The 122,875-nt window shown below is 51.3% G+C and overlaps 4 protein-coding genes across 4 annotated transcripts; 1 reads left to right on the forward strand and 3 right to left on the reverse strand.

The window, feature by feature from the left end:
• Positions 1–19,344: 19,344 nt before the first annotated feature.
• Positions 19,345–80,633, reverse strand: PLXDC1 (plexin domain containing 1; the record flags this gene model as incomplete). Its single annotated transcript, XM_079905542.1, has 14 exons — positions 19,345–19,695; positions 21,241–21,401; positions 23,544–23,579; positions 29,768–29,903; positions 31,075–31,135; positions 34,416–34,497; positions 38,639–38,734; positions 47,848–47,947; positions 48,880–48,998; positions 49,615–49,737; positions 50,344–50,413; positions 50,705–50,848; positions 71,853–72,034; positions 80,558–80,633. 14 exons carry the CDS (start codon positions 80,631–80,633, stop codon positions 19,576–19,578), a joined length of 1,506 nt encoding a protein of 501 aa, XP_079761668.1. The 3' UTR covers positions 19,345–19,575.
• A 4,241-nt stretch (positions 80,634–84,874) lies between these two features.
• ARL5C (ARF like GTPase 5C) lies at positions 84,875–90,406 on the reverse strand (the record flags this gene model as incomplete). Its single annotated transcript, XM_079905217.1, is given in 8 exon segments — positions 84,875–84,923; positions 86,902–86,930; positions 86,932–87,051; positions 87,055–87,060; positions 87,586–87,669; positions 88,380–88,527; positions 89,681–89,741; positions 90,361–90,406. Coding segments are annotated over 8 exon segments (543 nt in total).
• A 6,407-nt stretch (positions 90,407–96,813) lies between these two features.
• CACNB1 (calcium voltage-gated channel auxiliary subunit beta 1) lies at positions 96,814–114,417 on the reverse strand (the record flags this gene model as incomplete). Its single annotated transcript, XM_079904262.1, has 14 exons — positions 114,190–114,417; positions 111,668–111,754; positions 108,548–108,667; positions 107,298–107,420; positions 106,593–106,729; positions 106,290–106,366; positions 105,727–105,881; positions 104,641–104,721; positions 104,141–104,199; positions 103,845–103,954; positions 103,545–103,696; positions 99,857–99,952; positions 99,259–99,444; positions 96,814–97,275 (listed from the first exon to the last, which is right to left on the reverse strand). Exons 1-14 carry the CDS (start codon positions 114,271–114,273, stop codon positions 96,814–96,816), a joined length of 1,929 nt encoding a protein of 642 aa, XP_079760388.1. The 5' UTR covers positions 114,274–114,417.
• A 2,897-nt stretch (positions 114,418–117,314) lies between these two features.
• On the forward strand, positions 117,315–121,513 carry RPL19 (ribosomal protein L19). The gene is made up of 6 exons (XM_079905714.1): positions 117,315–117,355; positions 118,233–118,339; positions 119,670–119,792; positions 120,430–120,550; positions 120,933–121,043; positions 121,303–121,513. The coding sequence occupies exons 1-6, from the start codon at positions 117,351–117,353 to the stop codon at positions 121,424–121,426; spliced, it is 591 nt and encodes a 196-aa protein (XP_079761840.1). The 5' UTR covers positions 117,315–117,350; the 3' UTR covers positions 121,427–121,513.
• The last annotated feature ends 1,362 nt before the right edge of the window (positions 121,514–122,875 follow it).

Here is a 122,875-nt window from a genome sequence, read left to right on the forward strand (position 1 = left end):
ATATAAATGACATATAATATTTGTCTTTCTCTGACTTCACTTAGCATGATAATCTCTAGATCCATCCATGTTGCTGCAAATGGCATTATTTCATTCTTTTTATGGCTAATATTCCATTGTATATATGAAGCACATCTTCTTATCCATTTATCTGTTGATGGACACTTAGGCTGCTTTCATGTCTTGGCTATTGTAAATAGTGCTACTGTGAACATTGGGGTGCATGTATCTTTTTGAATTAGAGGTTGTTTTTTTGTCGTTGTTTGGCTGCATGACTTGTGGGATCTTAATTCCCGGACCAGGGATCTCAAACCCGTGTCCCCTGCAGTGGAAGAATGGAGTCCTAACCACTGGACAGGCAGGGAATTCCCTGAATTAGAGTTTTCGTCTTTTCCAGATACATGCCCAGGAGAAGGATCGCTGGATCATATGGTAGCTGTATTTTTAAGTTTTTTGAGGACCCTCCATACTGTTCTCCATAGTGGCTGCACCAATTTACATTCCCACCAACAGTGTAGGAGGGTTCCCTTTTCTCCACACCCTCTCCAGCATTTATTATTTGTAGACTTTCTGATGATAGCCATTCTGGCTATCTGTGTGAAGCCATTCTGTGTGAAGTGATATCTCACTGTGATTTTGACTTGTGTTTCTCTAATAACACAATAACATCTTTAATAATAAAGATGTTGAGCATCTTTTCATGTCCAAATGGCAATAAATTTAATCCCATATTTTATATTTTATAATTGAATTATTTGGGCTGTACTTTTAGCATTGTGTTGAGAATTCTGGAAAATGGTTTTGTTTTAAAAATTAAGGCCGGGCTTCCCTGGTGGCGCAGTGGTTGAGAGTCCGCCTGCCGATGCAGGGGACACGGGTTCGTGCCCCAGTCCGGGAGGATCCCACATGCCGCGGAGCGGCTGGGCCCGTGAGCCATGGCCGCTGAGCCTGGGCTCCGCAACGGAAGAGGCCACGACAGTGAGAGGCCCGCGTACCGCAAAAAAAAAAAAATTAAGGCCAATAAGTCACAAACTGGGAGCAGATATTTGCAAAAGACATGTCTGATAAAGGATTGTTACCCCAAATATACGAAAAACTCTTAAAATTGTAAGGAAATGAACAACCCAATTAAACAATGAGCTGAACAGATACCCAAGAAGATATACAAATGGAAAATAAACATATGAAAGATGCCATGCATCATATGTCTTCAGGGAACTGCAAATTTAAACAACATTCAGATCCCGTTACACACCTATCAGAATGGCCAAATTCCAAAACACTGACAACACCACATGCTGGGGAGGATGTGGAGTAATAGGGACTGTCATTTATTGCTGGTGGGAACACAAAATGGTACAGCCACTTTGGGAGACAGTTTGGCAATTCCTTACAAAACTGAACATATTCTTACCATATGATCCAGCAATCATGCTTCTTGGTATTTACCCAAAGGAGTTGAAAACTTATGTCCACACAAAAACCTGCACATGGATGTTTATAGCAGCTTTATTCATAACTGCCAAAACTTGGAAGCAACCAAGTCCTTCAGTAGGTGATAGATAAATAAACTGTGGTATATCCAGACAATGGAATATTCAGTGTTAAAAAGAAATGAGCTATCAAGCTACAAAAAGACATGGAGGAACCTTAAACGCATATTGCTAAGTGAAAGAAGCCAATCTGAAAAGGCCACATACTGTATAATTCCAACTATATGACATGTGGAAAAGGCAAAACTATGGGGACAGTAAAAAGAGCAATGGTTGCCAGGGGCTAGAGAGGAGGGAGGAATGGACAGGCAGAGCACAGAGGATTTTTAGGGCAGGGAAACTATTCTGTATGATACCGTAATACTGGATACATGTCATTATATGTTGTCAAAACCCTTAGAATGTACAACACCAAAAGTGAAACCTAATGTACTTTGGACTTTGGGTGACAATACTGTGTCTATCAAGTTTAACAAATGCAACATTCTGGTGCGGGATGTCGATGCTGGGGGTTGGATGGGGGGGTGGGGGCAGATGGAAAATCTCTGTACCTTCCATTCAATTTTACTGTGAACCTAAAACTGCTCTAAAAAAATTAAAAAGTTAAGGCCAGCACTTAGTCTTTAATTCAGGAACACTTTCCCAGTTAAAAAACTAGACTTTCCAGATATAAAGCAGTCAGGTAAAAAAATATATATACATGCATTCCAGGTTGTGTGTGAGGGTGTGAAAGTAGATGAGCATTTGTACCCTTGTCTTTTAGAAGACAAAAATTAAATGTTCCAGAAATGTTTAAAAGATACTTTAAGAAAAAATTTTTTTCTGTTCTATTAAGTACTTCTTATCAGATCTCATGAATGCGACACTAACAGCGATTATTAAAGCAAATTTTGTGTGCGTAGTTTTGGGGGGACAGTCATTACAAAACACGGGACAAGTATGGAAAATACTCCCCTGTGGGGAAAAAAATACTGCTAAAAAATTAATTTCAAGATGGTCAACTCAGATGGCTTGATTCATTTGGAATGTTTTAGAAATTAAAAACACTAAAATTGGGGAAACACTGAAATTGGGGAAACTCAGAAATCTATAATTCTCATTAATGACTGAAATTACTAAGTGAACAAGCCACAGGATCTAGAGAGCTCACTGGCTACTGAATAGAGTGCATTTCAAGTAGAAATAGGTTCTGTAATTTTCCAGCAGGTGACAGCAGAGAGCTGTGTAAAATTTAATGTTTTCTTAAATGAGGAGTGGAAATCCTCAAGGTGGGGAGTTAGAAAGAGCTTTAGTTGTCACAGAACACCTTCAGTTTATAGATGAAGAAACTGAGCTACAAAAGATTACCTGACCTTCCTAAGGCAAAACTCTTCGCTAACATAAATTCCTCGAAACACATCAGGCTATGCAAATTTCACTTATAATTACATTATACTCAAAGCAAACAAATTTAATTAGATATGAAAAATATAATATTTCACGTGAAATATTAAGGTGTGATAGAAAAGCTTTTGGAGTATTTCCCTTTTTGATTAAACCTTAAAAAAAGAAAGAGGGGCCATCTGAAAGCTTTCTGATGGGAGGTGCACTGACAGGGAAAAAGTACAGATTTGGGAAGCAAACCTGAATTTGATTCTTCATCCATCTCATTTCGTTGTCTCACCTTGAATAAATTATTCAAGCTTTGTGTTCACTTTTTTAAAATTTCCTTTAAAAAATTATTTTGTATATTTAAACAAATTTTTAATTGAAGTATAGTTGATTTACAATGTTGTATTAGTTGCAGGTGTACAGCAAAGTGATTCAGTTATACCTACATATATATCTACTTTTCTTCAGATTCTTTTCCCTTCTAGGTTATTACAAAATATTGAGTATAGTTCCCTGTGCTATACTGTTCACTTTTAAATGGAGTGATAATAAGTATCCCATAGGGTTGTTGCAAGGTTTAAATGAGATCACACTTGCAATGCGCTTGGCTCATAACATATGACACTCAGTAAATATTACCTCCTTTTTCTACCCACTCCGGGGCACTCAGAGGTGGAGAAGCTGGGTACTTCCATTAACGGGGCTGCCAGGTAAAATACAGGACACCCAGTTAAATTTTAATTTCAGGTAAATGACAAGTAATTTTTTAGTATGTGTATGTCCCATGCAAAATCTGGGACGTACATACACTAAAAAAGTGTCCCTTTTTGCATGTGACATACTCATACTAAAAATTACTTGTTGTTTATCTGAAATTAAAATTAAACTGGGTATCCTGTATTTTTCTTTGCTAAACCTGGCAGCCCTAATTTTTAAAGGCTCCTGATTTATTACAAAATGAAGAAACACCAAAGCAGTGTTATACAATTAATGGTAAATTTTAACATATTTACATTTAATAAGTTAGAATGCCAAACCAAGAAATATATTGCAATATAACTGCTAGTCAGAAGATAATGGTGGGACTTATAATAAATATCAACTCACAGGGCACTACAGGAATCATGGTCTGATATTGGGACATGCACTTCAAACTACATAATAAATGTCTTTAAAAAATCTTTTTTGTGTGCCTTTGTGACTGTATTGTAATCTCATTTGGAGATGAGGTCAAAGATCTAAATTTGGGGTTCTTTGTGGCTATGAGGGCTCTGCCAAACAGCCCTCTGTGCCCCCATAATTAGCCTTACTCACTTTCTAATATAATAGTAGAGATGCTTGGTACTTTATCCTGGAAAAATGTTTCCTTTGTCAAAAATGACAGGATCTTTTATGTGGTTGTATTTTATGTATTATTCCTTTGTTGATGTTGGGGAAAAAGGCAGAGAAAGCTAATGGGATGAATGCAGCCAAGGGACATAGTGGCCCAATTTCTACCCTGCAAGGAACTGGAGGAGCTGCAGCAAAACTTTAATATACCCCAAAGGAGGGCATGTTCTCCTTTTAACCACTTGCATAAAGGAGAGTTATGGTTTATTATCTACTAGAGTTGTCTGTTCATCACATCACAAGTACTTCTTTAGACCACGGAACCACAAAGGTATTAGGAAAGAAGTAGCCTAGACAAATCTAGTTAAGTAGCTGGCCTCGGTGTTTGACACTGTGCCAAACTTACAAATAAAGCCAAAACTCTAAAATATATATTGTTAGGGATCTCAGTAAAAATTACATTTATTAAACACTGAATAAATTTAAAAGAATATTTGAAAAATATGTGTGAGGATAGAAGAATCGTGATGCAACAGACTCCTGTGTATACCTCACCACTCAGTTTTAGGAAACAAAACAAAACATCATCATGACCTCTGAAGTCCCCTAGGGTCCCCTCCCAGATCCCTGTCCTTCCCTCTCCCTCAGAGGGAACCATTATCTTGAATTGGTGTTTATAAATTCCCTTGCTTTTCATTACAGGTTTACCACATACATTTATTTTCCTCATATTTATATGTATATATGTGCTTAAAATTTTAAGAGAAATATGGCATGCATACAAAATCAGATGTGAAAATATATATGTTTAGTTTAAACAACAACAATGAATACCTGTGAATCTATTAGCAGGCCAAGATAGAACACTGTCAAGACCCATGCCTACTTCTCTCCAACTGCATCTCCTCTCTTCCTCCCAGAGATGAATATTATCTGGAATTTTAGATTAACCATTTTTTGTTGTGGTAAAATACACACGATATTTACCATTTTAACTATCTTTGTGTGTACGGTGCAGTGGCATCAAGTGCGTTAATGTTGTTGTACAACACCACCACCATCCATCTCCAGAACTTTTTTATCTTCCAACTGAAACTCTGTACTCATTAATACTAACTCTTCATTCCCTCCTCCCCCACAGATCCTGGAAGCCATGATTCCACTTCCTCTGAGAATTTTACTACTCTAGTGCCTTATGTAAGTGGAATCATACATTATTTGTCCTTTTGTGTCTGGCTTATTTAATTTAACATAAAGTCTTTGAGCTTCATCCATGTTGTAACATAGGTTACAATTTCCTTCCTCTTAAAAAAAGGTTTAAATTCATCTGTGGAATGGGATTGCATTGAATCTATAGATCTATTTGAGGACATCTGACATTTTTATTAATGCAAATCTTACGGTCTATGAACATAGCAAAGCCCTCTGTTTATTTTGGTATTCTTTAATATCTCTTAATAAAGCTTTATAATTTTTCCCGATAGAGATCTGGTGCACCTTTTGCTAGATTTATTCCTGGGTATTTCATATTTTTAATCTATTAGTAGCTGGTGTATAGAAATGCGCTTGATTTTCATTTATTGATTTTGTTTCTAATACACTTGCTTGCTAAATTCTCTCTTTTTTAAATATAAATTTATTGATTTTTGGCTGCGTTGGGTCTTCATTGCTGCACACAGGCTTTCTCTAGTTGCGGCAAGCTAGGGCTACTCTTCGTTGCGGTACCCGGGCTTTGCATTGTGGTAGCTTCTCTTGTTGCGGAGCATGGGCTCTAGGTGTGCGGGCTTCAGTAGTTGTGGCACGCGGGCTCAGTAGTTGTGGCTCGCAGCCTTAGTTGCTCCGTGGCATGTGGGATCTTCCCAAGGGCTTGAACACGTGTATCCTGAATTGGCAGGCGGATTTTTTTTTTTTTTTTTTTTTTTTTTTTTTTGCGGTATGCAGGCCTCTCACTGTTGTGGCCTCTCCCGTTGCTGCGGAGCACAGGCTCCGGACGCGCAGGCTCAGCGGCCATGGCTCACGGGCCCAGATGCTCCGTGGCATGTGGGATGAAGAGTGTGAGCCACTCTTCATCGTGGTGCGCGGGCCTTTCACTGACGCAGCCTCTCTTGTTGCGGAGCACAAGCTCCTGACGTGCAGGCTCAGTAGTTGTGGCTCACGGGCTTAGTTGCTCCGTAGCATGTGGGACCGTCCCAGACCAGGGCTCGAACCCGTGTCCCTTGCATTGGCAGGCAGATTCTCAACCACTGCGCCATCGGGGAAGCCCCTGCATGTATCTTTTTGAATTAGAGTTTTCTCTGGATATATGCCCAGGTCCCATTTGTTTATTTTTGCTTTTATTTCTATTGCCTTGGGAGACTGACCTAAGAAAACATTGCTACAATTTATGTCAGAGAGTGTTTTGCCTATGTTCTCTTCCAGGAGTTTTATGGTGTTCTGTCTATATTTAAGTCTTTAAGCCATTTTGAGTTTATTTTTGTGTATGGTGTGAGGGAGTGTTTTAACTTCATTGGTTTACATGAGGCTGTCCAGATTTCCCAACACCGCTTGCCAAAGAGACTGTTTTTTCTCCATTGTATTGAGTATATTCTTGCCTCCTTTGTTGAAAGTTAATTGACTGTAGGTGTGTGGGTTTACTTCCAAGCTCTCTCTTCTGATCCATATGTCTGTTTTTGTGCCAATACCACACTGATTTGATTACTGTAGTTTTGTAGTATTGTCTGAAGTCTGGGAGTGTTATGCCTCCAGCTTTGGTTTTTTTTCCTCAGGATCGCTTTGGCAATTCTAGGTCTTTTTTGGTTCCATATACATTTTAGGATTATTTGTTCTAGTTCTGTTGAAAATGTCATGGGTAATTTGATAGGGATCACATTAAATCTGTAGATTGCTTTGGGTAGTATGGCCATTTTAACGATATTAATTCTTCCAATCCAAGAGCATGGTATATCTTTCCATTTCTTTAAATCATCTTCAATTTCCGTTATCAATGTTTTATAGTTCTCAGCATATAAGTGTTTCACCTCCTTGGTCAGGCTTATTCCTAAGTATTGTATTCTTTTTGATGCGATTTAAAAAAGGATTGTTTTTATACTTTCCGTTTCTGATATTTCATTGTTAGTGTAAAGAAATGCAACAGATTTCTGTATGCTAATCTTGTATTCTGCTACCTTACTGAATTCGTTTATCAGTTCTACTAGTTTTTGTGTGGAGCTTCACATTATATTCTATGGGACAGTGCTGGTTTCAAATAATGATTAGTCCTCATGTTTTAGATGCCTAACTAAATGCTAAGCACTTTATGTGCATTCCTTATTTAATCTTTTCATCATCTCCACAATTTCATTGTTATTCTATTGAATATTTTACAGATGAGGAAGCCATGGCTTAAAGGAGTTAAGTATATAACTATGAAAAAGGGTAAGTTAAAACTAAATGTGGGGGCTTCCCTGGTGGCGCAGTGGTTGAGAGTCCGCCTGCCAATGCAGGGGACACGGGTTCGTGCCCCGGTCTGGGAAGATCCCACATGCCCCAGAGTGGCTGGGCCTGTGAGCCATGGCCGCTGGGCCTGCACGTCCGGAGCCTGTGCTCCGCGACGGGAGAGGCCACAACAGTGAGAGGCCGCGTACCGCAAAAAAAAAAAAAAAAAAAAAACTAAATGTGGGACTTCCCTGCTGGTCCAGTGGCTAAGACTCTGTGCTCCCAAAGCAGGGGGCCCAACTTCGATCCCTGGTCAAGAAATTAGATCCCGAAAAAAAAAAAAAGAAATTAGATCCCGCATGCCGCAACTGCTGCAACTAAAGATCCCACATGCCGCAACGAAGATCCTGCGTGCCGCAACGAAGACCCAGTGCAGCCAAATAAATAAATTAAATAAATAAATATTAAAAACAACAAAACAAAACAAAAAAGCTAAATGTATTTCAATGGAAAGTGTCCACAATAAATTGTGTTTGTTTTTTTTTAAACAGTGATCAACCATGATCAGAAAAATAAAATATGCTTATATCATTTATTTTAAATAAGACATTAAGTGACTTGCCCATGGCCATCTAATTGCAGGGCCAGGACTTGAATCCTGGGCCTGGGATGACTCCAAGTTCATGCTCTTATCCTCATGAGAACTCATAGAGGTAAAAAGGCTTTGGAGGGCAGAGTAGCTAAACTCCCACCCATGACAGGTCTTCTCTCTGTAATATTCCTGGAAAGCAGCTAAGTAGCGCCTCCTTGAATACCTATAGTAATGGGGAGTTCATTACCTTGCTAGGCAGCATGCCCCATTGTTGGCTACATGGTTATTAAGATTTTCCTCCATTAAATGAGGAGGAATCTGTTCATCCTAAGTTCTGTCCTTGAGTTTGGGATCCTCTTAGTGGAGGTGGCCTCCTTGAGCTAGGCTGAAAGGATGGGCTGGTTTGCACTGGTCTCTAAGGAGAGACCTCAGGAAAGGGTCCAGCAGGTTACCCACTGCTTCACAGGGAAGGGAGCCCAAACCTGGCTGCACCCCTCCTCGCTCCTCGAGGCCCAGCACTTCCTGCAGACTGACCCAGGTAAAACTTGCCTGCTTGGTGTGCACCGCCTCCCTGATGTGGGACCACAGACGCAGCGAACACCTGAATGTCCATTCACGGTAGAGCCTCCATCCGCTGAAAGGACAATCATCTGCCTGCTGCTCTGACAGGTTCTCATCGGGTGAGGGCTGAATGCTGGGTCTTTAGAAAAGACACAAGAAACGGCAAACTCCTGTCCTGGCTTTGGCAGCTTCCCTCAGCTACCCTAAAGGGAAGAAAAGAAATTGCTGGGGTTGTTGGGGGTGGGAGTAGGCACAGAGAGGGAAGAAGAAGAAGAATTTGGGATGCTAATGAATTCCTTGTGATCTCACTTTTCTTCTTCCAGCGCAGGTCCCTCTGCAAAAATTGATGGGGCTGCTTTGCCAGCCAGAGCCTGAAAATGTGCCCAGGTAGACAGAACCCCAAGTCCCAGGACAGCCTGTGAAATGCTGGCTGCCTACAAACATATAAAAGGGCAGGACAGGGCTTCCCTGGTGGCGCAGTGGTTGAGAGTCCGCCTGCCAATGCAGGGGACATGGGTTCGAGCCCTGGTCTGGGAAGGTCCCACATGCTACGGAGCAACTAGGCCCGTGAGCCACAACTACTGAGCCTGCATGTCAGGAGCTTGTGCTCCGCAACAAGAGAGGCCGCGACAGTGAGAGGTCCGCGCACCGCGATGAAGAGTGGCCCCCGCTCGCTGCAACTAGAGAAAACCCTCGCACAGAAACGAAGACCCAACACAGCCAAAAATAAATAAATAAATAAATTAAATTAAAAAAAAAAAAAGATACAGGCAGGACTTCCGTGGTGGCACAGTGGTTAAGGATCCACCTGCCAATGTAAGGGACACAGGTTTGATCCCTAGTCCGGGAAGATCCCACATGCCGCGGAGCAACTAAGTCCGTGCACCACAACTACTGAGCCTGCACTAGAGCCTGTGAGCCACAACTACTGAGCCCACGTGCCACAACTACTAAAGCCCAAGTGCCTAGAACCCGTGCTCTGCAACAAGAGAAGCTACCTCAATGAGAAGCACACGCACCGCAATGAAGAGTAGCCCCTGCTAGCTGCAACTAGAGAAAGCCCACGCACAGCAACGAAGACCCAATGCAGCCAAAAATAAATAAATAAAAGATAAATAAATTAATTTTAAAAAAAGATACAGGCACCTCAATGTTTATAGCAGCACTGTTTACAATAGCCAAGACACGGAACCTAAGTGTCATTGACATTTAGATAAGTGGATAAAGAAGATGTGGTATATATATATATATATTCCATCGTGTGTGTGTGTGTGTGTGTGTGTGTGTGTGTGTGTGTGTGTATAGATATACACACACAATGGAATACTACTCAGCCATAAAAAGAATAAAATAATGCCGTTTGCAGCAACATGGATAGACCTAGAGATGATCATACTAAGTGAAGTAAGTCAGAGAGAAAGACGAATATCATATGATATCTCTTATATATGGAATCTAAAATATGACACAATGTTACAGAACAGAAACAGACTCACAGACTAGAAAACAAACTTATGGGAGGGATAAATTTGGAGTTTGGGATTAGCAGATACAAACTACTATATATAAAATAGATAAACAGGGCCTTACTATACAGCATTATATTCAATATCTTGTAATAACCTATAATGGAAAATAATATGTATATATAATGTATAACTGAATCACTTTGCTGTACACCAGAAACTAACAGAATGTTGTAAATCAACTATACTTGAATTAAAAAAAGAGAACATAATGCATGTCTCATATGTAATTTAAAATTTTCTAGTAGTCACATTTAAAAAGTGAAATTAATTTTACTAATTTATTTAACCCAACATACACAAAACATTATAATGTTAATGTGTAATCCTAAAAATTATTAATGTGATATATTTACAATAATTTTTTTGGTACTAAATTTTTAAAATCCAGAGTGCAGATTGAATTTATAGTACATCTCAGTTTGGACCAGCTACATTTTAAGTGCTCAGTAGTAGCATGTAGCTAGTGGCTACCAGACTGAATAGTGCAGCTCTAAATCTTCCATCTTAGTTCTCCTTTGAGCTACTGTAACTTTGAGAGTTTAGTCAGCTTACCAATTTAGGCCATAAATATGGATTAGATTGTATTGTTTTCTGTCTGGAAGGATCTTATCTTGTCTCACTGACTCTACCATGAGTACCATAAAGGCAACTACCTCCTATGTTCTGTTTTTTTTTGTGGCTGCCCCACACAGCTTGTGGGATCTTAGCTCCCTGACTAGGTATTGAACCCCAGCCCCTGGCAGTGAGAGCACCAAGTCCTAACAACTGGACCTCCAGGGAATTCCCTATATTCTGTATTTCTAAAGCTCCTGCTTTGCTGGGCCCAGGTTGATGCCTAAAAAGTGCATTTTGATTGATGTCCTTGGGAATCCAGCAGTGAGTGAAGGTCACTGCCTTCCTTTCCACTTTCTGGCTGAAATGCCTATGAGATGCTTAGTACTACTTGGACTATGAAAGATGCTCCATAAACTTTAGCTGTCACTGGTATATTATTAGTGGTGGGTGGAGTTGAAGTTCTGATGTGATCTCCTGGTCCGAGGCAGCGGGGCCTGGGAAAATCATTCAGTGCTCTGAGCTTCAGTTTCCTTTATCCTTAGTATGAGATGTAGGTTTCCACCCTGTTAATCTCAAAGGAGAACTAGTATGCTCAGATGAGATACCATATTGAGAAAGTGTTTTGAACACTAAGAATATCTATCAATATAAAGTATGGTTATTCTAGTACTGAACTCGGCATCTTGTTTGGCATTGGGCTGGGGGGAGGAATGGCATCAGGAGGTCCCGACGCCCCCCGTGGCATGACTTGAACAAGTGAAAGTGTTTTGAGAGCTGTAAAGCCCTAAAGGAGCGATCCTTTCATTACGAGTGAGAGTGGAGGCAGGAGAGGGAGCCCCTTGTATGTCAAACTGGTGAGGACCTTTGTTTTATTAGAGCATAGGGAAATACAAGTGCTGTGAGAGCTGTACTCATTTAGGTTCTTGTAATTGCTGGTTGTCAAATCTACAGCCTGAAAAGAAGGAACTCATGGAACTAACAGAAATCACTGTGGTGGATATATCTTCAACCATCACTTCCAAGTAGAAGAACTAGGAGAAAACTTATAGAAGGCCCATGGGAGCTTTTCTGCTTCTCTGAGCTCTGAGAGGCAGAATGACTTCCTCAAAGGGACTTTTCAGTAAATCTTCATAAACACAGAAAAGGGGATATTCCTTTGTAGCCCTTTGGTACTTGATTCTGACCCGCCCGGGGCCATGAACCCTTCCATGCCTCCCACTCTGCTAGGGGGTTTCCACTGCAGAAAGCGATTTTCCCAGAAATTGAAAATCTGGATTAGGAAGACCTGAGCAGGAAGGAGTTTGTTCCAGAAACGTCTCTGACACTTTGCACTTCCTCATTTTGTGTCCTTTCTTTATGCAGCAGGCTGCCTATGAGTCATATATTTGGGTGCTGAGGTCTGAGAGTTAATGTGTGCCTTTTCCCCCCAAATAACCAGAAACTGGCAGACCCAGCCCTGGGGCCTGTGTGAGTGGGAAATGCTTCCATGTCCAATGACCCATTGTCCTGCTTCTGGGGTTGCCGGGAACTTCAACAGTCTCCCCTCGTGAAGGAGAGGAAGCAAGCAAGAGGGAGCGTGGAGTCTTACCCACTGACCACCAGGGAAGTCCCAAGAGAGCCATTCTCATAAACTGGGCTCTTACAGATGAGAAAACATCCGGTAAGAGTCTCTTAAGATGTGTGGCCCAAAGGATGGGAGGAGCACCCCCAAGAAGGTTCATTCCTACAGGGCTAAAGCCTAGTGAACTGGAGGTCACCCCATCTGTGGGGCCTCAGAGATTTAAAACTTCTACTTGAAACTAGGTCAGTGATGCCTCTTCCCACCCAATTTCACTTCCTGGCTGGGAAATGAGTCTTCCACAGAGACAGGGTCCATAGTGCCTTTGACAGAAGACGGGTCGAGGTGTTGAGGGTAGGAGAGTGGGCACGCTTTGGCCTCAGGAACCAAAGCTGAGGGCCAAAGTCCATCTGACTTCTAGTTACCTTTGCCGAGTTCTAGTTACATTTCCTGAGTGACCTTGCTGGTGACCTTGAGCAAATTCCCTCTCGCTCTGAGCCTCAGCGGCCTCCTCTGTAAAGTAGAGATAACAGTAGCATCTGCCCCATAGGTGATAATACAAATAACTCTCATAAAACAGTGCCTGGAACACAGTCAGCACTTAGCAAATGTGAGCTGCCACGCCCCCATCATCATCATGTCAGGACAAAAATAAGTAGATCGGGGCCTTTGTAAGTAAGCATTGCTAATGCCCAAAGTTGTGAGCACAGAGGCCTTGGGGCAGAAGGGCCCTGTATGGGTGGACCACTTAAGATGGCTGTTCTCTTGCTCTCTGTACATCCCCAGCCCGACCAGTGCCTATGCTTCGCCTATATCTTACACACATGACTGACCTTCCTAGGTACTTGGCCCAGGCCCCAGCTAGTGATTGTTCTAGTTAAAGGGGCAGTGAGGGGCGTGCCCTTCTACTGGTTTCCCTGGTGACTAATGAGCCCACCTGATGTCAATTTCCCTGTAACTGGCAACTCCTTCCCCCTGGGAGCAAAGACTGCCACCATGGCCTGCCCGTCTGCTGCACGTGGTGGGGTGTCGCTCCAGGACCCTGCTTCAGACGTGTAAGCTCCCCCATCCATTAAACCATCGATGTCTCTGTTGCTGACTCCGGGCTCTTTCTTTGGTCTTGAATCTGGGCAAGCACAGGCCTTGTAGGCCTGTGGGGTGCAACCCAACCAAACCCAAGGAACAGAGAGGGGTGTCTGCAGCTCTGGCCACTGGAGACTGTGGGCCCTGGAGCAGGCTGCCCTTCTGACCTTGAGGGAGGCTCTTGGAATTACTTACTGCTCCTTGGGAGAGGGGAGTAAAGGCAAAACAATCACCATTAGGCACTGGACCCACTGCGTCCAAGTTTGTTGAGAGCAGCAAAACTGTGTATTCAAAATGGGGTCTAAACTGAGGGGAGTGTAAGGCGGATCCGTGGAGGAGAGATGGGATCTGTTATTTTTATTTATTTATTTATTTATTTTGGGGGGATCTGTTATTTTTTGAGGCTTTTCAGACTTTCTCAGCTGGACACAATGAGACATACATTTTGGCTACTCCATCTGAACCCCCGGTGGTGACAGTCAGTTTCTGAATAGAAAAATTTGAAGAGGAAACGCTGAAGCTGGAAGGAAAGGTTCTCACCCAAGCCTGGGAGTGTATGATGAGATTTTATTGGCTTATATTTAGATGTTTCTTTTTCCATGCTTTTAGCTTTGTGGAAAACTGTGGGTATGAGTTAGCTAGCTCTAGGGACCAAATGTAAAAATGTTTTATGAACATCAGAAAAATCGTCCCCAGAAGAATTTCTCTTTGGTGTTAGCAGTTCAAGTAAGGATTCTCCCTCCCCTCCCCATCTCCCTTCTCTCCAGCCCCATGGGAAAAACGAAGGAATCAGTTGCCGTCCATTCAAGAAAATAAGCACCGAGGGGTGCCTTGGTGTTCTCTAAAGCCTTACGGAGAGTGTTTCCAAATCTTCACGTCGGAGGGTCATTGGAGTGGGGGATCCGGGTGAGAAGGAAGCAGTAAAAATGAGGATATTTTTAAGCTCTTGGGCTGTGTAAATAAATAGATGATAAGCTCATGGTTTCAGGACCCAAAAGTACATACTGTGCCGCATGGCACGCAGGATCTTAATTCCCCAACCAGGGATCGAACCCGTGTCCACTGCTTTGGAAGCGCCAAGTCTTAACCACTTGACCGCCAAGAAAGTCCCTAGAGTATGTATTTGACGTCGTTGTTCTACATCTTCTTGAGACTCTCTACAGGCCTGGAAGATCAGCTTCCCTGTTACACTGTGGCCACGTGGTTCTGGCGTCACCCCACAGTACCCGGGGAACAACCCCGGATGGGAATCCAAAGTCCTGGGTTTGGGGACTGTCTCAGCTACTCACTAGCCGTGTGACCTTGGGCAAGTCACTTAATGATGCCTGGCACACAGTATGTGCTTAATGAGTATTGATCAAATGAATAAATAAATAAGTAAACCACCTGAGCCTCAGTTTCCTCATCTGAGAAATGGGGAATAATTCTGCCCCCCCCCCCACCTGACAGGCTGTGATCATGTCAGTAAAATTGTTGCCTAGAAATGCTTCTCAAATGTTCATGCGTTTCACTTCAGTCACCTGGGGAGTTGCTCAAATGCAGATTCTGACTCAGTAGGTCTGGGTTGGGTGGGCCTGAGTTCTGCATTTCCAGCTGACCCCCAGGGGATTCCTGTGTGGACCACACTTTGAATAGGTAAGTCCAAGACTCTGATGCTCTACAAGTACTTGAGCTTGTTAACATCTCTTCAGCCAATGGGGTCAGGATAGACTCCAAGGATAGACTAACCAATTGTCCCAGCGGGCTCTCGACTAGGGGGTTTCCTGGGACACAGGGCTCTCAGTGTTAGAGCCAGGGAAGTCCCGGGCAAACAAAGTTGATCACTTCACCAAGATAATGGAAGCGAAAGGGATGCTTCCATCTGAGCTGCTTGTGAACTAGAAAAAACCAAACAAAACAGAAACAGATGAGCGTATTTGCTAAGGAGAGGAAAACATCCCCTCCTTAGATCAATAAGTCCTCCACCCCCTGATTTCACAGAGGCTCAGAGAAGTGGGGTGACTTGGCCGACAACACACAGCTCCTCAGGGGCAGGGCTGGGGCTGCAGCTCCGCCTCCTGACGCACTGTGGAGCAGCTGGGGGGCTTTCTCACCAATCCACATGGCCTTCTCCAACACATTCCTCTTTCTTTGGCAAACACAGCATGCTTATTTATAAATTGGCTTGTTTTTGGAGCCTGAAATTTGGCATAGCTGATTTTGGCTGTAAGAAGTTCAAATTTTTCCTCTTTTTGTTTTGGTTTGCTTAACCATGTTTTGTGAGCAAAATATGCAAAGTAATAAAAACGACGAGGCTACTAAAGTTGTTCAAAGGCAAAGCCTCCAGAAATGTGGCAGTGTCAGCTTAGCACATTTATTCTGTATTTCTAGATAGTAGATTAGAAACCCATGAGGTTTACTTCCGGGGACTTACAAACCACGAATAAATAGCTGGAGTCTCTTTCCAGGCTGTTTCTCTTGAGGTGGGACAGGAGTTTGGGAAGAGCACCCCTGGTGGGCAGATTGCTGGAGGCTGTTCCTCTGCTCCTTAGCTCAGTCCTTAGAGAAGCTGGCAGTCATCAGGACTCCAGTCTGTGCGAGGATTTGTAGAATGTCACACAAAATCCTTTGCATTTAATTTTGTACACGGCAGAAGTCGTAAATGAACGTTGCCTTTTATTAACACTGAAATCCGTGCAAGGAATTTTCACGCTGAATATGTGAATACATTGCATTTAGAACAGCTAGTGTGCCCTCAGATCCCAGATCCTTCGAATTGTGCTGTAAGTTCAGGTGACTTTTCGTTGGGGGTGGGGTAGGGTGGAGATGGTGAGAGACAGGCTGATTTTATTTGTGACTCCACCTGGTGTAGGGAGTCTGGGTGTGGCCCCTGATCAGGGCTTCATGCAAATCTCTTATCTGTTCCTGTACCCAGAGAACAGAGTCTTAGCTCTGCCCACAACGAAATAAGTGATCAGCTCTGGTGGTGAACACTCTTCTTTTCACATAGTGTGATTGGCTGGCAGCTTCTGCCACTGTCTTAATATAATACAACAAGCTACAGGCTGAGCACAGCTACAAGCTTCATCCAATGTTCTTAGCAATAATCTATCTATCTATCTATAAATATAGATAGACACCGAAATATATACATACAAGAACACGTGACACAGGCAAGCCCTGGCAAAACACACACATTTTAAAGATCGTTTCCATAGGCCCACCGAGAACCTCTAACAGGGACAAAAGGACATTTTCAACCTCAGGCTCCAGGCTGAGACCTGAAGACCTGAAGAGGCAGTTTCCAGAGTCAGGGGCCAGCTGGGGTGAGTGGCTGGTGATACCTAATTATGGCGGAAGGGAGACGGCCAGTTAGTCAAGCTTGAAAAACCCCATCTGCTCTTCCTGGGGCATTTCTGGGTACTGGGGTTGGTGGCTGGGCTTATAGGCACCCATGTTCTAGAATCAGAAACCCCAGGGGCCTGACTGGACAGATCCACAAATCTAGGGGCAGCTGATTAAAGGGGAACTAAGTTGTGCTCACAGCCTGATCCAGGGGTCTCCTCTCACACTTGGCCTCTGCATTCTTCTTCTTCTTCTCATTTTCTTGTTGGCTCTCTTAAGAGTTCTGGTGTAAAACAGAGCCTCCCTGAGAGCTTCTGATTTCTGGGTACAACACAGACAGCTGTTTCAAGGGGTTGAAGCTTCCTGTCACAGTCATCGTATCTGCCTGTGGGGTGGAGGGGACCGGAAGTCTGCAAGCTCTCTGTGGTTGACTGTGCACAGAAGTACCACTTCGCTGGTTGACCATGAAACCCCTGTCTCCTTCTGGTCACTCGCTGTGCAGGTGAGTCACTCTCTATAGTTACCCAAAGAACCCGCTCTAAACCTTGGAGTAAAACTCCTGGGTCTAAGAGATGCTTGATCTTGTGAGAGATCCTAAGGATATCTGGGAACCAGTGTTAACTCTGCGAGTTGCTGGCTGTTTCCTAGGAGCACTTTGTTGTGGCTTGAGGGACTCTTAGTGTCCAGGGGCCTCTCTTAGGGACACATCTTTAGTTCTTTGTTGCTGTTAACAAACCAGGCTACCTGCTACCAAACAGCTCCACTGCCCTCACCACTGTCATCCCAGGCGCCAGCTAGGCTTGCTGTGACTGGTCCGAGCTATCTCATGCTTTCTCTCTCTACCTGCAGTGTTACCGGCAGAGACCTCAGGACATCACCGCCCGTTTCTTCACTCTTGTGTTCTTCCCCTCCAGGAATCAGAACAATCGGAAGGGCTCCCATTGGGAAGAAGTGTGCTGGAGTTTGGGAGTGGGATCCACGGAGCTGTGCACTGCATTTGGCCACAGTGGGGACTGCCCCACTGGCCATTTTAGACACACAAAAGTCATAGATGCTCTGCTGGTCCGGCAAGGGCAAAAATCACCCTCCTGCCAGCCAGCAGTGCTGGGAGCCTGGAGTATTTCAGTGCCTGGCTGCAATTTTCCCATTAAGAGAGCTCTGTTTCAGACCTTTCTGTCCTTCAGAAGCTTGAAAAGAATCCTATTCTCTTTGCTGCATTACCTTTTCACTTTCACAAATTCTGATACGATTTCTCAAAACCATAGCTATTCCTTTGCCTGGTTTATGAAGAATACATATAGATAGCCGAGGTCCAGCACGTTTCCCACTCTGATTGTTACCATCCTCACCAAGGATAAACCATGAAACATCTGGAAAACCTTCAGCCCAGTGTTTGGATGTGCCTGGTTATTGGCAGATTCCCTACCCCCGCCTCAGGAGGCCTTGTATTTAAACTAACTTCTTTCTTTGGCAGCATCCCGGTGACATGCATAAAAGGATGTGACTAAGTGGAGACTGTGATTTAATATTTATTTGCTGATGATGTTTTTTTACGTTGAATGAGGGTGAACTATAGGTTTTCACTTGAAATGCTCTTCAGAAGCAACCCCAACTCATCTCTGGGACAGAACCCCCTTAAAAGCAGGTTAAGTTTAGGAGCCTAAACTCTCTGCCCCAAGAACTTCCGGCAGAGCTGGGGAGATGCAAGCAACTTTCCAGGTCAAGGTCTTACGTGTAAAGTCCCTCTTTCCCACACCAGCTTCCTCTATCCCAATCCCTCTGGAGGCTTTGCTTTTCAACTGAAGCTCCCTGCTGGGTATGTTTCAAGAAGCCCTCTCTCCACCTTGTTTCTCTTTAATGGCTATAAAATTCCAGCTCAGAGGAGGAAAAATATTAATCAGGCAGGCCCTGCCTTTGGAGGTACTTACTGGCACTGACAGAAGACCAGGCCAGTGAATACAGTGGACACCAAACGTGCCATTGGAATGAAGAGCCCGCAGGGTAGACGCGGCCATGCACAGCACGGCTTGCCAGGCCCGGGCTGGGCTGCAGTTGGATAAAGCCCGCAACACAGGCAACACACATGTTTGTTGCAGAAGTACTGGTTCTCAGCAGAAACGTCAAGCTGGGGTAGTGAAGCCTAAAAATACAATCTTCCCACAAGTTCTTTCTTCTCTCCTTTGGCTTTCTTCTGATGCCGGCATGCCGGTCAGTGGCTTGCCAAAAGGGCTGGGAGCAGCCACACCTGTGTTTTAACAGATGGAGAGAACTCCTTCTTCAGACTTCCAGAGCACGGAAGCTGGGGCAAATTATGCTGCATCCATAGCCTTGAGGACCAGCTCTTGAGTCTATGGATCCTGGAATACAGCGGCCCCAGTCTAGAGCTGGGTTCTCGCGTGTCATATGCAGGGGCGTTAGGTGACCGGAGCAGGGCATCTGGCCGTCTCCAGGTGGGAGGGGATCTCTGAGGCAGCTACAGAGTAGACCATTGAGAGACTCAGAAGGGGAGACCCCTGGCATCAAAGCAGGCTGAAATTAGGTTATTGTTCCTTAAAAGTTCAATGTGGTTGCTTTTCTGCCTCCTGCTTCAATAGTTGGGGTGTAATGGCCAAACTATAGCTCTGGCGCCACAGACCATGGGCTCATCTTCCCAGCCAGGGTGTGTTCAGAGGAGGCCAAGGAAGGTCACTTCTCTGCTTTGCTTTGACTCGTTTGCTGAGGTCCCCGGGTCTTCCTTCCTACCCTTCCACGGGAGACCTGGCGCTCTCAGCACTGCTCGGCCTCCACGAAGCCCTCCTTCTCGTGGCCTGAGGGCTCAACTTCTGTGTAGGTGGAGTGGTTAAGGTGGCTGCGGAACTTCATGGCCGGCCAGCGGCGAGGTCTCCGCTGCGGGGACACAGGCGCAGAGTCAGTGGGCGCGATCCCTCCCCTGGGACCCTCCCCTCCCTCCCCCTTCCCCCGGGGGACGGCTCTGAGCACTTCTCAAAGGTGCTGGTGGAGGGTGAAGTTTAGGGCCCTCTCCCCCAGAAGGCTCCCGGCTGTGATCCTTCGCCCCCCTGGGAAACCTGCTGGGAGCCCCAGGAGTTGGGAAGGAAGAGGTCATTTTATTCCTCGCCGTGTGGACTGCAGGACGCAAGTGAAAAGCGCAGCAGCACACTGAGTGGAGTCCTGAGACTGTGGAAAGTGAGGGAGTGGGTAAGAGATGGAATGATCTGGGAGGCTCTGGAAACGCTAAGATAACCCTCCAGACAGTACAGGTCCTGCATCAGAGCTGGGGAGCTGGAGGAAATGCAGATTCCCAGGCCTCCATCGGACCTGTGGTCAGCATCCCTGTGGCTGGGGATCTGCAGGTTCCCTAGGAGAAACAAGGTTGGCCTTAGCCTCAGTAGGTCTTAATCTTAAGCTAAGAATGACTGGTTAGAATTCATAAGAAACGGGGGACATCTAAACAGAGAGGAGGGGGCTTCCCTGGTGGCGCAGTGGTTGGGAGTCCGCCTGCCGATGCAGGGGACGCGGGTTCGTGCCCCGGTCCGGGAGGATCCTGCGTGCCGTGGAGCGGCTGGGCCCATGGGCCGTGGCCGCTGGGCCTGTGTGTCCGGAGCCTGTGCTCCTCAGCGGGAGAGGCCACAGCAGTGAGAGGCCCGCGTGCCGCAAAAAAAAAAAAAAAAAAAAAAAAAGAGAGGAGGGAACGACCTAGGCCTCTGGGTGATGAGGTTGGGGCTTGTGACCCATGTGGAGGACTGCAGTCCCAGAGGCCCCATCACTGTAGGATTCAGAGAGCTGGTCAGATGCCGAGAGTAGGGGGCTGGGGCAGGGGCTGCTGAGCGCTGTGGCCCAGAGTGAAGGGGCGCAGGCCTTACTTCCCATGCTGCACCTCAGGCTGACTCTTCTGAATCCTGAGATGTTGCAAACTGCAGCATCCTCAACAAAAGCTCCCAGACAGAGCAACTCTTATGATTACTATGGCCTGTCAAATCGAATCGAAAATCGCACACAGCAGGCCAAGAGGCAGAGACCTCAGTTCCATTATGGCTTTGAAAAAGCACTAGGCCTGGAAGTTGGGTGTGAGAGACCATAAATCATTAGGGATGGTTGCACAACACTCAAGGGGCATGTGAGGCGTTTTTGGCCTCTTTCTTTCTTCTGGGGACTGTTCTGATTTCACAAATGGGAGCGCAAAAGCAGAGGCTGCTCAACAGGACAAGAGGGCTGGAGGAGTCCTGAGGGGTCAAGCCCTGGGGGGTTAGGGACTCAGAGGGTGCCCGCCAGTGCAAGATGTGCCTGGATGGAGTCAATGAAGTCCCTCAGGTGGAAACAGGAGGCCGGCACGTGGCGGGTGAGGGATGAGATGGGGAGAGGCAGGTATTGAAAGGCTGGGGAAACACTGATGCAGATGCAGACGCCAGAGCGGTAGCTCAATCCTGCACTGACCTCGATGAAGAAGAGCGCAGTGTTGGAGGTGGGGTGGCCATTGATATAGATCCCGGCCAGGATGATGGCCGCCAAGAGGAGGACGGCCAGCACGATGCCCACGATGGTGCCCAGGTGCAAGGGGGGGCCCTTTGTCTTGGGGGACAGGTTGTTCTGAAGGCCTGTGGAGAGACCATTAGGTCAGGGGAACAAGGAAGGTGGGGTCATGGGGTCCTGGGTTCTGACAAAGTCCCAGAGATGAAAGCCTACAGAACCTTCAGGTCTACTTATCAAATACATGAAAAGGTGGAGTCGGTGGAACCATTATGAGTATGACATGAACTTTGTTCTTAGCACGGTTCAGGTGGTTTTCCAAAATCGCTTAAAAGTTGCCCAAATGTCTACTAAGGATCATAAAATTTCTCTCCAGTACCCATCCCATATAAGTTCTTTGAAGGAATTCACAAAGGGCATGTGATGGTTAAGACTTGGGATCTGGAGCCTGGCTGCCTGGATTCAAATCCAGGCTCTGCTACTTACGAGCTGTGTGACCTTGGGCAAATTATTTAACTTCTCTGTGTCTCGGTTATCGTTTCTGTAGCACAAGGATAATAATGTTAAGTACCCGGTAGGGTTATTGAGAGGGTGAAAATGAGATAATTCATGTCAACTGCTGAGGATCACGGCAGGTATCTTGGACAACTTTAAAAAGTGTTAGCTATCATGATAGCAAAATGACCACATCTTTACCTGTCACTGTCCACTACCAGATTGTGACCTCCTGTAGGGCAAGGACAGTGTCTTAGTCATCTCTGTGTTTTCAACTCTTAGAAAAACCGGCAGACCCATCAGAGGAACTCAATAAAAGAAATGAACTAGACACTCGGAGGGCTAAGAAACCAGCAGACACTCTTTGTGAACATTCCAAGCATTTGAAATACATTCCCCAGGAGAAGACTGGGTATTTTCCATAGACTATTGAACTGGAAGCTCATCCAGTCCAACCCCTTTCTCGTACGGCTGAAGGAATGGAAATACAGAGAGATGAAGGGATTTGTCCAAGGACACAGTTAGTGCCAGCCTCCAAGAAACCTAGTTCCCTGATATTACCTGGGGTGGGCTTTTGCTCCTTCTCCCCGCCCTAAAAGGATGTGGAGATAACGACACAGAGAAGACAGATGAGCATGTAAGCAACACAAATGTTGAATCCACTTTACATCGCTGGTGGGTGGAATGGGAGTCAACAGTGGGTAGAGATTTTTAATAAGATGTTGTGTGCATCCACAATCATTATGTTCCCCATCCCCGTTTCTCTGTCAGCAGAAAAATAAACCAGGAGAGAAACCATCCTGGGGCACTCCTGTGCGTGGTTCATGCCTCCATCTGCCAAGAGCTGGGGGAGCTGTGATGACACGCCCCAAGCTGGCCTCTCCTGAGCTGGCCGTCAGACCTCAGCCTTCAGTGACCCTATGATCTGAGGGGCAGAGCTTGGGCTGATGAGCACATGGTGCAGAGTAAGGGGAACGTGGCCCAGGGCCCCCTGCTTCCCCACAGCCCAACAGACACACGTGTACATTCACACCCACAGCCCACAGAGCAGCAATGGCTCCGTCTCCCGTGGGAGACCCCATTAAGATGTGCTGCGTTAATAGCCCCTCCTCTCCTGCTGGAGCCCAGGTAACAGTCTCCCAGCCCCTGGGGCCGGAAGGCTCTTCCATCTCCCCTTTGTGGTAGTTGCAGCAAGGGCTTGAGCTGGCTCTGGGCAAAGGGCAGGGGAGGGGTGGGGTCACCCCATGTCCCCAGAGAGGAGGTTATCCCCCAGGCAGTCCTGGGGAAAGGGGACCCCACCTTCTGGCACCCTGTAAAAATTGTGGTGGGCAACGTTTATGTACTCTCTGGCAAGCCACTTGAGTGAGAGAAGCTGCTCTCCACCCCTCATTGGCTGGGAGGCCCCTGGAGACAGAAGCCAGGGCCACAGGCCACACAGCCATGCCTGCCCTAGCTTAGCCCTCACTTCCTCCTCTCACTCCTATCAGGGAAGCGGATACTCAAGGGCACAGAGGCCGGGAGAAGAACCACAGGAGGTTCCTGGCTGAGATGAGAAATGTCTAGATGTAGATTTGCTCCTTCAGTCTAGGGGGTCTGTTCCCAGAAGCCCCCTGCCTTCCCACCCAGCAGGAAGTCTGGGAAGCGCAGGCTGCTGTTGTTTCCCCCTCCCCCACTCAGAGTAAAAGCAAAGAGGCCAGGTGACGGCTGCACCCTCTTCCAGGGTGGGTCCAAGAGGCAGTGGTGTGTTGAAGAGGGGCAGGCAGTTCTGTACTCACCCTCTCCTTCTGCATAGGGATTCAACTTGGTGTCATCTTCAAAGGGAAAGGAGAGAAGGCACAAGATTAGTGGAATCATGATGGTCTCTGTCACTAGGTCTAGATGAGACTTTAGGGAGGTTCAAGTCCAACCCTTCATTTTGAAGGCTGGGAAACTGAAGCACAGAGAGGGGAGGTGACTTGCTCAAAGTCACACAGCAGTGTAAAGGTAGAAGGCCAAGACAGACAAGCCAACTTTTCGTAGTGTTCATACATTCAACAAATATTTACTGAGTGTTTACTAGGAGTTGACTCCGACTGGGGGCCTCGCCCAGACAAAGGGAGTCAAGAAGGAGGGATGAGCTATGGGGCTGGGAGAAAGGGTCCCAGACAGAGGAGAGAGCGGGGCAAAGGCTGGAGTCAGCAAGAACTTGGCCATTTGAGACAAAAAAAGCAGTTCAGTGCAGCTGGAGGGTAGCGAGGATGTGAATGAAGGGTGGTGAGAGTGAAGCGGGGGCGTGGGGGGATCAGCTGTCTGGAAAGCCAAGTTGAGGGCCTAAGGGGCAGCAGGAAGCTGAGGAAGGATTTGAGGAGAGGCGTGTGTGTCACAAGATCGAATCTGCTTGGAGACTTCCCAGGGTACAACACACTCCCTCTACACCTCAAGGAGTGTATCTTGCAGCCTCCTAAATAAGTTCCAGTGGGTGACCCTTCCTGTGGCTCTTCCCCACTGATTCCTATGGGGAAAGGACAGTGAGAATTCCACGTCAGGAGAATGTTCTAGATGACTGGAGCTTACTGCTTCAAGCATCAAAACGTTAAACCAGCGGAACCTTCCACAATGTAGGGCCTGCAACACGCGCTTCGTTCCTCCTTCCCCTCCAGCACCTCCACCATCCTCCTCATTTTAAAGGCTTCCACTGGCTCCCCTTTGTTCCCAGATGTTCAAGGCCCTTCTCAGTCCCAATCTTCTTTTCTCCTACCACTGGCCACAACTCAACAGCATGTCAGTGTCTGTGACAAGCTACCCAAGGCTCTCCAGACCTTGGAGCCCTTTCAGATCTCTGAGCCGCTGTATGTACTGTTCCTCCTGCAGGGGATGCCCTTCCTCCACTTCTCTTTCAAAAGTCCCAACCCTGAAATGCCCCCTGCAGGGCTGGGGCTAGGCTGATACATGTGACACAGGGTCTGATCCTGTCTTTTTAGAATTTTTTGAAATTTTGTTTATTATGGAATTTTTGGCATTAATTTTGATTTTTACAAATATTGCAAGAAAAGATTATTATCTTATTTATTGTTTTTTTTTTTTTTTTGGTGCCTCCTTAAACTTGATACCTGCACTGAGTGCCTCACTTGCCTCACCCTAGTCCTGGTCCAGGCCCGTCACTTCCTGGAGGACAGATGGGTGTGTCCTCCCCTGTGTCCCATTGCATTTGGTATCTGTTTCTGTGGCATCTTGGGTCCCATTGATTCCATAGACTGTGAGCCTCTCAATACCCAGCTATTTACACTCCCAGTGCCTGGACGTGGCATACTGCCCTGCTCTACATTTCCAATAAATCTTCAAATATCAAAAAATCACATTAGATAATAAAAGAATAAACCATAAGAAAAATTTTAAATGGTCCCTTATAAAGGAAAGAGGGAATAGGGCGGAGGGGAGAAAACTAGAAACTAAACTTCTTTGAATATAGCTACTTTTGTAGATTTGACTTTGGAACCATGTTAATTATCATTTAACTGTTACATAATTTATAAAAAAGTTAAATTTAAAAAGCACCCCTCGGGACTTCCCTGGTGGCTCAGTGGTTAAGAATCCGCCTGCCAATTCAGGGGACATGGGTTCAAGCCCTGGTCTGGGAAGATCCCACATGCTGCGGAGCAACTAACCCCGTGAGCCACAACTACTGAGCCTGCGCTCTAGAACCCACGAGCCCGCGTGCCACAACTACTGAAGACGGCGCGCCTAGGGCCCATGCTCTGCAACAAGAGAAGCCACCACAATGAGAAGCCCACGCACCGCAACGAAGAGTAGCCCCTGCTCACTGCAACTAGACAAAGCCTGCACACAGCAGTGAAGACCCAGCGCAGCCAAAAATAAATAAATAACTAAAAAATAATAATAAAATAAAACGATAAAAAGCACCCCTAAAAATTCAAAGTAAAACAAAACAAATAGAGAGTTGTAGGCATATAATAGAAAGATACGTTTTCTTCAGGAATTTCAATACACGAGGTATTTATGTATGCCTCTGAGTCTATTTTGTTACTACAAGTTGAAATGATGAATTGGTTACTCAACACTAACCAAAGTAACCCTAAACATCATTGGACAAATTAACTTGATTGGAATCAACTTGTTTTGAATCTAGACCATTGGAAATCCATTGTAGCCCAGTCCACATCTACCCTTGGCAGACAAAAGGACACCCACAGCCAGTCCCTCCCACAAGGTGACTGAAGGTGACCACCCTGTGCTCACAACGGCTTTTCTCCCACTCACTGAGGGCTGGTTGGGGTCCACAGAATGCAAACTGATTCCCTCATTAATGGACTGTGGCCCAGGCCCATGAAAACTCACAGAGAGAAGAAATGTGTGTGATGTCTCGTGAATGAGTTGTCATGTTCTGTAGTTAGTGGTCACTTCTGGCTGCTACCAACATGTTCTGTTCAGCTGCTCATCAGATGAGCCCTTATGCTGCACACAGCTATTCCGGGTCAGTGCCTGTCTGTCCTTATAATAAACTGCATGGGCTTTGTGGCAGCTGCTCGCCACTCTGAGGTCTTTCTGGTTCACTTAAGTGGGCAGCATTTAAGCAAGTGAACAACTCTTAAAATCCAGCCCTCATACCTCCTGCTCTCCTGGTCCTCTCCATTTCTCTGGATGGCTGGTGACAGAAGGGCTCCACACACCCTCCAGCAGCTGCTCTCACTAACTTCTCTGCTCTCCAACTCTGCTCTGACCAGGTGGGTCCCCCTGGCTGAAGTGCTGTATCCCCTTCATTCACAACATCTTCCTGGACCCCGAGATATACTCTGCCTCCAGTAAGTCTCCCTGTGTGGGTTATAATTGCACAGGCAGGGGGTGACCCAAACCTGTCCCTCCAGACACCTTGAGAGTTTGGGGTGGGGGGAAGTCTTTATCAATTTTTCTTTTCTTTCTTTCTTTTTTTTTTTGGCTGCACCACATGGCTTGCAGGATCTTAGTTCCCTGATAGGGATCGAACCTGTGCCCCCTGCAGTGGAAGCGTGGAGTCCTAACCACTGGACCACCAGGGAAGTCCCCCCAATTTTTTTCTTATAGAGGTAACCTAACAATCTCTACCACCCGCTCCAGGACTGGAAGGACATATGTTTTTCTTTTGGGGACTATTACACAGCAAACAGAAATGACACATTCCTGGGCTGATAGAAGACACACACATGATAAAACTGATAAACAGAACACGCTGCCTTTATGTAGGGACAGCTCATCAGGGCAATAACCCGGGAGAACTGGAGAATACTTCCAAGTCAGGATTTGAATCCAGCCCCCAGATGCCGTGCGCTGGGCTCTCCACGCCCACACAGCCACCCTTCTGGCCTCAGGCACTGTGCCCCATGCAGACGTAAACCTCTGAGGGAAAGGCTGCGTTCGGATCTGGAGGATGGGGTGTGTAGCCCCCAGCCCAGCTCTGGGCTCAGACCGTGCCCTCAGTAGCACATAGGGTTAACTCAGGAGTGACTGGCCAGGGGTTCCTCTTTTTAAGTAGAGTGTCCTTTAACTGGAAGGTCACCCCTGGACTCAGTTATTAACTCCCTGAGGGCAAGATCTCCTCCTGTGTCATTTTTCATTTGGCTTATTGAATCCCTCACAGCACTAGCACAGTCTCTGCTCTCAATACCTGAGCTTTAACCAGCTACTTGTTATTCCTGGGCAAGTTCAGAGTGTTGGGACCTGTCTGAATCTGCCCACTTGTTCACCCTTCCCTATTTTTCCACCCATTGAATCCATGAAGACACTTTTCTATTTTTTTTCCAGCACTGAGAAAGGCAGTGGGGTCGAGCAAGATTGCTGCTTTTGGAGCTAGCTGAGACCTGACTCCACCTCTTCCTGGCTGTGTGACCTTGGGCAAGCCATCAACCTCTCTGAGCCATACTGTCTCCTCTGTAAAATGGGGATCAAACAGCATCAACGTACAGGATTGTTAGGAAGACTAAGTGAATATTAATGGGTGCACAATGTTACCACCCTACGTGGCGCATGGTCAGTCCCCTTAAATATTTGCTCTTTCTATCAACTGTTCACTTCCCTCCAGCCAGATCCATGGGTTCCTGCTCTCCAGTCCTCTAGGCTGCATTTAAAAAGTCAGGAGGGGGGCTTCCCTGGTGGCGCAGTGGTTGAGAGTCCGCCTGCCGATGCAGGGGACATGGGTTCGTGCCCTGGTCCGGGAAGATCCCACATGCCGCAGAGTGGCTGGGCCCATGAGCCATGGCCACTGAGCCTGTGCATCTGGAGCCTGTGCTCCACAGTGGGGGAGAGACCACAACAGTGAGAGGCCCGTATACCACAAAAATAAAAGAAAGAAAGAAAGAAAGAAAGGATAAGGGAGGAATTTCTCAGAGATAGCCAAAGAATCTGAGGAGCCTACACGGGGTTCCCCACAGGGTGGCTGGACCTCTAGCAGCTTCAATAAGACTTCAGGCCTGGGTGAAACGGAGCAGGATCCTACGGTCCTTGCCCCCCATGTCCTCAGCCTCCCTTTTGTCTGTGGAAAAACTTTAGCCAAAGAGTAAGTTTAATCAGAGATGTGAAAAGATGCAGAAACAAGGGAAATAGTCCAATAAGACTGAATAATAATAGTCTAGGCATTAAGCATAGTCAAGGACCTTAGTTCCTCTTCAAGGGCTATAGATAATATTCTGAGCCATATCATTTGAGCTGTCTTATAGATACTGAAACCCCCATCAGGTGGAAGAAGTTAACTACATGACGACCAGACTGTAGCCATGACATAAGCTGCCACAATTCTGAGAACTGGCCTCAAAGAAATGGGAAGAAACGGACCGTGGAACTAAAGACCATGTTAGGTAGCTAGTCAGACGTGAGTGGGTCCCACCCCATCCTGGATGGGGTCATCTTTCCCTCCCCACCTGGACACTGGTGACCAGAACATGCCCAGAGAGCCTCCCTTTTTGTGGTTAAGGACCACTAAGTTTCCAGCCTTATGAGGACCAAGCAAGATATTGAAAACCCAACAGGGTTTTCCGAACCATCAGCACCGGTTGGCGCAGGTGCACCCAGACCTAAGAGGTGACTCAGACTAACCTGGGGTTCATTATGCGGTATTTATAATAAGTTACCATTGTGGTTCCCCACCCCCACCCCCATTTCCGATTGGGTGCTTATGGGTAAGTGTCTGCATACAAGGAGAAAAGTTATATAACCTAAAGCTGTCAATCAACTTGTCAATCCAATGATGCAGGACACAGGGAGGGACTTGCCACGATTTTGAAAAACCCAGCCCTACCCTCACTGCGGGGCTGATTCTGGTGCCTAGACAGCTCACTGTCCTCCCTTCTTGAGGGTGTACTTTTGCTTTGCTTAATAAAACTCCTGCTGCTTAAAACCACTCTACGTCTCTCAGTTGAATTCTTTCCCTCCAGAGGACCAGAACCCAGGAGTCACCGTTCCACCGGTAACATGCGGGTGGCAGAGGAGGCCCAGGGACAACCAGGCCTGAAGAAGCAGCGATGGATCAGCAGCAACCCAAGGTGGTCAGAGCTGCCCACCTACCCTCCGCCCACTGGACGCCACAGGACCGCGTAGCCAAGCCCCAGGACGGCAGGGGTGGAACTCCCCACCAGGCCAGCTCGGCGAGGGCTGGGAGCCAGAAGGGAAGTCAGAAAAACCAGGCAACCTTTCCCTGATGTCTGAGTGTGTGGACTGGGTTCATACCTGCTACCGGGATGCTAAGACCTCACAGGTTCTCTAAGGATCGCTATTAAGATGAACCGCGATATTATATAAAATACCTGGCAGTGTGCTGGGACAGTAGTTTTTCCCCTCGCCACAGTGAATTCCGTCCCACAGCCTTGATATGGGCGTGGAGTCTACTCGCTCTAAACCTGGCTTCTGCCTCTCACCAGCAAGTGTCCCCACGCTTGGAGCCTCAGGTGTGAAAGGATGGAGCAGCCCTCTTCCCTGAGATAATCCCCATCAGGGACAGTGAGGCTCCAGGGCGGTGGCTCCGCCCCACTCTTACCTTCCGTGGTGAGGCTGTCGACGAAGACGGAAGAGGAGGTGGTGGTGAGGTCTCCGTCAAAGGGGCTGAAGGAGCTGTCGGGCGAGGACGAGAAGGAGTCCTCGTCCTGGAAGTCCTCACACGTCCTGCCCTCTGCCTGCAAGAGAGATCCTGTGCTGCCCTGGACAGAGGCCTGGCCGGCGGCCATGCTGCACACAGGAGGATGGTGGGGCGCTCGCATCCCTCAGCGGCCAGAAGATTTAAGATTCCAGTGCATGGCCCAAGCACGGTAATCTAACCAAAGCTGGGCTCTGAGTACATTTAAGCTTTCCACTTTATCCTGAAAGCGTCTTATCTTACAGGGCAATTTATCTGTCAGCTGCCTCGAAGCCCTCCTGAAAGAAGGAGCTGAGATGCCAATCTTAAATAAAGCGAATCTGTACGTTCACCAACAGCCAGCGTCAGCAGTAGGCTTCTGGATGGACAAAGTTTGTTTTTTTTCTAAGGCCAGAAACGGCTCACCCAGCCTTACTGATAAAACAGATGGTGGTGAGCACAGAGCAGTAATCCTGGGGGTTCACATTTAAATGCTGGGCCTGGCACCTTCACCATCTCGCCGGCTGCGAGCTGCAGGCCAAATCACTAAACCTCTCTGAGCCTCAGTTTCTCGCTCCGGTAAGTGGGGGCACTGGCCCCCAGCTCCCGGGGACCGTGTTAGGATTAAATCAGGGCAAGTGCAGGGCAGCACGCGGTGAAGTGCTGGGTGCGTGCGCTGTGCTTGCACTGCAATGGAGGGAGGAAGGGAGGGGGAAAGGATGCGTGGATGAAAGGGTCTGTGTCAGTATAAGGTGTGAGAAGTGGAGGCTCCCCACCCAAAGTGTTGAGCATTCATGGAAAATTCCAGCAGTGAGAAGGAACCTGCATGGGATTCTAAACGGGAGGTGCCAGGAACAACCCTCCTCGTTCCCAGAACCACTGCCTTCCTCAAATGCCAGAGGGCTGGAGCCGGGTAGTCGCTTTTTGAACATCACCAGGTGCACAGCCTCCCGGAGGATCCCGCTGTGGCCAAGGCCACGCCCAACGTACCCTCTGTAAGGACCAAAAGAGCCCCTGGAGAGGCTCCGGGCCAAGTCACCAGAAGTGCTTGTCTCAGGGACCCATCGAGCCCTCGGAAACCTCCCACGTGGGTCTAATTGGCTCAGAGCAGACAGGGAGACAAGCCCCAGGTGGAGGGGAGAATTTCACCAAGAGCCAGAGATGCCTTGAGAAGAGCTACCCAAGCTAGTAGCCCTGCTCCTCCCCACACCTGGCTCACTTAAGCCTCTCACCTCCTGGGCACAGCCATAGGACAGCCACTCCTGGCGGTAGCGGTCAAAGCCACTGGAGCATCTGCAGGGGAAACCAAAAGGCCAGAGGTGTGATGGGATTGACAGAGAAGCCCTCCCCTTCACCTCCCCCTATGCGGTAACAGCTCTCCAATGATAGCAAGGAGGGGGCGAACCTCCCTAAGACCACTGGGCAGGTGCCGTGGGAGCGAGAGTCAGACCCTCCTGTCCCTCTACTCCTTTCCCCAAAGGAGGGGAAGCTATTCGTGGCATCTTCTCCCTCCTCCTGACCAAGCTCCCCAGGACCAAGGCCACATCTGCCCAGATGTGGTGTGTGTAGGGAGCTGACAGATTGCATGACCTCTAATGACCTTTAAGGCCCTCCTGACTCTGGGCGGCCACGAAATTGCTGAGAATCCAGGGAATTCACACACATGTTCTCATCTGGGGAAAGTCTTACTCATTCCCCAGGCCCCACTTCTTCGTGGAGGAGCCTAAACTTGTCAAGGAGGGGCAGGGCTGAGGGTGGCCGTCAGCCAATCTGGCCAACACCCCCTGTGTGATCATTGAAGGGCAGAAGTCAGGGTCCTGCCAGAGTCTGGGAGAGAGTAAACACTGGTTGACAAGGGTTCCTGGAGGACAATGAGAGCTCAGCTGGGCTGGAAGTTGTCAAGTGCTTCCCTAGGGAAGGGGTGTGGTGCGAGGATGAACCAGAGAATGTCCTCCATGGCATCAGTTCCGCTCTTCACTCTTTGGTGCCAGGATACTCCACCAAGCCCTACTTAAGCTCAGGAACCGCCGCATGGGAAGATAATATCCCGAGCCACCAGCGCTGCGAAAGGATTCGTAGCTGGTTAACTCTGCCCCGGCAACTGCCTGCCCATCGATCCGACACCTGGTGAGGCTGAGGCTTCCAGGCGCTGTCAGCCTTTCCTTCTGAAGATGCCTCTGAGCTGCTCCTCCTGCAGCAGCGGCAGCTGAGCTGAGCCATCCACACCCCGTCTGTCAGGTCCTCCGTGCCCCCTCCCTTGAGGGATGGAAGATTAAGGGCATTGTTGGGGGCTGGGGACTAAAGTTTCTTTTAGGCCAAACTAACTGGTTCTTTCAAGGACTGAGCCTTTGATAAATGTCTAAGAGCACCCCTTTCCAAGCTCGGGGCCAACCAACCCAGATGCAGAGGAGAAGGGCATGAGAAAGGGCCACCGTTCGAGTGCCTCCTGAATGCCAGGTGCTGCCCCCGTCCCATGCTGCTCCGGCACTATCTCATGGGACCCTCGTGACAACACTGTAAGACAAGGGTTATGTGTAACCCTCATTTTCAGAGCCAAATCCTGGAGTCAAAGTCACCCATAGACTTCAGAGTGGGTCACCGGGGGGCAAGAGGGATGAAAGGAAAATACCTGCATGATAAGTGAAATAATCTGAATCAGATCTGGCCCCAGCACGGGGAGGGGACGCTCTGGGAGGCTGCAGAGGGCAGAGTAGGTGGAGGGGAAGCCGAGAAGCCATGTGGTGGTTTCAAGCAGCTGTTGGTGGGAGAGACCATGGCGGCCGGCCCCCTGCACCAGCTCTGACCTCTGGCTTTTTAGGAACCTGGAGTCAGCTCTCAGTTGAAGCTGAGGCTCCAGAGATCTGTCAAGAAGGGGCCCGTGCTCGGTGAGCCCAGGCTCACGGACATCCGGGGACAGGATCCCTGATAGAGCGTCTTTGTCCCGTAGTTGACATAACCCAGCAAAGGCAGTATCCACACCCAAGGCCCTGCCCTCCCCCTGACCAACCCTCATTAAACTGTCATAGTTTTCTGGGTTTGGGCGTATGCATTAAGTGGGGGTGTATCAAGCCAGGGTTTTGCTTTCATGTGAGCCATTTTGCAGTTCTCATGGCTCAGCTGCTGGTGGACACTGAGTCATGCGGTGGCAGCCAGCCCCGGCGTTCCAGCCTCCTCTGCAGTCATCTGGATGATCTCCCTGTGCTCAGACAGTGACTCTCAAACTTGAAAGTGCACAAGATGGACCACACTGCAAAGCTCCACGCCAGGAAGAACCAACCTGGGGTGTGCCCTGTGTACTCTCTCTGAGGCTCTGTGCCTTTCATGTGAAGGGCCCTGAACACTTTGCAAAAATACTATCTGGTATTTGAGGAGTTAAAATAACAGGCATGTTCCTCACCCACATCTCCCCGAATCACATAACCCCAGCCCATTTTACAGGGAAAACAAACTGAGGCCCCAAGAGAGTGAATAAGAGCACAGCTGTTGGGAAGAACACCTGGGAGGCCAGATGAGCACCCCTTTCTCCTCCCGGCCCAGAGCTGTGTCTCGTGTGCTAGGCCGGCGGCCTATAAAGGCAGTGGCTTCTATTTCTGCACCAGGATACTGGAAAGGAGCAAAGGAAACACTGACAGATTCAGGACAGCTGCAAAGAACTCAGAGCCTCTATAATTTGCAATTTTTCAAGATTGCCTTAAAGGCTCTTGTGGTTCATAGCTTTTCCCACTCTCATGGGAGCCCTAGTCCCCAAAGAAATTCTTTTTTCCCCCCCGCCATTTATTTCTCTTGGACGGGAGAACAGGGCTCAGATTCTGAGTCTAATCCGTGAGGGAATGATTTCAGAACAAGGAGAGGAAGATGACTTGGATTTAAGAACTTTATGCCTGAGCCTGGATCTCATCCAGAATTTTCCCTGCTTCCAAAACCAAGCAAACACAGCTTTGTCACTTGCTCCAGCTTTCCACAGACGCCTGCAATTTCCACACCCATGGTTTTCAGGCAACCCTTCTGCAGCCTGAGAAAGATCTCGAGGTGCCGATTTGGGGTCATGGGGCTCTCCTCCAATGGCGATGGGTCTTAAGCTCATCCCGTCCCTGAGCCGGCGGATCTCACGCTTGTTTGCAGATGAGGTACCGTGTTAAAATGCAGGTTCTTGGGCTTCTCTCCCAGAGACCTGATGCAGGGGGCCAGGGGTGGGCCCCGAGAATCTGCATGTTTAGCGCAAGCCCTAGGTGATTCTGGGATGCTCACAGCTGTGGACCACTCTTTGAGAAGGCCTGCCAGAGGATGAACCAACCCTCCCAGGTGCGAGGAGGGAGCTGCAGTAGCTGGAATCTCTGAATGGTCTTCCAGAAGTCTAGTGTCACCACAGGGTGACATATAGTCACCTTGATGGGTCACAAGCCTCAGGGAGACACTCACTTTCATGATATTCTTGTCCTAAGTGTCACAGTAGCGCTGGCCAGAGATACCCTCATGTTGGTAATGAGGCCCGAGGCAGGGAGTGGGGCCGTGCCACCAGCTGCCCCCCTGCACAGTCTGCCTGCGGGAATAAGAGGGTGAGCCTGGTACAAACCTCTGGAGGACATGGCACCAGCTGCAGTTGAAGATCAGGTCTGAGGACATGCAGGTGTCGCAGCTCCGATGCTGCAGGCAGGCTGCAATAGAGAAGGCAGCGGCCCCTCAGTACCAGCACCTCCACAGGCCTCCAAAAGGTGCAACTTTCCTGAATGCTGGGTCCTTACACAACTCTGGAGGTTCTGACTAGCAGGGACCCTAGAAGTTTTTAATGCCACCCTCACTTGAGTCCAGCCTTGATTCTCTAATTCTCCCTCTCTACCCTCCCTCCCTCCCACCCTTCTTTCCTCCCTCCCTCCCTCCCTCCCTTCCTTCCTCCCTCCCTCCCTCCCTCCCTCCCTCCCTTCCTTCCTTCCTTCCCTCCTTCCTTCCTTCCTTTCTTCCCTCCATCCTTCCTTCCTTTTGTCACCAGAGGGTCAGGCCCTGAGCTGGTGCTGGTGATTCAGCAGTAAGACCTGGTACTTTCTTGGGCCTTCCAGTCATATGGAAAGACAGACCCTAAGCAGATCATCAAACAAAAATAACTACATAATTATCATCGTGATGAGGTTTACATAGGAAAATTGCAGGGCGCCACACGCACGTACAAAGGGATCGCACCTAGTCTGGAAAGTTATACTTCTGGCCTATTGCCTACAATTACGGGGTTGCAAAGGATTTTTTTAAATCGACATATATTGGACATATAACGTCATGTAAGTTTAAGGTGTACAACATACGGATTTGATCCATTACATCGCTGTATGATCGCCACTGTAGCATTTGCTAACGCCACCATCACTTCACATCAGTATCATTTCTTCCAGTGCTGGGAACAATTAAGATCGAGTCTCTCGGCAAATTTAGTGTTTACAGTTGTGTTGCCTACAACCCCTGGAAAGGATTTAAGATGTCCTGGTTTGACCAGCTAGCACTCCCTGCTCCTAGGGACTGTTTGTGTGGCTGGACTGCCGTCAGAGGCCCGCTCCTGGCCTCTCCGGCTCCTCCCAGGGAAGTCTGGGGGCTGAGTTATTGAGAGTAAACCAGGCCAGGCATACGGAATTCCATTCCTTTCCTCTCCCTCTCCTCTTGGAAGTGAGCTATTCCCAGGGGGTATGCTGACCTCTGCTCATCCAAGCTTAAATCTTCCCTGGAGAGTTACCTGACCTGTTGGTGCCTTGGTACCTCACTTGTAAAAGAGGGATCGGGATGCTGTCTGTGTGGGAGGCCAGCTGTGAGAGGGTTTATAACAGAGCTGGCCACACGGTGAGCCAGTGAATATGCTATTTGTTATCGACTCTGGTCCTTCATTCCCCTCAGTATACCTATCAGGTGCTCATTCACTCATGTATTCTTTCAACAAATATTTATTGAGCGTCTACCCCAGGCCCGGCACTGTCCCAATGCTGGAGATGCAGCATGAACAGGAAAAGACAGAAGCACTGCCCACATGGAACCTGCAGTCCAGTGGAGGAGACAGCCAACGAATACACAGACAAACAGATCCACCCTAGGGTTGCCAGTGGTGAGAAGGGCTGGGAGAAAAGCGGATCAGGACAGGGAGGTGGAATGACGGTGGGGGATGTGTTTTACTCAGGGAGGTTGGGGAAGGCCTCTGAGGAGACTGAGAGAGCGAGGAAGCCAGCCTGGCAGCTCTCCCGGGAGAGAAGTCCAAGCAGAGGGACCTCTGTGTGCAGAGGCCCGGGAGGAACACATCCCAGGGATGCTCCCAACAGCTGTCAGCACGCTGGCCGGCTCAGCAGAGTGGAGAGCTGGAAGGTGGTAGGAATGGGGAGGAGGGGCAGCTGGGGCCTAGCCGGGCAGGGCAAGGGTGGAGAGCAGGCAAGCTAGTGGGAGCAGCTGCTGGAGGGTGCGTGGACCCCCGGCAGAGAGGGCCCGGGCAGCAGGAGGTATGGGGGCTGGATTTTAAGAGTTGTTCACTTGCTTAAATGCTGCCCACTTAAGTGAACCAGAATGACCTCAGAGTGGCGAGCAGCTGCCACAAAGCCCATGCAGTTTATTATAAGGACAGACAGGCACTGACCCGGAATAGCTGTGTGCAACGTAAGGGCTCATCTGACGAGCAGCTGAACAGAACATGTTGGTAGCAGCCAGAAGTGACCACTAACTACAGAACATGACCACTCACTCACGAGACATCACATACATTTCTTCTCTCTGTGAGTTTTCATGGGCCTGGGCCACAGTCCCTTAATGAGGGAATCCGTTTGTGTTCTGTGGACCCCCAACAAGGTGGCAGGTGGTAACCAGCCCTCGGTGAGTGGGAGAAAAGCTGCTGTGGGCACAGCGTGGTCACCTTCAGTCACCTTGTGGGAGGGACGAGCTGTAGGTGGCACTGTGTCCTTTTGTCTACCGGGGCTCTGCAGGCTTTGGAAGGGTGGAGGAAAAGCCACCGGCAGAGAATAAGCAGGGACCGACTTGGCCCAAGAACAAGAGAGCTCTGGCGCGTCCACAGGGTCTAGAACAGCGCCCAGCACGTGGTAGGCAGTTAACAAAAGTTTATGGAATCGATGAATAGTTGCTTTTGTTATCCCCATTTTACAGAGGAGGAAACTGAGGCTTGGAGAGTCACAGAGCTAAGAGTGGCAGGTCTGGGTTTGAACGAAGGTCTGTCTGAGCCGAGAGCCTGAGCTCCTAGTCTCGAGGTCCCGCTGTGGGACTCCCCCTCCCCAGCTCCCACCTTCATCCCAGGCCACCTTTTCACGAGTCTCTTCCAGAAGAAGGACCAGCCATGGAGTGCTATGGCTTGAAAACAGTCCAGCCACACCTCTGGAAGAATTTTGGCTAAAAGTCCTCCCCTACCCAAAGGTAAGGGAGAAAGCCTGGGGCTGTGGGGTGCAGAGTTTTCTGAGGACAAAGCAAACCTGCCTCCCAGGGGTTCAAATCACAGCCCTGGTAGCACTGTCCCTTCCCCTACAGGGGAGCCCATGATCATTCCCAAGGACTCTGGAGACCCCTTAAATGGCTCCAGTCAAACAGAAAAAACCCTGGGAGCCTCGTGGGATATTCATAAAACCCACTGACCTTTATTTCTCATCTGCATTTCAGATGTCCTGTGTGCCATTAAGTGTTCACAGAATTCACTGGAGGGGTGGGAAGTGGCTTCAATGCACAGACAGTGTCCCAGAAACGCGTTCCCAGGACGGTTCACGTCTTCCGCCCCAGCAGTTAGCCCTGCCCTTGGATGTCCTTGTTCCCAAATGCAGTGTATTCATTCCTGGGTTTGCTCTCACCAGTCCTCGAGGAAGCCCTGCCTAGGGGGAGGGCCACTAGGGTGGGGGCGGGGCTGGAACCGCAGGTGTCCTTGTCCTGTGACTAGGGGTCAGGGACCGGCCTCTTTTCCAGGCGAGGACACCTGCTGGGACGTGGCCTGGCATTCTAGAAGACCCTTCCTCCTCCTCTTCTTTCTTCAACCCCTGCTCCCAGAACCTCCAGGGAAGAGGAAGAGGGGGAAAGAGAGGCAAGAAATGCCCCAGAAGGCAGGGAGAAGGCCGCAGCTTCAGAGGGAAGCTGGGAGGTACCATGAAACAGGAGAAGAGATGAAAACTTTCTTTAAAACTAGAACGAGAGCGCTGTCCTTCCCTCACTCTCCCCAGACGCCCTGACCACATCCTGAAGAACATCCCACCCCGATCCCGCGGGGTCCGCAGCAGCGGCTGGGGCCCCAGCCATGGTGTGCCTTCAACGGCAGGTGAGTGGGGTACAGAAGAGGGACAGGACCAGGCCCCCTGGATCTTGGAGGGCTACTGGCTAAATCCCTCTACTGCCTCCTGCCTGTGGATGCCAGCAACATGCCTCCTCTAAGGAAAATACAATGATAAACTTATGGACCCATTCAGTTCCTGGATTATCTTTTCTGGGAGCTCAGTCTAAGTTCTCAGAGGTACCTCTTTCCTGGGTTTCAATTATGTGTTAATAACAATAGCTGTCATGTATCAAGCACAAGCCGTGCCCTGGGCCTGGGATGTGCCAGTTAATGTCTGAGCTTTCATTTACATCCTCAGCTCTGCCTACTGTAGTTCTAACCCTTACTGTAGCCCTGGGAGGGAGGTGGTGTTAGGCCCATGTTACAAATGAGAAATGGACGCCCAGAGAGGTTAGGTGGTGGTACCCAGACAGGGGACAGTGGTGGGCCTGGGATGGAACTCAGTCTGACTCCAAAGCTCTTTCCAAGATGGTGGAATGCTTCCCCCCTCATCAGTGGGAACAACCCCTAATTACTTGGTAATGGGGTGAACTCCACAGCAGATGTGCTGGTGACCTTGCTGGGGTCCAGCTCCACACGGTGGTATTCGAAGATGGTCCTTCGCCGAGATTCTGAAACATAGGCAGAGCCTGTCATCAGGAGCAGCTCATGGCCAGAGGGCTTCGGGGCCTGGACCTGGAGCCTGACAGGTGGGTAAGAGATTGTAGTGAGTGGAACCGGGAGTTAGTATGCAGCCACTGAGGGCAGGAAGTAGACCCATCATCCTGGGATAATGGTGTTGAAACTGTGGGGAGACAGGAGAACAGGAGTTGGCCTTGAGGGGAGAGCTTTGTGTTATAAGCAGATTAATAACGCAGAGGCCGGGCTGTTCCTGGGGTCAGGACACAGGGGGTCCACACTTTCCCACGCCTCTGTGACTTTACAGCTGCTGTTCCCTTGATCCATAATGCTCTTCCACCCTTTCTCTTCTTCTCCAGCTCACCCTTCCAGATCCAGCTCAGGGCCACTTCCTCTGAGCACCCACTCTAGACCAGCTGCCTCTTATCACCCCCTCTGTCCTGTGCCCTCCTCTCACTGCACTTACATTGTGTGGTCATTAGGGTTGATTTGGAGGGTGGGGACCATTCGACTATGGTCACCTGGTCCCGAACCTGACCCACAGTGAGCACTCTGCAAATGTCTGCAGATGGACAGGCTGACCTTGGAGAAACTCTCCCCTCCTTTATGCAGGGGACAGCAAGTTTCAGGGCCTGGAGCCAGGCTTATGTCCTGCCTCGCTCCCTGCAGAAACTTCCTACAGGACCTTAGAGTCAAGAGCCCTGAGTTCTGAGTCAAGTTCTGCTCCTGACAAGCAGGATAACCTTAGGGCCTCGGTTTTTTGTCTGTGAGGTGCATCTTCTTTCATGACCCTGCCTCCCTGGCCACACAGTGATTGGTCCAGGGCTGGGCATCTGATGAAGTCAGACCAATCAGAGACCTTCCCTGGGACTTTTAAACTATAACCAGAAGGCCCTTTGCTCTCCAGTAATACTGCTAAGAAGATGCAAGCTCGGCGTCCATGAATGGCCATGGTTCCAGTCTCAAGGGGAAAGCTAGAGGATGAAGCCACCTCGTGGAGAGAAACTGGTGGCATTCCAGGCTCTGGAGTCCCCACACCTGCCCTGGTCCTATCTTCCCAGTTGTTGGCTCTTCCTTTGGTTCTTTGGGCTACTTCAGTATCCCCAGTGCACTCCTTTTCTCACTCAGCTGAAGGTGATTTGAAGGAAAGTTTCCCGAGGTGGTAGCAACACTCGGTGGGGGCATCCATGAAAAGGAGGGTGTCCTGTGCAACCGCTGGGTGCCCCATCCTGAATGAAGGATCGAGGGGAGCATCCACTGCTCAAAAGAACATCTCAGCTACGTTTCTGTAATTTATTTATCCTCAATTTTGGAACCGTTCCCTCCTACTTAACCCAGGATTGAACCCCAGGTGGTCTGACCCAAAGCGTGCTCTCTTCGCACCACACCCCACTGTCCTGCCGCAGAGCCTGGAGACACCTCAGCCCCTGAAGCATCCGCGACCACAAAATACCCTTGAAACGTTCTGTGCGATGAAAAGGAAACGGCTCCGGCGCTGGTGGCCGCAGCACTACCCCGGAACTAAACAGGAATCTGCAGTCCACCTCAGAAGCTTGAAATGCAAGCACTACCCACTCACAGGTGTGCGCGTGTGCGCGCGCTCACACACGCACACACACACACACACACACACACACACACACATACACACACACAGATTTTTTCTAATACAAGAAAGGTCCTTTGCCAAGCAGGGGTGGGTCTGAAGGAGACTGGGGTGAGGAAGGGCACTTTTCCGTAATTCAGCTGCCCAGAAGAGGCACCAATTTTCAATTCACCAAAGGCCCACATGTGCTGCAGGGCCCTCCCTGTGTGACACCAACTGCTCTGCGAAGGTGGACTGGGCTTTGGGTGAGCCTGCAGGATGTGAGACATTGGGTGGAGGATGGGGAAGTTCCAGGCAGCCTTTCCCAGCTCCATCCCACCCACTACCCCCAGAAGCCATCTCTCCTAAAGAATTACCCCTTTTAACACTGAAATGGAATAGGATACAAAATAAAGGTGAAATTTCAGGTCTTCCGAGGTGCCTGAGGCCATGGGGTCTGGACTCTGCGTAAACATTTCTTTCTTAATCTGCCTCGTCTTTCCAGGCTGAGTTCAAATGACAGGCCCCACTTGAAGACATCCCCCACCCTTGGGTGCAGTTAGTGGCCCCTCCACAGCCTCCTGTGCACTGTCCAGTGTCACCTGTTTCACAAACATTTACTTTGCTGGCCACCTCCCCCAAGGCTATGAGCTCCCCAAGAGCAGAGCCTACAAGTTATATGTCTCTGTCCCCCAGCCCCTCGCACCAGGCCCTGTACAGAACAGGGTCTCAAGAGACGACTGTGAATGAATGAATGGCTTACAAATAGTCAGGAAAACCCCAGCAACTTATTATAACTTCAGCCCGCAGCACAAAGGAAGAATGCCCTTCTTCCTCAGCCCACCTCAGATTATGGCCTTTCTCAAAAGGGCAGCCGCCAATGGGCCACAAAAAGTCAGACCCTCCCGAAGTTAGAGTTCAAAGGAGGAGGAGAATTGGCTTTCAGGATTTCTCCACCTGCAAGGATACAGGAGAGAGCCTGCCCTTGGTCAGAAGGCAGGTGAAATAGGAGGACAAAGGGGGTCAGGGTTGGGGCATGATAGAGACACGAACTTGTCAAGGGAGTCGAATTCACGGATAGAGACACACGAACAGCAGCTGGGGAAGGCGGGGCTCCCAGCAAACCCCACACCAGAATCTCGGAATGAGTCTCCCCACCAGCCTACTGGGGAGCAGAGGTGGGGACGTGCCTCAAGTGAGGGTACGGCCAGAGATGATCAGATATCCTCCAAAAAGCAACACAGCCCTACCAGCAAGGGTGGAGGAGATGTGTGTGGTAGGAAGTGGGAGGAGGGTGGGCGGGCCGAAACATATCTCTGATTAAAAATAGCTGCTCACGGGCTCCCCTGGTGGTGCAGTGGTTAAGAATCTGCCTGCCAATGCAGGGGACATGGGTTCAAGCCCTGGGCCGGGAAGATTCCCACATGCCGTGGAGCAACTAAGCCCGTGTGCCACAACTACTGAGCCTGTGCTCTAGAGCCTGAGTGCCACAACTACTGAGCCCATGTGCCACAACTACTGAAGCCTGCTCGCCTAGAGCCCATGCTCTGCAACAAGAGAAGCCACCACAATGAGAAGCCTGCGCGCTGCAACGAAGAGTAGCCCCGGCTCGCTACCACTAAAAAGAAAGCCCGCATGCAGCAACAAAGACCCAAGGCAGCCAAAAAGAAATAAATAGATAAATAAATTTATTTTAAAAAAAATAGTTGCTCACTTCAACTGCCAACTTGTACTTTTTTAAGTGTCTGGTTTGGCAATACTTTTATTTCTTGATAAACAGATCCCTTAATATCCCTGCCTGTGTTATTTGTTTTTGGATTATCTCGCCAACATCTGGGGCTTGCCCAAGGACGATGACGTCCATCTGCCTGACCAACAGATCCCTGCTGGAACCAAGACAGTGGCCACCCCAGCGCCACATTTCTGGCAGTTTCAGACGTTTCTGTTTTATCTCTGCTTCCATTCATCAAAGATTCAAAAAACACTAAGGTCCAGACATGGAAAGCCCTGTCATGCAAGCAAGAGATGTTCATGGCTCAAAAGCGAGGTTGGCATGTCCTGTTCTGTTTCCACACCAGACACCAGCAGGGAGAGGGTTGGTTTGGTCAGAAGAAATCAGACTGACAGGTCCAGCCACAAACTTCCCTCCAAAACAGTGGTTACGATATAAAAAAATCTAAGATGGTGGCTCAGGAAAAAGTTTTCGTCTGCTCATTCACATCTTCCTTTGTTCATTTGGTTATTCTTTTACTAATCATGAATTGAGCCCCATCAGGGGACCCCAGAGATAAACACAATGAGGGTCCTGTATCCCAAGGAGCTTTCAGCCCAGCAGGGGAGGGAGGAGAGACCTCCTCGGCACAGATGCAACGTAGAAAAGGTCAGAGGGAGGAGAGGAGGTGAGAAACGGCAAGGCTCAGGGAGCAGAGTAGAGGGAAAAACAGAAAAGAAAAAAAAAAAAAGTGAAAAACGGGGCGGGGGGGATGGGGAGGGGGGAGGGGAGGGGAGGGGGAGGGGAGGGGAGGGGAGGGAGGGGAGGGGAGGGGGAGGGGAGGGGGAGGGCCCCAGGATGGATAAAAAGCTACAGTGAAGAGCACTGTAAAGGATCCTTTATCAGGAGCAGGGAGAAGACAAACTGGGCCAGATCTGGTGATGACACCCCCCACCACCACCGCTTGGCTTCTCCTTCTCACTCCTCTGCAGCCAGTTCTGGGGCCTCCCCGTTCCCCACCCAGCTGCCCAGCACCAAGGTACAGCACAGGCCTCTGCCACATTTCTCAAGCCTGCTTTTGAAAGGAAAGGAAAGTTCTGGTAAAGGAGAAGGCCCAAGTGTTCAGGCCGTCCAAGGCCATTCTGGGGTCAGCCAAGGGGCGGGCTACAATAAATTAATGAATTAATACAATTCCATTAATTCAGAATCTCTGTCAGTTTTGACGCTGGCTACCCTAAAGTTGCTTTTATACTGCCCATGAAAGAAAGGGTTTCTTAAACAAACGAATAGAGGAAATTGTATTGACTTCTGGGGGCCCCTCCAGTCAAATAGTGTATCAGCTACCCTCTATGTTTTGCATGCTTCTTCAAACAGACGCTGCTAATCTGAATCTTTTCTCTGCATCAAAGCGTGCTCTGCAGACTCTGCTCCAAAGTCTGTGGAGCAGTTTCTGCGAGGAAGTAATGGTAAGAGAAACTCTGGCTGTTTTCAGCATTTCTTCCCTCAACCGCAGGAATGAGACTGTGCAGAATTCCCTCCACCCTCAGACAGGGGTGGGAGGAAAGTGTTTGGAGACTGGGGGGAGGAGAGAGTCCCCCAGACAGGGTTCAGGGACTGGGGGATTCTTGAATAGTGGGGAGTAAACTCCACTCCTCACAGGGCCCCAGGCAGGGAGGAACCGAGCTTGCGTACAAGGGCAGTGACATCACTCATTCTGTAGGACAGGTGGGTTGGGACAACGGGAATATTCGAGGTGAATATCCCGGTGATAGGGTCTGTGGACCAGAGGCCTCTACCTGAACTTCTATCATGGTTTTTTGGGATTTACTGTTATTTGCAGCTCAACCAAATTCAAACGAATTCCCTGCTTGCTGGGTTGAATATCAGACCCAGAGGAATCTGATCTCTCAGCCATCACTCCGAAAAGCAGAGGTTGTAGCCCTTTTTTTTTTTTTTTTTTTTTGCGGTACGCGGGCCTCTCACTGCTGCGGCCTCTCCTGCCACGGAGCACAGGCTCCAGGCGCGCAGGCCCAGTGGCCACGGCCCACGGGCCCAGCCGCTCCGCAGCACGCGAGACCCTCCCGGACCGGGGCACGAACCCGCGCCCTCTGCATCAGCAGGCGGACCCCCAACCACTGCGCCACCAGGGAAGCCCTGTAGCCCATTTTAAAACCCAATGAAGGCCATGGATACTGCCCCAGAAAATGCATGCACGTGATATGCTCCACCCGTACCTCCATGTTCCTTCTAAAGTCCCTGCCTGCACCCCCAAGCTAAAAAATTATCTGACAAAAAGAGATGCGATTATCAAAGCACTCACCCCCCAAACTCAGATGTCAGGTCCTGTTCTCACTTAGTGTCACCACAGGGCAGGGGACAGGGTCTCTGCTCCACCCATTCCCGTCAGCGCTCACTCTCGAGCTGCTACTCGTGTTTTGAGCACCTGCCCTGCTGCAGGCACTGGGCTAAGTGCTGGGGCCACGGCCAGCCCCCAAGGGGGGGGCCAGCCCCCAAGGAGCTCACAGCCAGTTGGGGAGAACATGGATGAGCCAGACAGTGTCATGAGTTCTATATTAAAGCTTTTAACAAAGTGCCGGGGGGATGGAGGAGGAAGCCGTGAATTCTGCTGCATGGAGGAGGCAACATCTGAGCTGGACCAGTGAATGAGTAGGATTTGCCAAGTGGTAAAAGGACTTCGGGCGGGCGGCATTTCATACGAGGAACTGCATCAGAAAGATGCAGATAGCCCTTGGCATGTTTGGGGAACCCAGGGCATGCAGACCAGTGCTGCGTGGACAGAGTAGTGGGTGACAGGAGGGTCTGGAGATGAGCCTATAAAGGTGGGCTGTGACCATAACATACATGAGAAATATAATGAACACTTGTCTGTTACATACGGAGGTCGTTAAGAGAGTAAATCCTAAGAGTTTTCATCACGAAGGAAAAAATCTATTTTTTTCTGTCTTTAATTTTGCATCTATATGAGGTGGTGGATGTTCCCTAAGCTTATTGTAATCATTTCGTGACGTATGTAAGTCAAATCATTATGCTGGACACCTGAAAGTTACACAGTGCTGTATGTCAATTACATCTCAATAAAACTGAAAGAAAAAAAAAAAAGTGGGCTGTGCCCAGAATCAAAGGACTTTGAACTGATGCTTTGGGCAACAAGGAGCCAGAGAATGACGTGACCAGATCTGTCTGGCAGTGACAAGAAGGAATGGGGGACAGAGGGCAGGGAGACTGGAGCCCGGGAGCCGCTGGGCAGAGTGTGGGAGTCAGGCGTGGGTTTCGCTTGGCGGGTGGACCCAGCACCTCCGAGAGTCACTGAATCCAGCAGCTCCCACAACAGAGCCCTTGCGTCTCCTTCTGGTCTCACAGGACAGGCGCAGCTGCCCTCCTGTTATTTCAGGTGGGCTCTGCTTCCTCCTCCGCCCCTCCTTACCCCACCTCCTCACATCTCCCTGGCTTGCTCTAAAACAGCCTTTCATTCCAGTATCACAGAGGAGCCTCAGATGCACACACTCCTGGGGGATCTGACTTCCTCTAATCCACCCTCACTTAACAGCTGGATCCAACACAGATTTCCTGAGACTCTCCCACTGGGCACAGAGAGAGCCCTGTGAGCTGTGAGGGAGGCACAGACCCCGCCTCGATGATGCATTAATGCATGGGGAGGAGGGTGGCATGGACACCAAGAATGGTCCTTCCTGCAAAGCAGCCTGGGTGTGTGCACAGCCTGGGTGTGTGTGGGTGTTTGGGGAACTGAGGAGGAAAGGAGTCACCCCTCTGGGTGGAATGGGAGTGGGTCAGATTTACAAAGTTTCAATAGTGGACCCCAGGGTTTAAAAAACAGAAGATTTGGGTTTCAGTTCTACCTTTCATAGCTGTGTGAAAGCAAGTCATGGCACCTCTCTTAGCCTCCGTGTCCTCATTTAGAAAGAAACAAATGCACAGACTTCATTTATGATGCTGCGAGGATGGTCCAATAAGATGCTGTAAAGCTCAGTGTCTAGGGATGGGATTGTAATCGTGTGGTAAGCAGCCTCTAAAATGGCCCCCAGGGCTTCCCTGGTGGCGCAGTGGTTAAGAAACCGCCTGCCAATGCAGGAGACACAGGTTCGAGCCCCAGTCCGGGAAGATCCCACATGCCGCAGAGCAACTAAGCCCGTGCGCCACAACCACTGAGCCTGCGCTCTAGAGCCCGTGAGCCACAACTACTGAAGCCCAGGCGCCTAGAGCCCGTGCTCCACAAGAAGAGAAGCCACCGCAATGAGAAGCCCACGCACCGCAACAAAGAGTAGCCCCCGCTCGCCGCAACTAGAGAAAGCCCGTGTGCAGCAACGAAGACCCAACACAGCCATAAATAAATGAATAAATAATTTTTAAAAATAAAATAAAAAAATAAAATGGCCCCCAATGATCCCTGCCTCCTGGTGTTCACACCCTGTGTAATCCTATCCTGGGTGTGGGTTGGACCTAGTGACTTGCTTCCAACCAGCAGAATATGGCAAAAGCGATAGGACCGCACTTCTAAGATGAGGTTACAAAAAGACTCTGGCTTCCATCTTGCTCACACTCTACCGCTGTCTTCCTTGCCTGCTCTGATGGAAGCCAGCTGCCACGTTGTGAGCCATCCTATGCGGAGGTCCACGTGGCAGGAACTGAAGGGGGACACTGAACCTTGCCACAACCACATGAAAGCTCTTAAAAATGGATCTCCCCCCAGCAGTGGCTGAGGTAACCCTGGGAAACACCTTGAGAACAGCCTGTGAAAGACTCTGAACCAGAGGACCCAGTTAAGTCATGCTTTGCTTCCTGATCCACAGAAACCCTGAGATAATGTGTTTGCTGTTTTAAGCCTCTAAGTTTTGGCATAATTTGTTATGCAGCAGTAGCTAACTAATACAATCAGGGTGATACTGAAACTGTTTAGTAACCAGCTCAGTACAGGTGTTAACCAATCAGAGCAGATGCTGACTGCAGCAACGGAGCAGGGTCTGAGCCACTCGCTAGAGCACTGGGAGTTCAGGGTAGGGACAGTGGAGGGGCAAGTGAAGTGGTGGGAATTAATCTTATGGAAATACACAAGGGCATAAAAGTAGCTATTTGCAAGACTATTCACTGCAGTTGTTGTAGTGAAAGATTGAAACAACTGAAGTCTATGCACAGGGGACTGGTTCAATTAAGGTACATCCACACAATGGGCTATCACACAGCCATGGTGATGCAGAATGATGGGCAAGATATACTTTGTTCAGGAGCAGAACAGAGGACATCATATGACATCTTTGGTGTTAAATATACGTACGTATACTTACCTGAAGGCTTGTAGCCCTAGAAACACCCTGGTAGCCCTGGTTGCCTCCAGGAAGGGGAATTGGAAGATGGGATCAGGGACAGGAGAGAAACCTAATTTTCCTGTCTCCTGAAACCCCCTGGGATGCCCCTTCTATCAACTGGGGGTGGGGAAGCAATTATGGTTATGTTCTGGGAGGACTCATAGACCCTAATTTGGTGTCTTTGGAGATTTTCTAAATAGAGAGTGTGCTGAGTGGAAGGGCCCTGGCTCTCCTCCCCCTCCGCCACCAGAGCAGTCCCTCCCCCTGGAGATTTTATTGGAAAAACCGGTTCCTCTGCTTGAACGAAGAAAAGTTGGAACTCATTCTGCCCCTTCTCTTCCCTCAGTTCCCACTCAACTCTCCACCACCCCTCCACTCCCTGTCACTGCCATTGCCCCTGCCAACCTGGCTCAGTCTGAGCTGAGTCCAGCCCCATCCAGGGATCTCTGTGGATCCCTGGGGACTCACCTGGTACATCCGGGGATGGATTGAGAATCATGAAGGCATCTGACAGGCCTGCTTTGACGGGGTGCTGGGACGAGCTGATTTCCAGGACGGGCATAGGGATCTGCAGTGGGAAGAAGAGGCTCTGTCTACCCCCCAAACGCTCTTGGGCCAGCCTAGACTTCCCCTCCGAGCTCCAGACCCATCTGCCTGCTGGGCCTTGCCTCTTGGAGGACTCAGACATCTCAAACCCAATGGGGCCCCATCCAAATTCCAAGTCTTCCCCACACTATCTCCAAACACATTTCCTTTTTCTTTTCTCCCTCTCTGTGAATGGTGCCTCCATGCAGGCCAGAGACCTGGGAGTCACCCTCAGTTCGCACCCCCCTTCATTTCCCTCCTCCTCCGTCTAATACATCTCTAATACATTAGCTTGCTAACTGGCTCTCAAATCTATCCAGTTCTCTCCATCGCCCCCTCCCTACCCTAGGCTGGCATCACCTGTCTCCCATATCATCTCCCAGCATCCCCTCTGAGCCCCAGCCCTCTGCTCTCCACTCTGAAACCAGAGCGTCCTTTTCAAAGGCAAATCCGGTTGTCCCCCTGCGCCCCCCTTCTTGCCCTCACTCTCTCCCCTCCGGCCAGGCTGCCTTCCTGCAGAGGTTTCTACCGGCCATGCTCTGTCCTGCCACAGAGCATGTGTTTTCTCGCTCCTGGAGCACACTTCATTTCTTTGCTTCCTTAGCTCCTACACATTCTGCAGATTTCAATTCTTTTCCTCGGGAGAGCCTTCCCTGACCCCTGTTCAGGTAAAGAGCCCCGTGAAAGGCTTTCCTGGCATTTCCATTTAGGAGCACTTGTCACAGTGGCAATTCTATACTTGTCCCCACAATCTATCCCTCCAGCCAGACTCTCAGCTCCACAAAGGTAGGGCCGTCAGCCATCTTATTAACTGCCGCATCCCCGGCACCACGCCCTATGTCTGGCACATTGGAGGATCTCGACAGATAACTGCTGAATGAAAGAAAGGCCGTCTCTGCAGCTGGGCCCACTCACCTCTTTGTAGCCGAATACAATGCGGCCATCTTGGTGCAGAGCTGCCTGGAAGGTGAAGCTGCCCCTGTCCTCCCGGTCCTGGAGGTAGACGTGGTCCCACTGAACAACAAAGACTGTCCCTGGTGAGGAGAGCAGAGACCTGGCTGGACAGGGAGACAGTGAGGGGAGCAGGGCCCTGCGGAAACGGTGGCCAATGTGGATGGGCCACAGCTTGGCTTCCTTAGGGATGATGGGGCAGGAGGCAGGAGCTGGGCAGCCCACAGACAGCCTGACTTCCAAGCTGAAGAGGAACCAGAAAACCCTTCTTCAGCTTCCCCACCCCCAACCAGGTACTGTGATTGACCATCTCCAACCCCAAGCACGCCCTTTCCTTCTTGCCTATCCTGACCCTTTGGGATGAAAAGGAGGAGAAATAGGAGAAACAACTGTTCTCCCGGGGTGGAAGGTAGGTGTTCAAGGGACAACCTGGTGAGAATAAGAAACAGTAAAGGTCTCTGATATTTATTTCACCTCTACTAAGAGCCAAGCGCTTTCAGTTCATTATCTCATCAGGTAGCAGGCATTTTTGTCCCCATCTTACAGGTGAGGAAAATGAACACAGAAAGTTAGGGTGGCTGTCTTGCTGTGTGACTGTGGGCAAGTCCCTTGCCCTCTCTGGGACTTGGGCTCCTCTAAACGGGCTGGACCAAGGGAGCCCTGGAGCTGGGTGACTTAAACTCTGAGCTCTGATCTCACCATTGTCAAAGTAAGCAACTGTGGAGTTGTCGGAGCGGCCAGGGTTGAAGTTGGCCATCAGAGGAGCCACGTACTGAGTAGCCGTGAGCATCCGATGGACCACATCACCCATGAAGATGAAGCCTGGGGTGGGAAGAAGTGTAGACAAATCATCAGAGATGGCCCAGAGGGGTTGCTTCCTCGTGCAGGAAAGAGCAGTGTAGACGGGGCTGGAAGTGAGTCTTGGACCTCCGTCCACCAGCCTCACATAGTGGGCACGGGTCTGGCATGTATGGAGCTAAAGGGCCCCAGACCAGAAGGTTCTCTCTGCCCCTCCCACCTCTCTCTGTCCCTTGGAAAGTGCACAGGAATCAAAGACAGGCTCCTCATATCAACTGGAAGCCTGGTCCCAGGAAGCAGGCTCTCAGTGCAGTCTCCTCTCTCTCATTTACAGACTCAGAAGCACAGGGGCCAAGGGACTGCCCACAGTGGCCTGCACAGACCCAGAGGGAGAGAAAAACACACACACACAGACATACACACACACACACAAGCAAGTCAGTTGATGTGAGGAAGCTGGGCTGAAACACTGATGACCTCTCTCCTGAGAGTGGGGTCCCAAGAGAGCCACATGTGGGACCCTCCCCAGTCCATCTGTAAAATCCGGTCTCCAGGGAATCTTCCCAGATAGGTCCCAAGTTCTGGCTGAAATCTCCACACCCTCTCCCAGTCCCACAGACAAGGCCTTACCTCCGGTTGCTATGGTGATCTGCCGCAGAGGATGCCCGTAGAAAGGGAAATCAAAGGACAAGACCACTCTCTGCAGGGGATGGGAGAGAATCAGCATGGGCTAACCTGCAGGCCAGAGGGCTGGGCATCCACACTGCCCCATGCTTATCTGGATGGGACTGGTTGGGGGGTGGGCACAGGCATGTCCAGGGCAGTACCACAGGAGGGCGCTCCAACTCTGGCAAAGCCCCCCAGGGTCCCCTGGAAAGCACTTCCCAGACCACAGACCTCAGGCCACAAGCCATGCCCACTGACCAGGTGTGGCGGGCTGGCCCCCAGCCTCCCAGCCCAGGGCAGCGTTGCCAGGGACTGGGGCACTCACCGAAGCCTGCCGGTGGGTGTTGGAGAGGATTCGGTGAACTTTCACTTGGCTCTGGTTGGCCTTGGCCACGTCCACCCACAACTCCCGGCTGCGGGGCTCGCTGGGACCATAGAGACGGGACACATAGTAGCTGTGGTTGTCCTCCTGTCGTTATCCAAGACAGAGCCCACAGGAGGCATGAGGAATCAGGATGCCAAGAACTACAGAGTCTGGATACAAGAATTCATGGCCCTCCCAGGGGGGCAGACCGTGGCCCAGAGCTGGTTCAGGCCTGGGAGCCCTTTGGCTCCAGAGAGCTCAGTACCTGCTCCCTAGCCATGCCCCCAACAGCTCTGGCCCCAGCTAAATCCATACCTGCTGTAGCCATGCTCCACCCTGCCATCCCCAAGACAGGCCAGGAGGCTTTTCCTACAGCCCCTGAGTCCCCCACAGAACACACCCAAGGCACAGCTCAACTTGGGAGGTGAGGGAGCAACAGGCAAGGCAGCCCCAAACAGAGCCCTTGTCTTCAGGGAGCTCCCAGACTGAGGGGGAGACATAGCCCCCTTCCCTGGGGAGCACCCAGTTTAGGGGAGAAGAAAAAACTGGATTCAGAAGCCACCAGTCTAAAGATGTTGATCTTGGGGCGTTGCTAGTCTGATGGAGCAGGTGGGACTTATACAAACAGAATACACAGACACAGACCCTCCAGCAGAGAGATAAGACAGGGCCCATGTTAGTCACTAAAGGCTTGAGAGACGGGAGGGAAGCGGCAATGATGCCTTCAAGACATATTTTTAAGCTTTACTATGTGCCTGATGGGGACAAAATAAAAGAACAAGCCAGAACCCAGAGGGCTGAGGGTTAACTCTGCAAAGCCTCCTCCTGTACAGGAGCATTTAGGGGCAGGATTTAAAGGAGGCTGGACATGGTCAGCAGAAGGTATGGAAGAGCCCAGGGAGGAGGCAATGTCAAAGCATTTCAGCCCATCCGGGAGTACCAGCCACCAGCCGTAGGAGGAGAAGAGGCAGAGTGGGCAGGTCCACTCGGCCGCTGCCACAGAAGTGGAGCTGCTGACTCGTGCGGAGCCCTGGCGGGTCATTAATCAGGCTGTCAGGCTGCAGTGGCCGCAGACACAGCAGAGCCGACCATGTTCTCCCTGCCAAGCTGCCAGCTGCCCAGCCAGCCCTTGCCCTGGGCCCAGCACGAGCAGGGCCGAGGGATGCCTGCTCTCTCCACCCGCCCGGAGACAGACTCTGCTCTTCTGACGAGTGACACACTCTGGGGACCTGCGGTCGGGGCAGGGCTGGGGGAAGACGAGCAGGAGAAACATGGGGCTGGGGGTAGATTTCCCACCGCCACTGCCTAGTGCCTCCCCTCCAGCCTCTAGACTGCCGGCCCCTCCACCCATCCTTAGCACGGACATCAAACAAATCTAAACAAACCTAAAACACATACGAGGCCACAGCCCTCTGCTCACAAGCCGTCGGGGGCTCCCACTGCCCTCGAGACAAAATCCAAACTGCAGCCTCACATACGAGGCCTCACCGTGAGCCAGCCCCACCTCCTCTCTAGCTTCACTTCTCTCTCCCTCTCCTTCGCCTGTGCCTCCTTGTGCACCCACGCACCAGACTGACCCCCCGACAGTCTGAGGCCACCAGTGGTCACTCATGCCTTTGCACACGCTGGTCCTCCTGCCTAGAATGACCTTGCTTTCTCCCCATGGCAGATTCCTACTTCTTCAATGCACAGCTTAAACATCACCTTCTTATTGATCTCCTCCCCCAACTTGCCCAGTGAGGACCTCCACCGTCCACAGGAGTCCTCCAGGGCTGACTCATGGGTGCAGTCTGTGAGAGTCACATGGGCCCATGCTTGCTGGCTTTCTGAAATTACTCATGAAGCCACCTGAGGGGGTCACCCTGATGCCACCACCTCTGGGGTGCCCATGCCAAGGATGCTGCCTCCCATTGCTGTCACAGTCACTTACCCTGGGGTCCCAGAAGATGCCCAGAGGAGGAACCGCTGCCCCCCAGTTTGCCCGTGGGCACCGGGGCAACTGTGCTTATGCCCTGAGCTCACAGCTTCCCTCAGGAAAGCGGCCCCTTCACCTTCTGCTTCTCCCCTGCCCCACAAGAGACCAGATGCCACGTCTTTTCTCCCTGGGTCTCCATCTCTCCTATCTCCATCCATCTCTGCTGGGGTCCCCACCTTGACCAAAAAAAAAAAAAACAACCAAAAAAATTACCTGCCACCACTATTGAAAACAGTATGGAGGTCCCTCAGAAAACTAAAAACAGAATTACCATATGATCCAGCAATCCCATTCCTGGGCATATATCCAGACGAAACTGTACTTCAAAAAGATACACGCACCCCTATGTTCATAGCAGCACTATTTACAACAGCCAAGACATGGAAACAACCTAAATGTCCATCTACCGATGAATGGATAAAGATGTGGTACGTATATACAATGGAATACTACTCAGCCATAAAAAAGCATGAAATAATGTCATTTGTAGCAACATGGATGCAACTAGAGATTATCATGCCAAGTGAAGTAAGTCAGAAAGAGAAAGACAGGGCTTCCCGGGTGGCGCAGTGGTTAAAAATCTGCCTGCCAATGCAGGGGACACGGGTTCGAGCCCTGGTCCGGGAAGATCCCACATGACGCAGAGCAACAAAGCCCGCGCGCCACAACTACTGAAGCCCGTGCGCCTAGAGTCCGTGCTCTGCAACAAGGGAAGCCACTGCAATGAGAAGCCCGCGCACCGCGACGAAGAGTAGCCCCCGCTCGTCACAACTAGAGAAAGCCAGTACACAGCAGGGAAGACCCAACACAGCCAAAAATAAGTAAATATATTTTTAAAAAAGAGAAAGACAAATACCACATGATATCACTAATATATGGAATCTAAAATATGACACAAATGAACCTGTCTACAAAACAGAAACAGACTCACAGACATAGAGAACAGACTTGTGGTTGCCAAGGGTGAGGGGAGGTGTGGGAGGGATGTGGGAGTTTGGGATTAGCAGATACAAACTATTATATATAGAATGGATACACAACAAGGTCCTACTGTATAGCACAGGAAACTCTATTCAATATCCTGAGATAAACCGTAATGGAAAAGAATACAAAAAAGAATGTACATGTATGTATAACTGAATCACTTTGCTGCACAGCAGAAATTAACACAACATTGTAAATCAACTTTACTTCAATTAAAAAAAAAAAAAATCACTGGCCAAGAAAAAAAGCCCCTTGCACACAAACTCATGCAAAGACACGTGAACAAAGGTGCCCAAGAGAAGAGTCTGAGGGCCCACAGCCTGCTTCCTGGGAGTCACATGGTGAGCAGTTTTTAATCCACCTCAAAGCAAAAACAACAGGGGGCCCTGACCAACACTGTGCATCTGACAGTCTGCAGGACTCCAGCGCCGAAGCCAGTTTAGGTTCAGCTGCATGGCTACAGCTCAACTCTTCTCTCCACTAGCTCCAACCAAGGAGTGGTTTATTAAAGGGCATCCGTCAGCCTAAACTTTTGCCTGAAGAAAGGAAACCAAGTTTAGATGCTATTCAGCCCATCCTTTAAATGTCTACTCCCACTGCCGCCGCCACCCCCAACCCCCAACTCTGAGCCCCTGACACACAGGGACAGGCAAGATCACCTCTGCACCCATGCCTGAGTAGTGTTTGCCAAGGTGAGGCGAGGCCTGTTCTGGGAGTCCAGAACCTTCCTTTTGCCCTTTTATAGGAGAAGAAAGAGGGACCGGTGCCTGGCACAGTCAAAATTTTGGAAGTAAACCTGCCTCTCTAATTCCTAGGCTGTCTTATTATGACCTGTCGGGGAGGGGGACGTGAGTGACCAACAGAGCAAAGTAGCGTCTAGGTGGCACTCTAGTCCTTTTGAACTCGCAGAAGGTTTAACTGTGTCCTGCAAAAAGCTTTGTTCAAGTCCTAACCCCCGTACCTTGAATGTGACCTTATATGGAAAGAGAGTCTTTGCAAATGTAATTAAGATGAGGTCATACTGGATGAGGGTGGGCCCGACTACAGGTGTTCTAGTAAAAGAAAGGAGAGGGAGATTTAGAGACACAGAGGGGACACAGGGAAGAAGGCCATGTGACAATAGAGGCAGCGATTGGAGTGATGCAGTTTACAAACCATGAAATGCCAAGGATGACCAGGGACCACCAGAAACTAGGGATAGTCAAGGAAGGATTCTTCCCTAGCCTTCAGAGTGAGTGTGGCCTTGCTGACACCTCAATTCAGACTTCTGGCCTCCAAAACTGTGAGACAATAAATTTCTATTGTCTTAAGCCGCCAAGTTTGTGATATTTTGTCATGGCAGCCCTAGGAGGCTAATACACAGGTGTGTGTTGCTCTGCCTCAAGTGGGGCAACGCTGAATGTTTCCCCTTTCACGTCACCACCATGTTTAGAACATTCTGCGGCTTCCCAGCTGTACTCAGATTGAAGGCCACGCTCCTCACCATGACCTACAAGGCTCTGTGGGGCCAACTCTAGACACTGCTTACCCAATATTCATTACCCCTCTTTTTTATTAATAGCACATTGATTTTGTAGCAAGCAAATTTGACTGCTTGTCCCTCTTGCCCTTGCCCTTCTCCTTATTCCTGCCTGGAATGCAGATGTGATGACTGCAGCTTCAACAGCCATCTTGTGAGCATAAGGACAAGAGCCACATCCTAACGCTAGTGGATTGGAGAGTTAGACAGAACCTAGGTCCCTGGAGGGATGCTCGTTAAGTCCTCGGATTCAGCACTCTGTTATACGCAAACATGAATTCTTCCTGATGCATAGCAGTCTGGCCCCAACCCACCACCTCTACCTTCCCCCTTGCTCTCCATACCCCAGCCCTGTTGGGCTTCTCTCAATTCCCGAAATCACCAAGTGCTTGTCTGTCTCAGGACCTTGGTACTTCCTGTATCTCCAAACCTCTTTCTCATGCAGTTCAGAAGCTGACTCTTCTCTGTCCTTCAGACCTCAGCTCAGTAGTCCTTCCTGACGCCCCCGTTACACTCTCGTTGTACCTCAGCCTTCTCCCTCTCAATGTGTTGTACACTTGTGATGACTGACTTGACTTTTTTTTTTTTTTTTTTGGCTGTGCTGTGCAGCGTGTAGGATCTTAATTCCCCAACCAGGGATTGAACCCAGGCCCTCGGCAGTGAAAGCGCAGAGTCCTAACCACTGGACCGCCGGGGAATTCCCTTGACTTGACTTTTAGATTTGTTTTCTCCACACTTGCCTTTCCTGTAAGACCATAACTTCCCCACGGGTAAGGTCAGCTTTTTCCTATGGTGTTTAAATGATAATAAATGAATGACCATTCATAGTTTCAGAGCAGGACCATTCAAAGCACAGTTCGTTGAAAGCCTTCTCATCCTTTGTTTTATTGCTACCACCATGCATTCTAGCGACCAGGATGGGATGGTATTACCAAACAAAGCAGGACAGCAGCTCATGGGGAACAGGTACTGTCAGGTACAGTGGGAGTCAATACAGCTCCCACCTAGGAACCTGAGAGGAGGCCAATGTTTAAAACTGCTGCTTGGAGGCTTGGAAAGGGGTCCTGTTTCCATCACCTGATTCCTGGGACTCGCCTGGTCAGAGCGTCCACCAAACCTCCAAGCACCGGAAATGAGGGTCCCTGCACAGAAGCCACGCTCTGCAGCTGTGAAACCCAAACAGACGTTAACACGTCTCTTGCTGCCTCATCTAAGAGGCAAAGGGTGGGGTGGCTGGGGACGTTTAGCCCATTGCTCTGAGTCCTTGGTCCATGAAGGACAAACGGTCCACAGCCCCAGCCAGTGCCGCTCTGCTGCGGAGCCAGGCTGTGTGCTGTTGGGGGATCCTGGGACAGACCTGTCTCATTCTTTGAGTTCCCAAGGAGCCCTCCAACAGCACCTGTTAACTGACAAAAATTCTTCAACCGTGCTGACTCTAGGAGAGTCAGAAACTAATCGAGTTGCTGCCTCCAACTCCCAGGCACACACTCTCTCCAATGTGTCAGCAGATCCCCGGGTGAGCACAGGCCTCCGTACCTATGGGTCCCCTGCTCAGGCCAGGTGGGTGAGGCTGAGGCTCTGCTTCTGGCCTCAAAAGTGCCAGGTGCAGCTGGCCTGCCAGGGGAAGGACTGCCTCAGGGGGCAGCGCCAGGCAGGTCCCCAACAGGCCCCAACAGACCACCTCTCCTGGCACGGGGTGACTGCTTATCCCCAGGACAGTGAAGCCGGGAGCGGTATCTATTCCAAGCCCCGGCCTAGGGAGACTCCATGGTGATGGGTGAGGCCAAACTGCAGCTTAGAGAGGAGGGGACAACTTGGAGCTGGGGTCACTCCTGGGCAGGGCGAAGAACGAAGCCCTCAGGGGTTGGGGAGGGCAGTGAGGTGCTTGGGAAAATGGGAGGAAAGAGAAGGGAAGTTGGCCTTTGCAGATCTGCGACAGTTGTGCGTGACAACCCTGGGAGATGAGTGCTACCATGAGTCCCATTTTATAAGTGGGGAAACCGAGGCCCACATAACTCTCTGAAACCAGGCCAGTCTCACTCAAAGGCAGTGGCTTTTCCTCTGTCCACTGTTTCTCGGGTCTTTAAGTGACCGCCCCACTGGAAGGCGACTTGGGCTGCTTATTAGTGATTAGTTAAAACGTCTCACATCAGAAGAACCAGAGTGGATCCTTTCTGGAGCACAGAGTTCAGGGACCGTGTCCCAATCCCCTCCTCACCCCTAGCACCTTCCCAGCACAGGGCTGGCACCTGGCACATGGTAGGTATTAGGGACCTGCTTGTTGAATGAGTGCAATCACCAGGACCCCACAGCTGTTGGTGCCGGAGACTGTGCTGAGAATGTGCTGTGTGACGCCAATAAGGACAGCATCCTCCCCCAGCACTGATGGCAGGTGACACAAAAGCCACATGTGAAGGAAGCAGCTGCCTCCTCTGGGAATTCAAGTCCGTGGAAATCATTCCCATAGCTGGGACATCCTGCCCAAAGGAATGCACCTCCAACTCCCCGTCTTCTTTTCCTGAAATGCCCGTATCATCACCTTAGGAGGCCCTTCCAGTCAGAAGACCTGAATTGCTGCACTTGAGGCTTGAAGCATGTCAGTTGGGCTGTATTCCTGTCCCAAGTGGGGCAGAGTAGGAGGAGTTTGGGATGCAGGGAAGGGGAAAGAAAAACAGTTCTCTGTCAAAGGAGGAAGGAAGGGAGGAGGGAGGGAGGGAAGGAGGAGGAAGGAGGAGGAAGTGTTAGCTTCATTTCTCCGAGGAAGCGAAGCTAACACGGGAGATGCTCTCAGGCCATGGAAGGAAACCCTGGCTCCACCTCCTCAAACTCGGAGGAAGAGTACTCGATCATGTGACTGAGAGTCCAGCAGGGCAGCAAGTGTGGAACACGGGGCCTCTGGTGTCATCAGGACCTTGTCCTGAGTGTGACTGCTGGGCCACAGAAACGAGAAGGAAGCCAGCCCTCACATCCAGCTTCAATAAATATATGCTGGGGTCTTCCCTGGTGGCACAGTGGTTAAAAATCTGCCTGCCAAAAAAAAAAAAAAAAAAAAAAATCTGCCTGCAAATACAGGGGACACGGGTTCGAGCCCTGGTCCGGGAAGATCCCACATACCACGGAGCAACTAAGCCCATGCGCTACATCTACTGAGCCTGCACTCTAGAGCCCACAAGCCACAACTACTGAAGCCTGCCTGCCTAGAGCCTGTGCTCCACAACAAGAGAAGCCACCGCAACGAGAAGCCCATGCACCCCATCGAAGAGCAGCCCCACCTCCGCTTGCTGCAACTAGAGAAAGCCCACGCACAGCGACGAAGACCCAATGCAGCCAAAAATAAATAAATTAATAAATCATTTTTAAAAAGACCCAACGCAGCCAAAAATAAATAAATAAATTTATAATAAATAAATAAATAAATGCTGGGTGAGTAATAAAGAGACAGAATTGAGGAGGGTGTCGAAAGACAGAGAAAGCAGCCCTGGTTCCTGACAGCTTTCCAGGTCCCTGAGGTCAGGCTGTCCTTCATCTCCAGCCCTTCGATCCCGTGACAGGTCTCTGCACCGTCTCTATAAACCTGTCCCCTGAGACGGCTGGAATGGCTCCTTGGACCCAAAAGAGCCCTAATGAGTCTTTCTCACGGGGTGATCAGGGGAAGTACCTCCAGGGATACCAGCACAGACAGTGAGAATCTGCATGGAAAGAGAGAAATGAGAAACCAAATTTCTGGGAGAATTTTTTCCTGGCAACACACTAACCACCATGTTTTCTCTTCTACAAAGTCAATCACCACTGGCTTCTTGACTTGGCGGTGGCTTGGAAGTCAACAACCTTGGGGGTGCTTCCCATCTGCCACTGCAGGTCCCTGATCATGCTGCCACCGGCACCCGCAGTTTTGAAGGCGAAGTCCACACACAGCAGAGACTGATAACTGTCTCCCAATAACCACTCTCCCCTTCTTCCTTTAGTAGCAGAATCTTCCAGCTTTGGTTAGGCACGTGGGCACCGAGCTAGACTACATTTCCCAGCCCTCCTTACAGCTAGGAGACATGACTATGCCTGGCCAGTGGAAGATGAGCAGAATGACTGTCCTCAGTAGGAACTGGGGGACTCTCACCTTGCCCAGTTCTCATTGTTTGGGACGCAGATGTGATGGTGGGAGCAGAAACAGCCATTTTGGACCACAACATGCGAGGCACATGTTGTAGAGGGGAGCTGGCTCCCTAACACCATAGAGACACTACATCAACTCCTGCTTACTTATGCTCACACTATTACATGTGAGAGAGGAATAAACCTCCTTCACGTCTAAGTACCTTGTCAGTTGGCCATTTTTTACAACAGCTGAAACTGTCTCCTAAGCCCAGTCAATCCGAAGCCTTCTTCACATATTCCATACAGATATGTCTCTTGAAAAGAATTTCGAGGCCGCGCCCAGCAGTGAACTTGCCTGAGGAATTCACCCAATTCACAGATGTCACCGCATCTGACCTGCTGTCTGTGGGGCAGTCCTGATAACCCAGAGGGCAGCCCTCCAGGCACTGTGGACTGGAGGCTAGAAGCTGAGATGGGGTGACCTGACATTACAGAGGGTCAGGGAGCTTAGCGCGAGCCAGACCATTTGGCAAGTCCGCCAAAGGGAACTATGTTTCCTTGAAATGCCTGCAAGAAACCCCAGTCGATAAACCACATTCATTTTGGTAGGCGGCATGATGTGGCTTTCAAACATTTTTGACCATGAAATCCTTTCTTCCAATTAAACTTCCATGGAGGCGCGATACATAAATCACATCAAAGTAAGGCCACTCGGGGGGAAGGAAAGAGAAGGGCCTGGAGCCCAGCCTACTGTGCTACTTCCTTCCCCCCCACCCTCCATCCTACAGCAGCCCATGAAGCACCTCTGGGAACCCTTAGGGTTCCGTGGAGTGCAACTTGAAAACCACTGCTTTAGGATCAAGGGCAGGGGCTGTGGAGTTAGCAGACCCAGGTTCAAAAACTAGCTCCACTACATAATAGTTGGTGCAAAACATCCCTCTCCTCTCTGAGCATCAGTTCCCTCATCAGTAACCTTTCTTGCAGAGCTCTTGAAAGGATTAGACAAAACATAGCAACGTAAAGCTCTTAGCCCAGTGCCTGGTCCGCAGTAGGTGTTTGAAACGTGGGAGCTATTAGCATGATTCTGTTGGACCTTTCCAGGAAAGGTCTTGATTGTGGAGGCTGCCTCCTCAAAACCAACCCCAGCCCCCTCTTCAGCACCTGCTGTTACAACGTCTCTTCTGCCTCAAATTATTCATGCCCAGAGCCTGCCAGGCACTCCATTTCTGACAGCAGGGCAGCATTTACCTTGGCTGGGCTCAAGACGTTTCTGGACAGGAACTCTGGCTAAGCTGTCACCGTCAGCCCATCACCTGCCAGCCAACTGGCAAGTGGAAATGCCGGGGCGAGCAACCAAGGGCATCCTGCAGGGCCTATTGGAGAGGTCTGGCCAGCCGTGCCGGTTAGAATGGCACGCCAGGAAGCTGAATCCTACCCAGGACATGCTGAGGGGAATGCTGGGGGAACGGGCATCCTACTCCCCGCCTCCACCGTTCTAGGAGGCGTTACAAGGCCAGTAGGAATGTTTCCTAGATCCCTGCTACTCAGAGTCTGGCCCAGAGACCAGCAGCATCAGCATCACCTGGGAGCTCAGCAGAAATGCAGAGTCCAGGGCCCAACCCGAAACCTGCTGGATCAAAATTCGCATCTGAACAAGCTTCGTAGGGGATTATTTTGCACAGTAAAGCTTGAAGAGCGCTGGTTAAGAAGCACCCTCTGTCTGGACCAACGCATCACTCATTTATGTTTCTGAAGACTCCAAGGACAGAAAGACCTGGGTTCTTGTCCTGGCTCTGCCACTCACTAGCTGTGCAACCTTGGGCAAGCACTTCACCTCTCTGTTCCCAGATAGTATTAGAAACACCTGCCTCCTGGGGTAGTTGGGTGGATGAAATATAAGGCCACAGAGTGAGGCCAGCGCTCAGGGAGGGCTCCTTTAGTTCCCTTACCTCATTCATCCACATGATGACCTCCATCTACCCTCTGGAGGTATTTACGCCTCAGGCTGAAATGAACCACCTGGAACACTTGTCATCACAGAAGTGCGGAAAACAGGTCCCCTGGACTAACCCGGGAAGGGAGGGACCCAGCCTAGACAAAGGGGTATTTGCATGGTGCTGAGGGCCTGGGGTAAAGAGGTGCCAGGGTGGGTGAGGCTGACCTGAGGAGGTCCTGGAAGTGGGGATTTGCACCAGGCTTGGAAAGAGCGTGTGAGCTGGCTCTCTAGACAAAGCATTTTTTAATACCCCTCACGCTTCATGGAAAGGAAAGAAGCATCTTATCCTGACACTGATTCTACATGTGGGCTTTTGGAGGATATCAGTCAACCAGAGATTTTGATAGCATCAATGTATATCATATAACCACAAAGAATTAGGAAATAAGGAAAGACAAAAACAGGCCACCCCATCTCTCACCTCGTCCTGTTCTGCCGTATTTCCTTCTAGTCTTTTTCCTATGAATGTAATTTCACGCGGTTATAATCCTGCCGACTATCCAGTCGTGTGGACGGCTTCTGTCATATTTCATGATATCTGAAGCAGTTTTTGATGTTGAACATGGTCCTTTAACCATCATCTGTAAAGGCGTCATGGCCATCTACTCAGAAGAAAACCCACAATTTTATTAACTTCTTCCTTACTCTTGGGCACTTAGGTAGTTTCCAGCTTTTATGCTCTATTTTTCTATTTTTAAATACTACTGTGATAAATTTGTTGATACACTTTCCATGTCCCGGATTATTGCCCCTGCTTCAAAGCCTTGGCTATAAAGCAGAACTTCTCAATCTTTAATGTGCATACAAATCACCTGGGAATTAGATTCTGATACTGCAGGTCTGAGGGGCCTGACCTGCATTTCTAACAAGCTCCCACCATACGTTGAGGAGTCGTGAGGATATGAAGGGTAGCCCCTGAAGTTTCAAGGCCAGGAAATCCTCTTTTGTTGCTGGGATCCCATTTTTGTACTTCCAGCTAAGATCTGGGGGAAAAAGCACTACCCTTTTTTTCCGAGACCTTTCTGGTTAACTTTTCAACTGATTAGTTCAACCGATTTTTATAACAACTCTATGAGGCATTCTCAGTCCCACCTTACAGATGAGGAAACTGAGGTTTAGAGTGATGACATGGCAAAGATACACACTATCTTCCATATTGGGACCAGAGTAAGATGACCAACTGTCCCGATGTACCTGAGACTGAGGGGTTCAATGCCAAAATCAGGACCATCCTGGGAAAACCGAGATGGTTGGTCACCTTGACCACAGCCTAATTCAGAGTCAGCTAATGTTTATCATTTCCAACCCTGGGCGCCTTTATGTAGATTACTGTATGACACCTTTGCAAGTACACTTAGGCAATATAGCATCGCCATTTGACAATGAAGAAATGAGCTCAGAGGGGTTAAGAAATTTTCCCAAGACAAGGGAATTCCCTGGCGGTCTAGTAGTTAGGACTCCATGCTTCCACTGCAAGGAGGCACGTGTTTGACACCCGGTCGGGGAACTAAGATCCTGCAAGCAGCGTGGTGTGGGCAAAAAATTAAAAAAAAAAAAAAAGAAAGAAAAGAAAATTTCCCGGGACTTCCCTGGTAGTCCAGTGGTAAAGAATCCACCTTCCAATGCAGGAGATGAGGGTTCAATCCCTGGTCGGGAACTAAGATCCCACATGCTGCGGGGCAACTAACCCATGCACCACAACTAGGGAGAAGCCCGAGCGCCGCAACGAAGATCCCGCATGCCTCAACGAAGGAAGATCCCGTGTGCTGCAACTAAGACCCGACGCAGGCAAAAAAATAAGGGAAAAAAATTATAAAAAAAAAGAAAGAAAGAAATTTTCCCAAGACAAACAGCCCAATTTTTTAAATGGGCAAAGGACTTAAGTAGACATTTCTCCAAAGAAGATATACAAATGGCTGACAAGAGCACATGAAAAGATGCTCAACATCATTAGTGATTAGGGAAACTACAAAGCAAAACCACAATGAGATACCAGCTCACATCCACCAGGATGCTATAATTAAAAAAAAAAAAAAAAAAGGAAAATAACAAGTGTTGGCAAAGATGCAGCAAAATGGGAACCCTCATACATTGCTGGTGGGAATGTAATATGTTTCAGTCACTGTGGAAAACAGTTTGAAAGTTCCTCCGAGTTAAACATAGACTTACCCTATGACTCAGCAATTCCACTCCTAGGTATACCCCCCAAGAGCTGAAAATAGGTACTCAAACACATACACATACACATGTTCACAGTAGCACTATTCACAAGACCCAAAGGAAGAAACTCAGATGTCTATCAACAAATGAATAGATGAACATAGCTGTGGATATCCGTATAATGGAAAATATTATTCAGCCATAAAATGGATGAGTCTTGAAAACATTGTGCCAGGTGAAAGAAACCAGACACAAAAGGTCATATATGATATTTCATTCATATATGAACTATCCAGAACAGGTAAATTCATAGAAATAGAACACAGATTGGTGATAACCGGGGACTGAAGGGGGTGAGGGATGGGGTGCAACAGCCTGAAAGGTCCAAGATTTCCTTTTGAGGTGGTGAAAATGTTTTGGAACTCGATAGAGGTGATGGTTGCACAACATTGTGGGTATATTAAATACACTTCACTTTAAAATGGTTAATTTTTTGTTACGTGACTCTCACCTCAACAAGAAGGAAAATCAACCAACCAACCAACCAAACAACCAGCCTGCAGAAGGAAAAGGAAAAGGTCAACCAAAGGGACCTGCGTGGGAGACAGACCGCCTGGGCCTGAGCAGCCAGCAGAGGGCGCTGTGGCACGCTCACCGAGCCGGGCAAGGGAGACCACCGGGACTGAGAACCCATCACATGCCTCGCATTTTGCTCTCGAGTCTCAACCCAGGAAGATCAGTACCTACCCTCCCCTATTTGGGAAATCTGAAGCTAGTAGGGGCTTGAAACGCCAGGTTCATTAACTGAGGGTTTAAGTGTCCAGCCCAAGGTCAGCAGCTGGTACGTGCCGGATGGAAGGCCAAGACTGCGGGACCCTTTCCACAGTGCTGAAGCCTGGACGTCTGGACTCCACCTCCCACCTCCCTGGACACCCATTCTTCTCACAAAATCTCTTATTGTCTGTCGCTTCAAAATTCAGCTCACGACTTTCCCTCCACCCATTCTCCCCCTCAACCCCCAGAAGTCTTCCCCTAACAGCCTTGTCACCTCATCCTTTCCCCTCAGCGCCCGCACTGCCATGGCCGGGTTCTTCCATGAGCAGCGCTTGGGGCTCTTCATGTGTCGATGCTACAAGTCTGTCTGTCCCGTCTCCCCTAGGCCCTTCTGAAGGTCTCCTTTTGGGAACTGCCTCCTTTGGGAGGGTGTAGAAACCAGGAGGGCATTGCACTCACTTGTTCCTCTCGCTGCCCGACTGTCTTGGATGATGTGGTTCCTATCCCACTGTGTGGTCCCTCAGCATTCCTGGGCCTGCCATGGTGGTTGGATGAGCTGGGAAGTTTTGCTTGGGCCAGAGAGGAGAGGAATTCAGGGAAGCTGGGCCAGGAGGAAGACTGGGGTAAGAGGAGGGGAGTCAGAATTTTCTATTAGGGTGTGAACCTGTTCTATTAGGGTGTGAACCTCCAAATTTGACTGCTCTTAAACTTGGTTCCTCCCAAACTGTGACCCAGACATGAACCACAGAACCAAGAAAACCTTTAATTTGGATTTGGAAATCCCCAGGCTTGAAGACATCCCCCTTCAGCCTCCTGGAGAATCAACTGTGGTTCTTCCCGGATTTCTAACTTACCACTATGGCTCTCCCCAATCCCTCCCTCGCCCACAAAATTTCCAGTGTTCCCAGGGCCTCAGGATTGGTCTTGGTGGAAAAATCTCTGGAAAGCTTAAGTCCGGACAAGAATCCTATTTCCACAGGGATGTGGTGGTAGAGTGAGTGTGGGAATAAAATACAAGGAGATGGCTCTGACCAGGGGCCTGCCAGCTCATCCTGGGAGCACAGCCTGGATGCCTCAAGGCCTCCAAAGCAAGAGGGTCTGAGTTGGAAGGAGCATTGTGGCGAGGTCGCCAGGCAGGAAGTGCTGGGCAGAAGGGACTAGGAAGATGGGGTTGGGCCAGAGGGGTGAGAAGGGAAGATGGTCAGAGGGGCCTGGGCCAGAGAAGGCCTGGGATGGGGGTTGGGCAGAGGGGCTGAGGTGAGGGAGCTGGGCCAGAAGGGAAGCTGGGGCCAGGAGGGTGGACTGAGGAACAAAGAAGGGAGATGATGGGGCTCCGGGGTGGGCGGGGGGGAGGCAAAGGGGATGGCAGCCTACCTGCCAGGCCCGAAGCCCCTCGATAACGGCCCCAGAGCAGAGGGAACTAAAGCCTGGTTCCTGTTGGCAGAGATTAGACTGTGATATGGATAAACCGTTGAAAGCCAAGAAAACTTTATGAAACAGAGCAAATCAAACTTGCTGAAATGTCCCCTTCCTTCCACTTCCCTCTTGCTCAGCCCTCTGCTGCCAAGATTGGGTTTCCTTCGGCCAGAGAGACCCCAGCTCTCAGAGACGCTGACCAGAGACACGGGAGAAGCAGCAGTCTCTGGGCCCCTTCCCGGGGCACCTGCAGGGACCAAGGGGGCCCACCATCCAGGGGAGGGTGAGCGCACAGCCCAGGTGGTGTGGAGGTCTGGCTGTGCTGAAGGGGGCGGTCGTCACCATGCCCCATTGACTGCTGCTCAGTGCAAGGCCTAATGGGTTCAAGGCGGGGTAGGAATGGAGCCCAGGCCCCTCTGAGGATTCCGGCACGAGGCCCCCCCGGGTCGCAGTGTGTGCGCACATGTTCCGGCATCTATGGCATGTATAAGCACTGACATTCTCTTATGTGTGTGAGAACCCGGGAGTCAGTAGAGTTTGGTCCTTTGAGGCCACTAAGTCCAACAACTCACCCCAGGCACAACCTCTTCTCTTCAACAACCCTGTCTTTCAAGGCCTCTGGAGATGGAGAAATCCCTACTTCCTTTGTTCCTTCAAAAGAGGAACACCCATCATGCACCAGGCACTGGCTACAGAGCGCTAAGACAGTCTTGGGTCTCATGGTGCCTCGGTTTCAGGGAAAGACAGGCAATAAAAACAAATAAATAGACAATTCAGGGCAGGAAGGGATATGAGCTGTGGAGGATAATAGTCTATTCCCTCTGCCCCAGTCACAGCCCTGCAGCTATTAGGAAACAGCCACATCTAGAAGCTTCTCTATACCAGGTTAAATACCCCAAACTCCTTCAACCACGTTGGACTACTCTGGTTTCTAGAAAGCCATTTGAAAGGGGGTTCAAACCCCTCAGCTGTGGTCAGGACAAGAAAAACCCCACAGGATCCCCAGAGCCCCAACCGTGGTCCCCGGGTTTCTGTGGGTTTTCGTGGGTTTCCATGAACACAGCTGGCTTTCCCACCTCCGTCCGTGGCAGCCACTCCACACTGCTGACTCATCCCAGCCCACAGGCAGTGAGGAGCCCCAAGTCTTTTCCTCATGAACTGCTGCTAAGTCACATCTCTCCCACCTTATTCTAAACGGAAGTGCCAGGATTTCTAATTATCCCAATAGTTTCCTCTGGCCTGAGGCCAGCTATCCACCAGCCTGCCAAGGAAGCCTTCCGGTTCCTAATCTGACATTCTGAGCTCTCTTCCAGCTAAGGGAGAAGCCTGGTCTAGAAGTCTGATCCTCCAATCTTCTGGGCAGGGCTGGGGACACCCCTAGCGCAGTCAGAGGGGCCTCCTGCCAGGGTGGCCTTGCTTCTTCACGTCCACTCTTAATGTGTGGCTACTGAGGGGGCCACAAAGCCCCCAGGATGGTGGAAGTCTTGTGGTCAAGTCCAGCCACATGGTGCCTGAGAAAGCCTCAGCTTCCAGTGTTCAGTTTGGCAACCGATTTTAAAATTGGTTTGAAATGTTACAGCTCCCAAGTTCCCACACCTAGAGAGCCATCAGGATCACATGGGGGGACTTTTAAAGAAACAGATTCCCAGGCTCCAGTGTTTCTCAGCCAATCAGTCCAGGGTGGAGCCCGAGAATTTGAGCTGGTTTTTTTTTTTTTGTGGTATGTGGTCCTCTCACTGTTGTGTCCTCTCCCGTTGCGGAGCAACAGGCTCCGGACGCACAGGCTCAGCGGCCATGGCTCAAGGGCCGAGCCGCTCCGCGGCACGTGGGATCCTCCCGGACCGGGGCACAAACCCATGTCCCCTGCATCGGCAGGCGGACTCTCAACCACTGCGCCACCAGGGAAGCCCTGAGCTGTTTTTTAAGCTCTGGGGTTATTGAATCCATACTGGCTCTTAACGATCCCCACTGCCCTTTCTGAACACCCACAGATAATTGCTTCCAGAAGGCCACGTCTCTGTGGCTCTCTTCTGCAGTGGCCTCTCTGCACAGACTGGACCGTGGCCCTCTGACCATGGTGTCTGGCCCAGAGCAAATACCAGTTCTTTAACCAGTAGCCCAGCAAAGCTGGGGGCTGGGGACAGGGTGAGTTTCCAAGTGTTCCCTTACTTGGGGTACCTCTCCTGCCCTGGCCCTCCATTCCATCAACTCACCATAGCTCCTTGGTTCTGCAGGATGGAGAAGACAGGGCAGCATGGCGGGATTAGGGTGAGGCGAGGGTGGCACTGACCTCGGGTGTAACAGTTAAAGTGGCACCAACAAAAAGAACTTATTTATAAAACAGAAACAGACTCACAGATTCCAAAAACAAGTTTATGGTGACCAAAGGGGAAACGTGGAGGGGAGGGATAAATTAGGAGGTTGGGATTAACATACACACACTACTACATATAAAATAGATAACCAACAAGGACCTACTGTCTAGTACTCAATATTCTGTAATAACCTATATAGGAAACGAATCTGAAAAAGAATGACTATAGGTATATGTATAACTGAATCCTTATGTTGTACACCTAAAACTAACACAACATTGTAAATCAACTATACTCCAATACAATTTTTTTTAATAAAAACATTTAAAAAGCGGCACCTACAGACTCAGTCATCAAGAGAATATTTTAATGCCATATATTTTAAAATCAAATTAGTTAAACTGATGCAGAAAAATCCATGATGAACAAAAGATCAACATTTTAAATAAAGACAGGATCAGTAATGGGGCCAAGCCATGTCTGAGGACGAGGTAAAAGGAAAGATAAGTCACAGAAATGATGCAGAAAGAGAGAGAGTTCAGAGAGTGTATGACCTTGCTCCCTCCGCACCAGGCTGCAGGCTGGCCCTGGTCCGTCTCCCACCCGCACTGGTCCAGCCCCTGTCCGGCACCCCTCCTGCAGAGGCATCACAGCTCTTGCTGCTTTGGGGACCCACCCTCCCTGCCAGCTCAGGCTCACGTGTAGAGGTCTTAGCTGCTCCCTGCTGCAGCTTTTCCTAACGTCTTCTCTTCCTTCACCCTGCCCACACCTGGCCCTCCTGTGTATACTGTCCCTGCATTAAATGGAAAGAAAGAAAGAGAGAGAGAGAGAGAGAGAGAGAGAGAGAGAGAGAGAGAGAGGGAGGGAGGGAGGGAGGGAGGAAGGAAGGAAGGAAGAAGGAAGAAAAGAAGGAAGGAAGGAAGGGAGGAAGGGAGGGAAGAAGAAAAGAAATGATGCAGGAAAAAATATTAAAATTCTAAAAATATCCTTAGAGAGAGAAGCTATTACATCTGTGACACAAGAACAATGGGAGACTGTTTTTAAGAAATGATCAGAAAAGAATAAACAGCTCTTGGAAATGAAAACTATGAAAGTAGAAAAAAAATCGGTAACGTTAAGAAAATAAGGTTGAGAATATCTCCCAGAAAGTGGATCAACAACAACAATTACAAGCAAACTAACAAATAGACAACAAAAAATGCAAAGGGATAGAAACAGAAGAGAGAAGGAAGTCTGGGGATCAATCCCCGAGATGGACATCTAATTGAGGGGTGTGGTAGAAACAGGAGAGTACGTAGAGAAAAGATGATCAAAGCAATAAAACAAGAAGACCTTCCAGAACTGGCGAATGTAAGTCTCTGGGTTGAAACAGTCCATCAAGGGTCCAGTGCAGTGAGAGAGAAAGAGCCCAAACAGGCACTTTCAGAATGCTGGGGTTAAGGGAACACCCCTGAAAGCTTCCAGAGGCGGAGAAAGCAGGCATCTACAGAGATCGGGCGTAAGCGCATCAGACCTCTCAACAGTGACATCAGAAGCCAGAAGACCATGTGAGATGCCTGCAAACTTGGGAAGGAAAATTATTTTTAATATAGAATTCTATATTCAGCCAAACCATCAATCAAGTGTGAGGATACAATAAAGGCGTTTTCAGATGTGCAAGTTCTCCTCTTCTGTAACCTTTCTCAGAAAGCTAAACAAACAAGGGAATGAAGCGGGAAAGAAAAGACACAGGGTCAAGAGAACAGGGTGCCCAGCAAGGAGAGAGATAAGGGAGTTCCAGGATGAAGGAGAGGGAGGTCCCGGGATGGCTGTGGGCAGGCAGGCGAGCACCCGGCCAGGTTGGAGAAGGATGACGACGGCTGAGAGGTTTCCAAAAAAAAACCCCAAAAAACAAAAACTGACAGGTTTGGCCACACCAAAAATTATATTTAAGGCCAATGGATGTTTAAGATTATATAGCAGTGGACTTCCCTGGTGGCTCAGTGGTTAAGAATCCGCCTGCCAACGCAGGGGACACAGGTTCGAGCCCTGGTCCAGGAAGATCCCACATGCCGCAGAGCATCTAAGCCTGTGCACCACAACTACTGAGCCTGCGCTCTAGAGCCCACGAGCCACAGCTACTAAACCTGCGTGCCACAACTACTGAAGCTCGCATGCCTCGAGCCTGTGCTTCGCAACAAGAGAAGCCACTGCAATGAGAAGCCCGCACACCACAACGAAGGGTAGCCCCCGCTTGCCGCAACTAGATAAAGCCCGCGCACAGCAACGGAGACCCAGTGCAGCCAAGAATTAATTAATTAAGAAAAAAAAAGAATATATAGCCATGGTAAGTACAAAAAACTAAGAAAGTAGGTGGGGATTGGGGGCAAGAAAGGCAAAAATGATGCAAGAAAGTAAACAGTGATATTACCCTGATTGGATTAGTGGTGAACAATATTTACCTGATTACAATAAAAAGCAGAGCATATGGATTTAACAGTTGTATTGAGAGCGTTAAACCCCGCTTGGGGGAGTAGATAAAAGGCATATAAAAGGCACTCTTCATCTACACAACAGGCAACCAACAGATAATGTCTAAATGGATTTATCGACAGGTAGCAGTGTAAGCAAATTACTTAGAAATATGGAGATGACCTCCAGGAGAAGGTGCCCAAAGTGACACCTTCTGAGAGAGGGGTGGGCAGGTCCGGAGGAGAGGGGCGGACTGATGTGTTTTGTTTTCTGATTTTAGCACTATTTGGCCTTTTTTTTTTTTTTTTTTTTTTGCGGTACGTGGGCCTCTCACTGTTGTGGCCTCTCCCATTGCGGAGCACAGGCTCCAGACGCGCGGGCCCAGCCACTCCGCGTGGGATCTTCCCGGACCGGGGCACGAACCCGTGTCCCCTGCATCGGCAGGCGGACTCTCAACCGCTGCGCCACCAGGGAAGCCCTATTTGGCTTTTTTGACTGCATGCGCTTCTTGGATTTAAAAAATTAGTTCCTAACATAAAATAAAGAAATGCCAAGAAGCCCATCCTCTTGTTGTTTCTCTTTTCATAGTTTTTCTGCATCCTGAGAACCCATCCTCTTCACCGGCAGCCGTGCGCGCCTCCACACACAGCCATGGGCACATTCACACTCACACGGTCTCACACACACACACACACACACACACACACACACTCATCTCAGACACAGCAGCTCATGGTGACAGACACACAGGCAAATGTACATAATACACAATAACCCTCAGACATACACATGATTACAGGTTCTCCCACAGACACAGAGGCCCCCATGAGCCTCCCAGGTAGCCAGCTGGGGAGCAGGGCCGGCTCTACAAGGGGCCAATTCCTCCCTGCATTGCCACCCCCAGAACTGCCCCAGGCAGAGGAGGTTTTCTCCTGCAGCATCACCCTAACTGCTTCCTCCACTCGGAGCGCCCTCCCCGGAGGCTGAGCAACCAGAGCCTCTGTACCATGAACCCTCTGGAGCCACATGGTCTGTAGATGGTGCAGAAATGAGGTCGGGGTGGGGCCAGAGCTGGCAGCCGGCTGTGACTAATAATGCCACCTTCATTCAGCTTCTAGTGGAGGCCCTAAGAAGCGGAAGAGTCCAGTGTCAGGAACCCTGCGGACATGCTGTGCATCCTTGAGCAAGTCACTTCACCTCTCTGGGTCCACAAGGAGGTAGGCAAGCCTATGAAGCTCTGAGAGGCCAAGATCTTATGACCCAGGCTTGACCCCACTTCCATCCCCTCTCCCGGGAGCCCTGTCTCCACACCGACGTCCAGGGCCAACCCCAAAGGATACACTTGTGTGTCTGACAAGTGTACATGGGGCACCTGGGGGCCCCCCCACTGCCAATTCCCTCCCGCTTCATGTCCCTCCAGCACTTACCACCACCCTGGTCCCGTTATCCGGCAGTGTGTCAATGGCCAGGGTGCCCCCACCCAGGTCCTGGCTCAGCTGAGTCCTGTCCGGCTCCGACACCTGGCCAGGGATCTCTCGGGCTCTCCGATTCCAGCCCTGCACGGTGGTCCCCTGGACGGCCCCTCCAGAGCCTCGGCCTGCATCCTGACCTGGGAGAACGGGACAGAAAGTTGAGTCCTGACAGTCAGCGTGAAGGCCCTGGAGGGGGACCAGCCTGCTTACTCTGCAGAAGCCCTGATTCCCATGCCGTCATTGACTCTGGGGACACTGACATTCAGGGCAGGAGATACCCAGCATGCACTGAGCTCCACCCACACACTTTGCACAGGAAACACTTTAGCCCTCACTCCAGCCCTCCACCGTAGGTATGATGCTCTCCATTTTGCAGACAGGAATCAGCAGCTCACAGAGGTTAAAGAAGGTCATACAGCAGGTAGGGATGGAGATAAGTTTCCCTTATCTGCCCCCAAAGGGATGATTATTCTCAACTTCACTGGAATCATCTGGGGAGTTTTAAAAATTCCTGCTGTCTGAGTTCCACCCCAGAGATTCTGATATAATTGGTCTGCGGTGTGGCCTGTGCGTGTGGATCCTTAAATGACCCCCCGGAGACCTTTTGAGAAGACCTGGACCTTACACGGCAGACAAGGGTGAGAACAATTGCTCTGGAACATTCCAAACCAGTTCCCTATTTCTCTACCACAAGTGGCACACAATCTCACCTTCCAGGGACTAGAAGCCAGAGAGCAGAGTTCTTTTAGTTCAGGGCTTCTCATCCTTGGTACTACTGACATTTTGGACTGGATAATTCTTTGTTGTGGAGGACTGTCCTATGCATTGCAGGATTTTTTTTTTTTTTTTTTTTTTTTTTTTGCAGGATTTTTGAGCAGCATCCCTGGCCTCTACCCTCTAGATGCCAGTAGCACCTCCTCCCAGGTTGTGACAGTTGAAGATGTCTCCATAGCGGGGACCTCTGTTTAGTCTCATCACTACCTTCAAACACCTTGGGCAAGTCACTTTCCCCATGAAACAAGGAGCTTAGACACCATCAATGATGGCAAATAGATTTCATCTCAAAAGCCATCTCCAATCGATTAGTGACAGCCAGGAGCACTCTAATTGTGAGAATTCTGAGGTTCCATTTGTGTTTAGCAGGAAAGGTTGTCATGATCAATTAGCAATGTCTGCTGCGGGCACAGGATTGGAGAGTGGCTGCACACAGGCCATCTAGCAGCCGTTCCTCGACTTGATGCTCTCTCCAGTTCCCTCTAGGTCATTAAATTTATTCCAAATGACACAGAAACCATGCTTTTCCATTTCAGAAAGACTTATGCCCCCAAAGATGTGTCTTATACGGTCTCTCCAATTGCCACACCCACTATGGACGTGTATATGGGACACAGACCACCAGACGGGTGGAGGCGGCATTCCCTGTGATCTCCATCAGTTTCAGGCCTGCATTGTGTCAGAGGCCCTTCTCCACCTCGACCTGCCCCACCCCCTCCCCAGAGCTCCTGGATGTAGCCCTCTCTCCTAGAGCACCTGCTGGTGGTCTAACTGTGCCTGTCTCCCTGGTAGCCTTGAGCTCCCACAGGACCCTCCCACCTTCCGTAAATGTGTATCTTCGGTGCCTCGCAAACAGTAGGTGCTCAATCACTGCATAATTGAGGACACTCTACTGGGGGTAACTTGGGAGCCATCAGAACAGAGGCTGAGAAAAGGCTTGCCCAGGACCAGGCCTGGGACCGGGGCCAGGACCCTGCTGTGGGGCTCTGGTTTGTCATTAGACATTTTATCCAATTAAGTCATTCTTGGCTGCTGGTGCCTGCTGGATCCTTGCCGGCCCCCTCTCACTCCCCTGCCCCTAATCGCAACCAGATGCTCTGGAAAAGATGGAGAGAGGGTGGTCTCCAGACCCCTTCCCCAAGATGTCCACTGGCTGAGATGGACCTGAGCCCAGTGCTGGGAAGGCAGCCTGCCTGTGGCCCAGACCCCAAGCCAGGGCTGTCTTGCCGCTCTCGGGTGGGGCCCACAGCTGCCCCTGGTGGCAGAACTACTTGTGCTGGGCTGGTCTGCCCAGCTCCCTGGGTCCTCCTGCAAGCAGCCCTCAGGCCTGGGCAGGAACCAGAACAGGAAAGGAGCATGTGCAGAGCAAGGAGAGGAGCTCAGCTGGCCCAGAAAGGGTTGCTGGGGATCTGCAGGCATCACCGTCCTGCAACCGAGAGAGGAGGGAGCCTGGGTGGTGGGGGCCTGAGGCCTGGGGAGAGGGCAGGGAGAGGGGCCTAGCCAGAGCTGGGGCCAGGGAGGGCACACCTGCCACCACAACCTGTGTGACCTTGGACCCATCAGTTTACCTCTCTAAGCCTCAGTTTCCTCATCACGAACATGGGGATGACAATCATGCCTGTGGCACAGGCCACCGTGAGCATCAAGGAAGAAAAATAAATGAGAAGGTTTTTTAAACAAGGAGGGGCTTCCCTGGTGGCGCAGTGGTTAAGAATCCGCCTGCCAATGCAGCGGACACAGGTTCGAGCCCTGGTCCGGGAAGATCCCACGTGCCGCAGAGCGTGCACCACAACTACTTGAGCCTGCGCTCTAGAGCCCGCGAGCCACAACTACGGAAGCCCACGTGCCTAGAGCCTGTGCTCCGCAATAAGAGAAGCCACCGCACATGGACCACAGGGAAGAATAGCCCCTGCTCACCTCAACCAGAGAAAGCCCGCATGAAGCAAAGAAGACCCAACGCAGTCAAAAATTAATTAATTAATTAATTAATTTTTTTAAAAAGTTAATGATATAAACAGGGATGCTCAGGGTCAGAGGCAAAGTGTCCAGGAGGGAGACAGGGGCGCGGGACAGAGAGGGAGGTTGCCGAGGAACCTTGCCCTACTCTGTCCTAACCCTGAATCTTGCCCTCCCAACCCCCGACACCCTGCCCCCTCCCAGTTGGCTAGGATGGGACACCACCCCTTCCGCCTGCAGAAGGAGCCCACATGGCTGGTTGCTCACGCGTGTGTGTTGGGGCCCACATGCACACACACACTTGCCTGAAGGCCTGGGCCCTCCTCCTGCAGGCTCACACACATGTTACACACCTATCCAACCCTCAGCCACCCCCTGCCCTGCCTTCTGCCTTGCCCTGGAGAGCTCCCTCTTCCCAGCAAGAAGCTTCCAGAGCATACGCTAGTCATGGATTCATCCATTCCACCACCCATGGCCCTAAGTGGCATACAGTCTAGTGGGATGTCACAATAGTGACAGTAATGATAAAAATGACAGCTGACTTTTAGAGAATGGGTACTCTGTGCCGGTACTATTCCAAGGGCTTTAAACCCACTAACTCATTGAACCCTCACAGTCACCCTCTGAGAGAGGTGCTAGTTTTAGATCTATTTTACAAATTGGGACACCTAGGCACGAGGACATTAAGGAATCTCCCCAGGTCACACAACTAGTCCAGGACAGGAATTGCACTCAGGCACAGAAAAAGTGCAGGCTCTGCTCAGACCACAGAAGGTACAAGAGGTGACCGGCAATGCCAGGCTGCGTCCTAAGGTGCAGGGGCAGCCCCAGGGCAGAATGCACTGGGTGCCATTGGGTCCGAACCTGGCAGCTTCTCTGGCAGACTGTAGCCCCTGGAATGCAGGGGGACGGTCCAGTGGTAGTGCCCCAACCCTCTTCTGGTGCCCCTGCCCTGCTCCAGGGCAAAAAGCAACAGGCTGACTTCACAAGGCCTGGTCACGCAATCCCAGCGCCTGGGCCAAGCCACCTTCATCCCATGCATCACACAAGCTTGCCATTCCAGCCTCATGGCCACCACTCAGTCCTGGCCACCGTCACCTCTTTCCTGGTGGCAACTTCAGCCCCCACCCTTAATGCCCTCGGGCTAGTCTCCCACACGCCTGCCAGGGCATCCTGTCCAGAGGACAGACTTCGTTCCATCTCCCCCATGCTCCCCGCTCGCCATGACCCTTCGGCTGAAAGCCCAGCTCCTCCCCTCAGCACTTGAGCCCCTTCATGACGGGATCCCTGCTGGCTCTCCAGCCTCCCATCTTCCTAAAGCCCTTTGCAGGACGCAGCCCTACTCTCCCTGGCCACGAGGCTTCACACATGCAATTTTCTCATCCTAGATCACTCTGCTCCATAAATAAATCTTTCTCCTAATGAGCTCTTGCTCATCCTTCAAGTCTCATGAGATGTCACTTCTTCCAAGTGCCTCCTCTGACATTTCTGCCCCTCACCCCAAATGCTACATGCACCGTCCCAGCCCTGATCCTGACATATTGCTGCTACCTGTGCCACCACAGGCTCTAGGTGCCTGACATAGAGCAGATGCTCATCAAACACACATGGACGATGGAAGGAAGGAAGGAGGGAGGAAGGGAGGGAGGGAGGGAGGGAGGAAGGGAGGGAGGGAGGGAGGGAGGGAGGAAGGAAGGAAAGGAGGGAGGGAGGGAGGAAGGAAGGAAGGAAAGGAGGGAGGGAGGGAGGAAGGAAGGAAGGAAAGGAGGGAGGGAGGGAGGAAGGGAGGAAGGAAGGGAGGGAGGGAGGGAGGGATGAAGGGAGGGAGGGAGGGAAGGAGGGAGGAAGGGAGGGAGGAAGGGAGGAAGGGAGGAAGGGAGGAAGGGAGGAAGGGAGGAAGGGAGGGAGGGAGGAAGGAAGGAAGGAAGGAAAGGAGGGAGGGAGGGAGGAAGGGAGGAAGGAAGGGAGGGAGGGAGGAAGGGAGGAAGGAAGGGAGGGAGGAAGGGAGGGAGGAAGGGAGGGAGGGGGAAGGGAGGGAGGGAGGGAGGGAGGAAGGAAGGAAGGAAGGAAAGGAGGGAGGGAGGGAGGGAGGAAGAGAGGAAGGGAGGGAGGGAGGGAGGGAGGGAGGGAGGGAGGGAGGAAGGGAGGCATCCTTAAATGTCCTGAGTACCTGCAACCCACAGGGTTGAAAAGACTCTTCCCTCATGGCACAGCCTCACCAGAAACCCTCCCTATAGTATCACAGCAATAAAAGCACAGGTTTGGGGGCTTCCCTGGTGGCACAGTGGTTGGGAGTCCGCCTGCCGATGCAGGGGACACAGGTTCGTGCCCTGGTCCGGGAGGATCCCACATGCCGCGGAGCGGCTGGGCCTGTGAGCCATGGCTGCTGGGCCCGCGCGTCTGGAGCCTGTGCTCCGCAGCGGGAAGTTATAAAAAAAAAGCACAGGTTTGGAATCAGACAAGCTTGAGACTGAACTTTGAATCTATCGCTTATTGACTATGACTCTGGACAAACTGCATAATCTCTCTAAGCCTCAGTTTCCTCCTCTGGAAAATGGAAATGATAAAACCTACATCGGGCGAGTCATTTTGAGTCTTAAATAAAATAACGTGCACTAAGCACCCAGCAGAGTCCTCCTGCCTTTCCTGGGATTCACGTGACGAGCAACTTTCTGAGGGGCCCGGGGAAGGCTCCAGACCCTGAGCTGAAATCCTGCCCCTCAGTTACAAAGTCCCCAACTGCACCCTCTCCCCTCCTGCTGGCAGGCAGAAACCCACTGAGGACCCTGATCTGGGGAGAGAGAGGGAGGCATGAGGAAGGGGCAGGGAGAGATGGCCAGTAGCTCAGAAGAAAAGAGGGGAGGAGAGGAGAAGAGTTTGCCTCTCTGAGTTTCTCTCAAAGGGACAGACTGGGGTCTGTGACCCCCTCTGATTCATTCACTCACTCAGTACATGTTTATTGAGACCCTACTGTGTGCCAGGCACCGTGCTGGGTGCTGGGGCAATAACAGGGGACAGGCAGACACAACCCCCGTGCCCACGAAGATTCTAGTCGGGAAAGACACACACAAGATGAGTAATTCAGCAAACGAGACAACGTGAGGCAGTGAGAAGGGCTGTGAGGGAAACAGAAGGACGAGAGGGCTGGGGATTGTTGCTACTCTGGACAGAGCCCTCAGGGTGAGCCTCTCTGAGAGGTGGCCCTTGAGCTGATGGAGACCTGGACAAAGAGAAGCCAGGGGACAGATCCCAGGGGACAGCAGCCTGAGGGTTTTGGGGGATGGCCGCAGGCAGAGTGAGAGCAGGGGTGGAGGTGGGGAGGGGCTGTTCGATGGCCACTGTGAGAAATCTGGATTTCAGTCTCGCTCTGCTTGGAGGTCCCTGGTGAGCAAGGAGGAGGCCGGAAGCAGAGTCAGAGCTTCAAGGGGCCCTAGAGGCAATCTGGTCCAAACCTCATTTTATGGATGGGGAAACCAAGGGTCAGAGAAAGGAGGAAGTTGCCAGGGTCACCAGGGGTCGGTGCTGGCCCTGGTCTCCTGACAGCCAGGAAGTCACGTCCAGCTGCCTTTTCCTTCTCTGTCTGCTGTAGGCACTTCCGGTTTCCCCTGGACCAGACCCTGAGTGCCACCACCCCAACGCTCCCCCGTGCACCCCCGTATCTTCCTGTCTGTCCATCTGTCTGTCTATCAGCCTCTGCTGGTCTCGCCACCTGACTATATCTTTGGGTCACTCATCTTTCTCCTGCTCCCATTTTAATGATAGACGAAGTTTCAAGGCTCCACTAAACAAGCCAATTCATTAAGTGGGAGGGGAGATCTCAGCTTCCTCCTGAGCCCATCCCCACCGCAGCGCGGAAGGCTTGGAGCCTTGCGGCTGGAGGGCGGCACCCCTCAGGTCCAGCTCCCAGCTGCCCTTTCATCATCACCAGGGCTCCACCACCATTCGGAGCAACCCTCCCCCAGAATGTCCCACCCCACATCTCTTCTCCCCAGAAGACATCCCTCTGCCTCCACACAGGGCCCCCCTCAAATCCAGCCTTCCCTTGTGAAAAAAGCACAGCACTGGGAGTAACAGCTGCCCCCGCTGGCTTCTTAGCGCTTCCTTAGGTCTAACCAATCTCTCCTGCTGCAGAGAAAGTCCATTTCTCCTGGCTGAATGTCTGTCAAAGCCGAGGAGACAGGGTGTCCTCTACTGAGAGATGTGATTCAAATCTCTGTCTGCCCCCTCTTTTTGACCTCCCAGGGTATCTACTCTTCCAACCCAACTCTGAAAAGGCAGCCCTCAGCCAGGCCTGGGTCTGGCCCCCATGGCCCAGCACATCCTTGTTTCCTCCCAATGCCCCCTTCCCCAACCCTCTCCATGGTTCTCCCAACTCAGTCAGGTTCAGAGCCGTCTCTCATCCACCCAGTCACATCCTAAGTTCAGAAGATGCCACCAGGTTGGGTTTGCAAAGGACCTCAAAAATTGACCTGTCCAACCCATTCCTTTTTATATTGAGATCTAAAAAATTGTTTTCAATTACCCCATACACATCCTAACAAATCTGAAAAGGAAAGACAAACATTAAAAAAGAAAAAGATCTCTCATAATCCCACCACCAAGAGTTAAAAATTTTGCCCACAGCCTCACTTTATAAGGGAGGAAATAGGCCCAGAGAAGGAAAGAAACTTGCTCGAGGTCACACAGCAAGTGAGATGCTGGGACTAGAAACCAAGTCTCTGGCCACTCTCTGCGTGGTGTCTCTGAAAACTGGTGGCTCTTCACCAGCAGCCTCTTGCCATATCAGCCTCCACTGTCCTCTGCCCACACCCTCCTTCTCAACAGGGACCCAGGCCTGTCTCAGCTACATTCAGGGATCATTAAAGTCAAGCACACTGTCACTGACGCTTTGCCTGATGACAGCACACCCCTGAGACACAGCAGCCCAACTACAGCATCACCCTCGCCAAACCCTCCACCTGCTCCATCCATCTGGGGGACATGCATGCCAATGAGGCATGGAGTACTATCTTCCCAATTCTCTCTGTCAAGAGGCTTGACTGCAGTTACCCACATCCCCAACCCCAGAGAAGTTCTATGTACATGAGGAGGAAAGAGGCGAATGTAAAATTACTTGTTGAAAAATGCTTCTCCTTTTATAACAGGAGGGACTCAAGGTAGATCTCAGAAAGGACTTCCACGTAACAGCGATGATTGTAGAGAACTGCTGTGCGGAAGAGGAGTGTGCAAGATAGGACACCCCCACCCCCCAATCTAGAACCAGAGAAGCTAACGGCCAAGGACCACCAGGGCAGAGCAGAGCAGGAGTGACAGGAGGACCCTGGAGGCTGGGGGTGGGGGAGTGGCAAGTTGCTTCTTTCTGGGTCCTGCTCTCCGAGTACCAAACGGAGAGAGGAAGGCGTCAGGCCCGTAGTGCCCTTGTTGGAGGAAAGATGCTGGGTCTCCTCCATCCTCCTGGCTGCTCCCACCCAGCCCCCAGCCTGGGTCAGCTTGGGAGTGGGGGCAGGGAAAAGAAAAAGGAGGCAACACTGGGACAGGAGGCACCCCAGACTCCGCATCTCATCAGAATTCAGCCTCATCCGGTGTGACCAGGGGTCCCTAGGTCTCGCCCACTGCCCCCTTTGGGGCCAGAGCCCACTGCCTTATAGATCCCCCTCTACTAGGGTCCCTCCAGTGTCCTTCCAGGAGGGAAGGAGAGCTCGGGGCATCAGTGTCTGACGCTTTCTCCCTCACTCATACACCCTGTGTGTTTAGAAAAGTGGGGTCCCTGTCCACCTGCCACAGTCCACAGGGCGCCCGGCCTCCCGCAGACACGACCCCCCGGCGCCCCAAACATCGCCAGCATGCCGGTACCTGCCCATGCCCACGCCCGCCTACCTGCCCCCCGACCCCCGCCCCGATCCACCTCAGCCAACTCCGGCCAGTCCTACCTGCTCCGGGCTGGGGGCTCAGCCCCCGGGCAGCCTCCCTGAGCACCAGCACGAGGAGCCAGAGCTCGGCCCTCATGGTGGGGGCCAGGCCCGCCCCCGGCCCGCAGCTGCCCCGGCCGGGCTCTGGCGGCGCGGTCCCCCGGGCTGGCAGGCGGAGGGGTGGGCGGCGGAGCGGCGGCGGAGCGCGAGGCCGGCGAGAGCGGCGAGAGCGGCGAGAGCGGCGAGAGCGGCGGAGCGCCAGCGGGCGGCGAGCGAGCAGCGCGGCCTCCCGCAGCCGGGACCGGGGAGGGGGCGGGGCGGGGGGCGCGGCGCCTCCAGAGCTCGCCCTGAGGCTTCCCCAGCCCTCCCAGCCCTGCCCGAGCGCTCCCCGAGAGCTCCCGCGGCCGCTCCCTAGGCGGGGGGAGGGGGGGCAGCGGACGCAGGAGGGGGACAGGGCGGGGGACCCTCGGGCTGGAAGAACCCCCGAAGAGCACCAGCTACCCCCACACCGCACCTTAGCTCCTGCCTCCCTTCCCCTCCTGACTCCCTGGGGGAAAGCGGTGGAGAAAAGGCTCGAGAGGCCAGACCTCTTCCTCGGACCATGAGCTCCTACCACCCACCCCCCGACCCAGCTCCACCAGGCTTCCCGACTTTCTGGGCTGTTCCACGGAGTTGTGTGGGTTTCTGATGCCCACCCCCACCCCAGAATCTCCCCTTGCAGCAGAGGCCTGAATTCCACGCCCTCCCGTGGCTCCTCTCCACTTTATCCCACCCCCATCCCCCATGGCCAGCAGACAATTGCCTTGTCCCCATTGTCTTGCCCCCCAGCCCAGCAGACATGGAGGTGGAGGGGGCCTGGCTCACCCCTACTTTGAAATAACCTGGACCCCTTCCCACCCCCAGGAGGTAACCGAGGCCACCCTCCTCTCCGGGGACCCCAGGCCTCCTCAGGGCCCGACCCAGTCAATCTTCAAAGCCAGTCCCAGAGCAAGGAAATGTCTCACCCCAACTGCCACCACGTTATAGCAGCCTCTGGGGATAGATTCCCCCCCACCTTTTTTTTCCTACCACAACAGAATAAAATACCTGCAATTTAGGCTATTTAATAGACGGCAGGGAATCAGGTCAGGACACGGAGGTGCCTCTTCCCTCCCCGACCTACTTCGTACGACAGCAAGAAACTCGAGCGCTGGATGGAGGGAGATAGAGGGGCGAGGGGGGCGCCCTGACATATACGGGGCTGGGGTCCTAAAGACTCTCTAATCTTTCAGAATCCCAGTTCCTCCTTCCTCGGGACCCAGGGTCCCAGAAGCGACCTCCTCCAGTCCTAAGGCCTCTATTCAATTACAATGGGACAAGACAAGGCCCATCTGTAAGTTCTTCTTCTTGTCTCATTTAAATTACTATTTTGCCGACTCTCAGGATCAAAAAGACTGCTGCTTCCAGCTGTAGCTTCTTGCTGCCCTCTAGTGGGCACATGACGAGCCGCAACGCGCCTGTTCTGCGGTTTTCCTCACTTTTCTGGTCCTGGCCTGGAGCTGCCCGCGACCTCCTACTGCAGCCGGGCAGGTTCACAAGTCTTTGCCCCTACCTTCCGAGAGGTCAAAGTGAGAGGTCCCAGGACGAAATTCCAGCTCCGGCACTGATTTCTTTGTACATTCCCCCGTCCGGGATGCCCCGCGGTCTGTTTTAAAAGGTCTCTTAATAAGAACTCAGGCTGAAACAGCAACTTGGAAATAATTAGAAGCAAACGACCTGTAATTTTTTTTAATGTAAGCTTCTAGAACTTGAGTGTACATCAGAATCACCTGGAGGGCTTATTAAAACATAGATTTCTGGGGCCACCCCCAAGCTCAATAGAGATAGGGACGAGAATCCGCATTTCTAACACGTTCCCAGGTGGTGGTGCTGTTCTCGGTACCACATTTCGAGAGGCACTGCTCTAGAATTCCTGTATTTCGTACTCTCGCCGCTCCTCATCTGCCCAAAATAGAGGTGGCGGAGGAAATGTCAACACAAAATTGTGGAAGGAAAAAAAAAGCTGTAAAGAAAATAGTTGCTAGAGAATCGGAGTCCGGTGCCTTTAAAAAGGCGCTGAGGGGGCACCCGGATTTGAACCGGGGACCTCTTGATCTGCAGTCAAATGCTCTACCACTGAGCTATACCCCCTCTTGTGGCAACGCTAGGCAGATGACTTGTTAGTGCTTCTCTAGCGCAGGCGCTGTGCTGGACGCAAGAACAGAGGTGAGGTCCAAGAGATGGAGAGAAAATGAATCTCAAGAGATTACTCATCTGGGTGCAGGGTTTGTTTCCTGAAGCTCTGAACTAAAGAATTCTAATGATGTAAGAAACTTGCAGTTTGAGAATGTGGGAGGGGAAGTCCCTAGAGATTCCACACTTCAGGGGCCTTCCTTTGGGCCTGGGTGCCCCTTTCCTGCCCTGCTAGAGTTCCCTTAGCGTTTCTCTTAGCGCCCACTTCTCCATCCTACACGCTCTCGTAGACTCCTCTCGGCCTTCCTTCCCTAGCCCGAGCCCGGCCCTTAGAGACTCAGCTTCTCTTGTTCCCAACAGCAATTGGGGTCCCCGGGCAGGGCCACCTGCGGGTGCTCCCGCTTCCACCCTACCATTACGAGAGTGGGCCTTTGTACAATCCACCGGCAGACTGAGGACACGATCTGGCAGGGCCGGGGACTCCACTCCACCCACGCCCGACTGCAAAACGGGTCAGCAGTGCTGGAGGATCCTTCCCCTCGCGTTTGTAAGTAAACTTCAACGTGTGCATTGCAAGACCAAGAAAACGCGAAAAGTCTTGCACAGAGAGGGGGCACCCGGATTTGAACCGGGGACCTCTTGATCTGCAGTCAAATGCTCTGCCACTGAGCTATACCCCCATCCTCCTGCTACCCTCCAGTGAGAATGAATTTCCGTGGAATACGGGGATGATATTACCTTTGAACTATTGTGTTTCTCTTTGAAAATAATCTAGTGAAAGGAAAATAGAATCTGAACGGCGATGTTTAGAATTCCTGAGTTCTTTCTCCACAATCACGCCTTATGTAAACCACAAGGTTAAAAAAATCCTGAGCCCTCTATATCTGTGTCCAGCCTCTCACAGAGATGTCACTACCTGACTTGGGAAGGGAAGAGACCCCACTGATCTCAGGACCATCCCAGGTCTTCTGGGATAATAGCACTGCTCCCTGTACACAGATGGGTAGCCTGGGTTTCCATCCTGTTTCCAGCTCTGCTTTGATAGGACCCCTAGGCTTTTCCAACCCCGAAGGGCCCCTCCTCCCCTCCTCCATGAGTTAGCATCAAACCACTCTTTTCCCTAGGCCCAGGCAGAGCCCAGAGCTCTAAGTCCTGGCAAGTGCGGTATCAGTCACCTGGCAGAGGGCTGCACAGCCCAGGACCAAAGAGCCAGTCCCCTAGCCAGACAGACCCTTGAGGCAGCCCCCCTCCACTTCCAAGGTGGATTTCCCCTGCCTGAGAGCTTTGTATGAAAGCCAAAAGCCAGTCTGAGGCACAAGCAGAAGAAGAAATAAGAGGTGACCAGTTTTCAATGACATTTATTACACCTTCATAAAATTCCTACTACAGTGTGAAAAAAATCACTACAAAAAGACAAGAAAAGCAAATGCTCTAGGAATCTGAGATATTTGGGAGGAGTAGGATTCACACAGGAAGGACACTGGGAGTGAAGGTGTGGCTTAAAGCTCAAAAGCTGTGGTCGGAGGGAAGGGGAGGGTGAGGGAGGAGTAGAAGTCCCTGCAGTGTGAGGGACTGTCCCTGGCCAGAAGGTCCTGTCCTCTGCCCTCTCCCCTCCCAGCCTTTGGTTCTGCCCTCCTTCCCCTGAGCCGACCCCTTCACCCTTCTGGAATCTCCTCTGATCAAAGGGTAGGGGACAAAGATGGCTAAGGGGCCAGAAAGCTGGAGTAGGGGGTGAGGGGCTTAGGGTTAGGGTTCTAGGAAATAAAGAAAAATTCCAGGGTTTCTTACTCTGTCCTCCATTTTTCCTACAGAGAGGTTGAGGGCTGAGGGGAGGGGGCTCCACTTCCGAATCCCCCAGCACATCCAACAGCTTCCCTGGTGTCTCCAAGAAGGATACCTGCTCCCATGGAGTGAAGGGCAGCTTTTACTGTTGTCCTGTCTGCAGCAATTCAGGGTGCTCAGTCTAGCTCCTCAGTGCGGCTTGGGTGGATAGTGGCAATCTCACTGCCCATAGCTGTCCCTGGTCCCATCGGAGAATCGCAGAAAAATAACAAATAGTCACTTGGGTTTTCCACCCACATCGTCCATGCAAAACCCTCAAAGATTCTGGTTGGCCTCAGGCTGATGTCAGTTGACAGTGGCCCAGGACTGCATGCACTGAAGCCCGGCAGGCAGCCTGCAGGGACAGAGGAACAGGGCAAGGGTCGACATATCCCATGAGGATGATGGCCTTCCCAGCCCCCAGCCCCTGCTGACTGATGGAACGACCAAATTTGTGTGCAGTTAACAAATATAAACGGACTGTGTACCTACCACGTATCAGGTACTGTGCTAGGGGTTACTGGTGAAAAAACAGACGTGCCCTCTAGGGCTTACAGTCTAGCAGAGGAGATAGATATTAAACAAATGATCAAACAATTCTGTAACTACGTGCTGTGATAAAGGTTAGAAAGGAGATGTACAGAGGCCTCCGGATGTCTGGGAGTCAGGGAGGGCTTCTTTGAGGAAGAGGCCTGGAGACCCACCTTAGCAATGTCTTTGCGCAAGGCTCCAGTGCCCTTTTCCCACCCGCTCCATCACTGGGTCAGTACCAGGGTGGCCTCAAAGGCCTGGGAAGAGGCTCCATAAGCAAGTTCTTCCATTATACTGTGAGCAACCCCAGAGAAGGAGTAGAGTCTTGGTCATGTCTGTATCACTTGGCACAGTGCCTGGCACATGGGGGTTACTTAGGAAATGCCGATTGAATTGAACCAACTGTGGTTTGGGGGAGGGGGTCCTCCTGACCCAGGAGTTGGCAAGGACACTGCCAGAAATGTGTGGTTCCTTGGGCTGGCCTGCCTAAAGTCTCCCCTTCTTCAACTGGGCATCCATGTCCCCAGCCTGCTGTGACTCCACTTGAGAGGGAAGAGGAAAGGGAATTCTCCAGGCCTGATTCGAGGTCCTTTCTGTAGGACCATGACCTAGCTCTCACACATCCTTCAGGTGTTTAAGCAGCTACCTTCTCAGCAGCCCCTCCCTGGACACCTTATCTAAAACTGCAACATTCCCCACAACAGACATCCAGCTTCCCTTTCCTATGGGTTTTTCCCCTTTACACTTATCACTTTTTAACTTACTGTATATTTTTCTTATTTTTATTGTTTATTGTCTGTTTCCCAACCCCCCACCCCACCCCCACTGGAAAATAAGCTCCACAAGGGCAGGGATTTTTGTCTGTTTTGTTCACACTCAGGTGCCTAGAACAGTGCTTGGCACAAAGTACAGTCATTTCTCCATATCCATAGGGGATTGGTTCCAGGATCCTCGCAGACACCCAAATTCTCGGATACTCAAGTCCCTTATATAAAGTGGCATATATTTGCATATAACCTAGGCATATCCTCCTATATACTATAAATCAACTCTAGATTACTTATAATACCTAATATAATGTAAATGCTATGTAAATAGTCGTAAATACAATATAAATGCTACGTAAATCATTGCTGGAACACGGCAAATTCAAATTTTGCTTTTTGGAATTTTCTGGCATTTTCTTTTTCGAATATTTTCAATCTGCAGTTGGTTGAATCTGAGGATGTGGAACCCATGGATATGGAGGATGGACTGTAGGTGCCCAATGAATGTTAAATGAATGATATCATTTATTCTCTATAGGAACTCTGGGAGGGAACAGGTATAATCACCCTCCTCTTTACAGACAAGGAAACTCAAGGCCAAAAGGACTCAGAGATTCCTGCCTGGAAGGCTTGTCCCCCAGGTCTTCCCATGGCTGTCTCTTCATTCAGGTCTCAGCTCAGAAGTCACCTCCTAGGAGAGATGGTCCCTGACGACCAGAGCTAAAGCAAACCCATCCCTGTTATTCAATTTCACTTTCTTCAAGTACTTCTCAGTACCTAACATGTTTGTGTTCAGGTGGAGTGTCACCTCTCTCCCCACTAGAACAAACCCCTAGAGAGCAGGGACCCTGTCCTGTCTTGCTCACTGCTTACCCACAGCATCTTAACCATGGGTAGATGCTCAGCTGTCTTGACCCAGGAGCTAACTGTGAGCCAGATTCTGACAAGAGAGAGACAGGAGAAGGTTCTGATGGTCAGTCGTCAGCACCACTGGTTAGGCCAAGCCCTGGAGGTCCAGGTGGGACAGCCATTAACCTTTCCCCGGTGAGGGCACAGCAGCCCTGTGTGTGACATGTGCCACGGGTGGTCTTTCATGGCACTAAGGGTGAGGAATTGGGAGATCTCCACGGTGGTCATGGAGTCCTTCACGTCCTGCTTATTGGCAAAGATCAGGATGGAAGCATCTCACAGAGCCTGTGGACAGAGCTCTGTGGACCCAGCCCCAGTCAGCCTGCCAGGATCCAGCCCCCCTTCCCATGGCCCCATGAGTCCTCTCTACCTCCCCTGCTTTCCCAGGTGGGGTGGGGATGGAGGTCCTGCCCAACACTAACAACCACATCCAGTGACACCGACAGCTCCTGGAATGCCTTTCAGCCAGCTCATAGTATCCTTACAATGATCTCGGGAGGTAGGAATTTGATGATCCTCTCCGTTTATACTTGGGGAAATTGAGGATTAGAGAGGTGAAGTAACTTGTCTGGGGTCCCACGATGCGTGAGAAGTGGGGTCAGAACCTGAACTTGCAACTCTGGCTTCTGTGATCAGTTGTGCTGAGGGTGTTATTGCCCTTCATCTGGGATAATCTCGCCCCGCGCAAGCTGCTGGGATGGAGGTTCTCAGAGACTGGGGCATTAGGAATAATGCTCAGAGAGGCTAAGTGAGTAGACTGAGGTCACAGAGCTAGTACACCAGGTCCTCTCCCAACTGCAGGGGTCTTACCTCATGGGCCAGCATCTTACACAGCTCCGACAGAGTGGTCAGCAGTCGATCCCGGGCCGTGCTGTCAATCACAAGGATGATGAACTGACCAGCAAAGGCGAGTTGTGAGTGATGGGCTTTCCCTTCAATGAACGTGTCTCCTTGCTCACTGCACTCTGCCCTGATGTGAGTCCCACAGAAAACAAACTGTGCATTCTCAAGACCTCACTGCCCTAGTCCCATTTGAGTTCCCTTTTCTATCCAGACCCAGGGTGGACTGAGCACAACTTCTGATTGTGTGCCAGAGGTTATGCCAAGCACTGGGCCTTCATGACTCCATTTAGGCCTCATCACAACCCCGTGGAACTGGAACTGTTACTATGCCCATTTACAAACTACGAGACTGAGGGTCAGGGAGGTGATGTATCTTGCCCTTGGCCACACAGCCTATGAGTAGCAGTACTGGAGCTTGAAATCAGCTCTCACTCCAGGAATGAAACCACTGGATTCTGCTGCTGCCGGAATGAGAAAGTAAGGCCCCCAGGGACAAAGGGCCTGCCCCATCCAAGGCATCAAACAGACAGCTGCCAGCAAGCAGACAAAGCTGCCAGGAAGTATTAAAGAATTTTAACGGGCTTTGCGCTGCGTTAAGTATTTGACACATCTGAATTAGCTCTTGTTTTATTATTTAATTTTCACAACCCAGGGAGGTCATTATTATGGTCTCCATCTCACAATGGGACAATCAAGGCCCAGAGAGGTTAAGTGACTGGCTAATATCACACAGCTCCTCCAAGCCCAGGCACCCTCCTCACCTCAGCACTGGAGGAGTATGTGTTCCAAGCGGAGCGCAGAGCCTCCTCTCCTCCTATGTCCCCCATGAAGAAGTGGGTCTTTTGCAAAACAATCTTCTCCACGTTGCTACAGATGGTGGGACATGTAGGGACCACCTCATTCTTCAGGCTGGGGAGGGAGGAGAGGGTACCAAGTGCTCAGCCCAGTCCTCTCCCAGCTCTGGTCCCCCACCTGAAGTCAGGCTGAATCTAACTTAGAACAATTCAGCCCAGGTTGACGGAGCCTCTGCTGGGCATGAGGGAATGCAGACAGGAGTGAGACCAAGTCCTGCCTGGCTTGGACCCCAGAGAGGGGAGATTTATGAGAGCAGTCTCCCCAAACTTTAATATGCAGCTGAATCACCTGGGAGTCTTGCTAAAGTGCAGATTGTGATCCAGTGGGTCTGGGCTATGGCCCAGCATTTTGCATTTCTAACAAGCTTCCAGATGATGCCAACACTGCCGGTCTGTGGACCACACTTTGAGCAGCCAGGGATCGGAAAAAGGAGACAGACATAAGTGAGGGCCATCAGAAAGGGGCTTTGTTTAAAGTGACTTAGAAGACACACACGTTTTTATACGTAGGGAATGCCTCTGGAAAATATGGGAAGTGAAACTGGGAGTTAGGGATGAGAGGGAAACTTACTTTTCACTATATATGCTTGTATTGTTTGAATTTCTCTTTTCTTCTAATTAAAAAAAAAATATATATATATATATATATATTACTTTTTCAGGGGAAAATTTTCCTAAGTAAATAGGTTCCAAACAGGAGAGATGCCATCCAGAGTAAATATCGGGAAAAGCTCCGATGGATAATTACTCAGCACGTGTCCCAGACTCTGCTAGACCAGGAGCTACAGAGACCAGGCAGACCCAAAGCTGGCCCTACCTTCTGGGTTTGAAGAAGGGGGAGAAAATGAAGACACAAGACTGGGGTGCAGGAGTTAGAAGGAGAGACCTGACGCTAGGGGGAGCGAAGAGCATGGAGACCATCGGGCAGGTTCGGACAGCTTCAAGCCCGCAACCGGGTTTGGCAGGGGTAGGGGGTAGACGGAGGGAAGCAGTGGGGTTGCTCATACCGAGCAGGATTCAAAGGCCTGGCCGAGAAGTCATTGAACTGAGCGGCCACTTTACCAGGAAGGTCACACCAGGTTCCGCCAGTCAATCCTCCTGGCTACAGGGGAACCCGAGGACGCTGGGAAGGGCTCCGGTGATTGGTCCAAATGCTTGTCAGTCTGGTGGGAAGGCCCAGCCCCGCCCCCCATCCGAGAGTCGCTTACAACTGGTAGGGAATGGAGGTCTTTCCTGCATTGTCCAGTCCCACGATGATAACCCTGTGTTCTGGACGCATGCGGGGGAAGGGCAGGGTCAGGGCCAAACCCGATGACCAAGGGATTGTGTGCTCCACCAGGTCTCCCAGGAAGGAGACAAGTGTTCCCAGCAGGCTGGGGGGCCTGTCCCCACCTTACTACTTCTGCTCCCCCGCCCCCTTCCCCCACAAAAAACAACAGGGCGGGTTTCTTTCCCACCGGGCCGAGACACCTGCGCCACTCCTGAACAGTGGAAATGGGAGCTGAGCCCCACATTCCCTGCTCCACATTTCCAGAAAAGCGATTGTGCCAAAGGTCGGGGGCGCTCAGGGCTTGCCAAGAGAAGGGGTCTGAGGAAAGAGCCGAGCGAGCGTGAAGTAACAATCGCAGGAAACCGGCGACAGCGTTGAGCCGGAGGAAGGAGGCTCGCCCAACCCTGCGCCCCTGGGCGCACCGAAGCGCGCGACCACCGAGGAGTGGGAGGGGAGGGGGCAGGGGAGACTGCGGAGCAGGCGGGGAGGCCCCACTCAGGACCCTCCGAGCCCGAGGTCCCCCATCACATCCGCCCAGACGACCCCAGATCGGGGGGATGGGGGGACAGGTGGGAGCCGGATCAAAGCGGTCGCTCGGATGCCCTGTGCTCCGCTTACCCTGTTTCCCGCAGATGCTCATCAACTTGCCGATCAGTTGTCCCATGGCACGTCCCGGGTCGGACAGGGATAGGACTCGGGGGCCTTCGGGTGCCCGGGTGGGGGTCCCGGCGCTTGGAGCCCCGCCCCCTCCCACACACCTCCGGAGAGCCGGGCAAGCTTTACCTACGGGGTTGCGGACGCCCCATGAGTCCGTCCCCTAAGGGGCTTGGGAATCCCCTGGGACGGTGGCCCCTCGAGGGCGCTATGAACCTCACAGTGACAATGAGCTACGTGTCCAGAGCCCTGGAGGTGTAAGGAAAATGGGGTCCAGACTTCACATCCTCCCCCTCGCCCTGAGAAAAGCCCAGAGTTCTCTGCATGGACTACTCCCCACTGCAAATCAAAGAGACCTAGCGCAGGGGCCCACATCGGATGCCAGCTCTCCCTTCTCCGAGTGCCATGTCTGAGGCACTAGACAAACAAAACCCTAGGCCACCCGCCTTCTGTACTTACTAGCTGTGTGAAGCAGACAGAGCCCACCCATCCTCTCTGAGCTGGGAGAACATTCCAACCCTCTACAGGCCTCTAGTTGTTTCACCGGTGTGGGTCCTGTAGGCCTACTCAGAGTGAGTTCCCTTGGGGAAGGGCAAGGTGTCCCCTCCTTTTGCAGGCCCCTTGGTGATGAGCATCTTCTAGGAGTAGAGCAGTGCTGCTTCCATGCTTCACTGACAAAACTACTGCTCCAGCACAGCTTTCTGATTCCCAAGGGTGGGCATCTGAAGACAGTGACGGAGCACAAAGAGAGATCTCTCAGCCGGAGACCCTGCAAAGGGGGCCAGGATACTAAGACCCAGCCAGGCAGAGCCTGGGCCAAGAGAGAGCCAGGCTGGAAGAGGGAGAGGAAGGGGGAGCTGCTTGTGGCTGTTTGTGAATTTCCTTCTGCGCTTAAACTGGGAAAAACCAGAAGACAAAAGGAGACATGGGGAAAAGGCAAACCGAACTCAGGCTGAGGGGGTGGTTAAGAGAGACCAGTCACCACACAGGAGACTCGACTCCTAGCCCACTGCCACTGCCCTCTTACATCCCATGAGTGCGCCCCTTCCCCAAGGGAACAACACTTTAACTGGTCTCCCTGCCTCCCCTTTACTCAGCATCCTCCGCACATCCCTACTAACCTTCCTAAAGCACAGCTCATAAACCTTCAATGGCTCCCACTGGAGTCAGATCAGTCTCCTCACCTGACATTGAAGAGCCACCATGAACAAGCCCCACCTGCGTCTGCAGGTTACCCCCCCCCCCATGCTCTGCGTCCATGGTCCTTGCCCACACAGGCCCAGCTATGATTTTGCTTCTCTATTTCCTCCACCTGAATGTCCTTCACCACCTCAGAAAGGTGGGTTCCTCTGTCCCTTTAGGTGCCTGCCATAAAAGCCACCTACTTCCCAAGCCCTGGGCTGGTTCTCCAACTAAATGGGACTTCCTTCTACCCTGAGATGATAACTGGCACGTCTGCTTTCTCCAGGCAACTGTGAGTCCTAGGGAATTCCCTGGCAGTCCGGCGGTTAGGGATCCGCACTCTCACTGCCAAGGGCCTGGGTTGGATCCCTGGTCGGGGAACTAAAATCCCATGAGGTGTGGCCAAAAACACCAAAAACTGTGAGTCTTAGAGGGCGGGGTCATGTCATGCTCATCTGTGTACCCCACCCCCACTGCCTGCCCGAGCCAGCGCCTGGCATACAGTGAGGATGTGTTGTTATTGGATTGAAGGGCCGTAAGTTAAGTTACAGCCTGAGAAATGGTCTTTGGAGTATTAAAAAAAGGAGTATGAGCACAAGTTGAAGAGGATTGAGGAAGGCTGGGAAGTTTGTGGAGAGAAGAGGGAACAGCTCACTAAATACAGAAATTTCATCCCACCCATGGTGGTGCCCAGAGTTACAAGGAAGGAGAACTGACTACCAGAGCCCATCTGGGCTGACTCCGTTTCAGCCCTCGTTAAAAAGGAGCTGGGGCTGCATCTGGGTGGAGTAGGATAGGGGCGCAGAGGGTGATAGGGGAAGCAGCAATGTTTAAAGCATTTTTACCATCTGTTTCCTGGAGGGGAGGCGGGAAGGAACCTCTTAGTGCACCCTGACCCCACCATCAATAGCAGAATTGAAAGTGACGTTCTGCTCGCTGGAGCACATTCAGTAAACAGACAAGAGCTGCCTCTGCTGTGAGGCCCAGAGCCTGGATCCTAGGGGGTACTCATTCATTTACTCATTCATTTGACAAACGTGAGTCAGGAATTAGGAACATGCCAAGCAGACAAAACAGACCGTGTCCGGGAGCTTGCCATCTAGTTCGGGAGACAAATACACGCACCAAAAACCAAAAAACAACCCTGAGAGACAGTAGGCTGGAAGGCCTGATTTAGAAGGGAGCTGAGGCACACGTCTCTGAGGATGTGATTACCGGGGCTAAGACAAGATTTTTGTCAAGGGTACTGGGCTGGAAACCACACTCCTTTCCACCCTGCTCCCAGGCCCTGGTGGCCTCACCTCAGCTCACTTTTACAGTGGTGGAAACCTTCAGTCTCTCCGACCTCAGCTCACTCTAGTGTAGAACCTACTCAAAAGACAGAAGCAGCTGGTCAGGGAGGGAGATAGGAGGGGTCCCCAGCATCTCTGTTCCTGAGTCCCTGAGGTGGCTGCGGTCAGAGCACCAGCCTCTCTGGGCCTAGTCCCAGCCGACTTCACGGTTGTGGAAATCCTCACCAGTTGACAACCACCAACGTGCTTATTGTGTGCTGGTTGAGGGCTTCTGGTTACCAGGAGACAAGAGTCTCTCTCTTCAGGGACTTCCCTGGTGGTCCAGCGGCAAGACTCTGCACTCCCAATGCAGGGGGCCCAGGTTCGATCCCTGGTCAGGGAACTAGATCCCACATGCCACCACTGAAGATCCCACATGCCACAGCTAAGACCCAGAGCAGCCAAATAAATAAGTAAATAAATAAATATTAAAAAATAAGTCTCTCCTCATCTCTCAATATCTCTAAGCCACCTAGAAATGCCTCTGCTGGCAAGTTCTGGGCAAATGTAATTTCAGGCAGAAGGCACATGGAGAGATGACAGAAACATACTCAGACACCTGCCTCCTCTTCCCCTGCACCCCTTCCCTTGCAGAAGCTAGGGCATCCTGGGTCAGGAGAATTAGCACGAGACTTGGGGGTCACGGACACCACAGAACTTGAAATCCGATCTCAGTTCCTGTCCTTGCTTGATGGCTGTGTTACTATGGACAGACTGCTTAACCTCGCTGAGCTTTATCTGTATACTGAAGCTAATGAGCTCTGCCTTTGATTTTAAAGTACCAGGGTCCACTGCAGATGGAGTTCCTCTGTGCAGCCCCAGACCAAGCCTGTTTTCTGCTCTTCTCCTCTTGGACGTTCTCCCACATGCACCTTAAACCCACCTTGTCCAAAGCTAAGTATCATTTCTGCCTCTGACCTGTTTTTTCACCTGCTTCCTCTATGTCTGGGAAGACCCTCACCCACAGTCACCCCAGATGCCTCCTTTTTTCTCACTAGCTGCCTCCAATCACTCTCCAAGAGCTCTCAATCGTAACTGCTAGATGTCTCTGGCAGCCACCGCCTCCTTCCCCATTCCACTGAAAACCCTCCTCATTTTTCACCTGGAGCATTGCAGCTGTTTCCAAGCTAGCCCCCCCCCCCCCTCCGATCTATGCTCCAAAGTGCAACCGAGACAATATGACCATCACTGCTTACAGTCCTTCAGTTTCTGCACACCAGCTTGAGGACAAAGCCCAAACTCCCTAATGTGACTCAAGGCCCCTGTGACTTACTCCCGATGACCCCTCTCTTACCACCACCTTGAGAGCACACTTTGCTAGCAAAGTGCCAAGAACGTGTCATGCGTGTCACCTATTTCCTCTGCCTTGAACCCTTCCCCTCCTTCTCTGCCCAGGTTAATTCCTAACCAGCCTTCTAGACTCCACTCAAGCCTCACCTCCTCCACGAAGCACCCCCTGATCTCCCCAGGTTAAGGCAGGGACCCCTCTTCCAGGTTCCCTCAGGACCCACTGCTTCCCACATCAGAGAGCTCGTTGTGCTGTCCTGAATTGTCTGTAGCTCCCACTTAGACTTGTGCCTGGTACATAGTAGATGCTCGATAAATGTTTGCTCAATGAATAAACACAGGAAAGAAAGATCGATTCCATTGAAAGGCAGTGGGAGGAGCACTATGATGGCAGGCAGACTGGGCTCCAGTCCCAGCAGTGCGGGCTTTGCCATCACCTCCCTGTTGACCATGGGCCAGTCACTCGACCTGTGGGCCTTCCCAGTTCCTCTTTCCTTGGGTTTGCTAACCCCTCATCTGGAGGGTCCTGACGTCTGTTGCCCTCTACACACACACTTTGCACAGGAGCATTCAGGTCCACCACCCCAAAAACAAGAACCATGAGAGTGGAGAAATGGTTTGTGCGTGCTGGGTGAGGCAGGATACAGGCGACAGCAGGAAGGATCAACCATCACAAGTCCACATCCGGCCAGCTGATGGTGGCAGGAACGGGCACTGTCACGTGCTGACTTTCCTCCTGGCTTTTGATCTTTCTCTCAGTCTGGGACTGGGATGGGGGTTCCTGATTCTCTGCCCTTCCCCACAAACAGACCTCTTCCCCTCCCACCAGGCTGGTTAGCAGGGCCTGGGGTGGGTAGTTGTGGAGGCATCAGTGGAGGGAGCCGGAAGCTCAGCCCATCCCTCCCTGGGAAGCTGGGGAGCAGCTGAGGCCACAGGAGCAGAGAAGCAAGCACGGGCCTCTAAGACAGTGTGCCAGTGGCTCTGGATCTGACCCCCTGAACAAAACCCAGGGCACCCCACTTCCCATCTCAGCTTGCAGTTTTCCCTGGCTCTACTTATGGGGAGACGGACCGGACAGGCATGGGGCTGGGGGCTGAGCAGAGCCAAGACTGGCCACGGCTTTATTCCTGCACCCACCCCTTCACTCTCCCTCCCTGCACATCGGCAGCTCCCACACACCTAGGCTGGCAACCGTGCGGCGGGAACAAAGAAGCAGGCTCAGGAGGTGGCCGCAAAGGACAGGATGGCGGTTTTATATGTGGCAAAATACTTCTAGGGGAGTACAGACGAACAGACAGACAGATGGGGGCACAGGACACCAGACAGGAAGGGGAAAGGTTGGGCAGTGGTCTCTTCTAACCAGTAAGTGGAAGCTGCACCCCACCCCCGGGTGGGGGTGGGGGGTGGGACAACATTGGCACAGGAGGTGGCGAGACAGGCATGAGGCACCCATCCCTGAGGCGGGCAGCCGGGCAGGGCCCAGTCCTCGTTGGCACAATCGGCTCTCTCTGGCCCAGCTGGGTGCTGGTGGGGGTGGGGGACGGGGCTGCTGGGCTACGGGATGCTAGGCAGAGGGACGATCCAGGGCAGAGGGGGTACCAAGGCCTCTCCTGGGGGGCGTGGACATGGGTAAAGGACGGGATCACAAGAGGCAGATACAGAGCAGCAGCAGCAGCAGCTAAGCCCCCCGGGGGGATCCGAGGTCCTGAGGCCCCAGGGGTGACAATTACCCTCTCCCCTGGGGCCTCAGGGTGAAAGTGAAGCAGTTTTTTGGTTTCAAAATGAGCTGGACCAGAGTGTTCCATGGGCTCCACACCCAGGTGACAAGGGGATGGGGGGGCTCAGATGGAGAGGGGCCCCCTCTTCTGATGGCTGCAGGCAAGGGATGTTGTAGGCAAAGCTCATTCCTGGGGTAGGCAAAGCCTTGAGGCATGGAGGTGGGGGTGGGGGTAGCAGCATCTCGGGTTGCCCCCTCCTCAGGGTTCTAGGTCCTGGGCGGGCACAGGGCACTACATCTGATGCGTGCCAGCTTCTACCCAGACCACTCCCGAAGACGAGATCCCGGTGGGGTTTCCAATGCTGTAACTTTCACCTCCCAGACAATGCTGCCAGGAAGCTAGGGGGAGGGGTGGGCATGGTGAAGGACCCTGGATCTGGGGCTTGGGGAAGACAGCCCTCATGGGAAAGAGTCTGTGGTCTCCCTCTCCAGGAAAAGCCCCCCTACCCTTCCCAAATACTCCAGGTTGGAAAAAGAAAGGGCCACCCCATTTTAGGACACTCATTTAAAGCCTGGAGTAGAAGGAGTTAAGGAACTGCACCTTTTCTCTGGGCGAGGGGAGAGAGCCCCCTGAGGTGGGGAAGGGGATACTGCAGGAAGGTTGTCATCCCCCCCATGCACCCACAACATGTAGGTAAAAACCTACCGCTGAGGCTTAAGGGAGTCTCAGGAGCTGGTTGGAATGCTACCACCAAAGAAACCCCGAACATTGAGCAAAGGCATCTGAAAGGAGGGGGACAGCGCCCCCTGGAGGCAAGATACATCCGCAGTGGTGAGCCCCTCTGTCCCGCCCCTCCCCTGGGCTCAGAGCCCTTCCTCCCACTGTGTGGCCCCCGCCTCTCAGCGGATGTAGACGCCCCGCCCCCAACCCTGCAGCTCATTCTTGTTGCGTCCTAGGACTGGACCCCCGCCCTCCGCGCAATAGCGCGCCTTATTCCGGCCGCGGTTCCGGTTGTTGGTCAGCTCCTCTTCATAGTCTTCCTCATCCTCCCAGGATCCCTGTCGGGCTGGTGGGGTGCTGCCCCCTGCAGGGTCTCCAAGCCCTGGCCCCTCGGAGGGGTCAGTCTCCATGTCCACACACGAGTCTCCCAGCTCCGTGTAGGCAGAGTTTCGGTTGCCAGGGGTGTCGGCATCAAACGTGTCTTGGTGGGACAGTGCGCGCAGGGTGCCCGCCCGGCCTGGCGGCTGGCTGCTGGGGTAAAGGCCTGGGGGCTGGCCCAGCTCTCCCGGGTACTCGTGCACGCTGGCGTGCTCCCCGGTGGCCCGTTCCAGTGACTGGTCCCCGGAAGCAAGGTATGGTCCCTGGTTAGCAGGCAGACGGCACACACCATGCAGATCAGGCAGGAGTGAGAGAAACACAACAAAGCAAGGCAGGTTAGTGAGGGCACCAAGACACCCAGCCTGGCTGAAGGAGAGGAGGGTGCTGACCCTAGGGGATGGGCAGCCGGCAAACGGCTCTGGAGCCCAGCCAGAGAGCCAGAGGACAGAATTCAAGGCATTTGCTCCTCCACTAGGAGAGGGGGCACCGGACCTTCCTAAGGTGGGTGAAGGCGTGAACTCTCCTGGTAACCATGGTAGAGAGCCCACGAACAATTAGTCATCAATTCCTCAAGGCACACATTAATGCTGTCTTGGGCTAAATCATCATTAACAGCTCATTAGTATTGCCACTCGTTAGTGGTTGATTGGGTTAGTCATTGCCCCCGTTTCCCAAATATACTAAGGGGGGGATTTCAGCCAGCTCCTTCAGCCCAACCAGACCCTAATCACAGGCCTCCGGAACCCCACACTTCCCCCCACCCCATTGCCTAGTCAGATGACAGAGTCTCCAAGGTTGATAGGATTCCTCCCCTGCCCCCAACAAAGACTCAAAGCTGCAGGCTGGGGAAGGCTGATGGGTCTTTATCCCCCACTGGCAACAATGAGATGGCCCAATGTCCTCAGCACCAGATGCTACATGAAGATGGCCGTAGAGGCTGCTGGGTAGCGTGCAAAGAGACCTGGGTTCTAGCCCCATTCCCTGCTACTTCAAGCTGTGTGACCCTGAGCAAGTGACTCCCGTCTCAATGGCCCAGTGTCTCTGTGGTGGTGTGATGGGGATTAGACTAGAGCAGCAATTTCCAAACTATTCCCTGGAGATCTGGGGTGGGTGGACAGGGCACAGAGTGCTTCAGGGGTCACCGTGGAAGTGAAATGGAGGCCAAGCCACTAGCTCCCTCTGAGCAGAGCAAGGATGCCTTGTCTACATACTGAGCTTCCACATAAGATTCAGTGAACAAGTGGGCTCTGGTGCTGAAAACAAATTTGAAAAGCAATGGTCTAGAATGACTTCATGGGTTTCTTCTGGTTCTAATTGGAACCCAATACTTAATGGTTTGACCTCAGAGACAGGCCTTGGCTCCCATGGGAGGAGATCAAGAATGATTAGCAATGGTCTAGAATGACTTCATGGGTTTCTTCTGGTTCTAATCTGGAACCCAATACTTAATGGTTTGACCTCAGAGACAGGCCTTGGCTCCCATGGCAGGAGATCAAGAATGCTTAGCAGTGGTCTAGAATGATTTCATGGGTTTCTTCTGGTTCTAATCTGGAACCCAATACTTAATGGTTTGACCTCAGAGACAGGCCTTGGCTCCCATGGGGGGAGATCAAGGCAGGGTGGAGAACCCACAGGAGGGTCTTTCCTGGAATCTGTTTAACTGGGAGAAGGATGGAAGGTTCAACTCATGGAAGATGCTTCGCTTTGGGTCCCTACCGAGAAGTCTCCCGAGATTAGGGCTCTGGAGGAGGGGGCAGTTTCTCTGGTTTGAACGGCCCTGCTCTGTGGGATTCCCTGCGTCTCAGGGCCCTTGGTCTGCTGCGTCTAAAATGCTGTGACCTCTGTTGGGTCTAAAATGGGTGTAGAGTCCAGCAAACATATTGATTTTCCTGTTTCTTCCTGGTCACTTATCCTACAAGGCCCCCAAGGCAAAAGCCCCCAGGGCCGCAGATATGGTCCTTTGAGACCAGGCCCAGGGAGGCCCCACCAGCCAGCCCCAATCCCATCAAAAACCACAGACACCAGAAGCTGCCACTCACCACATTTTTTACAAAATAAAACTCTTCCCTTCCTTGCCCACGTTCACTGTGCTCAGTTCCTCAGTTCCGAGCCCTGGGCGGGAGGGGACGTGGGCGGGGCACCTACACGGTGTGCTCCTGCTGCTGGGGCACCGCCCTGGCCCTCTGCGAGGCCTCCAGCCCTCCCCAGAAGCTGAGGTTTCTCCTGAGTGAGGTGAGCACCTGTACCTGGAGGTTGGAGACAGGGGCAGGGCTGGCAGCAAGGGCTGCAGTAGCCATGGTGCGGTTCAGCAGCGGATTGGGCGGAGTGCTGCTGGGCGGGTGTGTGGCCTTCCAGTAGGCTTCCAAGTACTCGGCCAAATGCTCGCAGGCATCCTCCAGTTGATTCTCATCCAGGATGATGTCAAACATTTCCTGTGGAGGCGGGGTTAAGGGCAGGGCTGGGATGAGCTGGGCATGACCAAGGGGTGAGGGTGTGGCCTGGGGCAGTGGGTGGAGTCAAGGGGTTGAAGGACAAAGTTAAAAAGAAACCTCTGGATGTCCAGGAAGAGGAGGGCTCTTAGACATATAAATCGACAGAACTACAAGAGGTCTTGGTACCCCGATACTCCAACTCCCTCATTCTAAATATAAGGCAACCAAGGCGTGGAGAGGGGCTTAACTCCCCACAGAGAAGTGGTGCTTCTGGGACTTGAACATCCAGCACTCTTTTCCCTGCATCTCTGGACCCCGCCCAGGCATTCCCGGTCACTCTCTCAAGCAGGCCAGAGGACACGTGGAGAACCCAAACGTTGCCCCTTCCCTTCCCCTGGGTCTGAGCACTCACGGGAGGACACTGCGCGAGCTTCTCCGAGGCTGCTATTTGCACATTGAGGTGTTTGGACTGAGACTTCCCTCGAGACTTGATGAGCCTCTGAAGAACCTGGTTTGTGGGGGGAGAAGAGGAGCTAGAGGGACCCTGCAATGCACCAAGCCGGAGAGGCAGGTCCTGGCTGGAGCCAGTGTGGAGAGACAGTATCGGGGCCAGGGGATGTTCCATGACTCTCAGCCCTGGCCGCCTCTTCAGAAATGACCTCACCAGTCCTGTGTCCATCCTACACAGTGCTCAGGCTCTCTCCTGGGTCTCATGCCAGCCTGTCCTGGGAAGTTCCAGCAGTGGCTGTAATGAAGGGCAGTGATTCTCCTTCCCAACCCCTGTAACCTTTATAGGCTTCATTCTCTGGGCCAACTTCCCCTCCACGTTAGCAGCAGTAGCCGTCCTTTATAGGGACGTGTGCTATGTCCTGGCACTATTCTGTGCTTTTTACACAATCAATTCATTTAGTCCTGACAATAATGCCATTATGCAGCCACTATTATTATTCTCATCTCAATGATAACAGTAATAATGATGATAATAGCTACACATAAAGCTACAACCTTAACTAAGTGATCAAAGTTAACAGCACCAATGATACAACAAACCGACATCCTGTGCTTCCTGATGCAACGCACTCAGAAGGACACATCGCTTTGGTGATGTTCCTACCTGAAACGTAAAACCTAAATCTAGTCATGGGGAAACATCAGACAAACCCACACCGAGGAACAATCTACAAAATAAGTGATCTGTACTCTTAAAAAATGTCAGTGTATGGGGCTTCCCTGGTGGCGCAGTGGTTTGAGAGTCCGCCTGCCGATGCAGGGGACACGGGTTCGTGCCCCAGTCCTGGAAGATCCCACATGCCGCGGAGCGGCTGGGCCCGTGAGCCATGGCCGCTAAGCCTGCGCGTCCGGAGCCTGTGCTCCGCAATGGGAGAGGCCACAACAGTGAGAGGTCCACGTACCGCAGAAAAAAAAAAAAAAAAATGTCAGTGTCATGAAAATCCAAGAAAGGCTGAGGAAAATTTTCAGCTTAAAGACTATAGAGAGATATGACAACTAAATGCAACACATGATCCTGGATTGAAGGGGAAATTGCTATAAGGGGCATTATTGGGACAACTGGTGAAAACTGAAGATGGACAGTATTTTAGATAAGATTTCTTAAATTTGACAATTGTACTGTGGTTATGTAAGTTAATATCCTTGTTCTTAAGAAATACATGTTGAAATATTTAGGGATAAAGGCATACAGTATCTACAACTTACTCTCTAATAGTTCAGGAAAAAAGATACACATATATAAGCGCACATATACATAATACATACATAAAGCAGTGGCAAAATGTTCAAAATTAGTGAGTCTGAAAAAAATTAAATTGTATACTTTAAATGGCTGAATTGAATGGCATGTGAATTTTATTTCAATAAAGCTGTTAAAAAAGTAGTGAATGTGAGTGAAGTGAATTCAAAGATAGTCCTACTATTCTTACAACTCTTCCGTAAATTTGCAATTATTTCAAGATAAAAATCTAAAAAAAAAAATAGAATAGATACAGTGCTTAGTAGGTACCAGGCACTTTGCATGGTTAATTTGTTTATTTAATCTTCACAAGCACCATTTGAGGATTCCTATTTTGCAGGTGAGGAAACAGAAACATAGAGAAGTTAGGTGACTTGCCTAAAGAGCACAGAGCCGGTAACTGGTGGCACTGGTACCTAAACTCAGGCAGTCTGATTCCAGAGTCCCCACCCTTAACCTCAGTCAGTGCTCAGTGGGGGCAATGGAAGTGTCTGTTAACTTTCTAGTTCACAAAGTGTTTTTGCAGCCATTGTCTCATTTGATCCTTTCAACCACCCCAGGAAGTACTTAAATCCCATCACCCCTTTTATGCTTATTAGAAACTTAGGACTCAGAAAGCTTAAGAAACTGGGTGCTCAGGGACTTCCCTGGTGGTCCAGTGGTTAAGACTCTCTACACAGGGGACCAGGGTTCGATCCCTGGTTGGGGAACTAGATCCCGCATGCCGCAACTAAAAGATCCCATGTGCTGCTACGAAGATCCCACAGGTGGCAATGACGATTCCGTGTGCCGCAACTAAGATCCAGAGCAGCCAAATAAATAAATATTAAAAAAAAAAGAAAACAAGAAACTGGGTGCTAGCATGAGATGTTAACAGTTACCACCTCTGGTTGCCTTCATCAGTCAGACAGAACTCTGGGCTCTTTACATCATTACCTCCAACCCTCTCAATAATAACATATGAGAATGATTATAATTCCCATTTTGTAGGTAAAGAAATTGAGGTGCAGGAGCTTCCCTGGTGGTGCAGTGGTTGAGAGTCCGCCTGCCGATGCAGGGGACATGGGTTCGTGCCCCGGTCCGGGAAGATCCCACATGCCGCGGAGCGGCTGGGCCCGTGAGCCATGGCCGCTGAACCTGCGCGTCCGGAGCCTGTGCTCCGCAATGGGAGAGGCCACAGCGGTGAGAAGCCCGCGTACCGCAAAAAAAAAAAAGAAATTGAGGTGCAAAGGCTAAATAATCCCCCCAAGATCACAAGCTCAATAAAATACAACCCAAAAAACCAAAACCAAGATTTAATTAATTAAATAAAAATAAGCCAATCAGAGCTAGGATTTGAACCCCATACTGTCTTCTCATTTCAAATCCTTCACCTAAGCTCACCTTCCATGTTTCTCAAACCCCTACTAATGTCTAGGAGGGAAAACTAACGGAGCCACTATATGACCAGAAAGTAAATCAGCCTTCCTACCAATTTCATCTCTATCGAGGCCTACATGAAGGCAGTGCAGCAAAAAGGGCTGAAATCGAAAGACAGGAAAGGTCTTTTCCCAGCCACCAAGCAGCTGCGTGACACTGGGACAGAAAGCACAGAATTCTTTCTGTTTTCTGGACTCAGGAGAAGTCAACAAAGTAGAGACAGGGGACTGGTCTGCATGACCCTAATAATATTTAAAATAGTTAATACATAAAAAGGGGGACTTCCCTGGTGGCGTGGTGGTTAAGAGTCCGCCTGCCAATGCAGGGGACATGGGTTCTATCCCTGGTCTGGGAAGCTCCCACATGCCGCGGAGCAACTAAGCCCGTGCACCACAACTACTGAGCCTGTGCTCTAGAGCCCACGAGCCACAACTACTGAGCCTGCGCTCTAGAGCCTGCGAGCCACAACTACTGAGCCTGCGCTCTAGAGCCCGTGAGCCACAACTACTGAGCCCACATGCCACAACTACTGAAGCCCGTGCGCCTAGAGCCCGTGCTCCGCAACAAGAGAAGCCACTGCGATGAGAAGCCCGTGCAACGCAACGAAGAGTAGCCCCCATCACCACAACTAGAGAAAGCCCACGCGCAGCAACGAAGACCCAACGCAGCCACAAATAAATAAATAAATAAATGCTTTAAAAAACAAAACAAAAAACATGACCAGGTATATTATACCAGACCCTTTGCTAAGTGCTAAGTATTCGCATTAGGTTGAATCTTCACAATATCCAGACAATGGAGTTCGACAGAGCAGGGAATCTGGGCTCGAGGAGATTAAGCCACACGATTAGTAAGCAGCACCTGGGGTTTAAACACAGGCAGCCCAACCAGAGCACTCCTGTCTCCAATAGGGTCAGACTCCTGCACCCACCTTGGGAGAGGTGATCTTGATGTAAACAATGATGGGGGCCAGTGAGGTCTTGGAGAGCTGGGCTGGGTGGTTGATGGTATCGGCATCCAGGGCAACCAACTGAAGGGTCCGGGCCAGCTCGAAGATTCGCTCGATCTCGCTCTGAACCTCAGCTGGGGGAATGGAGTCATGGGGCAGGCGGAAATGTAAGGGGGCCTCCCAGGAGGCCGTGGGCAAACAGAGCATTTCCGGAGATGCCCCCTCCCCCCCCACATCTGGCCCCAGAGCAGGGGTGCGGGTGGGGTTACGGGGTGGGCTCACCCAGGCTGGAGCGTGTGTTGGAACGCTCGATGATGATGTGTTTGCTGGGGTTGTTGAGGACTGAGCGCTTAGCCAGGGAGATGTCCGCTGTCACACGAGTGATGGAGATCCTGGGGGATGGGACAAGAGGAGCCAGGGGTCAGGGTGGCCTAGAATGCCCTGCCTGCTCCCCAGGCTCCAGGACAGCCTCTTATCCCTCAGTCCAAGAGTTCCAGGATTGTCCTTCCAGCCATCCTGCCCATCCCCAGCAGCAGAGAACCACAGTGGGAGCGGAGAGCCAGCTCCCAGGGTCTTACCTGCCATCAAACCGATGCTTCAAGAAGTCAAATAAAGCTTTCTGCATCATGTCTGTAACCTGAGGTTGGGGGGTGGGGTGGGGGGAGGAGAAGTCAGGTGTTTAAAGCCCCTCAGGGAAGGTGGACCGCTAGGTATTTGCCCCCTGACATTCCATTTTCTTCTTAAATCCCTGAGATGAGGAAGTCCCTGTTGTGGGGAGGGGGCAGTCCTTTTGAGTCTGAGGGGCCTCCACTGGGGTCTCTGATTGCAAAGATCCTTTTAGGTGGGATCTCTGGGAGGACTTCTCTGGGGCTCTTTTGAGAGGACTAGACCCTTCTGGGGTCTCCCTGGGGGTTGGGCCCCCCATGGAGGGGGGTGTCTCTGAAGGTATGTAGCCCTCTGGGGAAGAAACCCTGGGAGGGCCCTGCTGGGGGATCTCTCTGGGGTCTGAAGACCTGTCTATGGAGTCTTTCCGGAGGTCTGGGCCCCTCTGGGTCCACTCGCCTCTAGGGGCTCCTACCTCATAGCCCTTGAGCGACGGTCCCACCAGGATGATGGGCCTCATGGAAGGTACCACGTCATAGGGGGGCACATGCTCTGTCTGGGGGGGGAAGCAGGGAGGGGAAACCCCAGAGTGGAGATGGCATTAGCCCCTCTTCCCCCACCTCCAGGCTCCCCCATGCATCCTTTCCTCCCCCTGGTCCCAAAGTCCAGATGTGGGGATCGGGGCGGGGGTGGGGAGGCATGGCGAGGAAGGGTTGGGGAAAAGGGGGGCAGATATGGGAATGGGTGTTAGAAGGTCCCCCTAGCTCATCCCAGGGGGTGGGGAGGGGGACACAGAAAGCTGTGATACTCACCAACTTCTGCTTCTGTTTGGCTGGGTCCAGAGATTGCCAAGAGGAGGGCGGGGGAGGAGAAAGGGGAAGGTACCCAGGCAGGGGCAGAGGGCAAGGGAGGAGCCAGGACAAGAGAGGGAGGGAGAGCGGGCAGACGAGGAGAGATAACAAGGCATGCGTGTTAGTGACAGACAGAGCCAGAGAGAGGGGACGGGACCCCGTGCCAAGGGGGAGCCAGAGGTGGCCCTGGATCAGGGCTGGGCGCAGGACTGACAGCCAGTCCAGTGAACTTGGGAATGTTCAGACATCCTGTACCCCCTTTCTGGGTCCTGCTCTGCAGCCAGGAGATCCCCGTGTGCCCACCCGAGCCCCGTGGAGTCCGGAAAGGGCCAAGAAGGTCACCATTCCACCTTCCCCTTCACATGTGGCAGTGGGGGCAAACACGGCCTAACCCACTGGCAGTGAGGGGGAAAAGTCAGGTCTCATGACCCAGACCCTGCTTTCAGTTGAGGGGCGGGGGCAGCCTTCCAAGAGAAAGGGTGCTTCCACTGCAAGAACCATCCCTTCCAGGGAAGTGGGCCAGGGTGGAGTTGTGTGTGGAGACAGACGTGCCTATCCTCGGTGTCATTCTACCCTTCCCTCCTCCTTGGCAGGAAGGCCTGATTCCCACAGAATCAGGCTGAGACCACGTCGGAATCCATTCCAGCCCCCTCCCCCCCCAAAGCACTGGGCTCTGACCTCCCCTATCACAAGAACCCAGCAAGAATTACCTTCTTGAAGAAGGGGATGCGCTTGCCGTGGGGTGGCGGGGTGGTGACACTGCTAACGCTAGTCTTGGCAGAGCCACTATGCTCACCGAGCTCTGCCTCCTCATCCTCTAACTCCAGGGGGTCTAGTTCAAAGGCTAAGTTAGTCATTTCATTACCTGGACCGCAGAGTCAGGATGAGGGAGGAAGGAGGCGAGGTGGGGAGGAGTGAGATGGACATGAAGACACAAGTACAGAACGCAGGGATGGGATGGGGAAAAAAGAAAGAAGAAGAGGTGAATGGAACAGGGCTGGGAGAAATGAATGGGGGGTAGGGGGCAGGGCAGTCAGGCAGAGAGATGGAGCTACCAAAGAAATGGGAGAGTAGAGACATGACAGAATGGGCGCTGAGGGACAGGCCCAGCTTGTGGGGTGTCCTGCTCTTCATGGAGGGGGTACCACCGGAGGTGTCTGGAGGACTCAGGATTGGGGTACCCCCAACTGCAGGGAAAGGAGGGGACAGGCAGTGGGGAGACCACCCCGCCCAGGAGCTCCACCCGACCCCGTGGGGTGGCGGTAGCTCTTACCACTGGCAGGGGGCGTGGGGCGGCGGGTGCCAGTCACCACGTCTCCCAGACTGGAGCTGGAGTTGTCACCTGATTTGCTGTGTGGGCAGAGAGGCAAATGGAGCCGTGAGCAAAGGAGGTGGGCGTGAGGGTGGGGGATCTGTTCTCTCACAGGCTGCCCCCCGCGCCCCGCCCTCATTTGCCAGCCCCACTGGTGATGCCACAGACAGTTTTGTGTCCTCAGGGCAACGCGTCAACCCTCAGGGCCTACTCCCGGCTGGCTGGCTGGCCTCTCCCGGAGGTGCCCTGGCCCCAGCCAAACACCTGGAGCTGAGGCGGTTCTGGCGCAGCTTCTGTTCCTGCAGCAGGCGCAGGCTGTCCAGTTTGACAGGGCTGGGGATGAAGCCAACCTCACAGCCCTCCTTCACCAGTCGCCCAATCCACCAGTCATTATTGTATTTCTGCAAACGACAACGGCAGGTGGGGTGGGGGAGACCAAGAGGGAGATTAGAGGCACAAGCCAGCAGCCAGCTCCAGGGGACACCACCCCCAGCCTTGCCTACCCCGCCCAGGGGGCGGCACCCTCAAACAGCCCTGGCACCAGCCTCTGATTACAGCCCCCAATTCTCAGGACTCTCCGGAACCAGCATCCTCTTGTGCCATGGACCACCCACACCCCCAAGCACATCCCTGTTCTGAGAGTCCTTCCTCCCCCATGTGCCAGCTCTACCCTGGAAAGGCAGGGAGAGAAGTTAATGCTGACACCTCCATGTGCCTGGCACACTGCCACCCCACTGACAGGCCTCATCACAAACCCTCCCAACAGCCTTGTGACCTAGGCATTACCATCCCATTTTACCAATGAAAAATGCAAAGCTCAGAGAGGTGGAAAGATTTGCCTCAGGTCACACAGCAGATTTAGCCCAGCTCTGCTTGGCTCAGAAGTCTTTTTCCACTAGAGGTCTGACAGCCCCTCTCCTGGCACCCACTACCCTGCCCTCCCTCCAGATGCCAACACATCCTCCCCACCTCTTTGATGTGCAGGAAGTCCTTGGGCTCGAAGGTGATGGCCACTCCCTGAACAGGCACCTCATCCCCTAGAGATGGGTTATAGCCGACATTTGTCCTCACAGCAAATGCCACTGGCTTGGTCTAGAGGAAGATGACAACCAGAGGGTTAAATCACAATGGGATGTACAACTTCCTGACTGTGGTGGTGATTACGGAGAGGTTTGTTTTGTAAATTGTTTATTAAAACATATACTGTACACCCTACTATACATAAGATAGATAAACAACAAGGACCTACTGTATAGCACAGGGAACTATATTCAAAATCTTGTAATAACCTATAATGAAAAAGAATCTGAAAAAGAATACACACATATATGTATAACTGAATCACTTTGCTGTACACCTGAAACTACACAACATTGTAAATAAACTAGACTTCAAAAAAATTTTTTTTTAATAAAAACATATACTGAATGGCTTATGCAGTTTTTTACTGCATATATTAAATTTCACAATAAAAAAAAAAGCAAACCATAGAACTCAGTCCTCTCAGGGTGGAGGGGGGCATCAGGGAATGCTAAGTATAGGTGGTGGGAGAGCCTAGAATAACACCAAGAAGGAATAATAATAATAGTAACAATAACAATAAGAACAAATAATAGTAATAATAACGATAGCAGCTACTGTGTAGTGTAACAGGTACTGTGTTATATGTTTCACACCCATTATCTCATTTATTTATTACAAAAACCCTATGAAGTTAAGTACTATTACCATATTCATTTTATGGGTTTTTTTCTTTTCTTTTTCTTTTTTTTTGCTGCGCCACGTGGCTTGTGGAATCATAGTTCCCCGACGACCAGGGATTGAACCCGGGGCCACGGCAGTGAAAGTGCTGAGTCCTGACCACTGGACTGCCGGGGAACTCCCACCATATTCATTGTAATGAATGAGAAGACTAAAGTTCAGAAAGGTTAACTGACTTGCCTAATATCACACGGCTAATAAGAGCCCAGAAAATTTGACTCTAGAAATGAGTGGAAATGTTTAGCTCCTATTATGTGTAGAAATTAGGCACTTATTGTACTTCATAAGGAGGCAGGTATTACAGCTTACACTTTACAGGTGAAAGGCAGAGGCACATCAGAGGGGTACATGAGCTAGGAAGTGGCTAGGCCAAGACTTGACCCTGGGTCTGTCCAGGCTGTCTCTGAGGCCTGGGGTAAGGGAAATAATGCCAGCACAGCCCTTCCCATCTTTCTCACCTTGGCTTTCTCGAGCTGGGCTAATGCCTGGCGCTCTGCCTCCTTCCTTAAGGCTTCTCGGTCCTCCTCCAGAGACACATCGGAGTCTGACGGACGGCTGGTATAGGACTCTGCTGATCCCTGAAAACAGACAGGGCCAGCTCAGGGCCAACGCTGCCTCCCCAGCTCCTGGGCCTCGGAAGGCACCCGTCGTGGTTGCCTCAAGCCCCAGCCAGCCCAGCATGATACCACAAGGGCTAGGAGGAGGTGGTATTAGATGGGAAGAGCCGGAGAATGAGGTCTGCAGGCCCCTGGAAAGAGTGTGGCCCTAGGAAGGGTGACAGCAGCAAACAGGGGATTACGGCAGGTCCAAGGACAGCTGCTTGGGGCCCAGGGAGGGGTAGGAACCTGATAGGGGCACAGCGCAGGGGTGGAGTGCCAAGGGACAGTCTCCACTCCCTGCTCCTCCTTCCCTCCCCTGCCCCCAGCACCGGCTGAGACAGACTCAGCACAGGCCCAGTGAGTCCTTCCAGGGGCTGTAGCCACCAGCTTAGGCCTGAGCTCTCGGCACTGGCGGCAATGGGCAGCCTGCTCCATGGGCTAGGACCACATAAAAATTTGCCATTTTCTGCTCAAGGGTGAGGGAAGATAGAATCCTACCTCCTCTTCCAGAAGCTGGGGAGCCCCAGCCCTCAGGCTCTCATAAGATACAAAAAAGAACCCAGGATTCCTGGGGTGGCGCAAGAAGAGGCAAGTTAAGAGAAGGACATGAGCAGGCCTTTCCTCAGTACTAGGGCTGCCGGCTGCCAGGGTTAAGGCAGCCTCAGGAGTCTGGGTGTGCCAGGAAGCAGGCCTTGATCACACCGACCATCCCAGAGCACAAGGAACTCCCTCAGTGATGCAGGCACAAGTGTAAGACACGCATAGCCTGTCCAGACCCAGGGCGTGAATGAACATGCTAATTCACGGACGTGCTTGGATGTGCAACTTCAAGGGTATGTTCTATGGTATGTCCTGGTGTGTATGACTGAATGCATACAGGTACACGTGCGTGCATACGGGGCGGAACGGGTGGACGCCCTCAGTGTCTGTGTCCCTGAGGGCATGTGAGGGCAAGAGCCAGGAGGTGTGGATTTGTGTGACCGTGCAGCGGCGGTGTTGCTACAAAGGGCAGGAGGGGACCTGAAGAAAGAACAAGACTGCAGAGGTGAGGGGGTTCTTTCCTGAAGACAGAAAAGGGTCACCTGGCCAGGAATGCCCATTAGCTTCGTATGGAGGGAACCTGGGAAAGACAGAAGACCAATTCCCACCTCCCCAGAGCGCCCTGGTGCATCAGTGAGAGCAGCTGCCCATCAAATCATGAAAATGGGAGAGTGGAGAGGGGAAAGGTGGGGGGTGGGTGGGGTACTAAAAGAAGCTGGAAAAGAGATGCAAAGGAAAGAGAGTGAAAACCAGTTAATCTACCACTCTCCACCCCGCCTGACGGGAGCACTCAGAGTCAGAAAGACAGATGCCAGGAGAGCCAGGGGAACAGACCCAGAGATGGAGTGGCAGAGAGACACTTACTAACCCCAACACACACGCAAACACGCATACACACACACACACCCCCAAGAATGGCGGGAGACAAGGAAACAGTGAGGCAAGGAGACAGGCTGGAGTGAAGGCCTCCCACCAGCTTTCCTGAGGGGCTGTTCCCACCTCCCCCCACCTTCACTCCATCCCCAGCTCACCACTACGAGGGTCCGGTTGGACGCCTCCATCCCGGCGCCCTCAGTGCCTGCCCCTGCTGGCCTAGGGGGTGGCCCAAACTGCCCGTTCCCCCAAGGGGCTCAGGTTACAAGCAGAGTTGCTACATGTGCAAACTGCTAGGGTATATTTAGCTCAGAGATGTGGCAAGGACTGCCCCCCCACTCCCTGCCACCTACGGGGGGTCAGAGCTGGGGAGCTAAGAGGAGGAAGGATTGGAGACTGGGGTCTGATCCCCTGGGTCAGCAAACACTGAAGGAATGAGGCCCTTTTCTGTCAAGAGGGGCTCCACTGAGCACAGTGTCATTCTCCTAGCCTCGGCCCTGGCCCAGTCCTGCAACACAGGGGATGAGGGAAAGATCAAAGAAAGGACTTCGTGTTTGTATGGAGATGCTGGGATGAAGAGCCCCTTTCCTGACGCTCTCAAGTCAGGCCCGGGCTCATATGTGCCAAGTGTCGTGGAGACAGAAGAAGTGAAAAGAAGGGCCCCTCTCCAATCTGTAGTGGATCTGCCTGGCATCACCCTCTCTTCTCCTGGCCCGAGGTGGGGGGGGGCGCGGCTGACTTCCCTACTGTCCTCTGCCCTCATATGCTGCCCATGTTTTCTTCAACGTACTCCTTTCCTTGTCTGATCCTAAGCCCCTCTTGCCTTTTTTGGGTACCAGGCTTTGTTGAGATGCTCTGTAGTCATAGCAACTGCATGGCTCTCTCACTGCTTCTCCCTGAGCCTGAGATGGCCTGGGGTTGACAGAACAGAGATGAGAACAGCATCTTCCTGATGGGAGAATAGAAAACCCCAGAAAGCCATTCAGCTACACTACCCCCCTTCACTCAGGGATGCTGGGCTAAAGTCCTCTCTAATATCAACTTCCTCCTGCCTCTCCTCCACCTCTGTCAACACACGTTCTCTCTCTGCATATTAAAGAAGTCACATCTGGATGTGAGGAGGGTGTTTCCCTGACCCACACCTAATCAGGGCTCCAGGGACCCAAATGTCCTGGCTCCTCATTTCTTAGGACCTGCCTCTACCCCATGCTGTCACAGATTCTGGGGGAGGACATGGAAGGAGACAGCCGGCAGGGGGAGTGGGTGACAGCCTGAAGCCAGCTAGAAGGAGGCAGGCCAGGCTGTCCCTGAATGAGATGACGCAGGCAGGCAGGCAGCAGGGGCTGGTGTCTGGTGCTGGGAGAGGGATTGGGTGGGGGCTGAAGGAGTGGGTACAGCTGACAGTATATGCAGAGGAGGTCATGGGGTGTAAGGGTATGGGGTGGTTGTGGGCAGGTGACAAATGACACGGGGGAGGGTGCCTGGAGAAAGCCTCAGACCCAGCTCACCAATCCTGGTCTCCACCAACCAGCCATCTCCCTCCTCTCAGCCCAGCCTACCCATTACCTGGCGGACAAAGCTGTTGGATGTTGTATCCGAGGATGTGCTCCCATCCGACCTTTTGAACCGCCCTTTCCTCTTGCTGTATTTGCCCTGGAGAAGCCAGGAAGGGACAAGAGTAGAATCAAAAAGGCCCTTTCCCAACCCTCATCCCATCAGGCCCAGAACCACAGCAAAGCCTTGGAAATATCATTCCCTGATCTCAACAGCCCGCCCCTCTAGCTTCTTCCTGAGATGGTACAGCCCAAGCGGGAGGGAGAACCCAGACCACAGCCATGGGGTGGGGGACAGTGAAAGAGAGCCCTAGGAAGCACACACAGAAACCCCCAAACCAAGACAGAGAGGTTGGGAAGGGGGAGGCAGTGAGAAGCTGGAGACTCATTAGGCAGCAAAGCTAATTGAGACGCTGGGCAGGCGGCAGAGGCCTCAGGGGGAAGGGAGAGGCTGCCTGCAGTGCTGGGGGCACGGAGAGAGCTCCTGGGAAAGTTCCCCTCCCTCTCTACCTCAGCTGGAGCAGAGCGGGGCTGAGTGTGCCTGTGGCCCCCAGAGAGAAGAGGATTCGCCAACCCAGGCCCAGCTTGGCTTTCCCCATGCCCAACTCCTGCCTTGTTTCTCGCAGAGTGGGGAGGGGAGTTGCAGCTCTCAGCTCTTGGAGACCTAAAACTAGATTCCCAGGGAAGGGTAGGGGGCGTGGAACTGTATTTGGAAAGTAAACATCTAACCCCAACCCTGACCCATGGGGGCAGATTTAGCACCCTGCCTCCAACCTGGTAGGACTTCTTCTCAGCCCGTCCTCACAGTCACAGTGATCATACTTCTCCCCAAGGGGGCAAGAGGGATCAAGCCCTCTAACCCTCAGCTGCCAATGCCCACGTCCTGTCGCCATGATATCCACCAGGCTGCAGCAATCTAAATGTCCCCTGGCCCTGCCCCAAGATGAGTCTAGGTCACAGCCCCCGCAGGGCCTTGGTGAAGAGTTGCTCAGTCCCACAGGCTGGGCTCCTGGCTTCGGTGGCGTGGACACTGCCCGACCTCTCACGCAGCCACCCATTCAGGTATTTCCAGGCCTCCTGTAAAGGGGGCTACTTCTTTGCTCTCCCCAACTCAAATATACACATTGGCCCCCAGCCTGTCTAGAGTGGGGTGGGGGGGAATCATTGATGGTTCAGGCCCTCCAAGCCCCTGCCCCCAGCCTCCATCCTAGAGTTTCTTTGCCAAAGAAGCTAGGTAAGCCATGACCAGGCTAGAGGCTCTGGTTCCTTGGGCCTGAGTACAAGGAGGAGGGTGGATAGATGGGAGAGAAGGGCACCTGGGAACCCTTTGAGAATCCTCCCTCCCATCACCTTCTCTCCAGCAAGACGTATCTCCAACCTCGAGGACTGAGGATCCCTATGAACTTAAGAGGATTCCCCCAGTGAGCCCCAGACTCTTTCAGACCACGACCACTATCCCAGGCAAGGAAAAGGGAGTGGCACCCAGAGGGACAAGGGACAGCTGAAAGGAAGGCCCCAGTCAGCTGCCTCCCAGGCTCCAAGGGGCCTGGGGTGGAGAAGGGAGGTATTTTTAGGTCTGACCTGACCCCCGCACCCCACGTGCCCACATTATCATGGTGGTTACAGTTGCTCCAGGCTCACCACAGCAAGAAAAGAGTTAATGCTATCCTAGCCTTGGGGTGTTGCCAGGTTGGATAAGGACACGTCCCAGAGAAATCCCCTGGCACGACCACCCCAGACCTTGCTGGTCACTCCATGGGCACCCTCCCTACCCAAGAATACCCCTTTCTGGGGGTAACCTGGGGGCAGAGGAGAAGTGTGAGTGAGGGGGGCGGCAGACCACCCCCATCCCCGCGCCCCCCAGGTAACACAGTTTCTTCCTCTCCAGTACAGTGAGTTGGCATCCATTCAACTTTCCAAACTTCGGAGGCATTTTCTGGGGCTGGGGGGATGGGGTGGAGGAGGGACAACGTGGGTGTTTGTTGGGGGAGGGGAGGTGGTCCAATATAGGGGTGGAGCTGAAGTGGCTGGGACGGGGGCCTGGCCCGGAGCTGGCCCCTTCCCCGCCCTCGAAGGCCAGTGTCCGCAGCTCTGAAGGCCTGCTGGCACTGCCCGCTGACCACCGCCTCGGCCACCCCCGCCCCACCCACACCCGCCCGGCGCCCCTGAGCGTGCTCTGCGTCCCCCCTTTGCCTGAGCTCTCTCTCTAGCTTCCTTCAACCCCCGGGTCCCCCCGCCAGCACCCACACTCTCAACCCACTGGAGCCGGTACCCGAGCAGCAGAGACCCTGACGCGTGGGAGAGGAGGAGGCGAGGGTGACAGGCGGCCCGACCGCCTCCTCCCCGCTCTGCCAAACCGCAGCACAACTCCCGGCCAAGCGCCCATCAATCATTCACCGGCAGAGCTGGGGGGCGCACAGCCCTCTCCCCTGGGCGCTGGGCATGTAACCCCTTTTTCCCCGGCCCCCCTCGATCCGACCCCACAGGGTCCGCGGGACAGGCCCCCTTCCCTCGATCCCGGCCACCACGCCTCACCTGTGGGCTGGGGTCGAAGACCTCCATGGGGATCTCCTGGGAGGATGGGTAAGGGCCCCGGGACATGCTGGTCTTCTGGACCATGGAGAGGAGCCTCCCCTCCGGCCGCCGGTCCGGCCCAGCCGGGCGCCCTCAACGCATGAGAGAGGCCGTCGGAACCGAGAGCAGCGCAGCCAGCACCCGGTCGAGCCACCTGGCCCAGCCTTCGGTTGCCCTCTTCCTGCCTTCCCTCCCTCCTCCCGCTCTCTCCTCTGCTGCCGCCGCCTCCTCGGCCCCTGAAGGCTCAACATCTCCCCCCGCCCCCTCCGCTCCCACCCGCCCCTCCCTCTCTCCCTCCCTCTCTCCCTCTCTCCCTCCCTCCCTTCTCCGGCCCCGGCCCCGCCCCTCGCAGCCCCTCCGCTGGCTCCGCACAGACAATGGGAGGACGGCGGAAGAGACGCATGTGTCTCCCGGCGGGCGCTAGCCTCCGACTGGCCTAGGGTGAGGGTGGCCCATTATGGGGGAGATTAGAAACCCGCCAAGGGGCTGAGAGCGGGGTGGGGTGGGGGTTGCCGTATACCAGTGGATGCCAGGCGCGGATGGAACTGAAGCGCGGATTAGCATGGCTGGCACCGCCCCCCTCTTCCGTCCCAAACCGCTCTTCCTAGCTGGTCTCCCCATTCCACTCCAGCTTGGGCCACCGGAACTTCACGGCCCTGGTGATCCTGGGACCCGGCTTTAACTCTTTTCGCCCCACTGTGGTCCCAGGCCGACTTGAACCAAACGGAAAGTCCCCTCCCTCGCCAGTATGGTGGTGCTGGCCGGCTGGGGGCTGAAGCTGTGGTGGGGAGGGTGTCCAAAAGGAGTTTCAGCAGAGACAGCAACAAGAAATCCTAGGGACTCAGGAGTCCTATTGCCCTAGTGCTAATATCCCCCAAGCCCTTCCAAAAGGCCAGGGGTGGGCCTGGGTGAGGTCTGTGTTCCTCGAAAGAAAGGAAAAAGGAAGAAATGTGGAGTTGAGACAGGAAAGACTGGCAAAAATCAGATCTGTGACCTCCTTTTTTTTTTTCTTTTCCCTGTATTTTGGCCGCGCTGTTCGGCATGCAGGACGGTTCCCTGACCAGGGATCAAACCCGGGCCTCCGCAGTGAAAGCTCTGAATCCTAACCACTAGGCCACCAGGAAACTCCCAGATCTAATGACTTTTGACCTAGAATTGCTCCCGCTTCATCCTTGAATTGGGGACAGATACCCAAGGCTTGAACCCCACCCACCATGATCTATGGAGAGAAAAAGAGTAGGGGATTCTGGCAAGAGACCTTAGTGCCAACTTGGTTCAGGCTCTTTGTGGTGGTGGCCCTGGACGGATCAGCACACCTCTCCTGTAAAATGGGTTTGCCGGTACTGTGGTGTCTTTGTCACCTGGGATTACTGGGAAGAAGAGGGAAATGAAATTAAATGATGGATTGCTGGGGTGTTTGGAGATGCTGTAAGGTGCTGTGCAGGGGTCAATCATGACAGGAAAAACTTACCTCCTTGTATGACCCCTTCCAGGGCTCCACAAAGAGGAGAGATGAGAAGTAGAATGAAGAAGATTTGTGCAGGTTCAAAGACCCTAAAGTAAGCCAACCTGGGAATTCCCTGGCAGTCCAGTGGTTAGGACTCTGCCCTTTCACTGCCTAGGGCCTGGGTTCAGTCCCTGGTCTGGGGAACTAAAATCCCGTTAAGCCAGTGCAGCCAAAAGTAAAAAAAAAAATAAGGCAACATGCTATGTTCTGCTGGAGGGGAGACTGTGAACACACTGACTCCTTTTTACCCTGGGTTTTGCAACAAGTGATGGCCAGCCCCAAGAGCCAATACTGAGCAGGGCTCCCATCTTCCCCTTGGGCACAGGAGAGCCTGGCATGACAGAGAAGGCATGGGTTTTGTAGTCAGAAAGACCTAGATTTTCAATTTTTGCTACCTCAGCTGTAAAATGGCAATGACACTACTTGTGAGGAAGTGGCATAAATTTTGCATCCCTTCCTCTTTTTAATTTTATTTTGGGGGGTGGGGGCGCACCGCACGACTTGTGGGATCTTAGTTCCCCCGAGCAGAGATCGAACCCGGGCCCTTGACAGTGAAAGCACGGAGTCCTAATCACTAGACCGCCAGGGAATTCCCTTCCCTTCCTCTTTTTGACCTTCTCAGCTCTATTTAGCAGCCAGGAAAAGTTCAGATGATAGATACAGGATTATCAGCTGGAGCGAAGCAAGGAGTTGGAGCCAGAGCTCAGATCAACGTTTCTTGGACCCTGGAATGTTCTCCTTGGTTTTTTGCCTTGGATGCTCCAGAGCAAGAGGAAATAACTATGAGAGGGCCTGTCATTCGATTTTTCTTTTTTAGACTTTCGCAACTATTCATTCACTCACTCGCCATTTCTCAAGTGCTTACTACCTGCAGAGCTCCATGGCCACTGGAATACAGCGTGAGCCAAACCAAAGACTGGTTCCCGCCATCAAGGAGCTTGTCTTAATGCCTTCTTTTGCAAGTTGCAAACGTCAACTCATGTGATTTTCACAACTAGACGACGGATATATTAGAACTAGGTACACTATACATAAGAGAAAACTGAGGCACTGAGAGATTTAGAGGCGCAGTGGCTCAAAAACATACACTTATGTCTTTGGTGATCTATTCTGCACTCCAGAGGCTGCCAATTACCGGAAGAGTGAATAAAAGGTTGCTTTTGTCTGATATCTGCCCTTATTACTCTCTCTTGCTTCATTTTTTTCCCGCTGATAAATCATCCTTCCATAGAATCCAGTATGCCTGGGAGGAGTGGGCCGCTCTAGTCAAACTACTTTATCCCGCCTGCGCAATCCAGCTGACTTCCGGCTTCCACTGCCCACGTGATCAGGTACCATTGCTGCGCATGCTTAATAGGAAGTCGGACTATACCACTTTGCCATGCCGAAGGGAGATATTTTCTATGTTTTAAAGTTTAAAACCGATTCCTGATATTAGACTTCTGTTATCCCGGGTATTAACAGAATATATAAGTAAGTTTAGGGTGGCGGAAGATTAAAGGACCGGAGGGGAATACGGGCGAAAGCGGAGCGGGGGGTGGGCTCTCCCCTTCACAGATAATGGGAGGAGCCTGGGGAGAGCAAGCTCTTTCCTTTGGCCCCTGCGGTCGCAGCCATGAGGTAAGGGCTCTCGGGTCTCTGATATTGATTGATTCTGGCTGCGGCCGCACTGCGGGGCTGTGTACCGCAGCCCGTGCTGGAAGAGACGGGGTGGAGGCGGCCCTGAAGCGGCGCGTCCCGGAGCTTGGGATAGGCCGGAGCACACTAGCTCCCAGCCTCGAGAGGAGGGGGTGGGGGAGCGTTCCCGGAACTCTAGGACGGGAGAAAGGTGGGCTTCGCGCCCCACGTGTGTCTGAGGAGACCCACGCGGGCAGAGGAAAGGCGGCGGCGGGGACTGGGTTGTGGCCCCCTTACTCACTGGGCCGATCTATGGCTCCGAGCAGATCTCTGCTTCCATGTGACGTAAGACAGGTCGCGAGTAGGCCCCAAGCCTCCGACTTTATTACTGGGATAAGAAAGGGAAAAAGAGCCCAAGAAGCAAAGGACTAGATTAACTAGCACATCAGGCCCACTGGCCTCGGATTCTTCACGTTAAACACTTGTTTTTAGTGTTGGGTACCAGAAAGGGCATAAGCCCCATCTTCATTCCAATTGTATCCGTTAGTCTCATTTTCCAGAGGAGAAAACTGAGACACAGAATAAGACATAACCTAGAGGTTGTCGACATCCCAGGGTGGGCTGTTCGCCTACAGGAACGCACAGGCAAAGCTTTACAAAGGTCTTGGTATAGGGAAGATTATTAACCTGGGGCTGCGTCGTGGGTGGCCGAAGTCTGGGGGGACGTGTTTGTCTTTAGCACTAAGTGCATATACACATGCACCTCCCCCCGCCATGTTTCACGACATTAGAAGACTTGGAAGGGCAGGTCTTGTTGGGGATGCTCATTCTTGCCCAGGAATGGTTTCCAGGGCCTGATAGTGTTTTCTGTTTGTCGCAGTATGCTCAGGCTTCAGAAGAGGCTTGCCTCCAGTGTCCTCCGCTGTGGCAAAAAGAAGGTCTGGTTGGACCCCAATGAGACTAATGAAATCGCCAATGCCAACTCCCGTGAGTTCTTGGGGTCTAAGTTCCTTCTTCATCCTACCCCTTTCTCATCCTTTGTGCAATGAAAGTTGACACGATTGTGTTGACTGTTAACAGACCTAGGAGAGCTCATAGTTTGGGGGGTGGTTTATAAAATGGAGGAGTCACAGAAATATGGAATGCCAGATGTTCTCTTCCTGCCACTTGCCAGAATGACAAGATGGAAGTTAATGGAACCACCCGATGTTATATTAATAAATATCGCTAGAGTGGATATTCTGTTTTATGGCTGTGAGAAGGATTTGTGAAGAGACAGTACAAGGACTGGGGCGGGGTAGAGATGGCCGATGAAATGATGAATTGGAAAGACCTGGGGCCTCAGACTTTATTAGAGACCTGTTTGCATATAATTCAAAGGAGTAAGACAGTGTCAGTCCTGCAGATAACATCAACATGCCCACATTACTTCAACATAATATTGTTACAGGGAAAAAGTATTCAATGACATTGTTTAAAATTGTAAGGCAGACTTTATTCAGAACAATTGCAGTAGTTACAGGGACCAATGGGATTTTACTTTGGGGGAGAGAGATTGAACTCAAGTCAGAATATAGCGTGGGCCAAGGAGCATGGTTTAGGGGATCCGTGGATGGAAAATTAATAAGAGGGCGATAAACTATAATGGAAAAGAATATATAAATATATAAAGAATGTATATATGTGTATAACTGAATCACTCAGCAGAAATTAACACAACATTGTCTTAATTGTTTATTTTTTAAAAAAGAAAATTACTAAGGAAACAGGGGTAAGGGGGATTCTGGCCTGGGTGGTCAGTTATCAAGGGTAGGGGCTTCTGCTTAACTAACTTAAGCAGAGTTTTTTACTAAAACTAGAATTTACAAGGAAGCGTACAGATGGGCCTAAGAGAAGCTTCAGGAACCTGATGAAAGTTTGGTCAAGCAGGAATCTGTGAATATCAGGGAAATCCTTTACCTGTTTGGGTTTGTGGTATTGTAATGTGTGCTCAAAAAGTCCTTATTTTAGACTGGTAGCTAATAGGTGAAACAGGATCTGAAGGACTAGGCCGTATTTGTGTGCTATTTTGATCACATATCCCCAAATATGTATATTTGGAGTGTGCTGTAAAACATCTAAAAGGGTAGAGGTTTTCTGTTGTTGCTGCTGTGTTTTGTTTTTTAAGAAAGAAATAGAAGTTCCCCAATTCCCACCATTTTTGAAAACCAGGGATGTGGGCAGCGTCTCTGGCATGTCCTGTTTGGACTCTGCGTTGTGACTGGTGTACTTGGGGCTAGGCGCCACCTGACTGACCAGGTGCATTGTGGTTTCCCAGGTCAGCAGATCCGGAAACTGATCAAAGATGGGCTGATTATCCGGAAGCCTGTGACAGTCCATTCCCGGGCTCGATGCCGAAAAAACACCTTGGCTCGCCGGAAGGGCAGGCATATGGGCATAGGTAAGTACATTCTTCCCTTTTCTCCAAGACTTAGGGAATGATAAATGATTAAGTCTAGACTAGGATATATTCAGAAACCTTTCCCATTCTGACTCATTTTGAGCCCTTTTCCTACTCCATGATACTTGGTGTGTTTTTCTCTCTGCAAATCAGAAAGTTGGCACTGGTGTTGGAGTTGAAGGTCTTGGTAGAAAGAGGTCACATTTATTGAGCACCTGTACCCCCGTACCCTACCCATCCATTCTACTGGATGCTTGGGAAATGTCCAATAAATCCTAAAACCGCTTTCTAGGCTCAGGATGACCTAGGGAGATGACGGTCACATCGCCTTTTTAAAGCCCTTCCAGCTTACCGTGCTGCCTTGGTGCATGCCCTGTCATATCCACATTCTGTGGAGTGAATGGGGAATAATTGCCTTGTTTGTGCTTCCTTAAAAATTGAGTAAATGAAAGAAATTAAATACTTGGGATCATCATCCGTAAAGTGGAAATAAAGCTACTTAAAGTGAGGTACACTCTTGGCACATGACCCAAAGAGTTATAAAGTGTTTCAGAAATTGGTAGCTATCGTTGTGACCAGTCAGCTGGCTCTAGTAACCCAGATGCACTACAGGGAGCCTGACTCATCTTCCTCGTAGGTAAGCGAAAGGGTACTGCCAATGCTCGAATGCCCGAGAAGGTAACCTGGATGAGGAGGATGAGAATTCTGCGTCGGCTGCTCAGAAGATACCGTGAATCTAAGAAGATTGACCGCCATATGTAAGTACCTTCTCTCGGACCCACCAAGACCCATTGTTGTTTCGATGGCTTGTTCTTTGCACAGATACACAAGCTCTGTCTCATTGGCCTTGGGGAGAGAGCCGTGTGTCTTGGTATTTTCTAAGAAAGTTCTTCCCGTTCTGTCCTGTTCTGCTCACATACACCATCAGGACAGCCCAAGAATTAAGTTTATCTGCCAGGTGAGCTCTTCTGTCTAGAAATTGCACAAAAAGTCCTAGTTTGGGGGAAAGAAGTCCCTGCAGCAAGAAGAGAGGAGAGGAACCCTACATGCTTAGGGGCCTTGTGTAGAGGAGCAGATCACAGGCCAACCTCAGTGTTGGTCCCATTGCTGACCAGAACCTCTAATCCTTGTACGCTACAGGTATCACAGCCTGTACCTGAAAGTGAAGGGTAATGTGTTCAAAAACAAGAGGATTCTCATGGAACATATCCACAAGCTGAAGGCAGACAAGGCTCGCAAGAAGCTTCTGGCGTAAGTTTCTTTAGGAATTGGTGTCTGTCACAGGGGCAAGTTCTGAGACATTTAAAATGTGCTGATGTCTAATCTCGACTTACATGCAGTCTGTCCAGAATACAGTTGTTGTGTTAGAGGTGTATGCTGCTCTGTCCTGTACATACCCACATACCACCTACCATCAATGTCAGGGTGGTGTGGGGACTTATTGGCTAGTTGAAGCAGGAGCTCTTGGTGTCCCCAGCAGCTCACCCGTCTTCTCTCTTCCATTACCCAGGGACCAGGCTGAGGCCCGCAGGTCTAAGACCAAGGAAGCCCGCAAGCGCCGTGAGGAGCGGCTCCAGGCCAAGAAGGAGGAAATCATCAAGACTCTGTCCAAGGAGGAAGAGACCAAGAAATGAAGTTCTCCTTTTCTTCTCTGTACATAGTGGCCTCAGCAGTTGCGTAGATCACTCATTCAATAAAAGACAAGGCTTTATCTGCCTGCCTCTCTGCTTCCAGTTTCTGGCTGCTTGGTGGGTCTTCACTGTGTACAGGGCCAGAACTGAGGAATGAGATACAGGCCCTTCCCTGGGTTCCTGCTTCATTTCTCCCTTGGCTCCTGGCCTCTGGTCAGGCTCATGCCCCCTCCGTCCATGGGGTGTGGGGCCTACTTTGAAGGGAGGAGAGGAATGGCTTCTACCCAAGCCTCGAAGACTGTGCCTCAAAACTGCTCTTTTCAGCAGAGCATGAGTGGCACCTCAGACATGGTCTCAAATGTTGGTTGGGAACCAGTATTCAGTTGTGGCATGCGTTGTCACATTATTTTAAAACAACAGAAAATATATGCTTGCACTGCTCAACTGCACTGAGGTTCAAGGTTGTGGTCTACTGCCTTGGAACTCCAGGACGGTGGGAATTTGAACCACCACCAGTCCAGAAGGTATGGTCTGGACTTGAACTGCTGGCGACTGCCTAAGCTGTCTTTAGACAGCCTTATTGAGATAGAACTGAAGCTGTCATCTTGAGCATCCCAATTTCTATTTCTAAACTTTTTTTCTTTCCTGTCCTTAAAAGAAGGATTGTTTCCTGTTTTGGTTTTTGGTTTATAACCATCAAAAATGTCCCAGAGAAAAAAGGCTTTCTCAGCAGAAATTGGAATAAAGGCACATAACATACAAACTTGTCACAGCAGTTTTGAGTTACTTAATTCATATCCCTTTTTACAAATGAGAAGTAGGTTTTATTTTGCCTATTAACTGGTAGTAGTAACCACCAAGGAATTTTTCAGTAAAGTATCTGCTCTGTGAGCCAAGTACTGAGGCACTTTACACTGACTTGTATTGATTCTATAATTTTCACAACATTGTAAAGTAGGGTATTAGCTTCTCCATTTTGCAGATGAGAAAAGAGGTGAAGCCAGGTGTTGGATTCACCTGTTAAGACGACCTGAATGGGAAGAATGGATTCAAGATGAAGTAAGATAGGACTTTGTAGACTTACTACGGAGGCCTCAGGAAGAAGGCTAGCTTGGTCCCCAGGCCTCGAGCTTTGGAGGACTGGGCAGAAGATGCCTTTGGTGATCAGGAGAAGAAACTAGTGGTGGGGAGGATGCCTGGAAGAGCCAAGTTGAACATTTGGAGTGGGTGGCAGTTTGAGTGACAGGTGTCCAGGTGGAAGGGGTCAGTCAGCCAGTTAAATACAGGAGTGTCAGCTCAGGTGAGAAGTCGGGGGAGGAAAGTTGGGCACAGCTATGGCTGGTGTGCCTGTCCTGGTTACCTCTGCGGTCTACCGGTCTCTGAGGAACTCTTGTGGGCAGTAATGCGAAGGCCAATGAGGGGTCTTCAGGATGTGTACTGGGCACATGTTTC

This window comes from Stenella coeruleoalba, assembly GCF_951394435.1.
Source record: "Stenella coeruleoalba genome assembly, chromosome: 19".
In the NCBI taxonomy this organism is placed as follows: Eukaryota; Metazoa; Chordata; class Mammalia; order Artiodactyla; family Delphinidae; genus Stenella; species Stenella coeruleoalba.

Bases quoted from the DNA above. Each gene is read 5' to 3' on its own strand.
- RPL19 (XM_079905714.1), top strand. The intron at 120,551-120,932 runs GTAAGTACCTTC...TGTACGCTACAG, and splicing joins AAGAAGATTGACCGCCATAT to GTATCACAGCCTGTACCTGA. The intron at 121,044-121,302 runs GTAAGTTTCTTT...TCCATTACCCAG, and splicing joins GCTCGCAAGAAGCTTCTGGC to GGACCAGGCTGAGGCCCGCA.